The following is a 116,453-nucleotide window of genomic DNA, read 5'->3' on the forward strand; positions in this document are numbered from 1 at the left end:
GCACCACAATATAGTTTTAAGGCTGTTTTCTTAAGCCAGTTATGTATATCACCCAGAAGCAATAACACATAGGTAGACATAGATGCCCAGACATATTTAGGGCCCTAAAATCCCACTTATTTTGGTATGAATTTAACATGAATTGGAAAGGGCACAGTCTGCCCAATTTTTAGCAATCCCACATCCACTACAGTCAAATAGATGCAGGTAAGTAATTCCGCTATAACAATGGGGAAAGGGAGGACCTAAAGGATAAGGCTAAAGTCCTAAATGTAAAATTTTCCAGTCACTGGGACAGGATGAATTCAACCTATCCAGGGTAAAACCAATGAAAGAAGAATTGCTGTGCAAAGAAAGAATCAAAGAGGAGTCTCAGGCTAGAAAAGAGTGATAGACAGATGACACGGCAAAATTTATTGCTTTCATATTACATAAAAAAACAAGGTAGCATTAGAAGAGGACAAACCGAAGGAAATGCCAAGCTATAGATCCTGCACTAGCAATCAGTAAGAAGACTTTCTTCTCAAGACAGTCCTCTATCTTCTACCCTGTCAGGTCTTGGCACAGAGATTCCAAACACAAGGGATCTACATGCCCAGGGTTGATGAGATTCCAGACTGGAGACAGCAGCCGGAGGAGTGATCTCTAAATTGTTTAAGTGACACTGGAGACTTCTTAACTGAAAGATCTCAGCACCCCTTCAAGACAGTATCACCACTTTAAACTATAAATACTCTCAAAGCTTAGCAGCCAAGCTGGCAGCTTTGAACACATAGATCTAAAGAGACAGAGTCGTTCCCAACAGCAACCAGCAAACCTAGGAGAAAGGCAGCCAAGAAAGCTTGGAACCAGTGTGTTGGTGATCACATCTTACTCCCAAGTATCTTAGTTAGATGCCTGTGCTGCACCTTTCAATAGCAGCTGAGACAGTCCTGGAAGACAGAGTCACTTGTTTGAACAAGAGAATAAGCATGTTCCTTTTGCTACTGTTTCTTCACTCAAATTATCCCTCAACCTGCTGGCACCACTTGCCTACTGCAGCCCAGGTCCTGCTTTGCTTCGAGGACACATAATTGGCTCATGATCACTTATTATCTATAAAGACACCCAAGTATTTTTCTGCCAAGCTGCTTTCCAGTTGGCCTGAAGTCTGCTGGTATTTGGGGTTGTTTCTTCACAGAATCACAGAATATTCTGAGTTGGAAGAGACCTACAGGGATTATCAAATCCAACTCTTAGCTCTGCACAGGACATCCCCCAGACTCATATCATGTGCCTGAGATCATTGTTCAAATGCTTCTTGAACTCTGTCAGGCTTGGTGCTGTGCCCCCTTCCTTGGGGCGCCTGTTCCAGTGCCCAACCACCCTCTGGATGAAGAACCTTTTTCTAACATATGTCCAGGTGATCTAATGACCAGGACCATGTGCAGGACTTGACATTTCCCTCTTCCTGAAGTTCGCTAGGCGCCTGTTGGCCCATTTCTCTACTGTGACAATGTCGCACTGATTGGCAGAACCTCCACCTGGTCTATCAGCCACTCCTCCCAGTTTTGTATCATCTGTGAACTTGCTGAGGATGTAGTCTTCAGCCAAATCCTTAATGAAAGGAATAAAAGATATTGGCCCCAGCACTGACCAACAGTTTGCCTGAAGTTTGTTTCATACCCTGGCCCCTCTTAAAAACATTTTGTTGACCTGTATGACTTCTATTAAACTTAAAGTAAATCATGTGTATAAAACTCTATATTACTCTGACTCTTCAGTTACTGTTCTCTGGTTTTCAAAGAAGCACATAGAATTTCAGCTGGAAAATTCTGGCTGATTTTAATGGGATCACACCAGAAGCTTTGTGAATGTTACTTTCTTAAACTGCCTGAGATCAAGCTTAACCTTTTGCTAAGATACCTTTAAGTAGTCTGAAAACAGAGTTGCCAAAATAAATTGCAACTCACTGTATTGATTTTATTATTGAAATTTTACTGAATTTTACCCAAATTTCTAGTGTAAATATATTTAACAGTGCTCAGCAAGTTCCTTTTTGCGGTACTTCAAAACAAGCCCTGATCTATGCCTAGACCTCCCAAGTATGGTGATAATACAACTAATTAAGTAATAGCAGTACTGGGGCAAATTCATTCAGAGTTACATTACTTTAAATTACTTTAAAGTCTACTGCTATTCCTCAGCATGTATCTTCTAAAGAATTATTTGGACTTTCACTCAATTAACTCAGCATCCCCTGAAGTGAGTAAGCCTCCAGATGGTCTCTACTTTGAGGCAGCTAAGATATTTTTACTGGGAGGGGGTTGCAATTTCTTCCAGACTGCATCTGTGAGACATTTAGGAAGTTATATTGGTGCTCACAAAATAACGATGCCTGTCCTGAAAAATCATCCTGCTCTTTTATGACAGTCTGTTTTAACTGGCTGCCTACCTAGTGTATCTGTCTTCTCAGCCCACACTTTTGCCTGAGCTGGGCTGAGATGTCAAAAATGGAGGAAGAAAATGAATTATTTAAACCATCATGTAAAAAAGTACCCAATTCTCTTGCCATTACACTGATTTTACATTAGCTTATAAAGTTTGCCTTTTATATTAGTGCATTTTATGAAGTAATTTTTATTGACAATACTGTGAGATGCCAAACAGACATTAGGAGATTTTTATAATTTAAAGATGGATCTTCATTCTGATATTTGGATTTTACACTAAATCTTCTTGGACCTTAGTATATTTGAATTTATGGCAAAGCCAATGCTACATCACAAAGTCTGGATCCTAATCAGAACTCTCAGTGTCTACTGAAACTGCAAACTCAGGAACTGTTGAGAAGTTTTCTCATGGTTTTCTACACAGTCTTCTGAACCAAGCTGTCAACAATTTTTTGTAATTGAAAACAGTCTTCAATATGTTTCCATCCTTTATTTTATTTTGTTTTATTGAAATTGACAGAATAGCTAAAAAATCCTAAAATCCACTCCAGCAGCATTTGGCATATTTTAAAATATTGCATGAATACAACATGATATAATTTCCTAAAAAAGAGTTAAATTTCCACTGATATTTATGAGTGTCAGATAAATTCTTGAAAACATATGTGTAAAACTCTAGTAATTCTTTCTGGGCTTCTGCCAAAAATTCAAAATCCATCTTTGTTACATGAATGCAAATGACAAAATTATTGTTTGAATAATTTAAAATTTAAAGGTTTGGGTTGTATATTTCAAAATATGAGCTGTTTCAGTTGTGATTGACAACAGAGAACCAAGAAGCAGAAATGCTTTTAACAAGTTGCCAGTTAAATAATATTCCTTTTTAAAGTATCTAAATTTACCAGTCAATCCAACCTCCATTTCAGAGAATTATCATTTTAGCATCATCTTGATACTAATGGAAAGAATTACAAGAGGCATCTTAAATACTCTAGTTGGTAATTTAGACTGTTTGTCAACCTCAGTTATAGTCACAGTGATTTGCACTGAAGCTTACTCTAAATTTATATCAAATAATCTTTTACATCCTTATTTCTGTGTTCTTTAATTTTTTTTTTCCTTTATTCATCTGCTTGCTCTGACTTGTACTCAGGTTTCTTACCCTTGTTCACAGACTCTTTAAGAGCTGTACTTTTGCCTGACTGTCCTGTAAATGTTATTGTGGCTGCCTTCAGGTATATGAAGATGTACATATTTGTTAGGACAGAGGACTTTGTTTGAAAGTAGAAGTTTCATCATCAATGTGAAGAGTAGCACACGGATTTCTTTCACTTTTCTAATTGTAATGATACCATGATTGTTAATGTGAGAATCACAGGGGCTAAGTTGAAAATACACCTTCCTGCTGAAAATATACCTGCCTGCTGGCTTTCTTGGCTAATCCCAACACAGAAAGACACAAAAAGCTTGAGTTTTCCTAGAGATGCAATTAAGTCTCATTTTTCAGTTGCATAGCTTTGTCTCCCACACTGTAATTTTCCTAGGTAATAATATCACCCTCGCTTTGAAAAGGAGAGAAATTTTTATGTGTCAGAGCCTAGGAAATACAATTCTTTGAAAGCTCAAATTTTCTCACATAAGAACTCCAGTCATCAGATTTTCTATGCCATTTACTGCAGCCTACTATTATTAAACTTTACCAAGGAGTATGAAGAACATGACACGTTAACAAAACAGTTATATAAACAGTACAGATGTTTCCAATTAATTAACTGGTCAAAGAAATCCACTAACAAGCCCTGCTAAAATAGGTTTATCCCTCTGCCTGGGATAAACCCTATATGGTGCAGATCCATGGAGGTGGGATCAGTGGATACACCAGCTGATATGCTCCAAGGCACACAGAGAGCGTGTCAGAGGTTACCTTCCATAGACATTACGTTAAAGATTTGTGCCTAGTGGGCCACTGGAGGCATTGTGACAAGACAGGCCAAAGGAAGATTTCTTGGTCAACAAGCAAACAACTCCAGGATTACTCTGTGTAGAGAATTTACAGAGCACACCCATCCATTCTTATGAGTGGGAAAGTAGGTCTCTTCTGCAAGGTTTTCCTGTGCCAACTTGACCAGCAAGACTAAGTGGTAAATAGCTGTGCAGTCACTTGGTTGTGAAGATACTATTTCTTCTATCCTTTTCAAATCTCATTAAAAACAAATACTGAGCTTATTGGTTCATATTTTCATGACTTAACCACTCCTAGAAGGTGGGAAAACACATCCATTAAGGGAGATACCAGAAAACAACCTAAAAGCAACAACAACAAAAACACCAGCCTTAAAATATGTTGCACCACTACCACAAGGAAATAATAAAAGCAAGGATGCTCTCCATTTTGTTTTTTATATAAGTACCAAGCAAAATTCATGTCCATTACCCTGTCTCTCAAAATAAAAAAAAAGAAATTCAGAATAAAAAGATGTCCATTATTTTGGAATAAAAACACCTTTACTATATCTTTGTAAAGGTCCAGTCTTCCTGGAGGTTTACCTGAAAATTCCAAGGTTCTCAAAATTACACTGTAACAAGAGAATTTATAAAAATAAAAGACATCAGGGATCTTTTTTGTTTTTCCAAAGAAACCATTAACTCCAGTTAGACTTCTTACTTTACAAACTGAAAAATAAATTTAACCACAGTCATTCAAGGTCATTATATTGAAAAAATATGTTTTCTTGGAAGTGCTTTCAAATGAAATAATAGAAGATATGAGGCTCTTTCCTTGGCCATTTCCAGCCAGTACTCAAAGTAGCCATGCAGTAGCAAAGGAGAGGAAATTTATTGCAACTTGCTTATTCAAGGTGTTATTCTATACTGACTACATCCCCAGTGGGCTCTGGATGCATCTCAGGGCAGGTTAATGCAGTGCACCCCACCATGTTACCTACAGAAACTGCCCCAGATTTGACAGGCAAATATTCCTCTGTCCACAAAAGGATGTAGTCAAATGGTAACATGCAGCCACAAAAAATCCCATTAGCTGCTGCTGGTAGCTTCTGACACCCTCTGTGTTGCCAGAAGAGCACAGAGGGCTCCAAACAGGGTTGAAGTTGCTGTCTGCAGATTTTACAGCAATGATTGTGGAAAGCAAAACTCCAAAATTAACTTCATATAATTAAATGTCTCTTTCTCTGTCATTTACTTCAAAAGCCTTTTGGAATGTGGCACCACCCAAGTATTAGTCGTACATCACTATCAAGCTGAGAGCTTGAGTAAACATGAAAAAGTCACAGATAAGCTCATTCTGACTTGTGAAAGCCAAAAGTGAGCTGGGATCTAACAAGGGCTAAGTGTGGCAGGTCCTGTGATAAGGAAGAGCTTGTTCTGGGAAGGGCCCTCAGTTTCAGTTTGCTAATTTCCTTTCTCTAGGGCATTGGCAATAACAAGGGCGTAAAAGACCTTTTTCTTTGGAACATGTCTTATGTCTCCACTGATTCAGGCACTTGCAGGGTGTGGATGGAACTTCTGCTGCCAGCACTAGCCAACCCTGTTCCAGTGTTTCAATGTTTTCTGTTACTCTGTATTCCGGATTGCTAGATAAGGCAACTTGTCATCTCAACTCATATTGACACCAGGGGATATAGAAAAAATTACTAAAAGGAAATGAAGTTGGAAAAGAGCTGGCTGTATCCCTGAATACTTTGAGAACACTAATGCCAAGCATTCTAAATCAATATCCAAATCAGCTGCATTCCTAGTGGCCAAATTCTGGTCTGATTTACACCTACATGGATCCAGATAAACTGTGAAAGTGAACAGAGGTTCTATGGAGCAGCATCTTAGCAAAGCAGAAGCAGAATATACTACTTTGTTTAAATTCATCATGGTTTCAACAGTACAAATGAGTTGGGAAGACCATTTTTTAGGCTTAGGATCTCAATGAAAAAAGTAATCTAGAAAGACAAAGGTTTCTTAGGACTCTTACACAGCAACTAAAAACACAAATAGGGTACTACTAAATTATAACTCTTAGGTAGCATTCCCTGGAGAAGAAATCAAAAAAGAAAATAATCAAACTCTAATAGAGCAAAAGGGAAAATCAGAATCATCTAGTTTCTATTTTGTATAACAGATTATTTTTGTATTTATTTTCACTTGGAAACAAGTTGTGCTTTTGACTTTATAACCCATAAAAAACATATAAAACTCATTTGTGTGAGAGCCAGTGTTTCCCTAGATTCTGCATGGCAACAAACATGATGAACTGAGAGCTACACACTAGAAGCGACATTGCATCGTAAAATTCAGAAGTGTCACTGTTTTTTCCCCATATACAACACAGTACCAGCTTTCACTGCTTGTTTCATCATATTTTTAGTGAGCCAGAAGACTAAATAACAGAATGTCAAGCCTGGTACAATGTTTTCAAGAATAGGAGAATGGGGGGAATGAAGGTCATTGCTACTGGAAAAGAACAACCTACTTCATAGAGGCAAGATAGAAAAGGGAGAACTGGAAACCAACAGCTTCATCCCTGGGCCCCACACAGCACACAGAGATACTGCCTGTGAATTGACAGTGACTGGAAGTCCCCACTGATGTCAGAATCATTATTCCAAAGGCATAAAATGAGTAAGTTAAATCCAGAGTGGGGAAGAGGTTCTCTACAGCAGAGGAAGAACAACTGCAGGGTTTCAGAAGGATCTTCTGTCTCAGTGAATTCAAGCTGTGAGAGCACAGTGGTCAGAGGATTCTCCAATTGCATGGCCTGCTTAATCATAGAAACATTCCCAAATCCCTGACTGTTAGACAGAGTTGACAAATCTTACCCTTCCTGAACAAACCAGCCAGATACTGTAGTCTCTTGTATGGCCAGCTGTGTCAGGCAAAACAGGGTATCCATGGGCCAGAAAAAATTTTGCTGTGTCTTCCTCTGCCCTACTTGTCTTGGCTTCTGAGGATTGAAATAGCTTACTGTGAACAGAATCCAGTACAATATTGAGCCACAGGATACAACCACTAGAATTTGCTGTTCACAGTTTTCTTCTTCAATTCTCTTTGTGATGCCAAAATTTAGACATAACTAGCTCTGGTCATGTCCACTCAGCTTAGATTTCTGGTCCCATTGCTGATACCACAGAGGGAGAACAGTTCCAGGAACAGTACCCCCAGAAATAAGCTCAGGTACTGTTTGAGAGAGTCCTGGATGGGCCAGTGAAACACATGTCACAGGATGGACTAAGACACTGTGGTCAGTCACAGAAGTGCCCCTCAACCCTCACTGCATCGATGATCCTTTCATTGGTATGCTTGTGACCCTTCAGAATGTCAGAAAAGCAGGAGAGATTGCAGGACTCAGCAGTAACTGTGCTGACTTGGGCTGAGCCTCTGATATCTGCCACAGGGAGGTCCTCCTCCATATTATCGCTGTAGTGCAGACCAGACTGCCCCACAAAATCCTGCAGTACAGTGCTCAAAGGAGCTTTGGCTGTGAATGTGATTGACTTTCCACAAAAGAGTCCTAGTCACAATATTTAAGATGTACATGAAAGATAGACAGAAAAAAAATCCTATTCCAGACAGTCCAGCAAGGGAGTAAATTTCCAGAGAAAATGGGGCCAATTTCCTAAAGACACCCTCCAAAACATCCTGTCCGAAAAACCACAATGCAGTCACAACACAAGCCTCTACCCAAGTCCATGGGAGAATGGCCAAGTGACGCTGTAAAATCTGCTTCTGGAGACAGGAGGTGTCCAGATTTGAAGAAGTGTACAGATTTTTGATAGATTGTTCAAAATTTTTGAAAATAAATAGTTTAAATCCAACTAAGAAAAATACACACAACATATATTTCTCAAGCCTTCTGACCAATTTTCTTGTTTTATTCATTCAGAGCTCAGCAGGAAAGATAACCAATTCCCTTAGTATTGCCAACAGTCTCAGGATTTCAGCATCACTAGGGAATGCCAAGACTTCCAGGGTGTTTGTGATATTTGAAACAGAACTTTGGTTATGGACATTTGTTTATAGAGTGCTTTCACTCGAAAATCTCAAAATACTGTCAACCACAGAAATCCCTGCTCTGGTACTAACAGAAATCCCTTCACTGGTCCCTGTATTATCAAAACCTCTAGCAACACAGCAGCAGCTCTTAATACAGTGGATCTGTACTTTAGTCTCAGACAAAAAAAAGAAAAATGATATATCTAACTAAATTACATGCAAATGTCAGCTAGGCAAAATATATTTACCCCCATGGAATTTGGACAGAGCCCTTGTGTTAACACCCTAGCTCCCGGCCAAAGTACAAAAGCACTTCTGAAGGTTAACAGTGGCCAAGAACTTGGTTTTGCAGCTCATCCAAAATCCCATAATATTTACATTAACTAATGGATTATATAGTAATTACCCTTTTTAACAACACATTGTGAGTATGCATATTATGATTTTTTTTTTTAGTAATGGTACCTGCCTTTCAATGGTCTGTCATTCACTGCTGTTGGTTTTTTTCCAATTTTGGGCTGATTTAGTTCATTTAAAATCTTGCAGGCACTCTTTTTCTGTGTCTCTTGCTGATAAGAAGCATTTCTGCAGGAGTCAGTCATTCTGAGAACAAAATCAAGACAGACAGATCAGGCAATTTTTCTGTGATTTAAGGGAAATGCAGATTTTGCACTCTGGTCTGCAAAAGTTCACTGCAGTTCAAGGACAGTCTATGTAACCTGCTCATGGCAGATTTCAGCAAGTCACTTGTATCTCTTTTTCTTGCTCTCATCTTTGTTTTGTTGTTGTTGTTGTAGGGGTTTGGGTTTTTGTTTTGGTTTTTTTTGTATGTGTTTGTGTTGTTGTTGTTGGGTGAAAAAAAAAATGTGAGCAGCTGAATTTATTATATCCTATTAAATACCGAGGGATAGTAATTATAAAACTTCAATACAAGACTGACACCATCTGGCTACTACCGAGTTTGCAGGACTTATATTTGAGTGAAATACTGCTTATATCTGGAAAACCACAGGATTTTGACTTCCAGTTCCAAATGGTGACCCCCAGTGAACAGTTAGCAGTACCTCTGTGCACCCCATGGAAGCTGGAAAAGCTGAGAGTTTCTCAGCAGCAGACATCCTCCTTCCATCACTGCTCTCAGGGCAGGTGCAGGGATTTTTTCACAACATCAAGCTGTCATCTAGCACAAGCAGTTTCTAGTAAAGACTGATTTGGATTTTTTATATCTGCAAGGTGAACCTCTAGCTTTTGTGTTATCTTCTCAGGAGCATGCAAGCAAATAAGGTGAGAGACAAGAGTGTTCCTTGAGAAACTGTAACATTTCTCACAGTAAGTCCCTGAAGGCTTAAGCCCATGCACTTGAACAATGTACTGAAGTTTATGAAATTGCTCATGTTCTTAAACTGAAATGACTGGATAAGCACCTCCAAACAACAGCTTGAAAAACAAATTTAACTAAATGCAATCTATTATTTACCCAACTTGTGTACTGAGCTTGGATTCACAACCTATGAACTTCATTCCCTCAGTCAGGAAAGAAAAAAAAAGATAATGATCAAAATTACACTTCAGTGGAATACTAGATGACAAGGAATAATTTCTCACATCTCTAAATGCTGTTCCCCAGATGCTTGCAGCTGACTTATTTGCATTTATTTGGAGAAGAATTGCTCCTTCTTTGCACCTTCCAGGAAAGAAGTAAAGCTAGCTGCTTTCTTGAGCTCACTGAGGCAGAATGAGTCAGACCACAAGGATGGGATAGGGTCCCTGGCACAGAACTTCTCTATTCAGAGGCTTTGAGGAAGACAACAGTTTCAAGCCACACATGGAGCTCCCTTCACAGAGCTTTTGCTGTGCTGCCACAACAGTAGCATGTTTTCCCACTCAGATCAGAGCAGGGGGAAATTGAATCAAGAACTTACTGCCTGAGGTGAACATTTGCATTTTTGAGGGAGAGATAGAATTATGTAATAAAAAGGAATACGACACAAAGAAATCATCATTACAATTATACAGAGAAACACTTCAAAGATATTACAAGCAGATGGAGAAATAGGATTTTGAAAAGTACGTTGTTTCCTTAATAAGAATTCCATCTGGGTTTAGTTTGCAGCTTTTTCTAGTTTCCATAGAAAACTGTTTGCATATCTTAACACAATATAGATTATTACTGTGTGTCCACACAATTTACTAAAGGAGTGATCAAACTCTACCCAGTAAAGGAATTTTCATTTTTCACATTGCATGTTAAGTTCAAATTTGTGTGTTCAAATCAAAAAGATAATACTTTTTTTTACTTTCTTGCAGTCCTGAAAACTGCATACAAGAGTAAACAACTAAGAAAGAATAATGAAATCTGAAATGCACTTCCCTTCTTAATAACCGGTCCAGTTTCCCAAATACATCTTGGAAAAATGCCATCACCAGAACTGCAAACTAGAGCTGTGTGAATATCTGTTTGTATAGTTGGGTTGCCAAAAAAAATCAAATAATGAAATAAAAACTACTTTGACCTAAAATGAGCTTTTCTTTTTACATTTCCTTGGAAAAAACAGACAAACCATTGTAAATTAAAAAAAAAAAAAAAAAAACCAACAAATGATACAACAACAACAAATCCATCAAAAAACATTAGCATAGGATCTTTTCCGCTGAAAAATAAGGTATGTAGTTTTAATCAGGTTACCAGATTAAATACAAATGCTTCTCTCAGTGTTTGCTGCTCTGTGTCCTGTCCTTAAAAAACTTCAGTACTTCTGACCATGCTCTATTTTTAGCATTTCATCAGCTCTGAGATACAGAGAAATGTTGCTACAAGGAATTGTTATTCTGCACCTTGCTGAAGAGCACTGGGCTAGGCTGGACTCTCTGCCAGGAAAGCAGCTCTTTTCTGTATGGCAGTTCCTTGCTGCATTTATGTGCAGTTTTATAGCGCATATCAAAATGGACTAGTGACAATTTATTAAAATTTCACACAAGCATTTCTATGAGTTCACACTCTGTTCGTATCACAGATGGACCCAAATTGCAAAATCTGGATCCTGAATTAAATATTCTTTTGCTTTGGTGTGTCAGATGCAAGGCCCTGCCTTCACTAAGGAGAAAGAAAAAGGGAAAAGGAAAAAAACCCAAAAGGTGAGTTCTCATTCTGAATTAGTTAACTAAAGGTTAAATCCTAGCAAAGACAAAGAAACTCAGTTTTATTTGGCTTCTCTACAGTCATCAGCTCAATGTTGAACTTATTTGAAACCTACAAACTACACTGTCTTCAATGGAGTATGGGGACCTATTTTCTTCAGTGAGGAAAATACCCAAGTGTCTCAGGCAAGGCCTAGTTCCAACCTCAACACCCACTCCCTCCCAAAAAAACCCCAAAACAACAACAACAAAAAACACAAACAAAAAAAACAAAACAAACAAACCAAAGCACTGGATGCTAAGATACTTCTCACTTGGTTGTGCTGCCAGCACAACACACATTGTTAGAGGCAACAACAAGGCAGGATCCCAAGATGGCAGATATCACTCAGTTGTTCTGTACCAGGAGGAGAACAAAGGAATTCTGGAGAAGACTTTAGGATTTTGCTCCTCTGCATGCAGTGATAGGAAAGCACCTTGTTTTGCCTGCGTTTGTTAGTGGCCAGGACCATTAGTACAGCATTTTTCACACTGTTATTTTTGGCTGGTCTTTTTGTTATGACATAAGGAAGGGAAAATGAGGACCAGTCAAAATGTGGTGTAAATGAAATGAATATGATGAAAACACTTAAATTCTGACATGAACTTAACAGGTTTTCTGTGCTCAGCAATGCCTGAAATAAGATGAACACATTTTGTAGTACTGCCAGATCCTGTAATATCACCCAGAACCACTAATGGGAAGGGCTGCTCTCTCTGAAATTTCCTACAATCACATCTTTCCACAGAAGGTTTAATGTTTGGTAGTCTGTTAGGAAGAAATGTGTTTTAAAACAGAGTTGGAAATAGAAAATATGATTGCTACACAGCTGTGCAGAAAGAGAATAGTACAGAGGATATCACACAGAGTCTGGGAGAACTCAAAACAAACCAAAAAATGAAGTATTTTTCTCTGTGTTACACCCAACTTATTAACAGGTAACTCAGTGGGACTGTTTTGGTTTATCTTCAGTCATATCTAAAGATCCTTCTGTCACATTCTGAACCATGCAAAGAGTAAAATATGTAATGCCATGTGCAGTTAAATTTCAGAGGTTCACAAATACTGTAGCCAAGACCAAAATCTTTGGATTGCGAAGTCAGCTTTACGATAGCACTTTGTAGCATTGAAGTTATCTATTTCCATTTCATAAGCATGTTTTATTTGTTATGCTTTTTGTAGGCCCTTTGAAGTCCAGAAAACCTTTCAGCACAGCATGCTGTATCACCAGACAGCTTTTCCTTTAGAGTTTTCTTTGGATATTTCCTGGAAGATTGTCATCATGAAATTTGTACTGTTCCGTCTTTTATGCTTTTTCCCTGTGCCAAATAGATATATACTAATATGCTACAATATCTGTTCTCAACATCATCAAGCAGAAACACACAAACTATTAATTGCCTAGTAAGTTTATCATATGAGATCATTTAAACTATGTTTAAGTGATTCCACTCCTTCAAATTCATTTAAAGCTGGCCTAAGTCCAGAAGCAATTAGAAGGAGAGCCAAGACCTACAGGAGATTGATAAAAAATTTTAAATTTAGAGTCTTTGAATCCCAGCTTCTGACAAAGAATGCAAGCTCAACAAAAACGTAAACCAGTTAATGGCATTTCTAAATAAACATCCAAGATATTTTTTATCATGCAATGGAGCTTTTTAATTTATGAAATCTTTGATTTTTTCCAGCTCTATCAGTCAGTGGAAATGCAATCTTTTATATACATTACTAGTCTCAAAAGAAACAAAACAAAAAAAAGAGCAAAATAATGCAGTATAGCAATCAGTTTTCAGTTTTTAAAAATACGGTTGACCAAATATTGAACATTTGACATTGAATACTGTGAAGATAGACTTTATGTCAGAGCATCTTCTTTCCTTGCTTTTATTTTTAAGCAGTGACTAACTATAGAAGCAGCACTGTATATATGCTACCATAATTAAGGTGGTGACAGCTTTTGCATTATAAATTTCTGGTTTCAGGGATTTATAACTCATCTGTGGAAGACTGTTCCAGGCAAAAATCTTTTTGAAGTGCAAAGATCAAAGATCACATTAAACTTCATGTTTAAAAGAAAACTGTACCTTTTTTCTTCAGCACAGCAAGCCAAAAGTTCAAAACAGGAATGAAAGGATAAATGGATCTGGTCTGCTTTATTTTGACTTCACACTGGCAGAAGTGATAGACTTTATATGTTTAATAATAGACATTAATATCAGAAGAACATTAAACTGATTTTGAGGCAGCATGGAGGCTGGCATTTACTATGAACTTAAATTATTTCAATTCCTTTCAAGACAAAAGAATATCCTAAGAGTTTCAGAAATGACAATTTAAATTTGGGGTAAACATTTATTTCATAAGAGATATGATTTCCCCCACAGCAGATTGTACAGAGCAAAAATTCAGTTTCATCAAAAGAATGTTTGGGTGATAGGGATAAATAAAATGAAGGTTTATTTAAATGTTGAGAAGAATGAAAATACTAAATGAAGCAGAAAATTAAAAAATATTAAGATTGCCTAAAGGATATTGCTTAAATCTTGTTAAACAAAACAACCCTCCTAAAGCACACCTATGTGTCTGTATTTCTATTGAAGTCTGTATTTTTGCAAGGCTAAAACTGAAATACAAAGATAGCTTTAAAAATAAAAACAGGAAGGGATGAATTTCAGAGAGACAAACTATCAAAGAGAGATCTCCAGTACTAACAAAGTAATATTTAATGCTATTTAATCATTAATGTTTTTGTAAGATTTTTCTTCTTTTGCTTTTAAATGTGTGCATTAGTTTGATGTTACATAATATATATAAAATAATAGGTCATAAATCATTAAGTCTTAATATATTTTTTCACTTTTGCATGTATGTTTTATTTGTGTGATGGACTTTTCGTGGTCTGCCTCTAATTATACTTTTTTTCCTGTAGTTTATTTGACTTCATTCACCACTTCCCAACATATGCCACGTGTCATGGGTTCACCTAGGTGGGCCTAGATTTGGGCTCTGAAGTGTGAACTAGGCCGAAGCTGTCAGCTGACTTGAGCTGGGCTGAGCCAACAGCTGACCTCTTCTAGCCAGTAATTTTGTATTCCATACCACATTATGACATCATCTCCAGGGAAGTAGGAACCAGTGTGGGAGTGGTTAAGTCAGTCGCTTCTCAGCCCTCCTCTTGGGAGGACGCACGATGCTGTCCCAGGGGGGATGGAGAGGACCAGGCCCACCACTGGCTCACAGGGTACCTCAGGAAAGTAAAATGTGTTGTTCTGGGTCTCTCCTTTCTGCTTGGGTTTGTCTCCCTGGGGAATAAGCTTCTTCTTAAGTAATGTGTAGTTAGGACAGTAGAATTTGTGTGTTTGTTAAGAAGTTGACGTGGGGAACTTGTTGTTGTAGACTTGTGTGAGTGTATATTTGTACTCTCTTCTAATTGTCTCTTTCTTTCTGTGAAAAATATATGTAGATTTAGTATAAATGCAGTTTGAAGTGTTTTTTTTTCTTTCCCTCTCTTTTCCTCCCTTTCCCTGGTGTTAGGAGGGAGGCTTTTCTCTCTGTGCTTGGGGGGGTTGGCAGTTGCTTATCTCAAACCAAGACAGTTTGTGGTGCATTGGCCGGGAAACTCGGGAGCGACGGAGGACCTTGGCGGGTGTCCCAGGATCTTGGCAGGCTTCCCGGGAGGATTGTTGTAGAAACATAGATTGATAAGTGCCTTGTTTAAGTACATCCAGAACAGAAAATGTAAACAACTCTCCCTTGCTGTTGAATGCTCGTTTTCACTGTTTCACTGTCTTTGTGAGTTCAAACAGCTCGACTGGTGCCTGCTGTGAATGCAGCCACTGCAGAAAAGAGAGGCCCATGTAAGCTGTTCGTGTGTGGCAAGACACGGCTGTTTGAGTTGAATCCCTGAGGACTCATCATGTGAATGCTGATGTGCCCAGGAGCCGAGCTGATGAGGAGCATCTCACCTGGACTGGCATGGGGAGGAGGTGTTCCTGGCTCGATGGGCCCATCGTGCCTCAGGCCACCTGCAGGTGGATAAAGTCGAGGGGTGGATTTAACCATGAACACTATTCTTAAGGTTATCCACAGTTGTGAAGCGTGTTTGCCATTGTGAGACCCCAGTGAACGAGGAAAAGAGGAGCTGCGGAACCCCCTGCAGAGAACCCGACAGATGCGGCGCCCGGAACCAGCGCCCGCAGTGCTGAGCGACCCGCAGGAGCCAGAGCTGTCGCTGGCGGGGCTGCCACCAGGGCTGCGAGCGAGCCGGGGGAGGCTGCGAGCCGTGAGAGGCTGCGAGCCATGAGAGGCCGCGAGCCGTGAGAGGCCACGAGCCGTGAGAGGCTGTGAGCCATGAGAGGCTGCGAGCCATGAGAGGCCGCGAGCCGTGAGAGGCTGCAAGCCGAGCCAGGGCTGCAAGCGAGCCAGGGCTGGCGAGCCGCTGGGGCTGCTCCTGCCTCTGCTGCTTGCTTGTGCTGCTGTCGGGGCTGCTTCCGAGGCTGCCAAAGCTGTTAGGACTGCTGCTAAGGGGGATGGGTCACATGGTGAACTGTAGTACTTCTGTGTGACCGAGGAGAAAGACATGAAGAGAAGCCTGTGTAAGCTGTTGATGTGTGGTGGGACACTGCCATTTGAGTTGAATCATTGAAAACCCGTCGTGTGAGTGTTGATGTGCCCAAGAGCCGAGCCAATGAAGAACATCACACCCTGGACTGGCTGGGGGAGGGTTGTTCCTGGCTCAGTGGGCCTATGATGCCTCAGACCACCTGTAGGTGGATGAGGCCAAGGGGTGGATCTGACTGTGAACACTATTTTAACCCCAGTGGGAAACTAAAGACTCCTGAGGAGAGGATGGTAACCCTACTGAAAGACATGAACCAGCAGATAAGATGACCTGAGTTGAACTGCTGTGTTCCCATCTGAAATATCTACCCCATCCTAATGGACTCTTAGCCACATTATGGAGGGGTGGAAAACAGCCCTGGAAAAGCAAAGAGTGTTTAAGCATGAGAACCTAAGATATGAGTGACATAATATGGTATGGAATAAGGGGTGGAGAATGTCATGGGTTCACCTAGGTGGGCCTAGATTTGGGCTCTGAAGTGTGAACTAGGCCGAAGCTGTCAGCTGACTTGAGCTGGGCTGAGCCAACAGCTGACCTCTTCTAGCCAGTAATTTTGTATTCCATACCACATTATGACATCATCTCCGGGGAAGGAGGAACCAGTGTGGGAGTGGTTAAGGCAGTCGCTTCTCAGCCCTCCTCTTGGGAGGACGCACGATGCTGTCCCAGGGGGGATGGAGAGGACCAGGCCCACCACTGGCTCACAGGGTACCTCAGGAAAGTAAAATGTGTTGTTCTGGGTCTCTCCTTTCTGCTTGGGTTTGTCTCCCTGGGGAATAAGCTTCTTCTTAAGTAATGTGTAGTTAGGACAGTAGAATTTGTGTGTTTGTTAAGAAGTTGACGTGGGGAACTTGTTGTTGTAGACTTGTGTGAGTGTATATTTGTACTCTCTTCTAATTGTCTCTTTCTTTCTGTGAAAAATATATGTAGATTTAGTATAAATGCAGTTTGAAGTGTTTTTTTTTCTTTCCCTCTCTTTTCCTCCCTTTCCCTGGTGTTAGGAGGGAGGCTTTTCTCTCTGTGCTTGGGGGGGTTGGCAGTTGCTTATCTCAAACCAAGACACCACGTCTAGGATGTGATATAACTAACAATTTGTGTGGCCTCACCTTGAATGTTGTGTGCAGTTTTGGTCACCTCAATATAACAAAGATATTCAGCTATTAGAGGGTTTCCAAAGGAAGGCAACAAAGATGGTGAAGAGTCTTGAGGGGAAGCCATACAAAGAATGGCTGAGGGTACTTGGTCTGTTCAGCTGGAGAAGAGGAGACTGAGGGGAGATCTCATTGCAGTTGCAACTTCCTTGTGAGGGGAAGAGGAGAGAAAGACACTGTTGCCTGTGGTGACCAATGACAGGACCTGAGGGAATTGCCTGAAGTTGTGTCAGGGAAGGTTTAGGTTGGATACTAGGAAAAGCTGCTTGACCCAGAGGGTGGATGGGCACTGGAACAAGCTCCCCAGGGAAGTGGTCACAGCACAAAGCCTGACAGAGTTCAAGAAGTATTTGGACAGTACTCTCAGGCACATGGTGTGACTTTTAGGGATGGTTCTATGCAGGGCTAAGGGTTGGACTCAATGATCCTGGTGGGTCCCTTCCAATTCCTCACAAGGAAGTTGTAACTGTAATGAGGTCTCCCCTCAGTCTCCTCTTCTCCAAGCGGAAAGGTGTCAAATGTGAAGTAATATGCCTCGGTAGATCTGTTTTATCTAATTTCATATAGAAACTTTTCATCAACAGGTATCCATTAGAGAATCCTTCTGTTGCTAACAGTGGAATTAGGTATCCTGAAATCAATGATCTGTCAACCCTCTGCAGCACAACAGACTATTTGCATAAAGACATGAGGTGCCCAAGTTAGTTAACTCAGCTGTGCTGCTACAGTGCATGTCAATGCAGGTAATCACTGTCTAATACTGAGTTTCCATCAATGAATTGAGGACTCAGATACTTTGGGGTTTGCCCATGGCTTGGTGTCAATACCATGTGCTCTTTGCCTCATCTTAGACTGGTTCTTGAAAAAAACACTGTGTGAAAAGCCACCAGTAAGAGAGAAAAGGCTGGATGCTGTAACTTCCTGACATGGCAGCAACAGGTTAGTGAAGTTTTATGCTATGTTTGCATTATTTCAGGAAACATGTTTACATTCATGCAAATTAAGATTTGTTCCCATTGATTAGTGCTGTCTTATTTTTGCTGAGTCACTTCACAATGAAACTCTGATTTCTGTTGGCTCGATAGAAAGACAAAAGATGAAGTAAAGTTCCCATGAAAGTCATCTAGATTAACTCTGTCACTTAAGGCTGTGCACAAAGATTACAGTAATTCAACTGAAACATTTTGAAAATACTTAGTTAAGATCCATGGAATTTGCATATCGTTAAAGAAATGTATTTGTCTGGAGGTATATCGGTTTTAGGCACTGGGACAGAATGATAAGTTTTTACAAAAGGTAGTAAATCCCAGATTATCTAAATTAATTTGCAAGTTGAGAAACTCTATTTTCACACTGGGATTGAGACTGACAAATGTCTTTTTCTCTTATAGCTATATTGACTGAAATTATTACAGTCCTGTATCCCTGCTTACTGTAGAGAAAACATCTATATTTACAGTGTCAAAGAGCAGAAGTATGGTGAGGCCTTTACTAAAGGATTTCTCATAAATTACTGCACAACTTTCTCATGAATTTAGAAATTGTTTCTCTTATCAGTCCAAGATTATTTTTGTATTATGTCAGGGATTAACTCAAACACTTCAAAAGCAAAAACTGGGAGAGGAGGGAAATGTCTGGAAAAGTAAATCTCATTGACTCCTGTTGAGTTTCTGGAATGTCAACTATTATTACAGTTGTAGTTAGTAACGTGTGTCTCATAGGACCGACTGTACTACACTCTAATTGGAAGACAAGGTCCCTGACCCGGCAAGTTTCCATCTGCTTTTATGTTTAGAGCACAGGGTACACATAAAAGAGGCCAAAAGAGAGAGAGTAAAAATCTAGAATAACATGCCACATGTTAGTTTGATCATAACAAAGAACATAAAAAAATAGATTTGGATTTTTCCTAACTGGAAATGTAACTGGAGATTTTACCTCATCTGTAAGACCAGGTGATGTAATAAATCCAAATAAAGCTTTTCCTCTTATCTCTCCTATTTCAGAAGGGTTGATCATTGCACAGGCTTGCAATCTAAAAGAAAATTACTTAGTTTGGTCCAGAAGCTGTAGTGTACATTAATACCAATTTAACGGATGTTATAAAGGTAAGGAAGGAAACATTTAATAAATGCAAACCTGGTAGATCTATCCTTTATGATTACTGATCTGTATGTGTCCTTCTCTGTATATTAGTGCTGCAAAGCCTTCTATGGAAGCAGCTTATTTGATGACAGAAGATATTGCAGGTTGTGTTGAATTGCTTATTACTGCCAGCTGGTGAAAAAGCAGGAGAGATGAGTTTCATAGTATGAGACTGGGAGAGTTTTAACCCAGCACTGTGATGGTGGGTTTGTTTTAGCCAAAAGATAATAGTAAATGAGGTCATCCATAGGTAATGGCAGGTTCAGATCTGTGCTTGATATTTAAATCGCCATCATCCAGGAAATTTTTCCCTAGGCATAAAGCCACGGGACAATCTTGATCACTTCAGTGGTGTTAAGTATTTACAAACTCTGAGGAGAGACCAGAAGAAATGTCTTACATACATGTTGAATGTCCCATCCATTAGGCTATAGGAATAATCACAGGGGCATGGGAATGCACATAACTGCATGTGTGAACACAGGCACGCTTGCAAGTGTTTAGGGATGTCACATCTGTACACCACCAGGATTTGGTGCCTGGCTTTGAAACCACTTCAGAAATTCACAGAGGCTGGTGCACCAAGATGACAGAGAAGCTGAGACCCCATGAAAGCGTGATATGTGGGTATTTGTTCATCATTCTCTCACGATTGCGGCATGCTCATAGACTGTCTGAATTTATTTATTTACTTATTTAGTCAGGACTGCTCATGGAAGTCTAAAATCATCCTAAATGAAACATTTGAATAAAAATGCCTGAGAACTGTCAGCACTCAATTCCACTCTGTATTCTTTTCTAAGCTTTGCATTCAGCCTTCACAGTACAGATGCTTGCAGTCTGGTGTGTTATAACTTGCTTTTATTTTCAAATAGTGCATTTGTCAACATTTTAGAGCTATCCAGCCTCCATCAGGACATAACGACAGCTGATCACAGGTTTTAAATAGCTGCCTGATATTTGGAAACACAGCCTCCTAAGTGTCCATGATTAACTCTGTGATTCATTCATAGCTAAAAGAAGGCAGGCAGTGACTCTCCTCTGATGCACCAGGGTTATGAACAGGATTTATTTTTAAAAATGTCTACTAACAAAATTGTAAAGGAAGCACATTTATCTAGCGTGTTTAATGAGTGACCACTGCATAGCAAGGTCAGGTATCAGCATACAGCCAATGTTCTTCACCACTGCTCAATAAGGTAAGACTGTATTGTTTAAAACCTTCAAAGAGCGTTATCAACAAAACAAAACAAAGCCCAACAAATTTCTCTTTCTTGTCCATCCTTTGGTCTCTAACCTAGAGGTAAGTGGCTCTGTACAGACTTGCTGTAGCAAGATCTGAGGACAGCAAAGCACCCAGGGTATGCTAGCAGTATATCAGGACACTCAGCACACAGTTGTTGTATAGCTAATCCTCACAGGCAAGAGAGCACAGGCAGTGTAGTGCTGGCTGTGCAGCCCCGGACCCAGGCTAGAGGTAAAGTTAGTTCATGCTCAGAGCTGTGTTCGCAGCAGTATGCTGTTTCTATGACCAAGTCAACATCTGTACCTAGTGGGGCTGTGGACACTCAGAGCTAGTTTAGTGTTCTCCCAAGAGTGTATCAATGCAAAATTTTGTCTTGCTTCAGTGATGGCAGGTTAAAGCTCAATACGCAGGAGTTAGATGCTGACTTTGTTATGTCTGGCTTACTGCTTCAGTTACTCACCGCTCCCTACTGATTCTACAGGAGCCTCCCTCACTGGAGATATTCTCCCAGATGACCCTGCTTGAACAGGGAGATTGAACCAGATGACCCACTGTGGTCACTTCCAATCTGGCACGTTCTGTGATTCTGTACAACTAATTGCTTTAATTCCACAGTAATTTTTACAGATGCATTTTTTACAGAGATGGCAAAAAGTAGATGCTGAAATCAAATTACCTAGTAAGCTTTGAAAACTGAGGTAACATAGCTAAAGTAAACTTAGTGCTTCTTTGTATTAAATTGTTTGCAAACTTTGAAATGTAACTATTTTTTATAACTGACTACTGAAGAAATAAAGTACAAAGAAACAGTCATAGGAGGCTACCTGAGACAATGAATACCAATGAACTCTATGCTATAACTCAGCAAATCAGGACGGTTGATCTGACTTATTTTAACAGAGGTATTGTAACTAATTTTAAGTGTGGTGGTAAGAGAAAATTTGCTTATGTAACTTTCCGAAACTAACTACTCTGTTTATCCTCTGCATAAATGATGGTCAATGTCAATGTCCTACTGTTTCATTACAATTAAGCTTTGCAATTTTTTTATTTAGAGTGGTTTTGAAGGACTGACAGGATGACCTATTATCATGTTGCTCATTCAGGGTTCAGTGGCCACCAAAATGAAAGCTTTGGGGCTCATGAACCAGGAGAAAATTGCTTTAATTTTGTTTGACCAATCACTGGCAGTTTGGAGATAGGAGCTTCTAGTCATCATACGCATCCCTTTCCTTAATGCCTAGATTTTGAAAGCCTGACTTCATTTGGTACTGTATCTCTTACCCAACTTAAATATCTTTATAATGTCCTCTAACAGTGCCTAGAATGCCAAGAAAAACTTGTCATGCTATGACCATCGATCATAAATTATAGCTGACTATAACTTTTACTGCCAAAATTCCTTAATAAATGTTTCCTACTTTAGCAAGCAATATTATTCCATATAAAAAGAAACTCCATTGTATTCCATACTATTATCTGAACTAAGAGAGAAGCATTCATTTATACTATGTTTTGGGATGGTTTTGGATTGTGTGCCTTCCAGAGAAGGACACTAGCCATTTGATTCACTGACTGATTTCACAGACTCCACTTTCTTAACAGATCCTATGGAATAAAAGACTAGTACCATGAGCATGGTTTGGTAGGGATACAGTTAAACCTTAAACCTCTGCCTTGATTGTTCAAACTTCTTCAGATCTTTCCAAGATTATAATCTATTTTGAAAGACCTCTATAAATGTTAAGAAGTGGACATGTCCAAGGAAAATCTTTCTATCTGGAAATGAAAATTCCTTCCAGTTCATGCAGCCTTATGGTACACCCAGCTCTATAGGTGGAAAATACCTTGTGTGATGACCATCTGGCCCTGCTGCACCCAGTTGTGCTAGTTCCCTGCACATTTGGGCACAGGGGTGAAGCTTCTTTTGTTATTTCAGAGTGGCTGTGAGATACAGAGACAAACAGAAACTGCAACAGCCTTAGTAATGAGAACCTGAAGGCCAAGAAACCACTGGAAGCTTCCAGAGCTAGGGTACCAGCCTTGTGGCCAGGTCCTTCCTTTTTTTGCATGACCCAAAACGGAAGGGAGAGAGGAGAAGCACTACCATTATATCACCCTACGTGGGACACATGTAGCTCTCAATTAAAATGTTGTATACACTGAATAAAAGAAAGGTTAGGTGTCTATTCAGACGTCTGCAAAAGTCACTCTTCTCATTTTTCACTTAATGAAATGGTTCACCACTGTGCTGTTCCTCATGTTAGCACAGCCCACTCTCTCTGCAAACACCTTGCAAGACACAGCTCCTTCTTGCGCTAATTTCCTGTTTGTCCAGTGCCACCATCACCAGCAGCAATAGTTCTGACTTCCAGCATTCTCAGCACCTGCTTTCATTTCCTAACCTATTGGACTCATTCGCTTCATGTCTTAACACTCTATTCTCCTTTCCCTGTGGGAAGGGACTACTGGCAATAAAAATAATCTCCAGCATCAACAGAGAGAAACAACGTAGCAGGCATGGCAACTATTGATTAATACCACTCCATTCTATACTTCACCATGGCTGCCTCATACAACATAAGACCCTTGCCATGTTGTATTGAATTTACATCATTACAGGTCATTGGATCACGTGCACAAACCCATACAGAAGCAGGAAGCAGAAACAGGGTTTTCTCCTTGCCAAGCATGTACCTATAAATAATAGCCAACAGATTTAGACATTTTTCTGCTTTCTGTCCTCAGTCAGTTTGACATTTTGCCTGTAGAGTAGATAACCATACTTCTGAGGAATGTCTGTCCTGGGATAGACAATCTGAATAATCAGGGTGAGAGGAATATTAAATCGTATTTCCCTCATTTTGATTAACATCTCTTCCTCTTTACCTGTGGTTTGTAAAATACTACTTTTTTTCTCTGCTGATATGTTATAGACAGGTGTAACTTGCTCCCAAATTGGCTTAGATTTAAGACAGATACAGAAATCTCCACCAGCTTTGACAGCCAGTGCTTCAAGGCACAAGCCACAGGGCTTTGACCATCTCTGCAAGTACAGGAAAGGTGGTTGTGCAGAGTACAGCACTGTCACCTGGAGGCACCTGGGAACACTGGGCAACTCAGCTCAAGTCCTGCAGTTCTTGCAGTTTGTATGCACGAACTGGCATTGTTTACCATTAACGAGAACTGATGCTTGCATGAGCAGAGCTATGAGCTATACCTGTCTGTGGGATTGCTTCTGGTGTCAGACAGATGTATTCTCTCCTGGACACTTCCTTCCGCCACAGCAAAGAGGGTGAAGGAGCACAGCACACAGGCCTGACCTGCAGCAGCTTGTGTGCTGAAACAAACTCAGGAACTAGTTCGGATGTTGAAGTTCAGTACAGTGGTCTTTGTAAGGCAATACTTTGAACTCCCTCCTGATTCTCTGCATTCTCCCCTCAGAGGCATTCTCTCCTTAGCAGGGGTGGTATAAAAAAACCCATTGACTATTGTGCAGCTTGCAGACATGTGGATAAGATAATGGGGGTGTGCAGCTACCTCAGATGCATTGTTGGAAACAATAAAACACACTGTTGCTTTGTTCTGAGATACTAGGGGTTTATGACTTTACCTGTATAGGTACACAATTATATACAGGTTAACATCCCTTCATTTAGCAATAGACTAAATCTTTCTTTTTTACCTTCCATCCTAAGATAAAATATTTTTGAAGATGTTTCAGAAAATTGCTTCATCCATCCCAAAGTTCTGTCAAGGTAAAAATTACATTTTTTCCTCCATTTTACAAAATTAGAAATGTAGTTTTACCACGACAATAAATCAGGAACACTTGAGAGGAAGAGACAGACTGCCTCCTACAAAACAGACCACATAAAGTAAAAATACATACCCTATACTTCGTAGTGATAAACATGGTTTTTTCATTAAAGGTTTAAGTCTATATAAGCAATAACATTAGTTACTATAGACTAAATGGCCTAAATTAAAATGGTAGCATTATGAGTAATTCTCAAATAAGCTTAAAACTAGTATGAAGTACTCTTTCATGTGTGCATTTGGTTGAATGAGATGATAATGAGCATTGTTTAAGTGTGGCTGCACCTGGATGACAGGTCTCCTCCACTGAGGCTGGGTGACTGCTTTTGTATACAAATGGGGCCCAACCCCAAAAATCAGCTGCTGTAAGAAACAACAATTAGTTACCTGAAAGTATCTTGTTCAAACCAAAGACAATAAAAGGATGAATGATAAAGGCAGAAGGCTCTTCTCACATCAATGAATTTGAGTTATCCATGTTCAAATCACAGAATATCACAGTATATTCTGAGTTGGAAGGGACCCACAAGGATCATCAAGTCCAACTCAAGCAAATGGTGCACACAGGGTTCAAACCCACAACCCTGGCATTGTTAGCACCAAGCTCTAACCAACTGAGCTAATCTCAAGGTAAATGATGCAGTAGAAGCAAAAGTCATGGCATAATTGACACCATGAAGCAAATTTCTTGTGCAGTGTCACACAATGTCCAGGACAGACACTATGACATTTAGACGTGATACGATGGTGTGAAATAGAATCACTGTTATTAACAAATTAAATTTCTTAAATCATATTTAGCTCAAGCTGGAGATCACCACAGCCACCACAAAGTAATGAGGTGAACTCCAGCAGCCATGTTCACATGCATATTTGAGGAAGAGAAGGCCCTGAGGTGCTTTTCTCCTTTATACTTTCTGATGGAAAACAAATCCATGTCTGTCCCCTAGAGACCTGTGTCTCGGCAGTTCCGTGCTGTATTAAAGTTCTACAGCACAGAATTTAAAAATCTTTTACTGGGAGCTTGTCATCCTACAGTGCTATGAAAAAGGATAGTGTGACTGCTTGGGGACTGTCAGTCTGTGCTACATGCCATTCACACAATATCAAGAGAGAGTGTCTGCCATGTGTATTTGACCATCCTGAGGTCAGATGAAACAAATATGTAATAACAAAACAAGCAGTACAGAAAAACTAAGTAGAAGCTCTTCTGCACCAAAGGTTAGCAAGTTATCACTTTTCTGGAGGAAGCGTTATCTAAGAGTTTGAGAGCTGATTAAAAGATAGAAAGCAAACAATAAGGCCTGTCCCTTACAGGATGGAAAAGATACTGAAATATTGCCAAGTGCTAGTTTTATTTAACATCTTCATAAGTGAACCAGAGAAGCAAGCGTGCAGTGAAATCGCCAAGTTTACAAACTGTACTAAGCTTTATATATAGTCAAGTGGCACACTAACAGAGTGAAGACACAGAAGGGCTTCACTGACCTGTGCAAAAGAATAAATTTCATCTTAAAAAAAGAATCCCCTTCAGAACAGATTGCATCTGCACTAACATGCCTTACTGACATGGCTGTGTAGGACAGGACTTCTCATGCAGGCAAGGCTTTACTCCTTCATGGGAGAGGCTATTATCCATGAGATTGTAACAGCAGATAGTCTCATTCCCAGGGGGAAATCTCAACCTTCATTTTGCCATCAATCACAAATTTCCATATTTCAGAAAAAAACGGGGCTCAAGGAGACCTTGAAGGTCTTTCATCTTTGCAGGATGAAATGTTGCATTACATAAAAAAACAGGTTCCAGAGAGGACTCTAGTAATATTTCCAGCTTCCAGATTGGATTCAGTAACTGATGACAGTTTATTCTGTGTGACAATACAACGTTGTTCCATTTATCATTATATGTAAAGCAGTATTTTTTGCTTTCCAAATTTGAAGACTTGTGAGGGGTTTTTTTCCCTGAGCCATTCAAAGAAGCAAAAATCTAACTCCTTCATATTTTCAGAGAATAATAATGAGATTTGCTGTCTTCCACCTTAGTTCAAGCCTATTACTCCTCTCCAAAGCTTTCATCATTACTAACCCAGTGTGATATTAATAGTTATTAGAACAAGCATATTGATGGACATTTGCAAAGCTGAAGTTTTAAAGTCTGTTATTTTTTAATTGATGTCATTGAATTGTTAGGAGTGGGATTTAGTTTTGGATTAAGACTACTAGGTTTTGGTGTTGAAAGTGTTTGAAGGAATACTTGTAAATGTTTTGCGCTACTTTAGAGAACTTAGGTACTCCAAGCCATTTGGAGGTAGCAAAGGGCTTACATAATACACTGAATTTTCAAAATATTTGATGTTTTTTGAACAGCAGGTGGGATGTCTCACAAGCATTTAAAATTAAATGGGACATACATTTAGATAACTGAATCCAGATACAATGAATCTACTCTAGAATGAAATAAACTTGAACTACAGCAGCTTAGATTTAAACAGGTAACTTTTTGAGAAATTGGTGTAAGATGAACTTTGTTCCTACCATATTTGTTCATGTAGTGAATGTATGTTTCCTCCACATTTTCTTATCACTTTACGCTCATTATAGGCATGATTTCAACCCCCAGTGATCTCCTGTTTCCAAATGGCCAGGCAGAGTATGAGATCACAACCCTTAGATTCACAAGCATTAAACATACACACCCCATATCTATCTTGGACATGAATAGAAGGTGCATGACCAAGTCTCCAGATAGCTTTAGTCAGACCAGCCACTTTAAAAAATTCACAGCAATGTTATCTTGGCTCTGGGCTGGGCACATGTTTATCCCACCTGCTGGCCTTCCTCCTACTCAGTGACCGCTCTGAGAGTGTGCAAGATCAGGCTGACCAGTGGCAGCTGGTATTGTACGCACAGAGCAGAAGGGAGACTACTAGTAGGATTTAAAATACATGTTTTACAGCATGCCAGTGCAAGGCAGGAGCCAATTTTATGAGATTTGGCTGATATGATATGTCTATCCTTGATGCTCTAGGAAATGAGAAAATAAACATCGCCAAATATGCAAATTCAAATCATTCTATTCCATACACATTTTAGTAGAATGACAGCGTGCCTGGCAGTTATGTCCTCAACTAACCTCTGTCTAGGTAATTTCTCACTCCTCAACCCAGCCCCTTGTGATTATCAGATATAAAATTTGGGGTTTGCAATGTACTTAGAAAATTATTAAGTTGGGCATTGTTTATACGTGTCTGCACAACTCACTGCAGGTAATTTAGAGAGATGTGGTAAGCAAGAGAGACCTTGTCTTTCCACAGTGATATGATTTAGCTACAATATTGCTCATAAAATATCTAAAGAATAAAATTTGTGTTGAATTTGATCTTTCTTGAACTCTTGCACTATAAAATGTATATATATAGGAGTACTAATTCACACTGATTTTTTTATATACTTTTAAACCTGCTAAAAAACTTGCTGCTAACAAATTCTTGGACTTCTGCATTTTTCACTACCACCTTACCTCTGTAATACTGTTAAGTGAAGCCTTTCATATATTTATCTAAACTAAAGGGAACATTTACTGGAGTATTTTCTATGGAATTTTTCAGCAAAAGCATCTTTTGAAAAGTCTCTGAAATCCACTTCACACTGAGATGCTCTAGGAGCTTGGTACTTAACTATTGTATGGGAGAGGGATGTTGTGTGACATCTGAGGTCATGAAGCAGCTTACAGGCAACATTCAAAAGCGTGTATGAAGAAATCCAAACTAACTGTATGAACACAAGCACTCTCCATTTACTTGTAAAGCCTGACTATGAAAGAGTTCATTGTATCTGTGTGTACGTGTATGTGTGCAGATACAAATGCTGGCAGCTGGCCCTTCACAGCAGACCAAAGTCAAACAGCAAGTGAAAATGAGGACATGAAAAACAACCTGCTATGCAGTCACCTTAACTCATATATTCATGTTAGGTTTATTTTTTTTAAATGAATGAGATCAATTAGACCAAAAAGGCAACAAATCAACCATAACAATTATTCATAATCCAACACAAACATATAACCAAGCAGCAGAGGAAACACTCCAATAAAAACTCACATAGAAAAAATAATGAAAAAAGGGAAATTGTGTATGTTGCTTAGCACAGACATGAGTAGGATGGGGTAAGATGTGCATAGCACAGGCTATAAGGCATTTATTTACCTGTTTAAAGTCAGGAATTGAAACTTTTCTACCATATCCTGGTTACTCAGAGTTTGTTTTGTAGTGTGGGTGGTGTGTTGGTGATGATGCCTCTGAAGCACTGTCAGGAAAGCAACAATTACAATAGCTGGGACTCCCTGGAAGAGCACAAAGTAGCATATTCCCAGATGGATTCAGATGGCCAGGATATGGTACACATGGCTGTGGAGTTTTCGTTCCACTTCTACCCAGGATGATTCTTCTCAATCACCATCCCTGCTTAAAATGTCACCCTGGGTGACTGCACAAAGCCATGAAAGCCCTATTTCTTGCCTTGTTTGAACCACAGTGCTTCCTTCCTGCCTCCTGACATTTCCTTATATAAATTGGAGCTCGCGGGATTCCCTCTCCTCTTTTAAAAAAGCTATTCCTAGGCTGTCCTCACTTTCCCCTTCCTGGATGCACTGCTGCCTAGAATAACTGAACTTTTGACCTGCAATTCCCTGCCTTTTTTTTGGTTGGTTTGGTTTTGAGGTATGTGGTTTTTAGGGTTTTGGTGTTTTGTGTTTGTTTGTGATTTGTTGTTGTAGTTTTTGTTTGTTGTTGTTGTTGTTTTGAGGTTTGTTTTGGTTTGAGTTTTGGTTTGGGTTGTTTGTGTTTTGGTTTGTTGTTTTGTTGTTGTTTTGTTTATTTGGGTTTTTTGGTTAAAGAAAGGAATTTCCAGCTGATTTTCTTATACTTCCTGGTTTCCAAGAGGCTATTAAATGATCTTGCAGATTTCTCCAGTTCCTTTGGTTCTCTGAATGTAACTCAGAGTGGAGATGCACAAATCAGAGAGAATTACAGCCCTTGTTTACGGGTCTCTTACGCCAGCTGAAAGGCTCTACATATCAGCCAGTTCTGAATTGGGAATCTCCCACCCTGTACCACTGTACACTGTAAGCTCCCATAAGCATGCCAAACCCTTTGAAATCTTCACAGACACCTCATCCATCACATGGATAAAACTCAGCTGGAGCTCAGAGGAAAAATTCTTCAGATTGATTTTTACAAACGAACAAATCTCCAGTATGACCTGAGAGCAGGGAGGGTGCTCTTGAGAGCCTGGACGTTGGCTTTGCTGTTCAGCTGAGATTATGAGAGTCAACTGGCCCATGCTTAAGCAGTTATGCAGGTTAAAGCCATCAGCCTCCTTCTCCATGTCACAAATGCTTGAAAATCATAAGACAAAGATTACAAGTTTTAGAGCAGGATGGAAGGTTTACCCAAATTAAGTCAGTGAAACATTCCTAATTGACTCAACTGACCATTAAGTTGGACTATCCTCAAAACTTTTCAAGGCATTTTTAGAGCTTTGGGAAGCTTTAGGGAGCAATATATCAAGAAAGTGCAGTAAAGCAAGATGGGAGGAATTTAGAAGATAAGGCTTGAGGCATTTTTGGACCATGTGTCAGGGACTTGACACAGTAAACAGCTGTTATAGAGCATCCCACAAAAGGAGAAGATAGTATTATTTACTCTGAAAAGAAACAGAAAAGGTATTAGTATTGTTATACTATATCTCTGAGCTCAGAGGCGTTCTCCTGGCCCCAGGGGAAGCAAAGGATTTATTTCATCAACCTGGGTTTACTCTTGTAAGCTGTCACATGTCTCTTTAATAAACTTACAGGACATGAAAACAACAGTAGACATGAACCAGGTGTCTTAACTCTATCCGGAGTTTAGGCTTACTTAACTGCTGACTGTTTCTGAATAAATACCATAGCTGTAAGAAGAAATGCTATATCCCACATATATCCAGATAATGCATACGTATTTTAAGCTTTCTCCTTTCCGTAAAAAACTAAAAAGGAATTTCTTTATCATTTAAAGGAGCATCACTGAATGGGCTTTTTGTGCAGCCAAGTGTGCATATCCTCCTGTCTTGGCCTTATGGAGGTGGGGGTTGGGGATGTGCATGGATCAAAGTTTTGCCTGGCCAGATCATTCTTTGCAGGTTTCCTGTGAATACCACTCAAGCATTTGCAGTCCTCTAGAATCAAACATAAGGGATGGAGGAGGTCTCAGCGTTGCCCTTACCCTCCCGCTGTGCGGTCAGATGTTGGTGCGAAGGCAGCAGCCTTCCTCTCCATTCAGCTCCTCACCATGGAGCCGTGGCCAGAAACCCTGTCCCTGCCCTCCATTGTCCAACTGGGTGAAAGGGAAAGCTCCAAGCACCACCTGCTCCTGCCTCTGCCGGACTTATCACAGACACAGGCCAGACCTGGCAACGAAACATTAAACAAACACGTATTAGCAACAAAAAGCCCATGCTCGTGAGCCCCTAAATTCCTCTTCTCCGGCACAGAGCTGCAGTTCCCTCTAGTGGCTGTTAGACTCCGTGGAGACATCACCAGCACTTTAAAAAGACTAAAAGTCGGGTCCACTTAGGTGTATGTTACACAGTGAAGTTCTGTACAGAAAGAGGTAAAGGTAGACATCTGCAAGAAATCTTCAGTTATGAATTTAAACGGTTTTTTGGCCTGGAGGATGTTTTTTTAGGAACCATCACGGACTGTTTAATATATTTATAGACAGGCATATACTTACATCTACATACAATTTTTAGTGCTGTTTACTCTGTGTTGGTTTTTAAATCAACAGCCTACTAGATGGCTATGGCTTTTCTTCTTTTTTTAGGCACTTGCTGTTCACAGACAGACACAAGTCAGAAAGAGTTTGAAACACATAAACATCACATTCCCAGACCTCTTTCACTTTGCAAAGAGAAGTAGAAAAGCTCCTCAATAACAGGATGTAGGTTTCTCCAACGGAAAACACCCAGGGAACTCCCTGGGACTCCCAGTAAACCCTAGCAGTTTTCTAGCCAAAATCTAAAATTGACCCAATGAGCAAGTGGGACCTTCATTAAGGGAAAGGGAAAAGGGTGCCTCCGTGTAGCCCACAGACTTTTTTCAAGCATGGATTTATGCATAATGTGAAAGCCATGCCAGGGAAACTCATCAGCCTAGATTTCGATGACCTCCCTGGATCCCACAGGTCCCAGATATGCAGCCACTGAAATTCGTGGGAATGACACATCACAGCAAGCTTTCTGGCACAGTTCTCAGTAAGTGCTTTTCAGATAAAAACACATAAAAGAATTAAAGACACATAAACTCTCCTTTTCCTCTAGCTGAGAAAAGACAAGAAAGAGAAAGAAATTTACCTGGGAAACCAAAGTAAAAAATTATATTTGTGCCTGCGTAGTGACTTTGTGTCAAAATAAGAAGTTTAGAGAGTGGATGGCACCCATCAATTTGAAAAATGCATCACTGCTTTATGTCTCTGTTTCTTACAACATAAATAGGTTTTGTGACTTGCTGTTTTGGGAGGCTGCTGCCTTTCACATAATTTGTGAGTTATATATTTTTAACAGCACCCAGTAAGACATCTTCTCCAGAATCGTCCTCTGTTCGTAAAAGTGATCCATTGCTTGCATGTATAGCATTACATACCAAAAACAGCCCACAGCTACTACCCATATTCTGAATGTATCATACAAAAGAAGCATAAGAGGCAGTCAGAAATAGAAATAGTGGGCAGAGTAAAAAGGATTATTGTAATTCAGATTCCTGTAAATGCATTAGCATTTTCTTTCCTCACACGATCTCATCTGATTTTTAGCAAGATTCATATCTTATTTAGTACTCACAGGTTGAATGGGATAGAAAAAATATGAGAAAAAATGTTTTTCCAAAATGGCTGTAAGCTTTCAAAGAAGAAAAAACTACTTTGGAACTGAAATGAATCCTCACAGTTTTTGTAAGACCTATGTGAGGGGTTTTAATATCAAACCTATCCCCTTAAATTTATAGAAGAGAATGAGAGCTTTTCATGAGCTCTGAAAGAAATAGGACATTTTTCCAGTTTGTACCACAAAAAGTGGTTAGTGTGGATGAATGGTGAAGGTCAGGAGAGTGGTTATAAGGGGAAGAGTGTTTTTCATGGTCATCACTTCTCATCCATTTTTTCTAGGGCTCTGTGTCCTGGGAGGCCTGTCTTCCCTTCCACAACCTCTGCATCTAAAATTTTCTCTTGTTTTCCACCCGAGCTGGTCCCACTCCCCCTTGTAGAAGCTTGGGCAGTAAAGAGTTAAGCTACCCTTGCACTGGCCTGCTCATGAAGCCTGGCTCCCCATTCACCCATCTCTCATCACTCCTCCCTACTCATAGGTCTCACAACTCCTCAGCCAGTTGTGACACCCTGGCCCTGGGCACTTCCATCTCTTCTCTTTACGTCTTTGACTAGATGTTATGGGTTTAGCCAGGTGGGCCTAAACTTAGGTTTTAAAGTTCAGCTAGGCCTAGGATTGTCAGCTGATTTAAGCTGGGCTGAGCTAGCTAACAGCTGACTTCTTCCAGCCAATAATATTGTATTCCATACCATACTACATCATCTCAAAGGGTGTAAAATCCAGTGTGTGGGAGTGGCTTGGTTAGTTCCATCATGGCTGCACTAAGAGGAAGACATCTAGCAGCTCCTCTACTATGGTAGGCCCTGCTCCTGTTGCCTGTGCTTGCATTTTTTTTGCATTCAGGGAAGTAGAAATATTTTGTTGTTATACTTTCTCTTTCTTGCTGAGTGTCTTTTGGAATGCTTATGAATTTAGAGTAATGGGCTTTGTATTAATTGGCGAGTGGGGAGTTATTCCTTGTTATATATATGTAACTTGTGTAAGTGTGTGTTATATTGTAGTTTCCTCTTAATATTCTCTTCTCTGTATAAATACATGTAGTTAGTTTCAGCATAAACCTGGTTTTGAGGGGTTTTCTTTCCTCTCCCTCTTCTTTTCCCTTTGGCTGGTTGGGGCGAGGAGGAACCCTTTTCACTCTGTCCTGGACAGTTGGCATTTTGCCAGCTCAACCCAGGACACTAGAGTATCTCAACAGCTCCACCTGTTACCAAGTCCTAGTCTGCTCTGCTGTAGCTGTTTTCCCTCTCCCCACCTTTATCTTGCATTTTCATGGTCCTTGTCCACAGTGTCTATGTTTCCTTCACAATACATCAGCCTCTACAGTATCCATTATGTCCTTTCTTACTTTACTCTCCCAGTTTCCAGATCCAACAAGTCCCAGTTAATGCAGTGAATCATTACAGTCACCACAGGGAACCTTATCCAAGTTTTTAAGTCCCAAGGAAAGTCAGGGGAAGAATGACAAAGAAAAAGCTCTAAGAGATTCAGCAGAGACCTTATTTAGCCTCTTTGGTTTTATTAGGAGAGAGCTTCATATGTCTCAGAAGAGCATGCCAAAGAAATTCTAGGAACAAGAGAGTTCTCTCTGCTGTCCTGGAGTAGAGTTGTGGAAGAATGAGTCATTTTGCAGATCAAAAGGTCTGGGAATTGTTCATGTTTACAAGAGATGTGGATTACAGATCTAAGCTGAAAACATACTGATTAGACAGGAGATCAAAGTAAGAACATCAAATACATCTGACCCAGATGTAAAATGGCCACAAGGGCCTTTATGGTTTTGTCATGTTATGCCAAGCCATATTTCCATTTAAAAACAAACAGTACCTTATCTGAACAGAATAGGACATCACAGACAAATTCAAGTTTCACCATTTTGCTTAATAATATGTAGTTTCATTTCTTTATCCAGGTGCTTGAATGCATAACATCTGTTGCTTTCATCCCTAGTTCCCAAATGATCCACTGCCAAGCCATTAAGGATGGAAGTTTTACAGATGCCATGTGCCCCTAGTTCAAGTATGTCATTTCGCTATTGTTGCTGAACTGCTTTGTCCCCCAAGGGAAACCTGAACAGAACTGCAAAGAGACACCAAACAAACACACTCTGCTGTAGCTGCATTGGCTATATTCACTGTGGAGTCACTTGAATGTCACAGGAGGACTGAAGGGAAACCAGCTCTGGGGAATCCAATCACAAATTCATTCTACCATCTCATACAACAAGCTCCTGCACCTCTACTTTTGGGCCTGTGCCACCGTAATGAAGCAGGCTGGATCACTGTGGTTTTCAAGCAGATATTAAATGCAGATTCTGTAACGTTATTGCTTATTTAACTATGCGTGCCAGAGTAAGCGCTGACAATACAAATGTCAATCAAAGGATATTAAGAGAAAAGAAATGCAAATGTGTAACATTTCTTAACAATATACCTAATGTTATCTGAATTGCTAATTGTTATTTTTTAATGATCAAATAGCAGCTATTGAAGAGCAAACTATTATATACATAATGCATGTAGCATCCAGCCTTCTCAGAGGTAATTTCTCCAGCATCTGAAGGCCTCATTCCATAAACTGATACATGTGGCCAATTCTAATAAAAAGAGTTTCTGTGTTTTCCATTAAGTTAATCACAATAACAAAATATAAACAGTCTAAGTAACGAGGTCTTGATATTTGGAGTGAGATATCTTGATGTCAGGGCAAGAATCAGTTGCAGTTTTAGGGGCACTCTCGCAGAGACTTATATATAAGGCAAAGACTGTGTATGATGTGAAATGTCAGAATCTGGCATTTATGAAGAGAAATGTTTGAATCAGTTTGCTAAATGAAGCAGTAATAATGACAGCGACCTATTAAATACCTGAAAATGCTCTTTATAAAGTTTTAAAGGATGTGGGGAGAGTAAAGTTTAAAAAAACCTCAGTATCGGTCAGCATAGAGACCACACAGAATGAATGCATCATCTGCTGGCCAGAGGCACAAATTACTCAGTGAGTATACAGATGAAGTCAACATGAACTGACAGAGCACTCACAGGGTAAATCACCATTTAACAACATTATTAAGTTTGTACCTAAGCAGGAAACCACAAGAAAGGGAAGGTTTTGTAATGGTCATTACCTCCTCAGCCGGAGTGAGGATAAAATGTATTTTGTGCTCTTTAGTGAGAACCCGTGACCATTTTCATCATTACATTCCAAACTAAACACAACTCAATTAACATAAAGCCTGGAAAGAATCCTAAAATCTAACAAAATTCTACAGAGCAGATAATCCAATGCCAGGTTGCAGTAGGCAAGCAAGCTAAAGCTGTACAAAAGACGGTGAACACAAATGCTTGGATTTAAAGGGAAAAAGAAGGGGATATGACATTTTCTGCCAAACACATTCTGTGCAACTGTGTTTGCTGAGATTCATCTGCAGGACTTGATGCATTTACTGTTCTGTGTTTCATAAATTGTGAAACTCTATTTTAGGGAGGAAGTGGAAACAGGTGGTTTTGGTTATTTTTGCAGGTTATATTTGATGAATTGCTATATTCTGCAAGAATCTGGTTGTTTTTCGGATGTTTTCTTTCTTTTAGGTTTTTTTTTAATGAGCACTCATCAAGTATTGGGTGGCAAGAACTTGGCATTTTTCCTGTGTAGTTCAATTACACTGAAAGCTAAGAGAACTAAAGATCTGCTTTTCTCCTGTTATTTCACCAACTTCTTGTCTCGCTGAGCAAGCACGCCATACCATAGTTTTACCTCATTGTAAGTCCAGGAAAGAAGGATATTCTGAGAAGAAAGTAATTTCCCGCTCTGTATTTGGTATGTGATGAGCCTAGCACTTCACAGGTGGCATTTATTACTTGAACTGTTCCTAAATCCACCCTATAGAACCTCTCTGCAATACTGAGGCCTATTTATGACTGAATATGCTCATGTGGACAGTGGGAGGGGCCATTTATGGGGTTTGACTAACTCATCACGGCCTCATGAGGAAGGATTCAGATTGCCATGAGTTAAGGAGGAGGCAGACTTTCCACAATGGGGAGCATATGGAAAATAGCAATGTATTTCTCCCATCACCTTCAGCTCAATCTGAAGTCAAAGTGGCTTCTACAGGAGTTTTTAACAGCACATAGGTTACTTACAAGTGAGAAAGGTGAGACCTATTCCTAAGAGTTATGTTTTTAATTAAGGAACAAATTTCTTCTGCTACTGCACTGTATTAATCCATTTTGGTGCTTTCTGTGCCAAGGGAATCCTGTCTGCCCCAATGGTTAAATCAACATGCACTTATCCTAGAGTTAAGCATAACCCAGAAAACAGAACCACCTCGGGCTTCTGAATCCAAAGGGTTTAGTCTTGAAGGTGGTCCACAAATATCCAGCTGAAGATTTCTCAAATTCAGCAGCTGTGCATATACAAAGCTGACTTGAGGTCCCCGCACTCCTGCTCTGAAAAGATCCCACAGTGAGCATGGGTCAATGCCAGACATGATTGCTGACTCAGAGTCAATGCATCTACACAAGTGGGTCCCTGAGCTTGTTATGCCCAGCATCTCTTGGCCTTTTCAAAGAGCCCTGGCAGTATGGCTAGCTCCATGTGGGAACTTATTGCACAGAGCACCCAAGATATTGTAGAGTAAACTAGATATGACAACAGCACTTGTAAAGCCTTTTTAAAGACACTTGATAGAGGAGTAGATAATTCTTAACTAGCCCTAAAAGCTATCACTGCTGGTCACTACAAATTCTGTCTACACAAAGCTGGATAAAGAAAATTCATGCTTTCTTTTTGAAGACTTGGAAGATGTTAAGCAGGTATTACTAAAAATATCAAATAATTTAATTGCAACTACAGGTCTGGTCCTGATTGGTACCTAAGGAATTTTGATGTCTATAAAATTGTTCCAGAAAGGAGACCCTCACAGACAATTATCACCATTGATAATTGAATAGAAAATTATTTCATTAATCTCAGTGAAAAACTAGGCTGAGATACACAATTTACTGAATTGGTAGATATACTCAAACAGCATAATACAATCTCATATTGAAAATATATTCCTTGCATGACAAGTTTCACCCTTGAGAAATGGCATGCTATTTATTAGTAACATAGCATAACACTAAAACTACTATACAGCTGATGGGATTTGGGATTAATTATTATTGCTATGTCTCACAAAATTTCTGAAACCATAAATTCTTCTCAATATGATAAATAGGATGTTATAAAATATGTCTATTTGTTGACTAAGGGGTATTCAGACTGACAGAAGAACTATTTCCAATTAAAAAAGAACACATTTTTCTGATCATTTCCTTGATGAAACTGCAATGGAGATCTGTCTGGAAAAATATATGCTGATTCTGGAGTCTTAGTGCTTTTGCATCCAAGTCTCATTTGTACCCTTAGTCTGTGATAACTTGCATTCAAATGGTGCAGTACTTCACAGCCACACTTGATTTCCACCATTGCATACACATTACAATGACATTTAAGCTAATTGAAGCAAAATTAAACCTCCCTTCAGGACAAAAGACTATAAATTTCTAAACCAGGAAGGACTGACTTTGTTTGCTGAGCGATACATCCTCTATTTTCTCAGCTTCACTGGGGATGTAATAGTCTGACTTTGCATTAAGCATCCTGACACATCCAAACCAAGAAATCATCATTAGGATAGCAGAATTTTTTATTTGTTTTACTTTGGGAATGGTTTCATAACTATTTTATTTGCAGTTTTACTCAGCAGACAAAAAGGCTTTGGTTAAAGTATATAAACACATTGGCAGCCCTGCTCAGAACTGCTTACTTGTATAAAGAAAGCTTGCAACCATAACAATAATCATAATAAACAACTTGTACTATCTATGTGAAGCACCTAATATGGACAGGCACTGCACCAAGAGATTTTTAGTCCTCCCAGTGCTTTGGGAGGAGACTTCTTAAGAGGCATTCAGCACCTGCAGGCCCAGAGATGCAGCTACCAGCATCATCCAAGTTATTACTGCTGATCACACTCAGTCCTTATTGGAAGAACTTCCCGTGGGAGGGTTGGGCTTATGAAGATACTTTGCTTTTTCTTCTTCTCTGCTTTATGAAGATGCTATTTGCTATTCAATAACTGATATTTATTCCTCTGTTTAGCCCCCATTCTTGCGCTTCCTTGGAGTTTGAGATTTCTCTTTGTGAGACTACCAGAATAAACAAAGTTTTCTCTGTTATTTTATTCTCCAATAGTCCAAGTATTTAAACAAAATCTATTTGTCTTTCTTCTCTTTTGAGCTTTTGCTCCTTTCTGAAAGCTTATTTGCTCCAATACAGAAGAGTCCCAAATAAGTAGGGTATTTACCTGTAAGATTTTTTAAAATATTGGCAGAAAGGTGTCTAATTTTAGTCATTCACTTTCAGTGCTGTAAGTTCTCAGCCATGGTCCAGTTAAAAACTGCAGGCAAATCTCCCACTGACCACAGCAATGGTGACACCTGACTTACAGTGATACTCCAAAGTGATAGGATTGGCTGCACAATTCAGGCTAGTTATATCCTGACTAGTTCTGTCCCTTCAATGGTGTTGAATCACTGTGGATCATCCTGTTTTTCACTGTCAAGGAAAAACATCAAATATGTCTCTTTAGAGGCCAACAGATGTAAGATGAGACTGAGTGTGGAAAAAAAGTAAGCAGCAAGTAAAGGCCTTGGGACAGCTGTGGTCTGAGGAAGGAGGCAGATCACAGATAAAAGCAAGGGAGATAAAAGCAAGGGAGTGGGCAGGAATGTGGCAGGTGGGGAAGAGAGGGGCAGAGAAAGCCAAGGAATTAGCCAGAAAAAATGATCCTCATCATCGCTTAATCAGTAACATCACTCATCTCTAATATCCATCCTGTGTTGGAAAGCATTCTTCAACTTCTCTCTTGCCTGTTTGCATGCACAAATTTACTAATTAGCTAAATGTTTGTATTTAACTTTGAAGCTGGAAAAGAACATCTAAGCAAAACACCTTAAGCTGCATTTGCAGCTGGAAAATAAGAGTAATTTCATTTGTCTGTTTTCATTGATTTCCACTACAGTATGGATTGATTCTGAAAACCAGTTTCTACTTTAAATGGTAGTCATTGTATCTAAGAGCTTTCATGCTGGAAAATATGTGCAACTCCTGGTAGCAGAAAAAAAGTATTCTAAAAAATCATTCATCACTTGTCACCAGGAGATACATCATTTGCTATGAAGGAATGAAAGGTTAAAGAAGTTTCGTGAAGTTTAGTATTTCTCGACACATGTCCTCATAAGAAAAGATGGCTTTGTGAAGAAGAAAGAACTTTTTTTCCTAATGTTAATGTCATGCCCTAAAAAGCTTTAGTTTTATTAGAATTGGTACTTTTAGGCAAAAAAAGGGGGAAAAATTCAAAGGTATTTGACGAGCATTAAGCGGTGAAATAATGATCCATTCTGAACCCAGTAGAACGAAGGCACAAAAGTGAACATTTATTGAGGAACTTGCAGATACTTTTAAGGTTCTGAGGGGAAGGTTCTGGAACTTGCACGTGATTGGGTGGGGGTAGGGATAGAGTGGGTACCTGGCAACCAGATAGCCAATGGGGGACAACTTGACAACTGACAGGAAAACTAATCAATAGGAACCCAGGCATTGGGGCAGAGGCAGAAATGGATAGGAGGGGTGGGCACGGTGTTGGCAGCTGTATTGGTAGTTCGAGGCAGAGGTGAACCCGAAATGGGGTCGCCCCAGCCCAGATCCACTGAGGGTACCTGTGGCAGGCCTTGGCTGCGGCTGCATTGGCAGTGCGGGGCAGGGACAGCCCCTGGGTGGCACAGCCCCTGCGCCTAAGTGGTGCATTGACTTGTTGGGGACAATGCTTCAGGGAGAAGACACAGGAGGGGTGGCAACCATGCAGCAGGGGATACAGACAACTTTCTGAACCAAACACCATACAGTAAGATGTATAACTTTAAAACTCCAACAAGAGTCTATCATATTTGTAGTTGGTCAGGTCCGGGCTGCTTCCCAGCAGCGTCCTCCTTGGAGGTCCATTTTAGTGTTCTCCCACAGATTTCCATTTTAGAGAAATGGAAGAGAATGGGAATGGAAATGGAAAGAGATTGGGGACAATATGCATTTGTTATGTTGCGTTTTATAATGTTCTTTGGCCATCTGTTTTGTTATTGTTGTGAGAATGCAGCAGTGCTGATTCTCTGAACAACAGGCTGTGTAAATTCCAGTTATAACCATATGAACACACCTTGTATAATCAAAAGTAACTTTTTCTCACTGCCTGTATTTTGCTTGAGTTCTCAAAAATGTCTGACCTTACAAAATTTACATTAATTCTCAAGTTTGTTTGAACTGGTATGATATATGCTCCACAGTCCAAAGCCTGTAGTTATTTCATTTGGGACATTTCACATGTATTTGAGTGGTTCTCCCACTTTTATGATATGAATTTCACAGAAGCACTAGAAAGCATAAAATCACTGTGATCCTTGTGTTCACTAGAGGTGTTTGGTTTGCATCAGATGCCACTGGGTTCATCCAAAGCCCAGGCTGCCATAACCCTATCAAGTTCCCCAGAGCAAATCAGGCAACCAGAAGGATGCTTTGAGTAACACTGACTATGGGTGTCCTCTAAGTCCAATAAGTTTCCTTGTTAAAGTCAAAGCTTCTTATTCCTGAGTCTGGCCTCCAAATTAAATGGAAGGCATTGAAGTCATGTCACTTTCTATATTAAGAGAGGCGTTTTCCTACCTCACACTGAGATAAAACTATCCAAGCCAGCCTATCAAGTACAAGTGTGCCCAAAGGAGAAAGCTCAAGGGAGCAAATGATCCAAAAATCACAATTTGCATCAAGGTTAGATCCAGAAATCAGAAATCACATCCCTGACTCCTCTCCACTAGACTGTTTTTTCCCATGGATTTGTTTATGGACATGTTTCTGAACATCCTACACTTTCAAGAAAGTACCACAAAGGTGGCCCTGGAGAAATTCAGAGCAACTTTTGCTGTAATCTTGCAGAATGCAACTGACTGACATCTTGGTGTGTTGCCGTTATGCACTTCTCCATTCATTGGTCATCCACCCTTGCTGACAGGTGTAAGTCAAAAAGCTTTGAAGAAATGATCCACAGCTCTTCCTTCAGAAGAACCAAGGCAATACGTCAGTGTGCTACTGAAATGACTTTTGTTGCAAGGGCCTGCTCATTCAATTTCTCTGGCAACGGCTTCACTACGCATTCAGGATTATTCTAGCTTTTAGAAGATTCTATGTTTTTCTCCATGTGTCATCAGATCTATTTTTATCTCTTGTCAGATGAAGCTCACCTACAGTTTGGATGCTGTGGTAAGAATCTTCTGCTTACTGCTTATTCATGGAGGACAGCAGGATGAGAAGCAATGATATTTGCAATGACAAAACTTACCACCATTTCCCACAAGTTCTTATTTTAACGAATCCGCATCATCTCCTCCTTCAACATGTTACTAGAAATTGTAAGGGTTTTTCTAGAAACTTAAATACAGTTGCCAAGCTTAGTTTGCAGAATTATGACCTTTTTTTCCTCTTTATTTTTAAACACAAGGACTCAGAACAAAAAGTATCGCCTGTCCATTCTTTCACTGGCAAAGTCAGAAGACCATGATCCCATGATAAATCCTTGTCTGCTCCAGAGAAGAGTGAAACTTTTTGTCACAGGATGAGTATTTCCTGGAATCATTTTTAAGTTCAGAAATAAACAATTTTTTCATGGAAGTTTATTCAACTACAATTCAAAGAACATTAACTAATATAGTTGCTTCTTTTCAGTACTGTGCTTCTAACTCATGTAAACACTGTGTTCTTACTTCATATTGAAGGAAGTCCAAATATTATTACAATACAAAATGCAAGCCAATAGGGAACATGTACCTCTTCTGGTGATGATTTCCCTGATTAATATCAGAATATTTTCACAGTAATAGATAACTCTTCAGAAGTACTACATACTCTTGTTTACAGAATTCTATGAAAACTGGCAGGTTTTTAAATTGCTGTTAACAGACACATAAGTTCATAGGATTTGAAACACATGCTCTGATGCAGCTAAATTCAACAACCATGGATGTTTCTCATGGAAGTGTGAGATGTAGAACAGGGGTCAGCATCTTTTCAAGTGAAGTGTGCCAGACTACATTTCCCAACTAGAGGCTAAATGCACTAGAAGGAGCTCAGTGGCAGCTAGAAAATTCTGCATCTGAAGGAATGATGCAGATGATAATTTCTCCTCTTTGTGAGGCAGAGTCATTTGAGCCCTGAACTCATAAAGAGCCAGGAGAGCCACCAAATGTCATCAGAACTCAGTAGCCTCTGGTCTTTACAGCTGAATGACATTCAGGACCTACTCTCCCCCACATGTGGCACTTCTACAGTATGTTGTTGACCCTTGCCATAGATGGAAACATTTCAGTCATATACAGACCTCTCTCTCCTCAGTAGGAAAGTGTACTGTTTGAACCCTCCAGGCCAGTGCCAAACCTTTTCACATGTGTATTAAAATTTAATTGCATCAGTCACAGACCGAAATTATCCATAACCTTAGGGTGAAACAAGTAGCAGAAGTAAAACCTTACCTTTCTTCAGGTAACAAGAATGCTGTCTGGTCTATGCATATTCCAGCACCTAATTTCCTCCTTGCTATTCTCTTACTTTATCCAATTACTGAATCATAAAAAATGAAAGTTCACCAGGCTGTGACCTTCACAAACCCATGTATTTTTGCTGTTTCAATACATTTCCACAAGGTTTTGGGGGAAGAAACACGGAGAATTGAATTGATTACAGTGTCAAGTCAAGGGTCTTGAACAAAACACTGCTATACTGCCCCTAATGAGTCAGCAGTTTTCATTAGCTCATCTGGTTCAGATGGTGCCAGGTTGTAAACTGATCATAAAAGTGGTTCCATTAGTCTCAGTGCTCTGAAAATCCTGAGAGCTCCAGACATGCCAGCAAAATTCTGAAGAGGTTCCAGGTGTTTCTGGCCACCTCATTGCTCTGCTTGTGATCTGCAGAAAACATACAATCGTAGGGAGCAGGAACAACTGGTGATATAGCCGACTGTCAGAGGGAAAAACTGAAAAACAGTGAGGGAGAAAGTTGTGCTTTAAATAATATCTATTTGTACCTGAGTACCTGTACATGAGTAATGACATAAATGCATGTGGGTTTTAGAGAAAAAATATGAGCCTTTAAAAATAAGTCGTATTTCTAATCTTGCCAAGTATAAGGAAATGTGCATTTGTTCCTTGTACTTTATCACATTACTTGAGAGATACGTAAGCTATGTATTTTTCTTCCTGAAGTATTATTTTTCAAAAAAAAGATAAAACTCTGTTCCTGTCTTATTTACTGAATAGATTGAAAATGTATGACCCAATTTTGTCATTTTATTTGTGGTTACTTTTATTTACAAATTTGTAATCCACAAACCTACAGATTTATAGGCTTTATACAAGTAATTCATTCTATTAAATTCATTTTATTAAAGGCAGCAGATCTGTTGTTTTGAATTAAAAAGGAATGTAAATATAAGAATTCGTAGAAAATTTAGATCTAGCCAAGATGGAGGAATGGAATGAAAGAGACCTATGAAACTCAAAAAGGACAAACCCAAATTGCTGCACTTTGGAAGGACAGCCCCTTGCAGTGATACTGGCTGGGGACTGGTAGCTGGAGAGCAACTCTCTGGAAAAAGCTCTGGGGGTCCAGTGGGCAGAGAGATAATCGTGAGGCAGCAACATCCTGACAGCAGAGAGGGCCAGCAGTCTCCTGGGGTGCATTAGCAGAAGTAGAGCCAGTAGATAAGGGATTCACAGCAATGCATGGCAAGAGAGCAAGAGACAACAGGTGTAAGTTGAAACAAGACAAGTTCAGCCTGAATACACAGAACAGTTTGACTGTGAGGACAGCTGCCAAAAGGGGATGTGCGGTCTGCATCCTTACTGGTTTTCAGTGGTGGGTAAGGCAGCTATGCAGAACTCACAGCGCCCCCGCTTCATTGGATGAGAAACAATTTAGTCTTGGAAGCTTAAGAGTACCCTCTGCTGGCTTAACACAAAAGTTGTGAAAATCCACAGCATGACACACTGAAAGTGCATCACAGAGATAAACTCCTTTAACAGTGTAGCACAGCTGTGCATCTCGGCATGGGGCAAACAGCTGTGCCATAACATTTATCACCTACAAAGGGAATGCCTGAAGCAACACTGCACCACCCGGGACACAGAGCTCTTTCCCAAACAACTGGAATTCCAGAGCCGTCATCCTATTAGGATGCCTGTCTTGTCAAATAGTCTGTCAAACACCATCTGTGCGAAGAGCTCTAACATAAACCAAAACTTATTCTGGGGACACTCTGTTTGTTTTGAACATGAACAGTGTGCAATGAATTGATAACAGAATTATGTCCTAAAAGACAGCTTGAGTCTTAATGACTCATCTTTTCTCCCTTGCAAGCTCATGGGAAGAGCTTAAGCAGCTTTTACAGCTCACAATGCAGACAAATTCCTTATTGCAAAAGTTGACATCAGGTAGGAAGAATTTATTTTAATAACTGCATATATTATGATGTATAATGAAAAAAATACAAAGTTATGAAAGGTGCTTATCTATACTATGCCATAAAGGTCTATTATATATATATATATATATATATATATATATATATATATATATATATATATATGTATACCTATAAAAGCATCTACTTATAAACACAGGCATTTAGATATATAGATGAATAAATGTAAAAATGAAGTAGAGACAATTTTTTATTTCCTAACCTGATTACTAAGGAGAAGCTGCTGCTTCAGTCCAGGCTCTTGGACAAAATTATTAAAGAACTCCAAAAGACTGTGGATAGTGAATACGACACCACCCCTTTCTGGTGGCTGCTCCATACACCTGGTGACTTTGCACATTCCCTCTTTTTCACTCCCAGTGATGTGTGTGATGTTTGCCAACGCTGAGCAGCCACAGCTAACCTTGCTGTTACTTCATAAATGTAGGAAAATGACTTTCTTAAGTTACAAAGACACTAAGAAGATATACTCACACAGTAAAAATTTTGAATTAACCAAGAGCAAGTTGATCTTAGCCCTGAAACTACATTTCACTACTGCCAAGAGTTACAGCTGAACATTTTCTTTATATAACCACACTTACTATGAAAATGTCAGTCATTATTATGTTTTTCTAAGTGGTAGTTTCTGACCTTTTCTTCAGTGCTTGAAAATGTGGCGTTGCTTACTCCAGAAACCAAAACATTTGGAACCAAACTAAAATTCTGCATATTTTTTATGTTGAAGGTTAAAGATGAGTCTCAGTTCCCTCAACTTATTCCTCTTTCACCTTTTGCAAGGCAAAGATTATATACGGGACCACTTTATCTGTCTGTGTGTTAACCTCAGACAAATGAGGCATGATCACAGTTGCATGTGGGAGAGTTCTTGTTTATTGTGCTAGTCATTAAAAAGAATGACTGTGAAATGAGTACCTGATAATATATGATGATAGATAAAATAATAGGGAATGATGGAAAAGACTATCTCAGCAATTTTGTAATTAGATACTGCATTTCCAAATGCATTTCACACTGGCAAGGGAAGAATAAGATGACCCACATGGTCTCGCCTGTTAGAATACTGATTATTTTATTCATGTATCCCTTTCTTTTGGATAGCCATTTTTATTTAGTAAGAAAAAAACTCCCAAACCAAATAACCCCCCCCCCCCCAATAAGTAGGACAGTTTATTTCTTAAAGTGTGTATTCCTTCTTTTCTCTCATCATTAAAAAAACCCAATAAACTGAATTTTAAAACTAAGAAATATTAAAGAAAAACAATGTCTGATTGGTTTTTCATTAGAAATAACTTCTTAAAGGTACACAGAATGGGCAAGAATAACAGGATCTGGACCAAATTCCTAAAAGGTGTCTTTAAGGTGACTTTTCTTTTTTCCTCAAGGAAAATAAATTTGCTTAGTCCAGGCATGGTATTTATAAAGAGAACAGAAAGATTTATAAATTCATTATATACATAATCTACCAAAATAATACACTACATTGGACATCACCACCAAACTACCCATTCTCAAATATGCTTAGAAATACTGACATAGCAGTGCCAAGATGCATTTAAAGATAGTTGTCCCAATGTTAACAAGCTTAACTTTAACATTCCTCTTATAGCTAGTATGAAATCCGATTGTTCTCTTTCCTTCTCTTCCCTCTGGTGTTTACTCTGCATTGTGAATATAGAAGAATTTAGAAAGAGAGGCATGTTTCCCCTAGCTGCACAACTTTCCAGGTACAACTCATGCACTTTCTGCACTACTGGATGCAGTGGTAGATGTGAATCCTACATAACAAATGTGATGCAATGTAACCGGGGGGAGGCGGGTTTTTGGACCTGAGAGACGACTTCACAGAAGTTAGCAGCAACAGGCCCTTTATTCATACGCACACACACTTAAATACATCTTTAAGACTGTAACCTTCCGCAGGTGCTTGACACTTTGGCACTCATTATTGGCTAACAATGTTGTTTATATTACAAAGCTTCTCATAATTGGCTGACCATGCACATCTGCTGAGAAAGTTGGCAGCAGCCATTTCTGAGCTCATTAATTAGTTCTTAAGGCTACAGCACTTATTTACATAGGCAGTTCAGCATATGGCTTGCCTTCTAGGTGAAATACCATATAAAATTCCAACAATGCAAACTGGGGGATGTGTGAGGATTAGGCCACAACTCTAACAAAAGCCAATCAAAAAGATGACCTTCAGTCCCATGGAGCTCACAGTAACCCTGCTGACCAAGACTGAATTAGAAGGGTTGAATCCTCCAAAAAAACAATAAGTAGAGAGACAAAATTCTTACCTCAGTAGCAGACCAAGTAGTGTAACCAAATACAATTCTGCCTTTAAAGCAACAGCAGGATCATAGCCTCTTCTGTTAGAAGAGTAGACCTTGGCCAGTTCAGGGATCAGCATGGGAGGGAAGCTAAGGCAGACAGCCCTAGACAGAAGAGTCCTGGGGAGCTGGTTGGTTTTCAGTGATCACCTTTTCCAAGACAAGACCCTTGGGAAATCAAGCAAAGGTGGGAAGAAGCTGACAAGAATGAACAATCAGCCCCTGACTAAAATTAAGACATAAAAAGGAACACATGACTGAAAAGTGTGGCAAATGACCCAGGGGGAATACAGAGCCACCATCTTAGCATGAAGGAACGAATGGAGTCAAGAAAGCCAAAGCTCACTTGGAGGACTGACAAGGGATTTGAAGAGTATCAAGGGCTGCTATGGGCATGTCTGCAGCAAATGAAACCAAATTAGGTAAGGTGTGAAGCTGCTGAAAACTATGAGGAAAATTCCATTTTGATCCAAGGAAGAAAATGAAAAAATGCACAGACAATTGCTTTGAATAACCTCAGAAGATTCCTTTTAAAACAGGTAAAATGTAACCACAGAATATAACCCATGGAAGTCTGACAGACATGGGGAAGGAAGGGGTACAGGAAGTCAGCCAGGATCATTACGGAGAATGTCATTTTTATTATTGCTACATATGATCCAGGATTACATGCGGTTTTTTAAAAGCTATTTTGGTTGTTGGTTGGTTGGTTGGTTTCATTTTCGATGTGGAATTTTTGTTTTTTTTTTCTCCCCACACATTCTTTATAGTCACTTGTTATGGCAAACTTGAATTATTTGTGTGCCTAACTTTGTGTTGTATTAGGAGCGGTCTGAAAGCAACCTGAAGGGCATGGCAGACCCTGTTCATCAGGGAGAACTGTCTTAACATATGCACATACTGCTGCATACACATAAAGCATTATGCTCAAAATGTGATCTGGTGATTTTCACAATTCTTCTGCTTTTTCAACTTGCAAATGTCATAATTTGCCTTTTGAACTGACAACTTTCTGACTGAATAGTACCTCTCCCATATATATTAGGACGATTTATTATCAGTCCTCATCATCCATAGAAGGAAAAAGTGTAGTGCTTATACAGTGTATCTCATAGATTTTACAGCTACCTGTGTCCTGATCTTGTCTGTAACCTCTGGACTTTGGCATCTTTCTTGAAAAACAAGATAATGATTTGAACCCTTTCAGGTGATCTCTAACTGAATTACCTAAATTATCAAGGTATTGTGCAAAACAGACTCATTTACCCTATTTAAGAACGAATTGTATTTTACTGTGCAGGGAACTCAGTGCCTATTATAGACATGTTGGGAATTCACATCAAAGAAAAAATTCACTATTATGTCCCAATGTTCAGATGAAAACATTTCAGTATATACTTTGATTTCTAAGTTCAGAAGCTGCAGGAGGATTGTGGTATACTTGCTCCATATTTCAGACTGCTTTTGTGGCCTTGTTTAGAGCTTTAATTGAAATGTGCAGGTGTCTAGGTTTGTTTGCCACTGGGAAGTGTTTCTGGACCTCCTGTGTATTCCAGCTATCACATACCAGAGAACCTTGTCTTTTAAAGTGCCTAGATAGTGCTGAACAGTGTTTCTCATTGCAAAAAGCACTTAGTCCTCAGTCAAGAAAACCCAAAGAAGTACCAAAACAATCTAGCAAAATGGATGCTGCTTTCAGTTTGATACCACACACCATGAAGTTTACAAAATAAGAAACAGGTGTGAATCTAGAAGTTCAAGGTTTGCCTTGGTATTTATGACAAAAGTACCAAACCAACACTTCACTAAGGCACAAATCTTGTTTCCTGACTATCTTAGATGACTTCTGAAGTGTTTAGCAATGTATTTATATAGTTTGGTGTTAGACCATAAATTTCAGGCAACCTTAAGTAGGAAGACTTATATGACAAGACGTCCTTTCAAACACAATGATAAAATTAAATGGGAACAAGTTCACTTTTTTTAGCACTAAGCTGTTAACACATAAAGCAGAAAGCACTGATAGCCTGAACTGGTTTGGTTAACACAAAGCACTTAACCTTCACTGTCAGTTTCTGCTAATCAGTTTAAATCCTGCTTCTTCAACCCCTCCATTCTGATCATGAAGGGCAAAACTAAAGACAACCGAGTCCAATCCCCACTCTATTCAAGGAGGGGAGCGGGTGGGAGGCAGGGGGAAGAGTAAGTTCATCAAAACAGTTTTTAGTTCCGACCTCTAAAACAGAGCAGTAATTACAATCTGAAGCCATGAAAGAAGGATACAGAATAAAAAAAAAAAAAAAAGAGAACAAACTCTTTAGAAACTCAGCATCCCGAGGGCCCAAGGCAGTAGATTAGTATTAAACATTTACCACATATGTAACTTGGTCAATATTCCCTCAGAGAAAGCTCTATTTGAATTCCAACTTTCTGGACCCCATTGTGTCAGCCACTTTTAGGTGCTGGCAGTCAAAAGTCTCACATCACCACACCCCATACAATGATTTAATGCATAGCACAGGTGCCTATAATTCATGTGTGTGGGATGATTGAAGAAAAAAGACTATTAGTGACTCCTAATGCCTAGGTACTACATCTGTATGTTTTGAAAGGAACACCACTCTGATGGTTTTACTTCAATAATGAAAAGCTGAAAACAGATTTCTCCAGAACTGAACAACAGTTTGGTTATATCTGTCTACTCTCATTACTTTCGCAGGTCACGGTAGGAAGAGTTTCTCCTCTGTATTGCCAGAGACAAAACAAAGTCTCCAAGTTTTTGATTTTCATCACTTCATCTCAGAGTTGAGCTTAACTAGGACAATTCAGTTAGAGCTTTTTGTTCAAAGCTTTGGGGGCAGGAAGCAAATACTTCCACAATGTAGTTAAGAATCTCATCAGGTATCTCCCAGAGTCCCAAGTAACTTGAAAGAAACTTAAAACAGCAAGTTCTTCTTCGTATGAGGAAGCACTATTTCAGGCTTGAAACATTCATAGAAGAGTTTGTACTGGAGAGACAATTTCCTTGAGTATGAGTTGATCGTAGTTTTTAAACAGAACTGACACTTCATGCTACTATTAACAACCATTTGTACAATCACCTGCAACACCTGGGAGTTAGATGTGAATGACTGAGTAACAAAGACAAGCTACACTCCTGGAAGATCCTTAAGGGCTAACATTGTAACTGGCTACACCTGTACAAAACCCCTTAAAGATCCTCAAGCTGTACTCCTTGTGCTCCCCAAACTGCCTACCTCTTCCTGCTTTTCATTTAGCACTTATTAAATGCAACACCCACCCTACAACTTGTAAGACATGTGGCACATAGGCCCAGCTCTGGCAATTATAGCTCAGAAGGCAGCTAAGACTTCATTCTCAGACTAACAAGATAAGAAATACCTACAAGTAACAGCTGAAGGAAACTGACTTAAAGAAAGCTGTTACAGATACTTTAGCACCACTAAGTATTTAGATTACTACACACAGTATCAGCTTAGACAGCTTTTAACATAAGAATCCAACAGAATCCTTTTTTGTACATTTACATAAGTATCTATTGCACATACAAATCCTATATGCACTGCTAACAAACTGAACTGTGACTTCATCTGAAAGAAGAAGTCTTCAGAAGTACAGAGATGTTCGGTCTTGACTCTCAACAGGTCAATCCTATTTATAGCCTTTTTCGTTCCCCTTACCTGAGGGTATTTACAACTTTTTAGCCAAACCTAAGCTATGCATTTTTAGCTTCTTCTATAAGCTCTCTTAATACTCCCTGTATCCACCACCACAATGAATTCTGAGCTTTACTCACTTCCAGCAAGAGCTTTAAACACTGTACATAGACGGTTCTTATTTACAGCTATGACAGTCCTACAGAATATAACCAGTTTAGCTCTTATACTTGTCTTTAAGCTTAGAGACAATACATAGGAAGCTGCGTCTGTGCTGTGCTTATAAGCTTTCCCTCTGAAATGGCACAAGAGACAAGATGATAAATTGATTGTAGTATGCTCAGTCTGGAAAAGGCAGGAAGCTATTATACACAGCAGTAAACTGTAGTGAAAGCCATGTATTCATCAACTTTAGAGAGTACTCAGATAACAACGGAGCCACTGAGTGCAGGTGTTAGCCAAACCTACTTTTCATCACTGCATCAACTAGTTTACATAATTAATGCCAGTACCTGGCAGAAAGCCTTGTCCATCTGTCTTTGAAAATCAAAGTTTGACATAATTCTTCCTTTAGAGGAGTGTGTACAAGGTGTGTTGCTGGGTTTTTCTTTTTTTCATCTACATTCCAACAAAACTGAGGGCTGGAATTCAGTGCTGAACTGAAATACAGTTTACAAGGTTCTGGGGTTTAATTTTGTGAGTGTTGTTTAGTTTTGTTTGGGGTTGTTTTTGCTTTTCTTCACTGATTTAAAAGAAAAATAGACATGACAACACATCAAGGTACTAACATCTTAAAAATTTTAAGGCACATTCCAACAAAATAAACTTTTATTGAATGCAATATTAGGCATTCTATTTTGTGTAACGGAAGAGTGCTCCCCCCGCCTCCCGCCCTGAAGAGATTCCTTTTGACAATTTCCAAAAGCTGTATTTCAGTTACAGAAATATTTCTCATGATTAGAAACATCAAACTTCAGTCTAAATTTTCCTTGAATTATGAAGTGCAACTAAATTCTTCCAAAAGATAACAGTTTTCAGTAGGCACTAGAATGAGAAGCCTGTAATTTCTTTACAGCTGCTGGGTACAATGTTATGTTCATTCAAATTTTACACTAGCTCATCTAAGTGTTGTTCTTGAAGAATAATATAAAAAGTGGGATTTAAGAACAAAGAATGCAGCTTAAAGAGCAGGCTATCACCATTTCAAAAAAAATCTTAATGGCAACCTGCATATTTAATACCATTTCCACAGTATGTCAGCTAGCAGAGGCTTAGTCCAATAATTTAAAACTTTAGATAGGAATGTCTTTTGGTTCTGAATGCAGATCATAAGTCATCATGTCCAGTATGTGAAGGCTCAGTTGTTTCCCTCTCTACTTCCTCTCCTGTAAAGTTAAATATCACAATTAGAATACAAATCTACTATTAATTATACACAATTATTTTTGACATTAGGATTTTAAGACAAACCCAGTCAACATTCTTTAAGACCAGAGAAGCAATTAAGCCACGCAGAAGAGCTACTTACACCATCCTCCCAGTCTAAGTTTACTTTTCTCACTAGATGCAAAAAAGTATTTGAAATAAACTGGTATTTCAAATAACTGGTACTGTTAGTGGAAGAAAAAAAAAGAGCACAAATATTTCTATTCTAATCTTTTGTTTTCAGCTACTCACAGTGAATTTTCTCCTTTCCATGTTACCTTGCAGGAGATATTCTGGTATTTGAAAAAATAAGGCAAGTCTTACTTTATAATTGTTTTCTATGGTACAAACTACTCATTTCAGATGTTAAAGCAGCCTTTAAAAAGGTGGAGTGATTTTATTATACTGGGAAAAGCATTATCTAAGTAAAAAAACTAAGCCAATTTGTCAGCTTTTCATTTTACTTTTAGTATCATAAAATGTCAGACCATGTTAAAAACATAGTAGCTGATATCCTGATTATCTGCATTGGAGAAGTACATAACTGATTTTAAAGGACTAATAACAGTAAGTACTGGGAGTATAAGGTGTGAACAGAGCGGCCTTGAGTAGCAATACAACACAGATCTTTACAACTTATTAGTATAAGAGGAATAAGTGGTCTTGGGGATGGCACGTGGGGACAAAACAACCATCCAAACAAGCAATAAAGAAAATAAAGGTATGAAATTAAGTGTGTCTCGTCTATTCTTCTACAATTGTTACTGAAAAATAGTAATAACTCACTTTGGAATTGTAAAAGAAGCCTAGATGGAGTAATGAAACATTAATGGAAAAAATACTGTCCATAATGTGTCAATACATCCTAGAAAAAAATTACACTTGAATTTCTTGACTGAAGGTATAGTTTAAGTCAAGCTAAACAGTTCCCTACTACTGACCACAGCTCAGCTGTAGAAAGATAAAATATTATACAGAGGAGTTTATAAGTAAATAGACACTTAGACTGAAATAAAACTACAAGTTGTTGATACAGCATATTTTTTTAAAAATTGTCACTGAAAAGCTACTTGCCTTGTTTTAGAGTTTGAACACATGTGCCATCCTTATCTTCAAACCCTTCTGAACATACGCACTTGTAACTACCTGATGTATTAGTGCAGTCTTGATTCTCTTTCACACAGACCTTTTCAGAAAGGTTACATTCATCTATATCTAGAGATAGAATAGGTAAAGAAAGAGTCTATTGCTGTTATTTTGTTAAAAAACTTACTTGTGTGCAGTCATATAAACAAAATTCTATTTAAATATGAAAAACACTGAGGAGCAGAATGCTGCTGCCATAGATTTAACTTCTGTTAAAATAATCAGATTCTTCACGATTCAGACTGTGTTTCAAAGTTATTCAAATAGTACTAGGGAATTTTTTTACGTTTTGCAGGTTCCTGTGTGGGGAAATGTATTAAGCAATTACATTTATCACAATTAAGCAATTCGTTTTAATCTACTGAACATTTCCTGCAGTCATCTTCTATTTATGCCATCAAAGTATAGCTAAAGGGAACAGAGCCTTTAAATACTACATCATCACAGTTAATAGCTACTTAAGACTAGGCATATGTTCTGCTCTTCCCCACAGAGAAAGTCTAATTTCATGTTATAATTCACTATGAATGAGTATCATTTGAACTTGGACACTAACGGATTAACAGAAAGGCAGCAGAATCCACATTGCGTTCCTGACTTTCTGTTACAAAAGGAATAGAGACGCACACATCTGATGAAGAGGTAAATAACTGAACTGAGACTCATGTAGCTGTTTCCCAAACATGCTATAAAATACTTTGTTCCTTTATACAAGTGGTTCACTCTAAGCCTTGTCAAGTATATTAGCTCAGTAATATACAGGAATTTATTATGAGCATCTTTGCAGCTAACAGCAGAACAACTGGGTTCACTTTGACAGGCTTGAAAATCGAAGCATACAAATATGAACATACCTTATCTCCTCCTCACCATGGCTAACCAAGAGTGAGCTAACCAGTGTTTTACCATGTACTGCTAAATCCACCAACCTGTACACTTTTCGCTTTCCTTCACGTATCCAGATGCACAGGTCTTACATTTGTCAGAACCTTCTCCAGTGCAACCTATGCAGCTGGCATCACATCCTAAAGATAAAATATTTTATGAATAAAAAAACTATATATCTGAGGTTTAAAAAAAACCCCGCCAGACAGCTTAACCACACAAGGAATCATAGAATGGTTTGGGCTGGAAGTTGAGTTTAAGGCCATCTAGTTCCAACCCCACTGCTGCTATGAGGTCCCCCTGGAGCCTTCTCTTCTCCAGCCCAGACAATCTTAGCTCTCTCAGCCTGTCTCAGCCAGTCCCTTGATCAAAGTCTTCATGGTCATTCTTTGAACTTGCTCAAGCAGATCCATCCATTCGCTATGTTGGGGACTCCAGAGCAGGACTCCTTGAGCAGTCCTGAAGGTAGGGTCTCACAAGAGCAGAGTAGGAATAACCAGAAATCTCTTGTTTTGCTCATACAACAGCTCTAAACTCTCATTCTCCCCAGCAATTAGTGTCCCCAGACCACAGTGTACCAAATGCCTGGTATCATGCACTATATCTAGCATTATCCCTAGCATTAGATTAGGAGTCTAGACAGTAAAATACAATGGCAGATTAAAAAGAAACCTTTGCATGAGAAAGATCCATCTGTGTTCAAACAATACTGGTGATCTTTGCAAGGAGAAGTAGCACACTCATCTACATCTGAAAGAAAAAGTGACAAGTTATCTAAGAATTTGGAATCAGATATGCAACATGTTAGACACAGAAGTAGCATGATAACATATCCTGTTTTGTTCAGCTGAAACCTACATAAAAAAACCCAAAACTGATCCTTAGAAGATGTTTTGTGATGACACTAACATATTAGATATATTAGAAATTCAAGAGCTCAGATTAAATAAACTTTCAGAACACCTTCAATCATTGTAATTTTCAAGTCATGCATTTATGTTTTTTATGCAAGTATCACAACAAACAAGCAGGATAGACTACTGGTCTGGAATACTGTTCTCTCCTTTACTGCTGGATTACCAAGCTATGGAACTTTTTAAAACATCAGAAAATTTACACAAATGCAGACACATACACATCTTAGTTTTCTACACAAAGCAAATTGGAGCAAACCAACTTATGGTTAGGACCAGTCAAGCTCAAAACTTCTGTGTGGGAAGTTAAAACATGCCAGTTCTTGTGATTTTGAGGAAAGGACATAACAGTATTTAATTGAAAAATTCAGACAAAGAAAGGCTATTTCAGTCCTCTTGCTGTCACTCTCATCCTGTTGCTGTACACATCACTCCTATGATAACTCAACTGAGTTATACTTGATTAGTGGCAATGATTATTAAAAAACCAGCTGTACAGAAGACAATGCCAAAGCATTTAAAAATGCTCTTGGAGTTTTCCAATATTTCTCCCAGTAGTTCTTTCCAATAAAACAGGGTTGAGCATTTATGACAAAGTATGTGAAAGCAATTGTACAATTACTACCAAATACGTAGGTAAGTTTACAGGAATCTTCCAGTAGTTGACAAAACTGCTCTAAATCAAGAAGAGGGCACTATTCCACATTCAAATAAACGCCAGAAAGACCATTTCTGAAAAGAAACACCCCACTTGCTGCTATCTGTATTCCACTAAAGAGAACTACAGTGAATAGTATGATGAAGACAACTACAATCACCAGGTAATCAATAGTGAGGAAATACTACTTTCCTGCAAAGGAAACAAGTTAGGAAGAGAGAGATTACAAAAGCTGTAGAACTCTAAACTGACAGAGCACTTCAAATTCAAAGTGTTGTCCTCTAATGTCACCAGCCATTGTTACTACAAAACCTGTTTGAAGTCTGCCAAGCATTACTCACCCACACAAGCTCCACCTTCATTTTTAATCCAGCCTTCTTTACAGTCTTGGCAGTCCTTGTTACTTGAACCAGTACAAGTTTTACAGGCAGCATGGCAGGCTGAGAGAAAATTATAACCTGAGATTTGTTGAGAGATTCCAAGACAAGTTTGGGCACACAAACTCTCAAAGAAAACTTTATTTAGGGTTCACTGGAAGCTATCATATTTTAATAGCTTGAAACTCCACTCATACAATGGCATCTCTATAAAGTCAAGATTTAATTTATAAACTTGCAGCTCTATCCCACCAAAACAACTGCAAAACCTCAAAATACTCTCAGAAGCCCCTGGAAGGCAAACCTGGCAATTAACAATCATCTGCACACTGAGAACTGTGCAGTGAAATTCTAGCTAGCAGAACAAATTTCCAAAATATCTGGGAAGAGGAGATCAAGTAGGTGAAGTTTGCTCAGGCCTTCAGGGTTGAGCCATCAGTTCAAACATCAGATTCTGCACTTCTACCAAATTAATCCTCACACTACTTCATTTGCAACTAGCTATGAGAGCATCGTGTGAAGTGATACCACTCTGAAGAGCTTCAGAAGGAAATATACCAGAAATCCAGCTGCACATGCATACTATATATATTACAGGTAGATATAACACACCATATATAACATGCATGTTATATGTAATAATATAAAACAAATCATACAGAAGAATTACTACACAGATTAAAAAAAAATATAGATGGTTTAAAGACAATCTTAATAGATCCCAGGGTCAGGATGCAGTTGTTGCAGAATCTCTTCAAGGGTGTAAAAACAATTGAAAATCTGAAAAATTGCAAAAGTTTATTCTTGTGTTTCAAAATTAATCTAACATTTAACTAACTGGAATCTAAGTAGTCCACAGTATAGATCAGCTGTTTCCATGCCCATTTATTCCAGATAAGCTTACGTGAGACATGAGAAAAACCTACCTTTCAAAGCAGTTCAGTATGCAACAGTTTCATCTCAAGATTTTAACAGTACTCAGGAAGCAGAGGGGAAAAGACATACATGAATGCTGCTTCTTAATTTAAAGGCAAGAGTCAAAATTAAAAAAATCAAGGTCAGTCAGGAAAGGTGACTTAGCAAAAACCTTAGAACTCCACCAAAGTGACTGACATGTCATTTATGCTTAAAGCTGAGTGACCACACTGTGTTTTGTTTCTACATTTGTTGTTTTAAATAGTTTCTAGCTTTCTTTACAAAAACTGAAATAACACAAAGACATGTATGTGTCAAGACTTCATTACCTGTACAAACAGAATGTGTCTCATTTCTCAAGGTACTGAAGTAACCATTGGAACAGTCTAAACAAAATTCTCCTGTGTACTCCTTGTTACAGCTACATGAGCCATCTCCACCTCGGGTACCATCACCATCACAGTGGCCATTTCCATGGCAAGGTCTTTCCGATCCACCACGACAAGCTAAAAAGGATCAAAATTATTTTTAAATCAGCTGTTAAAGGAAATAACTTCCTGTTCTCAGACATAAGCACCTGAAGTCCCACTCTCTTCACAGAGAGTAAAATAAAATAAAAATTAATTAAAAAACAGAGTCACACTGAACCAGGATATAATTTCCAAAGTCTTTTTTACCCATGAGAGCAAAAAAAAGTTTTGCAACAAGGGCATGTTCAGTAATATACTCAAGTATATAAGAAACTCAAAACAATCTCCAGCAAAGTTCAGTTATCAATTTAATTTTGGGTAAAGACCATGGCTTAGAACTTTACTTATTTTCCTAGCTGCCTGGCTAAAGTTGGTATCTTTACTTTTCCTGCATCTCTGAGCAGACTCATATTGCAGTTGTAAAAACCTACCAGCAATCATTTAGATCATTATAGGGAATCGGCACTTAATTTTTAACAATACATAAGAGGCCAAAGTTGATCTCTTAAAGAGGCAAAAGGTTTTAGAGATTTATAAATTATACAACTTTCAGAGGCCAAAATACCTTAATGGCCAAAATGCCCATAACACACTTTTGCAAAGACTTCAGTTTTATCCCCCACCAACTTTTACCAAGTATCTCTCTTGACTTTTTAATTGATCCTCAGTTGCAAATTTCTTCATTTAATTCCCCACCAGTATTTTGGCTGTTTTACTGTTGAAACTGGTCAAGGACCCTTGTCTACACAGCTTTTGAAAGGTCACTTAAACAACAGACTTGATGCTACAAAGAGCTTTTAAGCAGGTGTGGATGTGAGCATCAGATCAGATGGATTCTGCACATCTTGGTACCTCTGATAGCTTTGTACCCTATTTCATGCCCAGAAGACTTTTATTCAGGCACGATATTTATAAGGGAGCCACCTAATTATCAGGCAGCAGGCCTGATATGCACTACACAGCAGTCAGTATCTCATGCAAAATATTATACTTTTTGTATTTTCCATGTCAGGAAAGACTGAAACAGGTAAAAAGAACACATCTGGTACCAAATTTTTCAGGAGAAAAATTACCAAGGCAATCGGGTCCGTAAGTTCCAGCAGGGCAGCAAACTTCTATTGTTTCAATGCAAAACCACTTAAACAAATCAGGATACTTCTTCTTTCTGTATATGAGAGACATTATTTAGAAACAAAAAGAACAAAGGTTCTTTAAAAGCCAACTTGACAACCGACTGAGCACAGCACAGAAATCTTTTCCACATGACAGATTTAGAAGCTTGCTTCAAGATGGTCCTATTTCAGGAACCAATTTCTAGAAGTTCTTCTCCTTGAAAATTTAGCTTTCAACCTACACTATGATTAATAAACTCTACTCAAATTTTATAGATTATGTTTAAGAAAAATGTGAAATAAGAGCAACAAAAAAAATCAATTCATCTTCATACACAGACACACCAATTATTTAACACCTTACCGTTTGGGAAGGTTTATATACAGTTTAGACAGTCTCATTTATGTCTTCCTCTTAAATATAAGTGCTGTGTCTTTATCTCAACTATACAGAAGATTACCCAGGACAGATATTAACATCTGCTCAAATCACTGGGAACTTCATGATAAAGTTAAAATTTCTCCTCTTTTTTAGCATTAAGTATTATTTTAGAATAATTATTTTTATATTAAGAAGTTAGTTATGTGATAGTTGAGCACTAGCATACTCCCCTAATTAATAATGAAACCACTAGATGTAATTTGGCAAACTATGAGGACTAGTACAGTTGTCAATGACAATTCACATATCTCAGTATTGTTGATGCTGAAGTCTCAAAAACTTCAGTAAAAGAAAAATGTAGATATTCTGTAGCATTACAGGAGTCTTCAGCAGCTCCCAAGGCATGTACAGCTCCTCTTTCTAAGCTATTACATCTGACATATTGACTGCAAGGCTCAGACCTTAGAAAGTAAATTTACTGAATGCCATATCTCAGGTTAGAAGGGGCCCATAAGGATCATCAAGTCCAACTCCCTACTCCTCACAGGACATCCTAACACTAAACCATATTACTAAGAATGTCCTTCAGATGATCCCTGAACTCTGACAGGCTTGGTGCTCTAGGGAACCTGTTCCAGTGACTGACCACTCTTTAACAACTTGTGAAAAAAGACCTAAGGTATCAGGGACAAAGTCTTTGGAAACCACCACAGAAACTGACATTTCCAGGTTAAGGATCAGAAGGCAAACTGTTTTGTTTGCACTCACAAGGCTTATTAAATACAGAAACTTTTCAAAACTCAATGTATTTTATGAATGGTTTTGTTTATTTTAGGAAGTCGCCCTTTGTCAAGTTTTCTAATTTAAGAGCAGTTTCTTTCGGTTCTGCAAATTTGAGCTGAATTTAAGACTCTGGGTTGCACAGCTCACCTTTCTGGAAGGAATGTCCTATGAGGAGCACCTAAGGACTCTGCGCTTGTCTAGGAGGTGAAGGGGGTGATCTCATTGCTCTCTGCAGCTTCCTGAGGGGAAGTGGAGAAGGATGTGCTGATCTCTTATCTCTTGTATCTAGTGACAGGACACGTGGGAATGGTTCAGAGCTGCACCACGGTAGGTTTAGACTAGACATTAGGAAGCATTTCTTACTGGGAGAGTGGTCAAAAACTAGAAGAGTATTCCTGAAGAGGTGGTCAATGTCCCAAGCCTGTCAGTGTTTTAAGAGGTGTTTGCACAATGTCCTTAATAACAGCTTTAAATTTTGGTCAGCCCTGAAGTGGTTAGGCACTTGGACTAGGTGATCATTGTAGGTTCCTTCCAATGGAAATATTCTATTCTATGCTCTGCTATTCTATTCCCTTCAACCTACATGTTAACATATACACAATCCTGTATGGTCTAGTAAAAGGATAAAGCAGTCATTAGGAAGAAAGTGGGTTATTAAAAAGCCTTATCCAGTTACAAAACATTATAATGACAATTCACTCTATTGAATTTTAGCGAATTAAGAGTGCTGACAGTCTAAATTAGTGAAAAAATTGTTAGAAGAAACATGATTTGGAATTTAAAAAAAATATATATTAGGAAATCTAAATGCTACACTGCTATTCTTGCACGAATTATATTTTAGACTGGTATATAAAAAGATTAGTTATAAGAGAAATCACAGGCTAACTTAAAAGGCAGGTAGAAAAGTCAGCTGCTACTCTGCCATCCTCAGGAGATCCAAATTCTAGACTGATTAGCATAAATTATTCTTTTGATTGCCAGGAGAACAAAATGTAGTTTCAGGGGAAAAAAGCAAACAAACAAAAACCCCACACGAACTAAAGAGTCCCTTGCAGGTTTATGACAAAGGAAAACAAATCAGGGACTAAAGCTCACAGTTTTCCAATGTTAGTTTGCCTCAACACCCCACTGATAAATGAGTACACATTGCAGACTGGATGGTGTGACACTGCTGGAACTGAAAATCAGAAAAGAACATAATACAGCAGCACACAATACTCAAAGTCAGCCTGAACCCAGCTCTACCCAATGGTACCTCGAAGGCTAATGAAGAATTACCGACACTGCTACTGTTCAGTCACAGGATTTAACATTGGTAGTTCATCCTCTTATTCACACAAAGATATCTAAAAAAAAATTATACTTACAATTTGAACCACCATTTCTCTATACGTTCTTCGTGCTCTTCTACCATGTTGTTACATTCGAAGTTACTACTGTCACACAGATTCTCTACGATTTCCACAAGACGAATTTCGCTACAAGCAGAGAAGGAAAACCATAAGTTTAATTTAAACGTTCAACACAACTCAAGACACAACAGAGCAGCCAGATTTCAGCCTAGAATATTTCATCTGTTTATGGTGTGTTCTGATTTAGTTCCAAAACACAGGAAATATCAGAATAAAGAGCATTATTTTAATTAAAAAAAAAGGAGAAGAATGACCACGACAACCTTGTGGCTTACTTGCATTTATTATGCCTGCAGACTGTAGGTCTGATAGATTTTTGGCTTCCCAGAAAAGTGCATTGCAGTACTTTTCTCTTACATTCAATGATAAATTTCATATATTATTAGTATTTGATAGAAGCCCAAGAAGCTCACAGTAACATCTCAATGTTTCAACTAAGATAAAAAATGAATTTGAAATTTAGGAGAAAAATACCAGTTACTTTGCTCTGTAATCAAAGATGTATATATTTATATCTCAACAAGAGTAGAGTAAAGGTGTTTTTCTGTTTGGCACTGAAATAGTTACAACTCTAGGGAAGAAGTACTGCTTTAATTCTAAAATATGTATTAAAGTACTCTGCACCTTGTATCAACAAATTATTGACCATTATTTAGGATCATTATTTCAGTTAAATAGAAGAAAACTACCATGACCAATGACAGAATTAAGCTCTGGTGTTTTCAGAAACAAGACATATAAAGGCATACTATAATCTTTATATTACAATGTAATGTAACATTTTAGTAATTAAGATTTAAGGTTTGGACAAACAAAACTTCAGCTGCAACGTTGAATACTTAAGTTCCAGACAAACACTGGTACAGGAAAGCTACATACAATGAAAACAAAATGTAGATGAATAAGAAATACTGAGGCATCTCACCTGGACTCATACTTTGACAGTGTCTTCTCTTCCCAAGCAGTGTTTCCACCACCAAAGTTCTTTTTAGCTGTATCTGCTAAACCCTACAAATAAAAAGTACCAAAAATTATGTAGGGTTTGCTTCTAACAAAAATTAAGGGCAACATTTATATAAATGCTTATATGTATAAATGTTTATATAAAAATTGTGAAAAGCACCATGCAGAAACTTCAGCAAAGCCCTGAATCTGCTGATCAAATTGCTAAGTGAAAGAAATCGACCGCGACAAGATGAAAAGTGAGAAACTGTAGCTTATAGCATAACAGGATTTAATTTTCCTATTGCATAAACAAGGCCTTGTTGCAGTCTTGATTTACAAAAAAACCCCATACGTGTATGAAACTTTATACCTTTCCTCTTTAAGTTCTCCGGAACTGTGTTACAATCAGTTCAATAGAACCTTTACTTCATTCAGCTTTGATAACAGCCCAGTCTTCATCGCGTTGTAACCTAAACGCCCAGCGGTACAACAGGGCGATCGCACAGCTGTTCCCAGTCACAGCCAGCGCCACCAAACCACACCTCGCAGCAAACCCTCGTCGCTGAAGTGCCCTACCGAGCCCACAGCACGCGGTGACGGCGTACCGAGAGCATCAAGTACCTGCCACAAGGCGCAGCAGCCTCTCGCTGCCCACGCTGAGTGTCCTGTGCCACAGGTCGGGCTGCTGTAAATGCCACAAGGCAGTGAATGGCTCGTGATGTTTTCCCCCAGCACTCTCCAGAGGCGAGCACGCCCCAGCTGAGCACTGCCAACCGTTTTGCATTGAAGCACCAAAACGTCTTTGGCGACAGAGCTGGAGCAGCTCTGCCCGCCACGCACCTCAGCACCGCGGCAGCTGCCGGAACAGGACCCGCCGCGGCCCCGTCACTCGCCCGGGCACGGCCAGGGACGCGGAGGCGCTCCCGGAGCGCGGCCCTGGGCGCAAGCCGGCCCGGTCCGCTCTCGCCGCCCGCCGGGGACCGGCGCCGTCCCTCGCTGCTGCTGCCGCTCTCCCGCGTCGGGAGCCTCCACCGCCCCGCAGCCCCACCGCGGGGCAGCCCGCCTGGCCCCCGGGCCCCGGCCCCGCCGCCTACCTGGTTGAACCTGTCCACGATTCCCCGGCAGGTGGAGCACGCCAGGCGCCGCCGCTCGCCGGCGCCGCGGGCGGGCAGCGGCAAGAGCAGGGCGGCGCAGAGCAGCAGGGCCGATGCGGTGCGGGCCGGGCGAGGAGCGGGGCCCGGGCGAGGAGCGGGGCCGGGCCCCATGGCGAGGGCGCGCGAGCCCGGTGGCAGCGGGGCCGCCCCAGCCGAGCGCCCTCGGCGCGAGCCCCGCCCCGGCCCCGCCGCCGCGCGAGCCCCATTCAGATTTCCGCGTCAGCCGCACGCGCGCCCCGGCCGCGGGCGCTCGTTGGTGGAGGCGGCGGAGCGGAGGAACGTGGTCCAATCAGCGCCCGCCACGCTCCGGACCAATGGGAGCGCCCCGCGTGCCCTGCGAGCCGAGCGGGGGGCGGGGCAGAGCCGTCTTACGGAGCGATACCGCCTGCCTCGCGCGCAGCCGCCATCATGAGAGCGGGCAGGCGCGGGCGCTGCGGGGGCTTCAGGTCTGTCCGCCATTTGTATTTGGCAGGCACCGCCTCGAAGACCTTGTGTTGCCGGGAGTGTGCCATGCCCTCACCTAACATGGCCGGCCGGGGAGTGCGTCACGTGCTCGCGAGGCGGGTCCTGCCGCTCCCGCGCTGCCGGCGCCCTCTGCGGGGCGGCCACGTGGGCGCGCGCGCGGTGAGTGCGGGCCGGGCCGGGCCGGGCCGAGCCGCGGGCGCTGTCCCGGCTGACGGGAGGGACGGACGGAGGGAGCGGGAGCGGGGTGGCCGCCAGCCAGCGGCCCGTGCTATCGACCCGACCCGACCCGGCCCGGCTGCCGCCGGCACTGAGGGCGTTCCCGCCAGCCCCGCCGGGCGCTGCCAGGCGGCCGCCCCGGCTCTCCGCCTCCCGGGCGCGGGAGCTGCGGCGCGGCGGGAGAGAGCGGGGCTGGGCAGCGCAGAACAGCCGCCTCCCGGGGTGTGCGCGGTGCCTGCCCCTGCCCTGCCGCGGGCAGTCTGCACAGCCTGGGGGCGGCGCGGCCGCCGCACAGACGGCGGGCGGTGTTTGTTGCCGGCGGGAGCCCTTGACGGGCCGGGACTCCCATGGGGGCTCTGGGGTGTCCCCTGCGGGGCCGGAGCGCCCCGGTGGCTGTGGGGATGCGGGGAGAGCGTTCAGGTTGGGTTTGGGTATTTTCTGTCCCGGTCCGAAGATGAGTGGCGTTTTCTCCACAGCTCCTTCGCACCTTCGTGTCTGGTGCCGTCTCGCACTTCGTTCCCTCTATCAACTTTCTCTTAGTTTTATTATTTTTTCTTTTTTTAGCCCGTTCCTAAACTCATGAATAAGTGTATATAAGAATTGTAACTGTACATTTTATTCTAAGAAAAGATGAAAAGGCAATCCTAGCAACTGCAAGGTTTAAATCTGACCTCGTTGAGAATTTAACTTAAGAGCAAAGTTGTAAGAGCTATTATTGCATAGGAAAAAAAAAAAACTATGAAAAGATAATACAACATAGGGTTTGACATAGCCAGATCAAGCCAAAAAGGGAGGACCTTCTGGTGAGATGTGCTTTGGGGTTCTGCTTTAGATGGCTCCGTGTGAGGGAGTGAATCTCTGCAGGCAGAGTTAACATGCGGTTCGGCTGCCATATTTATAGTGAGGAGTGTCTGAAAAACTTAAGTGAGCTAAATATGGTAAGTTTTCTATGAGAAGAGTAGAAAGTCCATTTGAACTTGCAACTCTTCTACTGAAAAAGTATAGAACAGCAATGAACCATGGTTGATGAAAGTACTTCAGCCTTTTTGGGTAAAATCGCGATTTTTTTCATCCCCTTTTAATCCCATGAAGAGATGCAATTTTTTTGTTGAAAGTCACTGCTCTTCTATGATACAGTCTTGATATAGGCACGTGGGGGAAGTCAGTGTGGGTACGTTTTAGAGGCCTGAGGAAGATTCTTCTGAAGTTGTCAGAATGTTAACAATGGACAAAACTATATGTATCTGCTAGTGATTATTCCTCATTATTAAAGTATTTTTATTAAGTGAAAATCTGTTTCTGTGGTTTTGGCATTTAAAAAAATAAAAACTAATTGCAAGTACTTTGCCTTTATGTAGAAAATTTATTTTAATCATCACATTCAGAGTCTACCTGTCTTAATAAATTCCATTTGAATTTGTGGGTTGTTGGCATCAATTTTTGACAGAGCAAGTTATCTTGAGTCTTGATAAGACCACTGAATTTATTAGGCTGTGTCTCAGAAACCTGGATGTTGCCTTCATGCTTTGTTTTTTTTATCATCTAGCATGTTTTCCTTCAGGGAATCTCAGTATTTAAAATGCGTATAATTATCTTCAAGATATATGAGTGTGCTGGCATGCTTACTTTCTTCAGGCATACAAAACAATTAGAGTCAATGAGATAAAAAGAAGCTTTGTGATGAAATCTGTGGGATATGTAGCTTCACTTTAATTCTGATTTAGGAAGTTGGGGACTGATTAGTCAGCTGAAGATACCAGGAGCAGGCTGTATTGTAGAGTGGTCAGAGCATAATGAATGCAGTATTTATAGATGAAGGTAACACCTCTGATGCAGTTAGGAGGGAAAAAAATAGAGCTTCTTGGTACTTGGATTCTTTTACAAAGATTAATTGGGTCCTGAACTATCTGAAATGTTAAAAAGCTGTGAGTTAGCAGTCCTGAATACCTGCCTTGTTGGCGAATATCTACAGACTGCTTCTGCTGACACGTAAACTACTCAAATGCTGGTGTTGCTACGTGCTGTCATGGATTGACCCTCCAATGTCCATTTCTCTCCTTGTGAAGTTTGGCCAGAAACATTAGATGCCTCTGCATTTCATTGAAGAATTGAGCAAGATTGCCTTCTAGAGACAAGAGTGTGTGCAAGATCCGGTGTCCTGTGCAAAGGCTCAGTGCCTGCCAGACACTTCTTGAGGTGCTTCTGATGTTAGTCCCATACCTCTTTTACTACTGCTGTGGAAAAAGGATTCTGTTGTAGCATAACCAATTTTTATCCGTTCTAGTAAGGAAGTATACTAGGCAGAGGTTAAAAAGACTTATTCCCAGTTCCTGGGATGGTGTGTTTGTTTAGGCTCTTAACAATGCAAAACAAGGACCTACTACAGAACTGTCTGTCTTTGAGCCGAGGCTTAGAGCTTCAGTTACAGTCTGTAGCAGAGACAATCACGAGAAAAAGATGCACAGAGTGAGATATATAAAATAATATGCGGATACATGCAATTTACAGGAAGTACGGAAATGTCAGGATTTATTTTTGTTAGTTGTAAATATAAGGAACATGAGCACACTTGTATTTATTTTTGCTAATGAGCAGCACACACATGAGTTCAGGAAGAGGTAGCTCTAGGAGGCAGTTGCTCAGTAGATCCCAGCAAATCTACCAACTATCGTAACGTCTGTTTGATGGACATATGTAGACCAAAACGCCAGAGAAAATACTTCTAACCAAAACCCCAGTTATGTCTTAGAAATGCTATTTTTGAAGTTTTGTTTGAAAGAAAAAATTTTTCTTGAAGAACAGAGCAAGAGTAACAGTAACCAAAATCTCTTGTGTTTCATTAAATTGTAAACATACAAAACGTGGGAAGATTAAATTAAAAGAACATGTGGCATTGCCTGGACACATGATTTTACCATAACGATAAAGTACAATATAAATACTACCAAAAGAATGGCTCAGCAGTGTTGTGAAATGAAGCACTGGGAGAGATCGCCTTCATTTCTGGGTAGAAATATGGAGGATGCAGTTCAGGCTGTCTCATGCCATAGTGACACATGGTGTGGGTGCCAGAGGGGATTTGTCCTTCGCTTGCTGAGTCCAGACCATACTGCTGGCAAACTCAGGAGATCAAAGGTGTCTGCTCTGAGCAATACCTCATCCTCGTGGTTCCCCTCCTACTGATTTTGGAGTCCTGGACAAATGAGAGAGGATGTTCTTAAGATCATGTGTAATTCCAGTGCATGGATAAAGCGAGAGTAAGTTACAAGGCTGTCTCTGCTACAAAGTGCAAACATAATTGAGGCGATACAGCAGTGGGGCAGTATGGAATGGAGAGAGAAATACTTTCTTAGGTAGGGTCTATGTTGTCTTGAGTTTTTTTAAGTGAAAAGTAAACCCATTACATTTACAGAAGGTGGCATAAATCCTGAAATGCTTCCTGTGTGTGTTTTTTACTACTTAATTTACTGAATGTATTAAAAAATTTAATGTATTATTTGATTTTAGTCTTTGTTTAAACTTTTTCACTAATGTAGTATATTCTCCTTGCATTACCAATCTCTTTCTATGGGTTTACACTTAATGCCGTATTATTAATGTAATTTCTTCACATTTTCTTTCAAATAATAATAGAATATTTGGAAGTTTCAAACCCAAGATGGCTCAGAAGAGGAGCTCAAGTGGGCGATCATTCCCATTGCTGCTGCTGCTTATTGTTGTGGCCTTTGTTCATTTAACTGTCTGTCCTTTTACAAAAGTGGAGGAAAGCTTTAACCTGCAAGCTATCCATGATGTGGTATATCACCAGCTGAATTTGGATAAGGTAAATTGAAAAGTATGTCTTCATTTTTGCACATTGTTTAAGATTGCAATTCCCTGCACTATGAGTAGGGTAAATCCAGTGTGAATATGGTTTATTTTCCTTTGTTTCTGATTTGCTTATCTTATGTAGATTTTCCTTTTTGCAGTATGACCATCATGAATTTCCTGGAGTTGTCCCAAGAACGTTCCTTGGACCAATTTTTATTGCTGCTCTTTCCAGCCCAGCTATATATGTACTTTCTGTGCTGAGAATGTCCAAGTTTTACTCCCAGCTAATAGGTATGAGAGCCTTAGATTCTCAAAATAGAGATGTTTTTACTGCTGCACTAATGGGTGATGTTGTTATATTCAATGTTTGGATCAATGATTAAAATGTGATGTTGTTTTCCTCAATGAGGGATATTGTAGACTGTACGTACTTGGGGCCAGCATGGCCATTCCACTGACTCTTGGGTGAGTAACTTAATGGCACAGGAAAAATCTGGTGTTCTGAAGCATACTCCATGTATGCTTGAGAAAATGCCATTTAACTTGGGCATAGAAGCATTGATCTTTGTGCAGAAGGACCAGACCAGTTAAAGGTGGATTAGAATAAGTAAACTAATGAGTTGGTTTTGATTTTTTTTCTTTGAAGATGATTATATTTTGATATCTTCAGTATTAGTCTTCAGAACTTTTTCCCGTTACATAACATGGCTGTTCATCAGTGATCTGTCTGATACTGCTCTTTAATTCCCAATTCCCATTTTTATTCTTCCAATAGTCCGAGGAAGCCTGGGGCTCAGTGTGATTTACACGTTATGGAAGCTGCAGAAAGAAGTTAGAAAACAGTTTGGAGCAACTACAGCATCAATATTCTGTCTCATCACTGTTACTCAGTTTCATTTGATGTTTTACTGTACACGAACCCTCCCTAATGTGTTTGCACTTCCTTTTGGTAGGTATTTCATGGGAATAATTTTTAAATATAAAACTTTTTCTCAAATGTATCAGTAGTTAAAGCACAGAAAAGGTATGATCTGACCAAATTAATGTATGTGCTTGATTAAATTGTGTGATAGCAAGACTAGGAAACTGAAGTTGAGATTTCCCTTTTTTATTTAAACATGTGCTTACAATGACTGTTGAATCGAGTTTTATTGAATCTGAGTATATGTGGGGTTTGTCAGATGGGTTTGTTTAGCTAGAGGTTTGAGTATACATACCTAAAGCATGTAGCATAGAGCTGTTGAAAAGGCACTAGGTGCACCTGCAGTTCAAGAAAACCTGTGAACTTAGTGTACACAGGAAAGGGCATTCTCAGGAGACTGTGGAACACCCATGCTGCAACATCTCTACCTTCCTCTTCTGGAGTTCTCTACAAATGCAGCAGGTTCTACACTCAAAGGGAAATAAAAAATATCAAAGTCAAAACCCCTTCTCTATAAATACAGTTTTCCCCCAGAGATGCTGAGAAGGAAGATTAATCACATGTGACAGGTGTTAGCTGAGTCACTAAATGCTTCAGTGCAAGTTGTTCAGCTAATAAAATCATGAAGTTGATGAAAGAACTGTATAGATCAGAACTAAGAAACAAAAGCAGATGAATTGTCAGATAAACACTTGTAATAATAAACATGTCAGATAATTTCTGAAGATATTGAAAAAATAGAAGTCGTTTCACGGTTTTGCGTTATTAGTATTTCCCACATTTTCCTTAAGATTGTGACCACTTTATTATGTAGTGATTTAAGCTGTGAAAATTTAGAGACCACTTCATCTGTAGAGATAATGGTGTGTCTCCAGCTAATCACTCAAATGAATTTGTAGTTCTTTCTCCCTGAGCAGTAATTTGTAATCTCGTTTCCATATTTGAAATCAGTTGTTGTTATCATGAAAATAGAATATACTTAGCCAGGAGAATAAACTAACTGCTCAGCTGATATCAGGCAATACTAATTATATATTACAGTTTGAAAGGCTTTTAGTACTCCCTTAAGGTTTGTTTCTCTTTCCCCCCCCTTCAAAAGCTATTAAATATACAGTCTAGAAAGAGTTCCCATGTGTTTCTTCTGTGGTTATACTTTTCCTAATTACTTAAACATCAACAGTATAAAGCTGTACATTATTCCATATTACTTTCTTCTAACAGGAAGAATTTGTGGACTAGAAATGGTAGGGAGACCAAGAGAGAATTGGTGGGAAGTTAGAGGAACTGGAAGATTGAGAATATTGTTGTCCTTTAGAAAAGGAATAATTCAGCATGTTGGGCAATGTGTTGTTTTTTTTTTTATTTGCAGTGCTCCTGGCATTGACATTTTGGATACAGCAAAAGCAAAGGCCATTCATTTGGTTTTCAGCATTGGCAATTATAGTCTTCAGATCAGAGCTCTGCATATTTTTAGGCCTCATGCTTCTGGTGACACTATTAACAAAAAGAATCTCCATTTTCAAGGTGCTTTCTCATGCCATTCCTGCTGGAGTTTTTTGGTTGGGTAAGTATTTACTTGGAAAAAAGCAAATGGCATTACATTGAAGGGAAGTCTGGAGTTTTGACTGATTTCTGTGGTAAATGACCTGCAAGGGTTTTTATTTTGTTGGTTTTGGTTTTTTTGTTTGGGTTTTTTTGTTGTTGTTTTTTGGTTTTTTTATATATATTTTGGTGGTGGTAGTTTTTTGGTTGGTTTGGTGTTTGTTTTTGAGGGTATGGTTGGCTGGTTGTTTTTCTTGCTTGGTTTGGGTTTTTGTATTTTTGTTTGATTCCGTTTGCTAATAATATGACAAGACTTTTTATTTCTTTGAAAATTGCCATGTGAGGAAAAAGGTGTGCACAGAGCAGAGATAGATGCTGTGGCTTCTGCTGCTGGATGCTTACAGTATAATGTCCCGATCTTAAAAAGGCTTAGATGTGCAAGTTGACTTGTGCAAGTACCTTCTGCATGTTATTAGTTGTAGTATCTATTGCCATGGTGATAAACTGAATACCAGGATAAAATGCAATAGTGTGACAGACAGAGGGTTGTGGAGAGAGTTACAGTTCAACTCCATTCCTTTATTATATTAATTATAAGAGGTTAAGTGTTCTCCATGCTAGAGGGGTTGAAAAATCACTTTGTCTCTGTCCATCCATGGAAGACCCATACATATGTACATAAATACTCCAAGCTTCTCTGCCAGCCTATCTAATTAAAAATGCTGTTGTCAGATATGTGCTGATGACCTCTGCCAGTGTGCTGTCCTATCCACAGCGTGGACAATAGAAACACTAAATGACCTGACTGTGCCATGTGCGTTTGGAGGCACCTCACAACAGTAAGAGTTTGGAGGTCCAATGGGAATTAACCGCTGGCACTCCCATTTCCTATCTGAGCAAAATCCTTAAATAAAGAGCAGAGGTGTGGAGTGGAGGAGATGGGGGTGATGGTTTTGCTGCTCTTTCTTTTCCCATTCCTTCATCTCTTATCTTCTTCCTTCCTCCCACCTAATAAACGGTAGCAAACTTCTAGAGATTGCTTTTTGTAGCCTAACAGCTTTACAATAAAAAAAATATTTAGTACTCTTGAAGGTAACTTGTGCTTCTTATAGTTCGTTAAATGTGATGCTCTAATATTGTTTTAAAACAAATCTCAATTAAAGTACTGCTTTTCACATCTGCTGTTGGAGTAGGGTGAATCCCAATTGCATTAAACCTAATATGCTTCTTTTAAGACTTCTGTTAAGAAGTATCTCTCTTCCCTGCATTTGCACTGCAAGACAGACAGATTCAACCTTCTGTGTGGTTTTGGGTGAGGCTTACAATGCATGTTTCAGTTTATGTTGATCTCATTGGTAAATGTATGACTTGGATGTGTTAGTTTACTTTTCCCTAGTTTTTAAATCATGCAGATTTATGTTTCTTTAATTCTTTTAGGACTAACAGTTGCTGTGGATTCACTATTTTGGAGGCAACTTGTGTGGCCTGAGGGGAAAGTGCTGTGGTACAACACAGTTTTAAACAAAAGTTCCAACTGGGGAGTATCCTTTGAAACGTCCAGGGGAAAATAGCACTATTAGCCAAAGCAAAGACTTGATGTGACTTATTCCTGAGACTCAGGGTGCTAAACTGTACTTTTCATCTGGTATTTCATTATTGAAACTTATGACACAATGTCTGTTTCTTATATCTTTCTGCAATTTCGAACTTCCCTGTACTGACTGTTCTTGCCTCTTTGTGTTCTAGAGGCACAAAGAGGCAAGTCAGGTTTTTTCACCTTGGTTTTTCATGTTGCCTCTCATTAGTGCCATTTGATGTGTCTCTTTTGGGTGATATGAATTATGTTAAGCACCTGCTTTTAATTTTCCAAAGAGAAGGCAGGAAACCAGAGAATGGAAGAATGTGTGTACCAAAAGTGTACTGCTTATTTGGAAAATCTGTATGTACTACTGTAAAGATTAGTTACTTGTTAGCAGTGAAAGCATCCTTAACTCTCCTTTTCACCTTGAAGACCTCTCCCTTTTTGTGGTATTTTTATTCAGCACTGCCTCGTGCTTTGGGATGCAGCATTATGTTTGTACCTTTAGGTGTAACGGAAAAGAGAACTCGGATTTTACTTTTGCCAGCGTTGGGCTTTATTTTCTTGTATTCATTTCTTCCCCACAAAGAGCTGCGTTTTATCATATATACTTTCCCTGTCTTCAACATAGTGGCTGCTAAAATGTGCTCACGAATGTAAGTTCAAAGTTCTGTTTGCTTGTTGTTTTTTTTTTCTGAAAATGCAAAAGAAAAGAAAATCTATTATTACTATTTTTGTGCACTTTTTTCCATTTTGAACTCTGACTCAGCTTGGGTTGTTCATATGCTGTAGAAAGGAAGTTGAGATCTTTCTCATTGTACCCAGCCACAGAGAGAAGTGGAAACATTTGGCAAGTCTGGAACAGAGTTGGGAACAGAGCCCTGATTTTACTATTATGTTGTTACAGTTCAGTTTATTTTATCCACCAGAAAAAAAAGACTTATTTCAGTGTACTCCTGTGCTGTTAACATAATTTACTTCAGGAGATAGTTTAATATGCAGGTGAGGCTTGTAAAACATAGTTAAATACTTTTATTTGGGTGTACTGAGTAAACAAATTGAAGTTAAACTCTGAACGTCTTTGAAAGAAAATAGATTCATAGCTAAAGGTTTTAAACACAAAAATACTTAGCTTTATTGGTGAACTTGTAGCTTTATTAATGAGAATATTCTAATTTAAATGTCACTAGAAATTAAATCTTCTAGAAATTGATAATAAATGCATGCCATACGTGATTAATAAAACCTGCATTATCTTTATTATTTACTAGTGGAATTTCCGTAACAGTTATGTCTTGGTAGCCAATGACCAGTATGAAAGAAAATAACACTTTATTCTTGTGGTTTTTTCTTCCTTAACAGTCTGAATAACTACCGGAGATCCTGGCTGTACAAACTTGGATCTTTCTTTGTTATAATGCATCTTCTACTTAATGCTGCTTACTCAGGAACATCTTTATATGTTTCACATTTCAATTATCCTGGAGGAGTGGCAATTCAGAAATTGCACGAGTTGGTACCTTCAACAGCAGGTATGTAAAGCTGTCTTGAGATATGTTCACCTAATTCTAATTTCTGAGGTTTTTTTGCTAGTATATCTTTTCATGTATTGGATACTGCTTCTTCACACTAGTCACATGCATCTTTTTGTTACTATTTTGGTAATTTATTATTAATCAGAGTATTCTTAGGAGAATTTTGAAACTAATTCTGTTTTCTCTATTTATGTAGATGTCTCTATTCATATTGATGTGGCTGCAGCACAAACGGGAGTTTCTCGGTTTCTAGAAATCAATTCCGATTGGAGGTATGCTATGAATGAGGTGTTTTGATCTGAACACAGGAGTCTGCTTTTTCCTTTCTTGTATGTGCACATGGACAACCATTACAAACACAGTTTCTGGTACAGCATATTTCTTAAGAAGTCAAGAACAATGTGAATCTTCTGAGAATTTTGGTGTCTGTAGTGCTACCATTTCAAAACTGTGGAACAGTGGTGTTTTTTGCTTTGGTTGGTTCTGATTTACCTAAATAGCATAGAATCTTTCAGAGGACAAGAGGAAATGGCCTCAAGTTGTGGCAGGGGAGGTTTAGATGACATACTAGGAAAATTTTCTTCATGCAAAGGGTTATCAAGTACTGGAACAGGCTACCCAGGGAGGCAGAGGAGCCACCAACCTTAATGTGAATATGGCACTTGGGAACATGGTGGTGGTGCTAAGCTGGGTTGAACTTGATGATCTTAAAGGTGTTTTCCAACCATAATGATTCAATGATTCCAAAGACATCAGAAACAGTACAAAAAGTTGTTAGCTCACTAAAACACCAATATATTTAATGCAGCTACATTTGATATCCCACTAGATCTTGTAAAAAAGATGAACACACTTTCCTGCTCTTGGCAGAACAGTTCATATAATTGTGAGGGCATCTTCTCATTTTATTTGTCTTTGAATGATGTGTGGCAGTGTGAGGCTCATGTACATAGTAATATTTAAAGTCTATGTGGAAATTCCTTCATATAGATGGTATTGAAGCTGCTGTTATGGACACATTTATTAGCTCTGAGAGCAGGATGTTGAGTGCTTTGTTACTATGACCAGCAGTGACAGATAGTTTTAAAAATCAGAATACTGGAATGGATAGTAGGAGACTTTGTGGGGTGGCATTGTTTGCTTTTCAGGATGCAAACCAAAAAATAGGCACCTTTCTGGTTCTTAGGCCTACCTCTTCAGCTGAAGTTTAGGTTTCGAACTTAAAATGTCATCTTAATGAAAATTATTCACTAGAAAGTGACACAAAACCTCCCTTCATACTGCACAAAATAAAAGCAATACAAGCAAATTTTATGTCAAGAGGTACTCTGAGCACAGAGTTCTTTTTTCCCAGTTAAAGTATTCAGGATCAGATGAACAAACATAATTTAATTATTGGTATGTTTAAATATAAAAGTACTTTGCAAATAAAGAGAGAAAAGGGAAAAGTGTGCATCTGAGAGAATTACAAAAATCATCAATCTTGCTATGCCTTATTTTATTTCCAGGCTCTGTCATGATGATACGCAGTTTAAAGCCTTCACAGTTAGCCATCTACTGTTTATTTCAGCTTCTTTTTTTGTATGTTCAATACAGAGAAAGTCTTAAGCCATGAATCAGGAGACATTAAACTGATTGAGTGTACAAGGCATAGAACATGCATGATAGCTGAAATGTTCCAATCTTTTTTTTTTTTTTGGATATACTACTACGCTATTCTCAATATAATTCCACTCTCTAAATAATGCTTCATTTCACTGGGCTTTTGGAGGTTGTAAGGTTTTGATTATTTTGGGTTTGTGAGGCGTAGTGTAGTGGGATTGGAAGGTGAATGAATAATACTGTGTCACTGATAGATATTTCATAGTATTGCAGCTACAGAGCAGTTTGTCTCTTTCCCTTTTTTCTGTACTCAGCAAAACAAAGCCTCAAGGAAGGGCTGATTGATCATGAAGCTTCACATTAAAAAATCAGGCAAAATCCAAAACTGAGCATCATACACATACCACTTTGTCTGACAGCGCAATACTGCAAAGTTTAGTGGCACCGACTGTCCATTTTTTTATCCAAGGAAGTGACAGCCTTTCAGATGGGTGAAAACTAAACCATCTTCACAGACACTGTATATCAGGCAAAAACAGAATTATGGATGGGGTGCCTGTGAAGGCTGACGATTCATCAGGATAACTGCAATTCATAAGTAGAAGTGTCTTAAAGTTAACAGCTTTCAGTGGCATGCTCAGATTAGATATGTTTGCCTCAAGAAAAATGCAAGTGATCCATTATTTTTCTTCAAAGGGTGATTGAAGGAAGCTCCATGCAGGTTCGTACACATGCAAGGTGTTACAATCTTCCCTTCGATTAGTGCAGTCACTTTGAAACAGGAATAAATCTGCTATGCAAGCTTAAAGTATTTAAAAATAATAAAATTTAGAAATACTTGCAGCCAGATGAAAGCCCTTTATTTGCCAATGAAGAAAATGCAAAATTAGTAGTGGGTAAAGTTATTAGAAAGCATGCCATTTCTTCTGCCAGTTTGGATGCCTGTACTGACCTACAGGGTATTGTGATGTTTTTGGAAATAGCAGGTGAAATCAGCTTGCATTTGTTTAAAAGAAGAAAGCACCTGTTTGGTGTGCAAAGTCTAATTCTGCATTATATGGTGTATTTACTGACACCTGGATTCTTTCAGTTGGGTCTTTTTTGAGCTGCCGAAATTCTAGTTAACAGTGCACACAAACCCTCTAGATTTTATGAAGTTCTTGCTTTAAGTATCTTAAATGTTAATGAATACTATGTCAGGGAGCATTACAAAATTACCCATGGAGATTTGCTTTCAGAGAATTCAGGCAGATGAGAGGCCAGGCCTGCAAAGAAACATGTTGCCAAAGACGTAGGCTGCATTTAATCCTGGGTGCATTTAAGGCTATGTAGGGTTGGGATTGCACGGCTTCCCTATCAGTGTCCATGTTTGCAAGGAAAGACACAGCCTTGAGTAAGATGCTTGTGAAATGCGTAGGAGAATTCAGGTGCCTAAGAATAGGAACACCAAATACTGGTAGAAAACAGTTCACAGAACAAGGCAACAGAAAGGCTGAAGAATGGGGCACTGCTCTTCACTTGGGTTACAGAGCTTAACAGTGGTCTGTGGAGTGTTTTGGGGCAGATACATATTATTTTTATCCTTTGAAGTTGTTGGATTGAGGATTTACCAGGCTGCCATGTCCAGTATAAGTATCCTAACCCTTGGGTTATAAATTGCACCTGAACTCTCTTCAGTGAATGAATATATAACTATTGTGAAGCTGAACACTGTCTTCCTGATACAGCAAAGGAGATGTATCTCAGTTTCTAGATTAGAGAGGTTCATAGAACTTAAGAGACATAATGAACTTCAGTTTTGGGCTTAGCTCCAATGGACAGTACCTGAATCTAGATCTTTCACATCCTTGCCAAAGGGCTAAGTCCCTTGTTTCCTCATCCTTTAAACTCGTTCAATAGCTAGATTGAAAGTAAGTCTTTTAAGAAATAACTTCAGGTGTACATGTTAAATAGTTTTAGAACTCATTAGTTACTTAATATTTTAGTTTTTAACATGTAGTAGATCAGGAAATTGAACTCAGAAATGACAAATGCCAAGTTAATAGTTTGTCAGGCTGTTCTTTTTTTCCAACAAAGTTCAAGGAGGTCTTCTCCATGGTATTTTCTGAGGTTTCTACTTTAATGTATGACTACCAGGGGAAAAGGGGTTCTGATAAAGTACCTCATAATGTATTTTTTTTTTAAATTATTAAAGAAAACCACCAGTGAAAAAAACCCTCCACACTCAACCGAACTGCAATTCTGGTAGAGTAAAACCTAAAAATTAATCCAGTTTCCTATAGTTGTAGGCTTTGGTGTCCTTTTTCCATGGAACTCAAGTAGAGGACTAGTAAGAAATTTTCTAGGAATCCTGATTTATGTCACAATAGCAGCAGAAAGACTTGCAGAGAATGACAGTCCCTAAACTCTTCAAAAATACTATTTCCTCCTTTAGTACTAGTTATTTAATCACGAGATATAACTGAGAATGTTAGAGTTCCTTTTGTGTTTCATCTTGAGTGTCACATGCCCCTGAAATAATGGAGTTAATGTACACAAACCTACTTTATTCTTTACAGGTATGACAAAAGAGAAGATGTTAAACCAGGAGACCAACTGATGTTTTCTTACACACATATCCTGATGGAAACAAACCCTCTTCAAATATCACATTACAAGACAACCCACAGGCCACTGGCAAATATACCTGGCATCAGTAAAATTGGGTTGAACCTGACTGCACTACCTCCATTTACTTTAAACTTGAAACCAAAATTAGTACTGCTGGAAAAACTTCCTCTATCATCTTGACTGTGAATTTTAAGTCTTTTGGTGCGATTTTGCTGATGACTGAACTGTTTGAGACTGCAGCAAATTGTCATTCCAGCACTGCAACTTAGCTTCTGTGGAAAGGCACGGAAAATCTTAGTACTGACTGGTAATTAGCTCCGTCCTGTTTCTTACATAAATACTACAGTGCATTCCTAGTCAGTATATACTCAGTATACTGAATTGTATTGTTAAGATATGTTTGAGAGAGGCTACCTACAAGTTTAGTGGTATTAAGTAACAACTGCCTCCTTGGTTTGGGTAGCTGTTTGCTTCATAGCACAGGCATGTCCTAATTGTCCTCTATAAAATACATAATGGAACAGGTTTGTGCTATGACAATAATTTGATATGTAATCTATGTGTGCAAAGATGTTTTACTTAATGTCTCCGCAGGATTGTAACCCCTTCAGCTGTCAGAGTGCCTGTGTGAAACCTAATGATGTTATCAACATAGGAAAGCCGTATTGTTAGCTTCATCTGAATACCTAATAATGCCCTCTATGCTACCAAACTAATTAAAGTGATTCACTTAAAAAGGAGTTAGACCTCTTGACAAACACTGTTTCATAACAGATTTGAGATTTAAGGATGACTATCTTCCAACTGTTCACGAAAAAGCAACTTTGATTTCACAGGAAAAAGCATTTTTAAAATAAAATTTTCCCCTTGTGCTGTAATGATATTAATTTGCAGTGCAAAAATTTACCTATGAAAATATTCACTTGAATACACTTTAAGATAGGTGCTGTTTTCCTTTATTTGAAATTAAGTAATCCCTTTGGAAGGAGTACTGTAATGTGCCATGTGCATCATTCTGTAAACTAGAATAAAATTGCATGCTCTTTAGTCTCTTCTCTATTAGATGTTTTTGTTAAGGATGTCTTCTTAGGTTGCTAGATGGAACAAGTTAAAGGTAGAGTTCTGTTTAGGTCCAGTTGTAATATGACAGGAGCTCCATTAGTGTGAAATAGCAGAATTGCTGAAATTATCATGGGCAGAAAACTGTTATTGCTGACTGAAAACTTGAGTAAAGGATAATTATGGAATAAAGTGCTTTGGTGGGGTGTTGGTTGGTTGGTTGGTTTTGTGTTTTCTTTTTTTACTCAAGAGTGTTTGATTCAAGAACTACCTTTACCTCTGTGTATGTTTCAACTTTTGGGGACCATGTTTTCTTTTTATCCTCTAGATTATGTATCAGAGGAACTGATCTGGTGGGGTGGAGCCTGCTCCCTGTGGGTGGCTATTGCTGTTGCCCAGGTTTCCAAGGCCTGGGCAGATTGGCAAAGGCAACCTGCAGAACCTGTTGGTCCACTCTCTGGCTGCTCTTGAAATTGAAATCACTCAAGTATTATCTGTTTGACTTGTCTTTGAAAGAAAACTCAGCTTCCTCCAGAACCAGTCTGAACATTAAACAATTCGCATAAGACAGAAGAAAATACATGTGCAAATAGCTGAAAATTTGGAACCACACAAAGGAAAACTTTTGATGAAGGATGGATGTGGGCCTTTATGTTAAGGCTAATCATTGACTTTTATCTTAACTCCTCCACAGTGTAATCCCCAACTCAGGAACCTAAACTATAACTTATCCTGCCCGGGTGTATACAAATGTCTGTGCTGCTGCAGTTAAGTGTATGGTTACTCCAGCTTCCCAAATCTCTGGCTGTCAGAATCCCTGTGCAGGAACTTGGGTTTTGTTAACTACAGACAAAACCTAGGGCTACCTCAAGGTAATGCCTGAACTGGCAGAGAGTATGTGGAGAGTTTCATCTTGCTGAATGTCAGACATGCACATTGGGTTGGGTCCTTCCACAGACTTCAATTCAGGTATCGAGGTGGTACATGTGGGACTTAGACCAGTGATGGTTGTTCAGCTGTGGTGCCAATGTGTACTACAGCCCAACACTGATGGCCGTAGAAGCAATCAGCTCAAATTGGCCTGTTTAGTCTACGTGTTTGGGGTAAAATACATACAAGACAACAGGAGACTGGATGGATTGCAGTTTTGAAGAGTGTCTGAAGTTTATTTGGGTTCTGTTGCATCTTGTTCTACAGATGTGGTTATTTCAAGTGCTTAGTTTGAAAATCTACAGCTTTGGGTTTGTAGACAAAGGGCTAGATTGTGGTCCATGCAGTGCATACAGCACCCTAGTACCTGTGGCTTTATGCCCTCTATAACAGCATGTATCAGGGGAATTGAGCACTGATCCAGCCTTTACTTTCTATGCTAAGACAAAAAAAAAAGTCTGCTTACTAAATTTGTTTCTAAAGTTGCTAATGTACTGAAACTAAGTATCGCTGTTGCAGGGTCACTGCATCATTATGCATTAGGGAACTGTTTGCTGCCACAGGGATTGGTGCAGCACAAACTCAGCTCCATGAAAACTCCCACTGTTTACGTTTATGCTTTATTAATCGGAGGGAAAGCAATGTAAAAATAGCAGGGGGTCCCATCTGTTACAAATATGAGAAGGGTTGGAAAAAACTAAAGTTTTAGCAATCCCTGAGAACTTTTATTAAAAAATAATAAAGTAAAACCAACACAAAACCCACCCATGCAGTAACTTACCTTAATGCTTCAATGAAAGCTCTCAGCCCTTATCTTGAAGACATTCATTCTTTTGTCATAGGAAGCAGTGCCTGAACTGAAGAAGGAGATGCTTCCAACTAAAACCAACAATGTTGTGTTCTCAGTTTCTCCTATTTAAGTGTTTCAATTTTAAGGCCTTTTGGGCCTGTGTATTATCTTTTAAAAAATTCTAACAGAAGGTTAATTCTTAACCAAGCTGACACTGAAGACAGTGCAGTCTTAAGAATTAAGCCCTTCAGAAAACCAAACCATACCAAACCAAACTTCCCCAAAACAAACAAAAACAAGCAAAGAAAGCTCCACCCCACCCCCTCCCCCATAAGAGGAAATTGCAGGTGCAAATAAAATAGACTAACTTCAACTGATGAAATTTTAAAAATAGTGATTGGTTCTTTTGCTCTCAGGAAAAGTTTTGGCAAAATGCATGACTATACAATTAATTATCTATATGAGTAAAATGCAAGTTTGGGGCGACAAAATGCCATCACTACAACTTTCCCCACTGGAAATTAGACAGGAGATACAGCAAAGACTGCCTTCAAAGGAGCCAAGATGCTTGCTTCCAGAAAACTGTGATTTCCAGGTAAGCCTGTTCACTGTCAGCACTCATGGTGTGATGTGACTCCACAATGCTTTAAGCCACAGGCTTTATTTACATTCAAGCCTTGAGTGAAAATTATATTACTTGTTTAATAATTTTTTTCTTCATGCTCTACCTCCCTCTCCACTGGTTTGGAGAGATTAAAAATCTCCTTTACAAGGGTCAAGGTTATATTCACAGTTAAAATGTAGGCCAAAAAAACTGAGATAATAATTAACCAGTAACCATTTAAACATGTTTTCCAATAAGCTCCTTCAAACTCACCCACTTCCAGCTATATGGAAATGAGAACAAATTGTTTTATTACTGCAGAAAAAAACGTGCTGTTCTCATTTAATCCTAGAAAAACCAAGAAATGCTGACTGTTCACAGAAGTAAAAATTAGTTTTTCCTAACTACGCTACACTGCAATTTACTTAAATAGTACAGGTGTAAACATAACTGATGGAATAACAATTGAAATACCTGAAACCATAAAATGTTTAGAGAAACAGCACACAGAAACAAAAGCCAACTGAGAAATAATTCAACAGATTTTCCTGAGGTTAAAACAGCTTCTGAGAAAGGAAAAGAACCAGAATCTTGGCTCAAGTCCAAAGTGCTAAATAGAAAACCCATCTTTTCACATACCATGTTCTGTGGTATATTTTAACTTTCATTCAATGGTTGCCTTAAATTCATCTGAAAATAAAAGGCAGTGTTGACTACCACTGGAAAATTGCAAATAAAATGTTTAATTTCAGAAACTGAGTTCACCATTTATAAATACACTAAAACATAGTAAATGCAAAATTAGATTAGGCATAGGTACAGTATTTTAACAAAGCTACAAGTTTTCTAAGAGGTCATAGGCAAATGATGACTTGTTTCCCAAAAAGTATTCAATGAAAACTGAAATGAAAAGATGAATCTTTCTAGAGTTAAACCATAGAGAACGTTCCTTTCAAATTAAAATGCTGGCTATTTTTTCCATCTTATTTGAAATTTTAAGGGCTCTATATCCCATTTGCCTGATGGACACCAACAGTTAAGAATCAACCCTACTATACATAAAGTTCTAACCAGTGCACCATATCCATAAGGCTATTACTGAAAACCAGAAGATCAGTTATTTCTGTACTAGGAGCTTTAAGACAGGCTGTTCTACACAATTAAAATTACATTAGGAGTAAGGACTCAGTTTTTACAAAAAGGACCTTATAGTTTTGATGCACTAAAGATTAGGAAAGGTGTCAGAATGACATTAGAGTCTTCATGGTAAGTTTCTTGCCTTTTTTGTACATGGCATTAAATAACAAGCATTAATTCACAAACTTTGATAAGACTTCCAAAGAGCTTTTATAAATACCCAGAATATTTCTGTAGTTCAGTTAAAATGTAAAACCTGAACAGAACCCAGAACAGGGAGTTTTACTACTGATTGCTGTATAACTGACATTCCATATCATCTTAAAATTTATTTTCAGATATTAAGTCAACATTCGCAATTAAACATATCTTTCTCAATAACGCTTCTTAATTCTTTACGTACTTTAGGGCTTGCAGTTAAAAACACTGCATGATAAAAAGACAGCTTGAACCCCATCTTTCATGTACAGCTTTCTTTTGACAACTATAAAACCTGTTTTCTTGCAATTAAAGCAATGTTCAACTAAAATACAGTACCTGGTTTATGGTTTTTACATAATAATTGAATAGAAAACTACAGAATAGAACTGTTTACACCTTTTTTTTTGCCATTCTATTAAAACAAATGACTGAGCTTTTTTAAAGTTCATTTACAATTATGGATTAAAACCTACATAATTTTGTATAATTTGACGAGACAGGCTATCTCTAGTGTGAACTTTTAAAAAATCATATATACAATATCTGGCCTGAAGTACTATGAATAAGGCACATGTAGACATATTGAAAGCTGAAAAAAATGAACCTAGAATTTGGAATTATAGTCACTGATTAGATGTCATACATGGCCCCTACAGGAGCAATTTAAAAATCCCAGTTACAGATAGTTAATATCCAGTGAGCAACAATAGATTTAGTCTAGCAGTTTGTTCATTAGTTTCAATACTGGAAGTATATTAAAGGAAGATTTACTTTCAAAAAAATAAGCTTTTCAAAGTGTTCAATCATTAACCTTGACTGACTAAAGTTGTTGCTTTCACTGGATGTATTGAACAATCTCTCTGAAGGAACAATGCTTGGTGGGCAACCCAAGAACCTGACAGCCAATTTTGACAGTACTGGCCAAGATGACTTTTTAAAGTTCCAGTAAGTTAGAGGATCACAGTTATGCTCAAGCACTTCTTCCTCCAAGTAAGAAAGCACCATTTCCTCTGGTAACTTTGCTCTCTCTTTCAGGTCTTTTGTTTTCTTCATGTCATCCATGAGTGACCAAAGATTATCTTCCCCATAGGAATTCGTAGATGGTGAACCTATATCACATCCATTGGAAACAGGTTTATCATCATCTGAGGTAGAACTCATTATTTCCAGCTCCCTGATTAAGTCTTGTTTATATTGTTCAGCCTCCTCTTCTGTAAATAAGGATGTTTTATACCGGGGATCCAGAAGTGTAGCAAAAATGTACCTTGGATCATGAAGTGTGGAGGACAATCTACTCACCATAGCTTCTTTCAAAGATTTCAGCATAGTATCTATGCCCATAGTTTCCTCAAATAGCATTTCTATTTTTCTGTTAAGTATATGAATCATTGGAATCACTTGGCTTAGAGTAGACATGTGTGTACTCATCTCCCTGCTTGCAGCTTCAAAAGGTTTGAGAGCATGACACACTGACTGCATGACTTCCCACTGATCACAACTGATCAGCTCCCGAAAGCTGCACTCTATTGACATTTCATCAATTGCTCTTTTCTGTTCAATCAGACGTTCAAGCATATGAAATGACGTATTCCACTTGGATGGAACATCTTGTATTAGCTGATGCTGAGGCAACTCGTACTCTTTTTGCAACTCAGCTAACTTCTCTTTTGCTTTTGCTGACCGATGGACGCGTTCACAGATCTTTCTTGCAATACTAAGCAAATTCTGAACCATTCTCTGGCTTTTAATAGCCTCATTTACAATTACATTGACAGTGTGACTAAAACATTGTACACTTGAATGATCACCTTCATTTAAAGTTTTTGCTATACTCTGATTATCAGTAACAGTAATCCCAATCTGAAGTCCGATGGAAGTAATCCATGTTTCCCACCAGTACTCTAGCTGCTTTTGAATGCTGATTCCATTGTAGTCGCAATCAATCTGCGATACATTTAATAGTGCTGAACAATGGTAATCCTCACACTGTGGTCGAAATGAAGACTCGAATGTTACCCAGTGAGCAGTCAGGGTTAGATATTCTCGTGTTTGGTTGCTCATCCATATTCCAGATGTAAAATGGATCACTCCACTTTCAGCTTCTTTAAGATGTGAAATAATTATTTGTTTTACATTATCATACATATCTGGAATTGCTGTCCTAGAAAAGTAAGATGGAGAAGGTAGAGAATACTGAGGTTGCAAATATTCAAGCAGCCTGTTAAAGCCAATGTTGTCTACAAAAGAATATGGCTGAAGGTCAAGTGCAATCATTTCAGCTACAAGACTTGTGATTTTTTTGGCAACTGGGTGAGAGTCACAAAACTTTTCATTGGTTTCATCAAAATTTGAAGATCCTAGTAATTCTGTGCGCAGTGGCATGTGATTATCCGTAGATGAGGATAATACTGTCTCTGGAACATCAGTTTTCAATACATTGTTATGAAACCGCTGCAAATGTCTTAGAAGGCAACTTGTGCCTAGGTTTGTTGGCTTTTTCCCCCTACTTATTATACGTCCACAGTGTGTACATATTACTTTTGTTGAATCTGCAGAACAAATTGAAAAGTGATTCCACAGTTTTGAGGTCTTCTTACTATTAACAGGAAATATAATTTGATTATCATGTGTAACCATTGTAGGCAAGTCAGTCAACTTTGAGGATGAACATTCTGCAGAAGCCAAGGTGGCATAAGGAGAATTTGCCAAACTCACATCAAGAAAGCTCTTTTGGTTTCCAATTACATCGGGATGGCGTCTATATAGATGCCTCATTAAGCAGCTTGTGCCAACATCTCCTTTCTTACCACGACTTATCATGCAACTGCAGTATCTACACACTGCTTTTAGACTGTCTGCAGGTGACAGTGAAAAGTGGTGCCAAACTTCTGATTTAAGCCTTTTCATAATCCTTTTGTTTTGCTGAAACACAGCAGTAGGTTCAAATATTAGTGGACCTAATCCCTCACACTGTTTTTCAGGAGACGAAACAAAGGAGACTTCACCTATGTCATCAGAAGATGACAGCACTGAGTCTTCCACTAGAGTATCTCCTGAAGTTAGATTAGTATGGATCTCCTCAGAGATTCTGTCTGGAGAAGAAGAAACAGAAGTTGGTTCTTTCATAAGTTTTCCAGGAGAAGATGACATAGAATTCAGGTCACTATCTGATGGTAGTAAAGAAGGCAACAGAGTTGGAGGTGTGGTGTAGAGAGGTGGTATGCTGGTACCACCCCCATTCTCTTGAAGGACAATAGAACGATGGGCTCTCCACATGTGTCTTATTAAACAACTTGTTCCTAGGTCTTTTCCATTTTTTCCTCTGCTGAATTCATTCATGCAGTGGATGCACACAGCTTTAGAATTATCTAGAGGTGACAAATAAAAATGTTTCCAGACAGCAGATCTCCTTCTAGAACCTGATGCACTCTTTGGAATTACAACTGTTTTTTCTGCTACATTCTCAATGGTGTCGTCATACTGGTTGTTGGGTAGCTGTGGAGATGAGCCAACCATGACTTCTTCTTTGCTGCACTTTTCAGAAACTGAGAGATCTGATATTTCTTCAGAGGAAACAATAGAAACAGATTCCTCAATTATTTGATCTGGAGATGGTATTTTAGAAGCCATTTTCTTGACCAGTTTTATTGGGGATAATATAGAACTCAGATCTCCAACATCTGCAGATTGAGGTGGCAGCAATAATGTAGATGAAGAAAAGGAGGATATACCTGGCATAGTTCCATTTTCTTGAATTAGTACAGTGGGATGGGCTCTCCTCACATGTCTCATGAGACAACTTGTACTCAGGTCCTTTTCATTTTTACCCCTGCTAAATTCTTTCATACAGTACATGCATATTGCTTTAGTGCTATCTCTAGGAGATATAAAAAAATGGTTCCAAGCAGGTGACTTTTTTCTGGAGCTTATGTTTCTACTAGAAAGGAGGCTTTGTGTCACAGCTTCCATTGCTACATCATACAGCGTATTACTATACTGAGAAAAAAGAGATCCATAATCATCTTCAGTTTCTGTGGACAAATATTTGCCAGCGTTGCTGTTAATGAAGTTCTTTTCTTTGTCTTCCTGTTCATCACTGCTGTCTGCATGTTTGAAATCATCTTGTTCTGTCTTTATATCTGCACTTTCTAGAGTACAGTTAATGCTGTCTTCCTCTCGCTCTACTTTTAGGTTATTGATTTTACCCAATACAAAATTATCATCCATTCCGGGGGACTCTGCTTTACTCATGTCCATAGATAACAAATTCTTCTTGCCAAGACTTCATTTATTAATAAATATAGATAATTTAAAAGATTACTTAAAATTTGATTAAAATTATGTATCTTGTATACTGAATGCACAAACACAAATGTGTGCATGTGTTAAAATAATCTCTAGCTTATGAATTCTGTATCCGTGTTGCGAGCAAATAAAATTAGTCATAAAAATGCATTTAAAAATTATAGATTCAATTAATGGAATCTCATTTTTCCCCCAGGATCAAGACATTTCAGGTCATAGATGAATGTTCTCAAAGACAGCTATTGTTAAATTCCTCATGTTGTAGACATAATCCTAAAAAATGAATGTTCTATTTTCTTGTTGAAGGAAGCCATTCTGTTCATCTTGATTGGGCAACTGTGATTCTTTTGCACCATCTAGAAAGAAAAAAATTGAAGACAAAGTTGATCAACACTTTAGTTACTTTAAGTGACTACAGTAAAGATGAACTGAAAACAGGCTAAATGTTCTGAAGGTTTTGAGGTTTTTTCTCCTTTGAGATAAAACAATTCAGTGTACAATTGAAAAAAAGAAAAAACCCAACATGTATTCAATACATATACTATGGACAAATATGCGTCTATACACACAGCTCTGGTTCAGCTTAGACAAAAAAGCTAGTCCAAGAATCACTTTTCTATTTGCTTGAACATAACTATTCCTTATCCTCCATCACAATTCAACCACTGCATATACACATATATACCCAAATATATACACACACATATCTAAAAACATATACTATATAGGTGCTTATATCTACAGCTATATATGAAGACAAGTAGGCCTTTAATCATTTTAGCATAGAAATAAGGACTTAAAACCAAATATCAAGTTATACTACTGTTCATGTACTTCCTGCACTACTGACATTGGCATTCAAAAGAAAACAAGAAAGCTCTGTAAGGGTGTCCAGCGTTGTCACACTAATCTCTCTTCCTCTGACCATAGTCTCACGTGGTTATATTCATGCTGTAAGACTCCCAGACGCACTATAGAAACAAGCTACTTTTAGAGTTTCACGATTAGAAACAGCAATGTTTAATTTAGGATAAGTGAGCTGTGTACATGCCACATAGACACTGGGGTCTTCCAAAAGCATAACAACATCACTCAGAAGCAAAGACACACACAGAGTTGCATATGCTGGTTCCTAGTACAGCACTGCCAGCCAAAATTTTCTGCATACCCAAAGGTTACACTAGGAAGCCCATTTGCACCAAGATAGCTAATTTGACTTGTGAGTGAAGATTTTCACCATCAGTTTCAGTACAAAGGCTAGGTTTTTGAAGTGGAGTTGCATATAAAATACAAGTTCACAAGAGGTTTCAAAACCAGAATGCCGCACTATTCCCTCAGAAACATGAGGTTATCTGCATTTGTCATCATTGTTTTTTCCACTACAGCTATATCCAAATTCTAAATTTTGCCAAACCTTTCCTCATTTATTCTTTTGTGACATTAACGTAGTAGTTATTGGTGCCTTCAGTCAACATAACAAACATTTTTGGCCACACAGGTGATGTTACAATTCGTGCAAACTGAATTTTATTAAATTCTTTCTCCCCAGCTGAAGCCAAAACACAAATCCGAACGAGTTATTTTAAAACTTCCTACAAGTTTCATTTGTTACTAAAACACAAGAAGGACTGGGGTGATTCTTGGGATATCCTGCAAAGGGCCAGGAGTTGGACTCGATGATAGGTCCCTTCCAACTCTGCATATTCTATGATTTCAGCAGACAAAACATGAAATTAGCTATAGCTACATAACACATTAAAAAACTCCGTGTTACTCATACAGACATTTCCTCCCTGTATCAAGATCAATGTCACATTAATTTTGTAAACTATTTTAATTAATTTTTCTCTGAGGTCTGTTTACAAGAGAAATCAGAAACACTTATTTTCTGTGGATTTCACATTTATGGAAAGCTACACAGTAATGACTTTCTTTTCCAGAGCAGAGGAAGGTGCAGGGTAAAGGAGGGGCAGTCATCTTACTGCAGCTGTTTTAAGAAAAGGGAGATGGAGCAATGAGAGGTAGGGAGAAATTATGGTTTTCTTTCTGTGAAAGTTTTAGTATTTGTGTACCACCTTTCTCTTTCCTTCTCAGGAAAAAAATATATTTTCAGATACCAGAAGATATGAGGGTTAAGCATTAAGACCATGAGTTTGAATGAAGGGAAAGACTAGAAGAAAAAGTTTAGTTTTCTAGAAGAAATTTACCACACTACACAGGACTTTCCATAGGTTTGTGAAATCACATCTAAGAACAATTCTGTCAGCCAGAGACCGAATTTAACTGGCTCAGTATAAAATTGAAACACAAACCACTGTTCACACACATACTGATGATATGGAAGCACTTGGATCTGGGATGAGACAGAGTGTAAGATAGTCAAGTTTTTTAAATGCGAATCAATCGGAGAGGATTTTTTTTTCATCTTTACTTTGATCTATCTGTGAATTTGGAGCTTGTACTGCAAAACAGGAAAAGCAAGAAAACATAATAAGCTGTTGTGACTTAGGATCATAGAATAAGAAAGCTCACAAGCAAAAACCTTGATGCTGGGCTTACAGAACATAAATTATGTATGAAGTGCCAAGTTACAGTAAGTACATTACAGATTCCTAGCTAGATTCATACAAATTATGCACGTACATCCTCTGACATCAGGTTCTGATGAAGCTGTGCACAATTACTTTGCCTCAAAATGGGTGATCACATCTTTGGCCTTCGATTTTTGTAATTTCTCAACACTGCAAAACCAGTTCTAGGTTTAAACAAAAACCCACAGAGATGCTTCAATTTCTTCTAGCCTGATAAGCAGTTACTGCTTAACACAGTGAAGCTTAAGATAGCTGTGATGGGAAAATTTGGAAACCTGATAAAAAAGACCAGTTGCAAACTTTATAGCCACACTTAACTAGACTAACATTCATTAACACCACACATTGCCAGCGGCTAAGTTCTTAATCATTATCGGCCATTATCACTACATATTCAAACTCTTAGACCCTAATCATCTTATCCTAAATTAGCTTTGAGTACACAACTCCACTGAGCCGTGCCATGTAGTTAAATACTGATGGCTGTGGTCCTGACGGTCTTCCTTGCTGAAGCTGAGGTGAATAGGCGAGGGAGCTATTTGGACTCTGAAGCAAGAACTGTGGTGATAAACTTTTCTTCTCTATTTCTCCCTGTTGTGACTAAGTGTTTTGAATGCTCATAATCTCCTCCATCAAAAAAAGATGTGGGAAGCAATTTAATTTGTTCCTAACCTTACTATCTTTGTTTCTTTAGGACCAAAAATTGTTCTCGTTCCACCAGAACAAAGGGAGATACGTGTTTAATTGCACTACGGGAGAGAAAAACATGTAAATCAACATTCAAGGAGGAAAATCTGCAATCAAAATCCAAAGCTACAGAATAAGCAAGAAAGCTTTCTGGTGGAACAAGTCAGGTTGTTTCCAGTGATGCCAAATGACAGCACAACAGGCAGTAGGTACAAACACAGGAGAGTTCACCTCAATACGAGGAAAAACTTCTTCCTTTGAGGGTGACAGAGCACTGGAAGCAGCTGCCCAGAGAGGTTGTGCAGTCTCCTCTGTAGATGTTCAAAACCCACCCAGACAAAGATCCTGTGCAACCTGCTATAGGTGAAACTGATTGGGGGGACTTTTGCTTATTTTACTTATGCTTATTAATTGATAATGTTCTTAGTTGATATACCTATCATAGAATTTGCTGAGTAGTATAAAATTCACTGTATAACATACAGCAAAACTCACAAGGTACAGACCTGTCCTTGAAGATTCCATACCAAGAGGCCCCAGAGCCTCTTGGACTAATTAAAACAGCCAGGATACCCTATGAAATGAAGATAAATCAGAAAACATGTCAAAAGAATGAGATAAGTAGAGAAATTTGCCAAGGAGACCAGCTACAGTTGCAGGCATGTCTGGTTTGAAGTAGTTTTGAGCAAAAAGTAAAAAGTTCACGAGAGGAAAAGTACTGACTTCATCCCCAAAGACCACCAGAGATTCCTGCCCCGAATTATCAAGAGGAACAGCGCAGGCGCAAGGAGGAGTGGCATGGGGCGGAGAAAATGGAAATCAGTTCTTGAAACTCATTAGAATAACCCTGCCCTCTCTAAGAAGGTGTTTATGCATGAGAAATAATAAATATGTGTAACTTACTTGCATATAAATGAGTTGTTAACTCAACCAGGTGTGCATGTTTTTGGAAGAACTATCCCCCATGCACCCAGACCTGGAATATACGTACCTCTTTATATCCTCACTGGATATAGAGTCTTTCTGCAAAACAAAACTGCTTTAGCATGGGGGGTAGGACTAGGTATCTTCAGAGATCCCTACCATCCCCCACCATTCTGTGATCCTATGTTATGATTTTACTAAATTACACTGTAAAATTAAGTCAAGCTCCTTTTCTTCAGACACCCATGTGGGTTCAACCCAAATTTTCTTTAGAGTACAGCCCCCAGAATGCTCAGGGTTAGAAAGACTGATATGTTTTTCATCTCCTCCTCCCATGCCAACTATATGTATGAGTCAATCTGTTTTATTAAGAAACAAAAAAGGATGGAGTGTTTTAAAGTTTTATAGTAACCTGGAACAAAATATGAACTCGGTTATGATCACCTTTACATAGCTTGTTTATTAAGAAACAAAAAAGGATGGAGTGTTTTAAAGTTTTATAGTAACCTGGAACAAAGTATGAACTCGGTTATGACCACCTTTACATAGCTTGTTTAGCCTTGGACCCAATCTACTCGAAATTAAGGACTACTGCTAAACAAACAGGATATTCAAGGAGAAGAAAAATGTTTTCAAAGGTACAAAAGGCTACAGGCAGTCAGCTCAAAATTAGAGAAATGTATGCCTTTGAAATCTCCACAATGAGACACACAATCACCTTGCAACAAAAAAGTCTTCAAAGAAAATAAATGGAACTAGAGAACAATTATCTACTCAAATGCCCTACTCTGGACTATCAGCTCTTGAGTGGCTGCACTCAGTGGTTTGCTGTGATAAGAAGCCTGCAGAAACACTTTATAGGATTTTCCATTCAAAATGGGATTACTGAAAGCGTATAGTTGTTGACAAGAAACATCAGGAGAATGCCACGGAATGCCACTGCCACAGCAGACTGCCACAACCAGAAGAAATCACTGCTGAAGGAAGGAGGTATCGGAACCATGAGCAGATTACTTGTTTGTAAAGCAATTCCTATAATAACCAACAACTGTTATGGATTTCCAAGGGTTTTCACTCCAAATAAAATACTCTGTCATGTCCATGACTTCAAACACTCTATCTGGACACAAAGGAGAAAAGTGTGAAAACAGCACCACCAATACTGTACATTGCTCCTTGTTGACATGAATAGTCTTCTGTGAGCTCCCAGATGCACTCCTGCTACTTGTCAGGACATGACACAGAGACCTCCAATTTACTCAAGTACAAAGATCATTCATGCCCCTTCATTCAGGCTGCAGAAAAACTCAGGGTTTCGTTTAAGCTGAGGCCTAGATCAGTCATTGCAGGCAGAGAAAAACTAAGGTGTAAAGACCTGAGTATTATAGCTACAACCATCATCATTAGACTCCCTAATTACAAATGCAGCTGGAGCAGTGACTGAAAAGTTAAAAGGACTACCCACTAAATGTAAATATTCCACTCTTTCTTGCCTTCTGTCCCCTAAAACATCCAATAATTTTACTGTGAACACAGGCTCTTTTAAGCAGTAAAACAGATCTACTAGGGCCAAGGTATGCTTTTTCTGGTTTAGTGGACTTCTCTCTATGTTCTTTCTCTATGTTTTTCCACACCACCTCTAAATTTATAACAATGCAGGAAGGTAACAGCTCAGAAGTGAAAGCTTTAGTCAAAGACTATTGTAGAAGAGACAGCGTTGAGTTACAATCCAACCAGCACACAGAAACCACCAAACTTTGTATAAACAAACTCCTCAAACTCTTACTCTTCAAAAATGTTTTATTTTGTAACATCTGTTTTCTTCTCTTGCTGATGTAAAAATAAAAAAGTTAATGTTTACTAATTATTTTCAGATATTCCCTGAAACCTCAGTAAAGATTCAAGAACTACAAGCTCCATCTTTTCACCAATATTTTCATCTCAAACCCTAAATCACCTGTACTATGTGTGAAAAAAGTGCATGCCAGCTCCCTTGCACAAAACAACACTTGCTCCTACTCTGTGTGAAAGGTCAAAAACAATCTGTGACAGTGGCAAAACTGAAGAGAAATGGTATGATTTCCAGTTTAGCATCATTTAAAAAATACTTTGTAACAAAGTGGAAATTGAGATGTCATTTTTTTAAAGTGATATTTTTTTTAAAAAAGAGGATCCAGTTCTTAATTTTGTTCTTACACTAGTATATTCTCAACCATAAAACTTCTTAAAAGGATTGAGATAATGCTTTTAAAATATTAAATATTTCATATGAATTAGTTTTAAAGTGTGATATTAATAAGGATGTTCATATTAGCATGCATATTATTTACATCTGGCTGATGTTTGATTCTGACATCCCTGTTTAGTGTCCAGCTGGATCTGCTGAACATGCTCAGTGTCCAAATATTTCACCAGACCCCAATGACAGGCTGACTGCTCAACATGTTTAAGAAAAAAAGCAAATATCTTTTATAGGACAGATATATTTGAAGCATCATTCTCCACCACCTAGGTTTAAGCAGCACTGTTAAACAAGCCCATAGCACAGAAATCCCTATTCCACATGATTTTAAACACCCTTTATCTTAAAAGGAAAACAGAGACACAAAGCTAAAACAAACACCTCACCCAAACCAGTGTCACTACTAAGTATTACGTAAAAAAATAAATATCACTGTGTTGTATTACCACCATACATAATACTATTTATCACCAGAAATAGTAGCACTATTCACACCTACAACCACCTGATAAGCCTTTAATTGTTGCTATTTTTTTCCCTTAGTGTACTAAAAATACCATCAGATCTTAAATGGAGCTATATTCCTTCACATGTCCTTTGATAACTTCCTATAGCAGCCCACTATAAAGAAGGAGGAAAAAACAAAAGCAGGTTGTAGACATGCTAGTAATTTCCATATCAGCCTCTACTAAGAGATTGCTCATAAAAAAACAGATCTATCACAGTAAACAAATTATGTCAGCATTTGTCTTGGGACCCAAGCTGTCTCTTAAATGTTAAAACACCAACGTTTTAAGCAATAATTCCATTACAACTTATCAGGATTTTCCCAAGTCAAAATGAAAGCTATAGCAAATTATACTCTTATTTTGATATTTTCATCATTTACAAATTTTGATAAATATCATATGCTATGAAGATGGGGCAATCTTAATGTTACAAGAAATAAGGTGTTTTTCTTAAAGAAAAAAATATTTTTTTTACACAGTTGAAGCATATATGGCTTGGCTTACAGCGTTTTTAGTGCAGGACATCAAAGCTGCTTTTTGTATCCTATGCTGTATAATTTGGGGCTGAGGGGAGATGAAGGAAGGTTGCAGTAACACAACACAAGGGTAAAATGAAGAAGATAAAAATAAGAACAGAGTAGGAAAGATGCAACAGTATTATCACAGAAAAGGAAAAAACACAACCAAAGCCACAGTAACAACAGGTAATCTTGAGAAGAAGGAAAGATAAAAGATTGCTAGAGAACAGCAGTCTGCTTTCAGAAAAGCAACAGAAATGCAAGGCAAAGCTCATCTAACAGTTCTTTTCCCCAGGTGATCAATTCTCTGCACAGTGCATTAGACTCTACTCTTCCTCCTCCCGTGCAGCCCACAGATGCCAAAATAAATGGGAGGGGATTTTAGGACAGGAGATTTTTCTCCTGACTAGTCCACGTTCCTAACTTGCAACATACTAAAAAACATACATTTTTGTGGGTTTTATTTTCTTTAACTGCCTATCTTTAAACTCGGTAAGAATGAAACCTCAAGCACTTTAAGGATGATTTCAAAAAGTAAGAAATGAGACACCTGTAAAGGAGAAAACTGAGGGTTACAAAGCAGAATAGGCAGAATGATGAAGAATGAAAAAGCAGTTAGGAGAGGCACACCATGTCTTGTGTGCCGCATGTCTTGGAACTCTTGCTGAAAACATTCATATAAGGGGGGAAAAAGCCCCACAGAATGTGAACCAAGTCCTTAACAGACTAACATTAACCTGTTTGAACTCTAATTTTCCTAAGATAAATAAAAAAATTGAACTGTATCTGCTGAACTGCTGAGACTATCATATATTAGTATCTATTTTCATACTCACCAGATCAGCCACCCATTAACCCAATTCTGTGTTCATATCGATGCCAGTTATGTGTCCTCAGAGAGTTTCAGCTGTGCTATGGAGAGGTTTTCCATGATATTCGTATGTCTGTAACATCACATAGTGCTGTGCTTTTATTGAAAGTTTGTACCCTTGGAATGCTTGAGCACTTAAAATCAGGTTAGAAGGAAAATGCAATACATAGACCCTGAAAATACAAAAAGCATTTTCAAGAGTATAAACAGTAGTTTAAATGCTTGTAGGGAATTTTTACAGCTAAGCCAAATGATTCTTTTGTCACAAAACTTTATTTCAAGTCAGAAGACACCTGGTATGGAGAAGAAACAGATTTCTTTGGAGAACAGTTTACAGTTGAGGGTATCTTCTTTCTTCCTCATGTAAAAGATTGAAGAAAGCCAGGAAAATGTAATTTCTTTACTAGATATACTAAATAAAACAGAAAGTAATATTCACAATGCTACTATCCAAAATAATTTTTATAGTTCAGGAACACTCAGTTTCTCCACCTTGCCAACGAGTACAAGAATTGCAACAAAAAGAAATAGGTAACTTTTAAAATCAAGCTTCCATATCACATGCAGACATAATCTATCATGCCCACAAATAGGGGTGAACTCTGTATGCCTTTTGTAAGTATTTTTTATCATTCTGTATTTTCTAAGTAAATTGTACATTCATCAATAGCATCTGACATTTTCACCTGATATCCCAGTTTAAAAACCAATGACCCTAACCCTGTCCCTCAAAACAAACATTTCAATTCATAGAACAGGGGAGAGAGAGAATGAGTGTATACATCTTCATATTCACTTGTCAACCAGCCTGTCCTTAGTCTCCATGACAAGGCATACCCAGCTGACAGGACAACCAAGCCAAGGGAAGCCAACATTATTTCCACTAGGACCACATCGAGAAATAGCAGAAAGCACAAAGAGACTCTCCTGTCCCTGGCAAACAAATAGCTTCCTTCTTCTAACAACTTCTTCTCGCAAAAGAAATGTCTGATAGAAGAACCATCCTACTGCCAGAAACAGACTTTAATTTGAGCAAATAAGGTTTTGCTCAAAGAACTGATGAAAAAGACAAGAATTTTAACGAAGAATAACGTTTTGTATTATCTGTTCTAACCAGTGCATTTCATGAGCTTTAATTCATGTATTGAAACCTGGTTTTTAAATAAGTTTTACAGAATAAGATTACATGGCAGTCCTGTTTAAAGCAGGACCCACAACACTTTTAGTACGAGAACAGGTGAAGAAAAGGATAACCCTTGCTGGTTCCATTTGCTTTATTTCTATTATTATACAAAATTATTTTAATAAACCTACTATTTTGTGAGATCTAGAAAAGGGAAATAAATAAAATCATTTAGAGAAAAGAGAGGTATGAGGAACCTTCCTGTTCTTTATGAGCATCATCGTATTTCCTGTCATAAACAGATTATGGTCTTCCCACAGTGCAGTAAGGCCACAGAAGATAACTCAAAATCACCAGGAAAGGAAAAGAACAGAACCTCAATTCCTCCTGCTTCTCAGTATCAAAAGTAAAAATGCTGTTGACATCATGGTCTGCACACTGCTTGGCTCCCTGAAAGTTGACCCACTCTTTCTACTATTTCAGCAGCTATTAATGCAAGGCACAGCAAGTGACAACCTCTCATGTAATGACTTTTACACTGTTGCATTCTGGTTGCCTTTTCCCCCTGACCTGTAGATATGCTCCCATATCATGCATATCATGTTCCCACCTTTAATGCAGAAGAAAGAAGAGGAAACAGAGTAAAAAAGTGTAAAATACGGTATGATTGCAATCAGATACGCCACATTTCAGCACTGGGATTTGCAGTCACAAATCTTAAACTTAGAAAAAGCTCTCAAGAGCTAGGAGCCAGTAGCTGGGTGTGAGATAGGCACCAGTTCTCACACTGCTTTTTCCTCTCCTACCTCCTCATGGCACATCTAGGACTGCTAGATCCCTTTAATCAGGAACTAGATTTTCTTTATCTAAACTGCACATCAAAGTTACTGTATAGCATATGCACTGGAAGACTTCACTTACAGTGGATGCTAAAGGATCTAGGCCTATAACGTGACCTACCAAAATTTAAAATTTTAACAGAGAAGGTAAAGGTAACACCTGGACAAAAGAAAACTCCCATCTTTGTCCTCAGGAGACTCCAGCTCTGTGTAAGTATCCATTCTCAAGAGAGTGCTGTCTTAATCACAAATAAAGAAAGTTTCATGGACAGAAAGAACATTTCTAAAATGTCAACTCTCTGGGATGCACTAATCAACACCAAGAGCTGGTATGCAATAACTTGTTCAGAATACACTGATAATCTGTATAATCTGTGCACTGAGGAATGCATCACATATTGCATATTGATATGCTGAAACCCAGAGAAAAAACAAAGTCAGTCTTGAACTACCATGCCATGAAGGAAAAAGATCTCCGCAGGAAGTAGTATGAGATCACTTAAAAGATCATAGATTTGATATATCCCTCATATTTCCCAAAATAAACATGGAAAAATGATGGTGTTCTATAAAATCCTAACAAAATACTTAAAAGTAAAAAAATTTTTGCAAAGAACTCAAAATGCATTCTATGAATGCATTTTTTACGCTGACAAAATTTATCTTAGCTCTTACAAGTGCTTACAATCTGAATTTCAATGAAGAACACAAATATGACAAAAAACAGGTGATGAAGCATATAGTTTCTTGTTGGAGCCTATAGAGGCATTTAATTTTTTTAAAGACTAATCACAGATTTTATTATCTGTCAGAACAACTGAACTTGCAGTCAGCAATTATTTCACATGGAACTATAATCCAAACAATAGTTCTTCAAGATACTAAGACCAGATATTCATTTGCATTAGACAAGTAGTACGAAAGTGGATACTTTCATTGAAGGCTTTTAACCTTGAGAGTCATAACAGAAAGGCAATTTAAGTAGAGGTATAAAAAAAATACAGTGCTTGACATCATGTAATGAAATGGTGCAAAGCATTCAGTGACGTCAAGGTGAGTATATTAGAATTCAGCATTAACTACATGGAGAGTGAATGTTTGGATATTCTGGCAAAAGCCATCTCTTTTTTCAGATTTCTTAACAGTGGTTTTAAACTGAAAGGGTAGATTCAAACTAGACAAAAGGAATAATTTTTTTACAATTAGGTAGGAAGGTGGAACACATTTTCCAGAGAGGTGGTAGATGGCCCATCTCTGGAAACATTCAAGGCCAGGTTGGATGGGGTTCTGGGCAATGTGGTCTAGTTGAAGATACTCCTTATCACTGCAAGAGCTTGGACTGGGTAACTTTTAAAGATTCCTTCCAACCCAAACCATTCTGATTCTATGATCCCACCAATACTTCCTAGCTCAACATTTTCCTTGTCTTAAATATTTTGTCCATCTGTTGCTAACAAGCATGTTAACCAATAATACAGGCAGCTTAAAAGTTGAACTGTTTTATTCAGAGCAGGGAGGGGATGGGACTCAAGAAATAAATGGAAAGCCTGAAACACTATACAAGGCAACATTTATTGTTATTTTACATATAAATGCTGATCTACATAGGAAGATTTTTTCCTACTGCATCTTATTTGGGAATCTCAGGCTTCCAAAAAAATCTGTACTCAACAGCTCAAAATGAATACAAAGTTTTAATGTTTTCAGACAAAAACCCTAGAAGAAATTATTAAAACTAACTTTATCAGTGAAGATAGGAAAATCTGACTAAGATACATGTAATTTGAGCATAGGATAAATGTAGCATGTAAGTCACCTCCCCTTTTTAAGCAGTATACTTCAGGGTAAGGACGTATATATGCCAGCTGATACCACAGAGTAAAAGGTGCTCCATAAATCACAAAAAAGTTACTATTTCTGTAACACTGTAAAGACATCCAGGCTTCCAAACTTAAGTTTTAAGGATCAGGCACTCATACAAACCTCCTGCTAAATTATTAAGGTGCACACAAGTCAATGCTTCATTACCTTTATCCATTGTCTTACTCTAAATAAATAAAAACAATTATACAAGACCCAAAATAAACAAGCTGCCCACTAGTTTATTGAGAAAAGCAGACAAACTTACACATCTGTTCCATGGCGTGCAGGCCGCTTCATTTGAGGTTAAATACTTGCTACTCAGACCTAATGATGAGATGATTGTATCTAAGGAAAAGAAAAAAGTAATTACTTTTATTATCTTTTTAAACATGTTAGCTGTCTCAATGGCAAGTCATGGGATGTTCCAAGTTTCTCTTTTAGGTGAGAACTCCAGGAGTTCCACTTACATGACTAGCTCTTGTCTTTTTTCAAATCCCTAGCCCTCCTAATTGAAAAAGAAAAATTAGACATTTTCACCTCTAGAGCTCCAAAGCAAAAAAAAACCCCAGATATATCCCTTTCACATGATTACTAAAAAAATTTAAATGTCAGAGTTTTATACTTACCTTGGCACTGCTCCATTTTTAATGCTTATGCTAAACAAAACAGAATCTACACTACATGTAAGATTTCAAAGGAGCTTGCCAACACCTTTCAATGCACTACAGGATTCACCTGGCAGCTTGTTAAACCTCCTCTTCATAAGCTAAACATATTGCTTACACACTGCACCTACTGTGTGTATTAATCAACATGCAACAGCATAGGATCAACACAAGATTATCATTCCCCGTGTATGAGAAAGGAGCAATTGCAGGTGGCGCATATTAGGTCACATATTTTGACTTAGCAACAAAACAGACTGAAAGTCTACCACAGGACACATTTTCAGAGTTTTGCAACTTCAGTCCCACTGACCATTATACAGACACAAGTGCCATTGTGCAGAGGCCCCAGCTGTTACACTGCCCTGTACACTATAAAAAAACCCAACCAACTAAGAAATCTTTTCGCCACCTTAGAAAATCCACAAAGTAACCTTTGACCCCAAATGCAGAAAAAGCTGGACTCTGAAACACTTGGTGGTCAGGATACCACTTTGTCCTCTTTTCTAAACTTCATATGGGTCATATGGGAGTGATTTCTGCAAAGCATTCTCCCCATCAGTTAGTAACTACTGCTCTTAATCAGAGTGTGAGATGTTTAATTTTATACATATACACACACACACATATATATATCTCCAAACTCAGGGTTTTTTTTTTCCTTAGAAAGAATACCTCTCAGAGGCCAGACAGTCCTGATGGATGTCTTACTGTACATTATGAAATTAATTATATGTAACTTCTTTTACTGATGTTTTTACTTAAAAATACTCCTGCACTGCCTCTTAAGCAAGTGAAACATCTCCAGAGCTGTGCTGCTGGTTAATTTGACTGTTGAGACACTTCAGCCATCCCTATTACAGCAACATTTAAATAATGTATACAGAGAAGGTGTCAGCCCAGCAGAGACCCACCCGACACAGGGTGCTCAGTGGAGTGGTTCGGGAACTCTCCCCAGATGTGGATTAAGCTCCTCAGGCAAAGCAGGGAAGTGAACCTGGCTCTCCCACATTCCTTGCAAGTGCCAAAGCCATCAGACTACAGGCAAGATAAAGCAGAAATATGTTCCCTGATGTCTTTAAAAAACACTACCAAAATCCCTCAACTTTCATTCCCATTTTCCCATTCTTTGATTTGTTAAAGGTGACTATAGTTTCCAGCTAGGCCAAACAATTCACTAAATTCAAATTAATGTTTGTGTTTCTTGATTGTTTATTTTAGTGAGAAGAACAACAAAGAAAAAGTCATTTTACCTGGATTTCAACTTATTTTCTTTAGGGGCAAACACTGATTCAGAAAATAGCATACGGAATTACAGCAACAGCTAAGCAGTACAACAACTAAAAAGCTACTTGGATGAACCTATTTGGGGCAAAACTGGCACAAATTCTTTGATCATTGTCACATGAGAGAAATATATTTTTAATTTTAAATCCCTTTCCCTACACATTTGTAAAGAATTGCAAAAAAAAGGATTCTAAAATATGTCCAGCTGTTAAACCATGTCTATTTTCAGCCATAATTTTTAAGTTATTGACTACTGAAATCCAGAACTGGCTTTTGTATTGAATGTACAGAAAATCCACACACTCTGCAAAAGATACTCTAACATAACAAAAGAAAAATATATCTGTATAACACTAGTGAATGCAAACCAGCAGACAGGACTGAAAAAAAAATCCAACAAGTTTTCAGACAGCTGTAACAATGAACTAATAACCCCCTAAACCTTCAGGAGGGATTGTCCAACCCTACCTGTCCCTAAACAATAAAAGAGGAAGGGAGAAAGGTGAGAGATGGAAGGGATGTAACTGTGCAGTAATTGCTAAAGAGAGCACACAGATTGCGAGTTTACAAAAAGATGATAGCAATATAATAATATTTCTTATGTCAAAATCCACTGAAAACCAGTCTTAAAGAGATTACAGAAAAGACTGATGCTTCACATTCCAATATAAAAAATTCACTACTTACTCTGAATGATCACCCTTGAATGAAAATAAAGGCCTTAAAAAATCAAGCTGTTTCCCTGTTGTTGCTTTACAGCCCATTTGTGCTCACTCCCTCTCTTCACAAAAAGAAACAAAAAACCAAAAACACCTACCACGGCTAAACTATATAATCACACTAATTTAGGAGAGAAGTTCCTTCATTTCAGTAAAAAATAAACAAAACCAAAAAACCAACAAACAACCCCCCCGAAAAACTGCACAAAAAAAGGTTTTATTTGTTCTTGTTTCTTGACATGTGAGTTTTAAACTCTAGATTTCATTTGAAAGCTACCTTTAGGCCACAGAAACTATTCATTTTTTTCACTAATTGATTGAAATTGAACAATTCCATAGTTGTGAATTGACCAATACTGATGATGCCAGTAGCAAATGTAAAATAAACAGCCAAAAATGTGCAGAAAACAATACACATCTACCACGTGAGAACACTTTCTTTGTGGAACGCTTTAAAGTGTACACTACAACAGGTAATATTACGTAAATTACATTTATTTACATTGACACTGCTAAAATACCTAGATTGTTCCTTCTTGGGGAAAAGATGTCAGTCATGAAGATGAGTTAAACATTCTGCTCTACATTTTGCAAAATTACCCACTAAACTATCTGTAATACTGTTTTCTATATAGGCCTAAGCCAATATCCATGTATCATTATGCATAAAGCTGATTATTTTAATTGTACATTACAGAGGTAATGCCAGAGCACAGTATGCTCACTTTGAAGATGAGAACTCCTAAAAATTAAAAGGAAGCTGCAAAAATAAAGGGTTTACAAAAGCCCCTGTATATGGAGTCTTCACTCTGAGTGGTGGTAAAATGCAGCAAGTTGGGAGATAAAACATGTGCATTCTTTAACTCAAGCTTTCTCACAGTGGAAAAAAAATAAATTCTAAGAAGTTAATGTATTTGGGGTTCTAAAAACTAGAAGAGAACAGATTCCAAGCAAAATGTAGAAGAAAACAGAAAAGACCCAACAGGCTCAAAGGCCACCTCCTTCTGCAATACCTTTTAGAAATATTTGATGAGAGCATTATTCTACTTCAGTGGATGGACAAATTTAAATAAAAGTGTAAAATTCAGTTGCCCTTCTGTATTTTCAAAGGTCCTGTTACAAGTCTTGGTGATATATTATGTTTCCTGAAGCAGACCCCCTTTGCAGTAACCACCTGTGACTGTGCCTGTCCTGTAAACACAATTCTTGCTCAGCACATTTACTGTCTTGGTTTAAAATGAGCCATAATAGGTGGAAACATCAGACAGAAAGGTTGTTGAAGACAAAGTAACAAAGATAGCAAACATTTCCCTACACTCATGACCTGTCTAGCTTTTTGCTATTCTATAGTTTGTCTTTCACATTATCAATGAGGATGCTGTACCTGTTAGTTTTGCTCTACAGAGATGTCAGGAGTGAGTGGTTTTGCTGCTTAAAGAAATACTGTCAAGGGTACTGGCAAAATCAGGGTTGAATAACAATATGTGAAAATGCAACTTTATAGAGTTCAATGGCAAGGTTCAGTCTACCACTTACTACACACATTAAAGCATAGAAAGGAAAATCAAAAAAAGGGTTGGAATGATTTATACAAAAAGCTGAGAATGCAAAAGGAGGTAAGAGTGCAAAGGATACAGATGTGAAGATAAGCATGTAAAATGGTTTAGCAGCACTTACTCAATGATTAACATTTACAAAGTGATTTAATGTGTTTTGCTACAATTGTAACAATGACTTAACTATATATGTGAAATAGTAACATTCATACCATAATCAATTCACACAGAGACAGGTAAAACGATGTGTACACTTACTTCTATGTATATAGAGGTACCTATCAAAGTCCCCTCAAGTTCAGTGAAATACTTCAAACCCCTTTGCATTTCTCCATAGGCAAGGGTTGCACCTTGAGGAATGTGGAGATGGGGGGACAGGGTGACAGTCCTTCAAATACCAGACTTGAGGGTTTGCAAGCTCTGAGAGGCGTCACACCAGAAGGAGATGCTGGCACAGCCCGGCTCTAGTCCAGGAGAGCTCAAAGGGCCTGGTTTAGGATGGCAGTTTATGGGGCTGAAAGATGATTGACTTTGGTCATCAGTAAGTTTCCATCCTGGCCATAAACCAAGTCAGGAACAACTGGGCTTTTTTCCCCAAAGTGCAGTAACAATGGTACCGTTCCACTTGGGCTACCGTTCAGGTAAATGGTTTACCAAGGCTACAAAGGATAATTGCTTATCCTTTGTTTCCCACCTTTACCATGCCAGAACTCCGGGTAGGATCAGGCAGTGCCTCACGGCCCAACTGGTACAGTCGAGGGACACTTCACCACTCAGCCGGTTCGGACAAGGCTTATCAGGAGCTTCCAAGAAGGCAGAGCAGTCACGAGGATGGGAGGGTGGTTCACCACCAGAAGTAAAAGAGTCATTGCTATTCAAAACTACATAAGTTTAGAAAACTTTTGTGCAAGATGCTTAGTTCAGATATTTAATTTTATTTTCATTTTACTTATTTTCAGTCAATTCTTACATTTGACTGCTCTGGAGAGTTTCTATGGAGTAAATTCCTCAACATCTGTGAAAGTTGGAAGGTACCGGCAAGAAAAAGTACCAAAGTAGATAAACATTCAAGTGTTTGAAAACTATCAGCATCTTACCTGTTGGTCTTATACCTACCAAACAGCACTCAAATTTCTAATAGTCCACAAAAGAACTGATGCTGCTTTTAATATACAATGAAGAGATGCAAGATTTTTTTACTCTACAAAACTAATCTCCATAGCAAAAAATAATTAGAATGCCATTGCCCAGTATTTGTACAAACACAGGCTTCCTAGTAGCAGTGTGGTATTCTGAGTTGATAAAGTCTTCCAGACTTCACTGCCCCCAGTATGTGCTCCATAAACATCCTCCCAAGGGTGCACATCTGTGCTTAAAGTGAAATGCTGCATTATGAAAATAACCTTTAGAAAAAAAGAGCTGTGCTCATGCTGTTGAAAAGTAAAACACATGCACATGCAGAGTGGGCCCTACAGACAACAGGTAAAGAAAGTCTGAGAAGTACATTCATGTTATGGGGGCTTGAAAGGCTTTTTCTACTTGGCATTACAGATGTAGCATGACAACTCAGGCTAAATTATTGAAATATCTCAAAGATACCCCTCAGAAACAAGACGCGACTGCCTCTAACACATAAGCACCAGGGAGAAGAGTCTCTACATTGCAAAGCCAAACCCTATTAAACTTAGCAATGATAAACAGAATGACTAGTAATGGAAAAGAGGCCTTTTACCTTTCACTGCAATAACAAATGATTTTACACTTTTAGTAGGCTGTACGTGCAGCAAACTACTTTGAGTGTATCGGACACCCTCTGGCATCCAGTAAACGTTTTAACACAGCCAGTCTAACATCAGGAGCTGTCTCGGAGTTACAGAAGACATTTTTAAACAAAATTACCACGCTATAAAGAGAAAATGAGAACCGTAGTGCAAGAAAGCTAAGTTCTGCACTTTTCCCAGGCACCTCTCTTGAGTGACTGCTCAAACGGGACTGGGATGGAGCTTCCCCGCACACAGCAGAGGCGCGGTGTTTACGCGGCGACCGAAGCCACTGGCGGGCACCTGCCCGCCTCGTGAACCGTGTTCTCAGGGGGAAACGCTTTCTGGGATTTCCCGGGCTTTCCAGCCCTGGCGCCCGCCCGGGGAGCTGAGCCCGAGTGTCCCGGCGGTGCCCGGGCAGCGGCGGACTCTGCGCCCGGGGCTGCCGGGCCATTTTGGGTCGGGCTGGCAGCGGCCACATGGTCACGGCCCCCTCCGCGGGCCCGACTCCCGCGGCCTCGACAGGCGGTCCGGCCGCGGAGCCCTGGCATGACCCGCCGACCCGGCCCGGCCCAGCCCGCGCACAAAGTCGGGCCGGGAGGGCTCGGGGCGCGGCCGGCACCCCGGCGGGCACCGCTCCCGGGCGGGGCGGCCGCGGAGCCCCCCGGGCGGCCCGACACAGCGCCGAGTCCCTGGGCACCAGCGACCCTCGGCCACCGGACCGGCCGGGCCCCCCGCGGGGCCCTGCAGACAATGGAACCGGCACCACGGGCCTAGTCGCCGGCTCCCTGCGCCGCCCCGCCGCCACACGCCCCCTCCCCGCCCTGGCGGCGCTGTCCCGCGGGCGCTCCGGGCAGGACGGGGCGCCGCCAAGCTCGGGGCTTGAGGCCAGGGCCGCGGCCCCGCAAGGCACCGAGGCCGCTGAGGCCGAACGCGGCCGTGGCGGGTGCGGGGAGGACGGCGAGGCCGGGACAGCAGCGAGCCGGACCACCCTGCCCGGCGCCCACCCGATGCCGGAACGGTGCCACTCACCTCCCCGGGCGGCCGCCGCGGGGAAAGCCGGAGGTCGCCGCCGCCCGGCCGGGCCCGAAGGAGTTAAGAGGAAGGGCCGGGCGGGCCCGTCCCATTCATTACCCGGCGCTTTGTCTCCGCCGCCGCCGCGGAGTGAGCAGCTGCCCCGGCTCGGCCGCCGCGGGGCGCGCGGCGCAGGCGCGCGGGGCGGGGCCACGCACGGCGCGCGACATGTCAGCGCGCCGCGGCCGCAAAATGGCCGCCCGGAGGCCGCTCCGCGCCCGTCGTCAAGGGCGCCTTCGGCGTCGCCCGCTTCGGTCTGAGGGCTACTCAAGGCGGTGGCTTAGTGGGGGGCGGGCCGGGCTGGGGCAGTTCCTGTGGTGCTTCAGCCCTGGGAGGGCCGCCGGCGTCTGTGCTTGGCCGGCTGTGCCTTCCCCGGGAGGCCGCGGGCGGGCGCTCTGGAATCCCCATGGGCCGATCGCGGAGAGGCCTTCCTGGGCTTTGCTGCACTACAGCGGGCTCAGGCACGCTGTTCCGAGCGCAGCCTTCGCCGTGAACTTACCCTCCATTGCGCATATTTGCGCTTAAAGAAACCCACCTTGATGAGTATCTGTGGTTTAGTGCACAGTGCGTTTGGTCCTGGGAGCTCTTTTGCTGTGCTCAGTCTGCCTCGGGAGGGGCCCTTCGAGTGCCGCTTGAGTCTCACCTGTGCAGCCATCCCAGGGGAGGATGTTCAGGGATGGAGAGAGGAATGCTCTGGGTCGGTCCAGGGAAGCAGTGGCCAGCTATGTGCTTGAGGTCATGTTCTGGATAAAGCTCCTCCAGTTGGGGTGTTCACTTGGTTGGTGGTTGTCTTCTCTGGTTCAGAAATGTTAGTCAAGGCTGTCAATGGACTGAGTGATCCAGGCTTTTCAGGTGAAGTGCAGGCAAAGAAGGGTGATGGATTTGGTTCTTTTGATATATGTCTCTTCTAGAGCTGAGTAAGATGTGATCTGGTATGACTTTGGCATTTGTTAGCAAATTCCCAGTGCGAGTCATAGATTTCTGCTACTTTGACTGAAGTGTTGCTAGTCAGAATAACTCACTTCTTATTACCCGTGGGAGTAGGAAACAGGAGAAAACATTAATAATACTGTTTTGGAAACAGCGTTAAATTTTACGTTAAGACAATATTTAGGGAGACTAATAGTGCTTAAGTAAGTACTTGTTTTTTTAATCTGAGTTCTTTTCATCAGTCAGTGCACTGTGAGTTTTTTTATTTTGAACAGATTTAGTAAAAATGTTTTGATGAGATATATGGCAGCATATGAAGAAATCAGTTGATAGCTTTTTGATGTGAAATAGTGGAGCTCTTGAATATTCTTTCACAGTATTTGTGTGTTGGTACTTAAGTACTGGTGTGGTTTTCTAAGTGGATAGTGCCAGCCAACATGATGTAAATGATCTGTTAATACTCGCCTTGGAAATCTCATGTCAAGGTGTTTTTCTGATTCATACACCACTGTAAATCCCAACAAAATAGTTGTTACACTGTGTGCTGGCAGTCCTTCTTTGTTCCTTATTACAACTTTTTAATTTACAGGTTATTGATACAGCTGAACTGTATCAGTATGTACATATAAATACACAATACTGTATCTATAGTATATTTATCAGCTGCTAAAGATGATTGAGGCAAAGCAGCTGAGGCTAAAGTGATTTCAGGTGAAGTTACTTGGACTTGCTCAGTTTCTGCTGTTACAAAGTACATTTATGTGAATATAACTACTTAAAAATGAACTTTGATCTTGTCCATATAGGACAAGTAGACCAAGTAATAGTGGAGTTAGAGCTTAGTTCAGAAACCTATGTCATGAGTCTGTTGACAGGAAATTATGGTGATTATTTAACAGATAATAATAAGAATAGAAATATTTAATTTCATAAAGCATCTTTTAAAAAACTATATAATTGCACCAATTACATTGAATTTTACTTGGAATGACGTAGTTAAACTTATCATGCCACGGAAAGCCTGATATTAGAATATGTGGTCCTGTTAGCTGCCCTTTTTTTAACAGCTATGATTTTGAAGAGTTTTGCAGTTCATAGTTGAAAATTTTAGTCATTTACAAAAGACTGGAAATTAATTTGGTCCTTTCCCAGTGCACATTACTCTTTCTGCATTCACCTCTCTGTACCTCTTCATTTTTTCATACATCCTGTTATGAAAATTCCCTTAAGGGTTAGAGAAAGCTGAGAATAATGAAAGTTGGTTATTACTTTAAATTATTTTTAGGTGGCTTGAGAACCAATCAGTGATTCACTATATAATCTGCAGATTTATATCACAGATTGAGTGAAATAACTGGAACTTCTTTCTGTTTTACAAAAATACACCAGAAACTCAAGAAATTAGGTCTTAAAAATCTGAGCAAAGCTGGGGCCAGAAACTCTTTTCACAAACAACCAGGTAATAAGAAGAATAAACCAAAGAGAGGATGCTGATCTGGTGACAGGCAAAGAAAGAGTAACTACAATTCCTGAGGAAGGCTCCAGACTGCCAGCTTGTGGTGGATGTAGTAGCACTGGTGTGACAATACTCTAAACATAACAGATTTTCCATAAAGCTTGCAATCTGAAAGGTAAGTACGTGAAAAACATAGTCATTTAGGAAGATGGATAATTAGGAAATCTGTGCAAGGCATCCTGACAGAAAAAAACCCCAAACTTTCATAATATAACTTCAGAAGAGTAATTTTTTCCTTTGTTTTCGCTGATCTGTGCCTTTATAAACTTGCTATCTATTTCAGATATCGTGAATGTCTCCATTTGCATGTTTAATGGAACCTGGCATGAATTAGAAGTGATCTGATAATGAATGAATATGAAAAAGTAATTTCTTATTTCAGTCCCTTCAAACTACAAGTACCTGGCTCTCTGTTATGTTTTGTAGAATAGCAGAAATCCAGGAGACCGTGCTCCCAAATAAACTGTTTGGGTTCTCTGGAAAGTAGGTATTCAGGTTCAGAGAAGGAAGCATCACCATAGTAACTGTAAGTAACCAGTTCTCTGTCAATATTATGGTATTAGCCAATTGTAGATCAGTGCCACAGACAGAACGTTGTGTTTTAGGGTCCCACAGTCTCTCCAGTCACTTGGCTGTTCATCTTAATCTGTTTTTTTTTCCTTCCTTCCATTTCTTTCTTGGTAGTAAACATAATATTGATAGTGCAGTGATAGATTGATGTAGTTTTGTCTTACTGAATTTGTGTGCCTTTGGAAACATTAGATGTTTTAATGGCATACCGATAATACCAGTGTTGTAAGTAGTAACCATTTTGTTGCTGTTACGTTGTTTTAGCGAAATTGAACAACTAATATTTATCTCCAAACCTGCTCTAATAAGCTTCTTTTCCTTAGTGAATCACCCAAACTGGGTTCACCTCTAGTAACTTCCGTATCAGTGATGCATTTTCCATATGAAGTCATGAAGACAAAAACTATTCCAAGAAATAATAGTTCTTAAGCCAAGCACAAAGGATTGCTCCCTTTTATATGCACTGAGGTGGTATTTTAAATAAAATTATCTCTTTTCCTCCTTGTATAGACTCCAGCGTCTTCCAGGAATCTGTCTGGACAATGTCAACTAAATGATCAAAACCTTAAAATACAGGTCAGAAGTACTAAATTTGGATGTTCAATTTAGTATCACAAGAGTACAATTTCAAAGAGCACTAAACATAGGAAAGTACTTATATATTAAATATACATACCCGTTTACTTCAGTGGGCACTTGGCTCTGCTCATCAGATCCAAGGTGTCAAGGTAGATGCTCAGGAAATAATGAGCAGTTACACAGAAGATGTGGGCAAGCGTTCACTGCCAAAACCATGGTGCCCTTGTGCATTTATATTCATTACCTCACTTGTTACAAACACAGCTGTCTAATCTCTTTATCACCCTCAATCTATAGTACAGCAGAGGTGTATGTCAGTGATTTTTGACTTGGAGTTGAGCATAAGTAGCATGTTCACAGGATTTATTCATACTTGGCCTTTAGGTGGAGTGAGACTGGAATGTCTTTCAGGAGTGCTCAATTTGAAGTTCCTACTCTAGCATCTTTATTGAGCCTATTGAGATTCTGTCTGCGTTATGAAGCCTTATTATGTATCAGAACTGATTTATATATGCGTGAGTTTGAAAGTTCTCTTTATTATCCAGCATCAGGCACTGGCCCAGGGGGTAGCATGTCTGAAACAAAGCAAAGATGCATCGGGTTCATTACTACTTGGTAAATGATACGTACAAGTCAGGTTTCTCTGAAGGCAAGAGGGGAAGTTACGAGCCATGTCTGTTGTGTTTGGTTGTTGGTGTTTTTATAAAGGTGGTCATGTATTGAGTCTTGTTTCTGACTTATTTTTCACTTTATTTTTCCTCCCCAGATTTTGGTGTCACTTTGCCTTGTAGTCCTGCCCCATGTAAACAAGGAGACAAGGTTTTAATTCTGAACGAGCCCATCTATTTTTGGATTTCTTCTGTGATAAATGACTAGGGATTCTGACAACCAACCTTCCTCCATGGCATACTGTCTTAATCATCTGCAGACCAGGTTTTTCCTCTAAAAGGAATGAGGAAGAGCTAGTAAAATATTTAAGACTGAATTTGAGTTTCATTGCTGATTGAATTTTACCTTAATTATACTAAGGCTGAAATATAAACTCATTGTAAATATTGGAGATTGCTTCCTAGAGATACATGTTTGTGAGTAATCTAACTATCAAAACAATTTCCTTCAGAGTTTGCACTTCATCTCATATTACACTGTCAAGTTTTGATACTGCTAGCAAAGAAATTGAACGTAGGGAAGTCACTCTGACGGATTCAATAAATAAAAGAAACTTTATGTATTATTAAACTTTATGGGGGCAGTGAGCAACTTCTCCTTGCTTGGATGAGTGTTGTGTAGAGGATCCTTCCCAGGGTAGAGGAAAGGACCAGGAAGTAGAAAGGGGAGAAGGCAGTAATGCATTTGCATTACTATCATCTACATGGGTTATGCTGCCTTACGCAGTTACCTGAGTTTGTGATAAATGTACTGTCTTCTGAAATTCAGACCTGATCAGGTGTCTTGGTTTGAGGGGAAAAACTAAAATGTTTACCCACAAGCGGGGGAGGGGCCTCCTCCACAATAATCATGCCACTCTTTATCAAATTTAAGAAAAGGAATTTTAATACAAAAAGGATAATTGTTCTTAACTGCTATATATAAACAGACTAGTGCAAACCGCTTCCCCAACACCACAAGAGAAAGAAAATAAAAAAACAACAAAACTCAGCAGGTTTTCCTCCGTGAGGAAAGTTATACTTAAGCAGTGTCAATGTCACAGCCCGGCTGGCTGCGGAGTGAGTTTTCCAGTCCCTCTCCAGCGAGACAGACGAGTGGTGAGCTCACAGATGAACTCTGTCTCTTCCCCCTGTGTTCCTTGTCCAAGAAACAAGAAACACGAACAGCCAGAAGTAGTCCCGGGGCAGGCAGCAGCAGCGGCGACCAGAAACAGTCCCCGGGCAGGCAGTGGCAGCGAGCAGCCAAAAGCAGTCCGGGCCAGGCAGTGTCAGGGAGTGGCTGAAAGCCATCCGGGCCAGGCAGGAGCAGCTTCCCTCCTCGGCAGCCACCGCTCCCCAGTTCCGCTGAGCTAAGAAAAGAAAGGTGTCCCCAAAAACAAAAGAGAGAAACCTGCCCCCATCCAAGTGATCAGCAGTTAACTACTTCTTTTGTTAACTGCTGGCATAGGCAGTTAGTGGCAGGGGAGAGAATTTACATAATAATCCCAAACTACAACATCAGGAGAACAACCACAAGGAGAAATTAGAAACAGAAGAAATTATATTTCACAAAAATCATTGTGTATCAGAGATATGTATGAAGTGTGCTTTGTTTTCCCTTTCCTCTGGCTGCATTTGACAAAAATGTTTCGTTCAAATAGGTCCTTTTTTTCCTTGTTGCGTTAACTTACTATAAATTCTGTCTTTATCAGCTGCCTAGGTTTCCTCACCATGTCTTGCAAAAAAAGAGGTCAAAATCCAATATAGATTGTTTGGTCACACTGTTTTGTAATTCTTTGCTAGGCAAGTGGGATATTTTTAGAACTTTTTGTATAGCAATTACTGTTTTGCTTTTTGATTCCTATCCATTACCACTGACATTCTGTCTTTGTCCATAACTTGGCTTAGTTACCTACACAGTGTGAACTGACAAACACTCCAATTCTAAACATGCAGCTGCTTTTATAAGCTGAACTAGGGATGCTGGAGAGTCCCTCCCGAATCCTGGGTTTATTTAACTGCTGCTCCCTTGTACTGGCAATCATTTTCATCTGATCGTGCAGGGAGACACTTTTGGGAGCTAAACAGAAAATTGGTGACTTGTTTATGAAGGGTTGTTCTGATGGCAGTTATCCTGTGGCAGGAATAACTTCCCACAAAGACCTTTGCAGGTGGAGTTACTATGCAGAATATAATAAAGGTGCCAAACTGTAAACACCAGAAACTGAATAATTAATGCCAGAGAGGCAATGACGGAAGAGAAGGAGAATGCTGTTCCCTTGTTTATGGCTCTCTCTACTCTTTCATAAACAGCGATATAATTATACATGAGTGCAAATAACTCTGTTCCAAGGATTTGTGCCTGATAAAATAGTTTCTAAAATAGTAGATGGTAGTTTTGCTGTTTAGAAGACCTACAGGTGAGTAGATGGGCAAGCCTTGTGTTTGTGTTGCAGCATTTTGTAATTTGGGGTTTTTTTCAGTTTTGTGTGGGGTTTTTTTTGGTTTGTTTTTTTTTTTTTTGTATCGTTGAATCGTTTTTTACATCTGTTTTATGTATATTCTGATAGTGAAGTTTGTTTGGGTTTGTTTTTTGGGTATTTTTTATCTGTGTGGTGTCTGTAAGGGTGAGCTCAAGCCTCACCTTCCATCATGCGGCAGTTATGAGCACACATGGCAGAGAGCATCTTACAATTGCAAACTCTTAAAGGTACATGATGTTAAAAGATTCAAGCTAGGTAAGGGATAAGTAATGCAGGAAATAGGTTTCACTGTCAATTGTGTACCCCAGCAAAGTGCTTGGCATATCTTTCTGTCTGCAAATGGCAGGCTACGTACCTCTTCTTCTAGCAGGTGATTGTAAGCAGTAGTTCCAACAAATTATTATATGGAAATGGGTTAAGGTCCTTTGCGTAGCAGCTGTACAGCTTGAAGACGACTGTCAAAATGATCTTCAAGTCTTATCTGAAAATAACATTCCATAGGACTGCCTAGCAGGTGCAGCTCACAGAGGTATTTCTTAGCAAGCACACTGATGTAGCCTGAGTTTTGGTGGAGCTCTGATGATAAAAGGGCTGTATACCTTTATCAGTACCATAAAAGGCATTAACACAACTTCCAGACTGTTTAAAACTTGTGTTTTGTTAAAGACCATTGATTTGGATCAACATGAGCTGTTCCAGAGGGTCAGGCTTAAGGGTCTCACCAATTTGATCCTTATTCTGGAATTGTCGTCTACGACTTTTGACTATATCCCACTCAGTCTAGTATGAAAAAGTCAGTCTTTCTACCAAGGTATCAGTGATAACCAGGAGATGGATCAGTGATATGTGGATCTTTTTGTAAATGTGATAGTTTGCAAAGATAAGCCAGAAAATGTGGAGAAATGCTGCACCACCTCACAGACTGAAAATAAACAGCTGAGGCTTTGTCAGCACACTGTTGTAATATGTCTTTTTATAGGATTACAGCATCATTTCCACAGTGAGTGCTGTTCTGGCCTCTCTGAGGTTTGGGAACAACCTTTCTTTTGTGACTTGCAAAGTGATGCCCAAGAATATTGTACCAGTGCCACATTCTGTTACTGATGAGGTAAGTGAGATCTAAAAGCATTCCCATGTAGGCTGAAAGGACCATGGTAATGTATCTCATGAGACAGAATTCTGAAGGGGAATATTAATCATGCATTGATGAGTGTGAAGGTGGAAATTACATAGTGGAAAAGCCAAACTTGAAAATTTATTAGTGATAGATTGGCTTGAGGCATCATACAGAGACATCACGTGCAAGGTTAGGCACATTTGTCATCATGATAGGAAGCAGACCCACACAATTCATGTTATGGCATCCAAAATCTGTGTTGAAATGCAAAGATCTTGCAGGTTCTAGAGAATGTATGGAGCGGGTTCTGATTCTGCTTGTCCTTTCGCCAGCCAGCTGCCAGACCGGTAGAGGGATACAGAGTTGCATCCAGGGAAGATCAGTGCTCCTGCCAGTACTTAGTGCTGCCCCAAGTCTGAGTTGACCTTTATTAATATGTAAAACAAAGTGATACACTTTAGAAACATAGAAAGGTGTCTCACAAAGTTTGATTCTACATGGAAAGAGGAAGATACCAAAGCAGATAAAAAGCAGTTGTGTTTGCTTATATGGTCCTTCATGTGTGATTCTGTTGAGAATTTGGTAACTAGTGAAGGTAAAAGCTGATAGGCAGAAGATCCTCCTTCTGTGGAAGTTTCCCTTGCAGGGTGAGTCAACAGTGGAGCTTGATGAAAAATTCGATGCTGCCAGGTAGGAGTGTGAAGATTCTGATGGACTGGGACTGAATGCCCTTGCACATGTTAAACTGGTGCCGGGGTGGGAAGGGGCCTGTTGCCATGAAACTGGATCAGAGGGCCATTTTGGGGGTTAAATTGAATTGTATCCTCATAGAAGTGTATTCTTTTGAGTAACTTGTGAGGTGGAAAAGGCAAAGGTGGTAGATCTTTGAGGTTATAGAGGCATGGTCAGATGCCTCAGACAATACTACATATTGCTGTATTTTAAAATATATGACCTAATGTACTAACACTTAATATGGATGGGTTGAGGATCCTGCTCTGGTAGGCTGTCAGAATGTCAATGAGAAGTGATTTGAAAGTGTAAGGCTCCTAAGACAGAACTATGTGTTGAGCCTGCCTTGATCTTTGTGTTGTTGCTCTGAAATACCGTATCAAGGAATGACATATGTGCTATGTCCTAGCCTGGATGGTTCACAGTGAAAACTCCACATACCTTCCTACTGAGAATAATTAAGATAATCTAGAAGCACAAGTGTAAATTACAGAAAAATGGTCAAATGGTGCAAATACCAATAAGGAATATCACAATATCAAAGGGATGTCCAAGGACATTTCATAAATGCTGTAGTCCATCTGGCAGAAAAAAGTAACTGGAAAAGAGCCAGGCTTACTGTGCCTCAGGCACATGAGAGTATGGACACCATCAAGGTCTCTGTGGAAAACTTGTCTGCGGTTATAAAGCCTTGGTACGGCAGATACACATGTGGATTATCACTTAAAAGATAAACCAATGTACTTTCTATCATAGACAGTGTTTTATTATTAACTTCTTGACAACATAATTTCGATTAGTTTTTTATACTCTGCACACTAATGTCTAGGATTCAGTATGCTACTTCCTCTTTAATACCTTTCTATTACAGGTTGATTTCCAGTACAACACTAACTTACATCAGCATGTTGTAAGACTCCTCAGACTGATGGTAGGATCACTTAAACCATATAACTGGAGAGCAGTTCCTCACAGGCAAATTCACAAATGACGAGATGGCCTCCATACTTCCTACAAACTTTCTCATATTGGAAATTGGAGGTGTACTATATCTTATCCTAAGGATCTATTCCTACACTAAGTGCACTGCACAAGTCCTAAGTGCTTTAATAGCTTTTCTTTTGTTCAGTGATCATGCTGAATGGTCCCTGATGGGGAAGAGAGGGTTTGGGAAGTACTTGCCTATTCTACGTTTTTCTTAGCAAAGTTACTTAAACTCACTGGACCTTAACTCACTTGCTACAATGACAGGTGTATCTACATCTGATTTCCTAGTAATAAATTTGTTGTACAACCAACTGCTTTTTTGAGGCAAGCAAACATAGCAAGTCTAGAGAAAACATGAAAATTAATTGATAAGTTGTTTTGAAGCAACTTTGCTTAGTGGATGGTTGTTACTGATGGGCAAACAGAATCACACCTACTCTCACCCACTTGCTTTTTACTAGACTTGCTGTGTATGATCGGCACAGGCAAATGTTTGTCTCGGGCTGGGCCAGCTAAAAGTTGTTTTGTAGGGATGTGGCTGCAGCTGCCTCGCAGAAATGTATTACAGTAAAATCCTCCAGTTCTCGAATATGGCTGTAATGGCTGTCTAAAAATAATACCTAACAAAGG

The 116,453-nt window shown here is 39.3% G+C and overlaps 3 protein-coding genes and 1 long non-coding RNA gene across 10 annotated transcripts; 2 read left to right on the forward strand and 2 right to left on the reverse strand.

Moving 5' to 3' along the window:
• Positions 1-51,952: 51,952 nt before the first annotated feature.
• Positions 51,953-63,952, reverse strand: CRELD2 (cysteine rich with EGF like domains 2). 2 transcript variants are annotated; one of them, XM_071552560.1, is made up of 10 exons: positions 63,668-63,950; positions 62,554-62,636; positions 61,584-61,694; positions 59,010-59,101; positions 57,796-57,972; positions 56,516-56,614; positions 55,275-55,352; positions 54,647-54,742; positions 53,646-53,786; positions 51,953-52,531 (listed from the first exon to the last, which is right to left on the reverse strand). In XM_071552560.1, exons 1-10 carry the CDS (start codon positions 63,836-63,838, stop codon positions 52,473-52,475), a joined length of 1,107 nt encoding a protein of 368 aa, XP_071408661.1. In that variant the 5' UTR covers positions 63,839-63,950; the 3' UTR covers positions 51,953-52,472. The 2 variants fall into 2 exon arrangements, with proteins under 2 accessions (XP_071408661.1, XP_071408662.1); XM_071552561.1 differs by lacking the exon at positions 56,516-56,614 and having other exon boundaries at positions 63,668-63,952.
• Positions 63,953-64,264: 312 nt separating this feature from the next.
• ALG12 (ALG12 alpha-1,6-mannosyltransferase) lies at positions 64,265-79,279 on the forward strand. Of its 3 annotated transcripts, none has more exons than XM_071552564.1 (10): positions 64,265-64,351; positions 68,042-68,231; positions 68,377-68,509; positions 68,994-69,167; positions 70,510-70,704; positions 72,120-72,223; positions 72,694-72,917; positions 73,624-73,793; positions 73,993-74,068; positions 77,957-79,279. In XM_071552564.1, exons 2-10 carry the CDS (start codon positions 68,067-68,069, stop codon positions 78,186-78,188), a joined length of 1,473 nt encoding a protein of 490 aa, XP_071408665.1. In that variant the 5' UTR covers positions 64,265-64,351; positions 68,042-68,066; the 3' UTR covers positions 78,189-79,279. The 3 variants fall into 3 exon arrangements, with proteins under 3 accessions (XP_071408665.1, XP_071408663.1, XP_071408664.1); XM_071552562.1 differs by lacking the exon at positions 64,265-64,351 and adding an exon at positions 66,416-66,604; XM_071552563.1 differs by lacking the exon at positions 64,265-64,351 and adding an exon at positions 66,475-66,615.
• Positions 79,280-82,116: 2,837 nt separating this feature from the next.
• Positions 82,117-106,378, reverse strand: ZBED4 (zinc finger BED-type containing 4). Of its 2 annotated transcripts, XM_071552565.1 has the most exons (3): positions 106,221-106,378; positions 99,467-99,546; positions 82,117-87,390 (listed from the first exon to the last, which is right to left on the reverse strand). In XM_071552565.1, exon 3 carries the CDS (start codon positions 86,984-86,986, stop codon positions 83,468-83,470), a length of 3,519 nt encoding a protein of 1,172 aa, XP_071408666.1. In that variant the 5' UTR covers positions 86,987-87,390; positions 99,467-99,546; positions 106,221-106,378; the 3' UTR covers positions 82,117-83,467. The 2 variants fall into 2 exon arrangements, with proteins under 2 accessions (XP_071408666.1, XP_071408667.1); XM_071552566.1 differs by lacking the exons at positions 99,467-99,546; positions 106,221-106,378 and adding an exon at positions 95,342-95,402.
• Positions 106,379-106,440: 62 nt separating this feature from the next.
• LOC139670596 (uncharacterized) lies at positions 106,441-112,402 on the forward strand. 3 transcript variants are annotated; one of them, XR_011697512.1, is made up of 4 exons: positions 106,441-106,516; positions 108,582-109,234; positions 109,789-109,854; positions 110,624-112,402. It is a non-coding gene; the product is annotated as an uncharacterized lncRNA (long non-coding RNA). The 3 variants fall into 3 exon arrangements; XR_011697513.1 differs by lacking the exon at positions 106,441-106,516 and having other exon boundaries at positions 106,540-108,823; positions 109,135-109,234; XR_011697511.1 differs by lacking the exon at positions 106,441-106,516 and having other exon boundaries at positions 106,540-109,234.
• Positions 112,403-116,453: the final 4,051 nt, after the last annotated feature.

Source organism: Pithys albifrons, chromosome 3 (assembly GCF_047495875.1).
Source record: "Pithys albifrons albifrons isolate INPA30051 chromosome 3, PitAlb_v1, whole genome shotgun sequence".
In the NCBI taxonomy this organism is placed as follows: domain Eukaryota; kingdom Metazoa; phylum Chordata; class Aves; order Passeriformes; family Thamnophilidae; genus Pithys; species Pithys albifrons.

What these genes read in the sequence shown, in the direction of transcription:
- CRELD2 (XM_071552560.1), bottom strand. Translation starts at nt 63,838, where the DNA reads ATGGGGCCCGGCCCCGCTCCTCGCCCGGGCCCCGCTCCTCGCCCGGCC. An exon ending in CTGTCAAAGTATGAGTCCAG is followed by an intron (nt 61,695 to 62,553) that starts GTGAGATGCCTC and finishes CTCTGCTTGTAG; the next exon opens with CGAAATTCGTCTTGTGGAAA. An exon ending in GACACATTCTGTTTGTACAG is followed by an intron (nt 56,615 to 57,795) that starts GTAATGAAGTCT and finishes ATTTTCTCTCAG; the next exon opens with CCTGCCATGCTGCCTGTAAA.
- ALG12 (XM_071552564.1), top strand. Translation starts at nt 68,067, where the DNA reads ATGGCTCAGAAGAGGAGCTCAAGTGGGCGATCATTCCCATTGCTGCTG. An exon ending in ACCAGCTGAATTTGGATAAG is followed by an intron (nt 68,232 to 68,376) that starts GTAAATTGAAAA and finishes TCCTTTTTGCAG; the next exon opens with TATGACCATCATGAATTTCC. An exon ending in TGCTGGAGTTTTTTGGTTGG is followed by an intron (nt 70,705 to 72,119) that starts GTAAGTATTTAC and finishes TAATTCTTTTAG; the next exon opens with GACTAACAGTTGCTGTGGAT.
- ZBED4 (XM_071552565.1), bottom strand. Translation starts at nt 86,986, where the DNA reads ATGGACATGAGTAAAGCAGAGTCCCCCGGAATGGATGATAATTTTGTA.